Raw genomic sequence first — 144,179 nt, forward strand, 5'->3', positions numbered from 1 at the left:
GTAGACTTATTTAGAAGGAATATGAGATCATGCAGCCTAAACAACCCCCTTTATTACACAAATCTTATACTGGGCAGAGACATGCAAGGCTGCTCCTCAACTGGTGGGTATTGCTAAAGAGGAAAAGAATAAGCAAGATGGCACCAAGAAAAGGCCTGCAGCCTTCAGTTTCCTGACACTTTTGTGCCTCTGTAACACTTTTAAAATCCATTGACACTATTTGAAAATTGATGTGATAAAGTTTTATACAACAACCTAAGCACCTAGAGTAAATCTGTCTGGAGGAGTATTGGGGGTGTATTGGCCCAGCATACAAAACTAGAACACATCAATCCCAAACGACTTGGTATTGCTGAAAAACTTTATTGTGAGGGGGGTGAATACATATGCAAAAGAAATATGAAAAAAGCTATATAAACTTAAATTTTCATTGTTATTAGGTATTATTAAAGCCTTGCTACACAGTCTGACAGTGCCCTCTAGTGGCATGTTATAATTCCATTAAACAGCCATAGCCAAAAATGTGAACTGTAAAAATGAAAGCATCTCTACAAGATAACTTTATTGCTTTACCTTCAGGCCCCGCACCTTCTACTTCCTTTCATCCCATCCCCCTAAGCATCTGATATCCAGTGTTTTCCACAGCCAATCTGAATTGTTTCTACTTAATAGTTTGGCTCCTTCCAGATAGCAGACTGAAGAATTGTAGTAAACAAAAACTGATTTCTAAGGTGATGTCTGACTTTCACATGGAATCAAAATGCACTTACAGGCCATTGGTACAGTGGTCTTAAAACTTGTGCGACTGTGTACTAAACTGAATTCTACACCTAGTTCGTTAGTGACATTTTTTTCAATCATGTAATTCTTGGTGTTGATTGGATACAACCGTACCCAGTGTTGTTTAAAGAAAACTAGGGTGGGGTAAATTGGATCACAACATGCGCTTATCAGGAAAACTTGCTGACATATCTGGCTGATTCTTGACTACACAAGTACCAACCAGCCACTTAGTGTGGCTTCAGCAACCTATTTTGGTTTGAGTATCTTTATAGCTTTGAGCATTTTCATGAACTTGCTTGTCAGTGGCAGAAATGCTTTCCATGTCCCATTTCTGTTTCTGCTCCGCCCATTCAAACAGTAAGAAACAAAAAAGGTGAAAGCTGAAAATATAGCCCCATTACTCCCCCCTGGTTTGTCAGTTTCCATGTGACTCCCTTGTCCCAAACTCATTGTCAACTTTTTCATCACTATCATACATTGTTGTACATTTACTGTATCTGAGCAGGGAAAAGAAGGTGATGGTATAAAATAGTAAAAATAGTGGCCAGTCTGAGAGAACTGCAGATTGGGACAGACTACAATTTTAAAATAAGTTATTAATTACTAAATAAACACTAAATGAAAAAGCCAAAAGAAAATAATTATAGATTGACCCTTTATATTCACAATAGCCAAATACATAGGAAAATCAATATGGTGCAGGGTCCCTTTAAAGATTTATGGTACATTCTAACATAAAAATTCCTACCTCCTACTGTTTCTTAAGGCTGATGTCAGACGTGGCGTATGGCGTATGAGGTGAATGAAATACGCTCGGGTGCAGGCACATGTAGGCAAAATACGCATAAAAACAAGAGACTTTGCATTCTCTTGCGTTTTTATGCAGATATCGGCTACATGTGCCGGCATGTGAGCGTATCTCATTAATTCGGGTGCAGGCACAGGTAGGAGGCATATAGTGGTATTTTCAGAAAGCGGTTTTCCCCTTAGAGGGTCTTATGACATGATACGCAGGCAGGATGCTTTGCATTGCTATTTTCATAAAAATATACTTTTTAAGTGTTATGTGCTATTGGGTACTCCTAAATAGAAAGAGCTGAATTTCAGGTTTAAAAACAATTTCGGCTATTACCAAGTTACCGGCAGTTTCCTTTTGCCATCTCCGGTAACCCTTATCTCCCATGATTTTCCCCATGCACTTCACTGCATGCATAAGACTGCACCGGCTCAAGGTACTTCTGTGCAAGCTTTACAGAGTGCTCCTCTTCCTGCTTTGTCTTTCTTCGCGCAGGTGCACATCTGTAGTTGAGTGAAAAGCCGAACTTTACCAAAAGGCAGTTTTTTTTCACTCTACTCTGCATGTGTCGGCTCTGGGGTTTTAAGGGCAGAAGAAGGAAAGAACATGGCTCTCTGGTGGGAGCTTGCAAAGAAGTACCCCCGGGCCAGGGCAGTTTTTTTGCTAACAGTAGAATCATCTAAGTCACTGGGGGGTTCCTGACATATGGCTCCCCCAGTGATTGAAGCTTTCCTTTACCTTTAAGGGTTACAGCACATAGTTTTCACGGCTGTTTAGGACAAAACACAGTCCACCATGCCTGTCTGTCATCCTTTCTGCTAATATCAGATAAAAAATGCCTAAACTGACACACACATCTGTTAAGAAAAACATCATTTGGATTGCAGAGAGGCTACAGTGTGCATGTCTGAGACCTTTCTTGGTGATTGCTAGTTCTTGGCACACACTGGCATGAAGGGAATTATGATGGATAATGGTGAGACCGAGACACTTTCAGTAGAAAAGAAAAGCATCACTAGGGTACATGCAGGCATAGTGACATGTTCCTGTAAAAATCTGGAATGTGTCACTATCCCTTTAAGGATCACCAACTTGGGTAAAAAAAAACTTTATTTCAATGTCGGGGCACATGTCTTAACATTTTAGCACCCCAATGTAAAGCCTTTCCTTGTCCTTTATGACTGTGACTTGCCATTCAGGGCAGATACTGACAAGGCATGTATAGATTTATACTGGATCTTTAGTATCATAAGATAAAACAGAAGACCCAGCACAAAGCCTTGAGGTACATCACTTAACAGGAGAATAGATTATGGGGGCATTTGGCACAAACACAGTAAGACAAGCTCTCACCTTCTTGAGTGGTTTCTAGCCTACAATTTCTTTTCCTTGGACTTTGGACAGAGTACTATATGGCACTGTTGTCCTATAGAACTACTTGCTTAGGCTTAGTTAATAGTACAAACCTCAGGAACACAATGACATCACGTTCCTGGCCGGCTCCATAGCAGAAGAGGTATGAATCATGCTGAGGGAAATAAATGTTTGCTTCAAGCAACTTTATATCTTCAGTTGTCTCTTGGCTTCTTCTATGGCCAGAGATCCCATCAGAAATTGTGGCTCTGTACAACCTGAATGGCACCCAATAACAATTCTAGTACTTTATAAAAATAAAATATGTTTGGCTAAAGGATATGAAGCCTGCCACCACGTCAAGGTAGACTCGCTGAGCAGGTCCCTAACCTATCCTAACCATCTTATTAAATGAGTAAAAGTACTGTGGTATTTGGAATATATATTTCTATTCAACTAAACTTTTATGGCTAGCTCTTGAGAGAAACAACTTCATTCTCCCTCATGTCTAAGCGGCACTGATCAGCATAAGAGCTGCTTGGCCCTGACATAGAGAAGTTAGCCCTAAAAACTCAATATATTATCCAAACAGGTACCAACAAGTACTAATATTTTACCTTTAGACTAATATGGCTGCAACTATTCTATCCACCTTATTAAATAATACTCTGTTGCTAGTTTGTTGTATTCCTATATTAACTATAACTATTCTATCCATCTTATTAAATCACCTAGTTACTTCTACCCTGTATTACATCCACTAACTCTAAAATACATGGGCCAGAGAAGCCAGTCCCATTTAACTAACGATCGGTGACATTAAATAGCAGCCATTGCCTTTAATGTTAATCTTTTCAGCTATATTTTATGATAACCTATTTTTATTTTCTGCCATCCTATGTGATATATATTATTCTACTTGTATTCTATTTACCTTACACTGTACTCCTTTAAGCTATAAGTTCAGGCCAGCACTAGCATATTTGTCCTTAGTATTAAGATGGCAGTAAGTGAAGGCAATTCTATAATGAGGAAATATGTAACTATCCTTATTTTTTACCATCTTATTCTTATTTTTTATTATTTTTATTTCTTTATTCTGTATCCTCATTGTTGTATTTCCTTATCATTATTATCCTAATTTAAATTTCTTGTCCTTATTACTTTATTATTTAGCCTTATTTTTTTCACAAATTTTTTATAATCTAATGTTATGTATTCTTTGATATTTAGTGCTTCTGGCATAAAATTTTTAATCATTTTATCTTATCCAATCCTGCTGAACTTTATCTATATACAAATATGGGATTAATTATCCAACATTTTTGAGAGTTGTGGTTTTTCTATAATTTGGAAGTATTACAAGGTATTATCTACTTATTATGTGGGAATACTTAAATTTAAGCTTAAGCTTTAATTCATTAAATTCCTATTTATCTTAAAGCTGATCCAGAGGAAGGAAAAAAAAAACCCCTCTGAGGCTGTGTCAAATGTGCCTCAAAAGGGGAAAAAAATCCTTCCTGACTCCAATATGGTAATTGTACTGGTCCCTGGATCACTATTGTACTATGTGTAGTGGTCCTTATTTATTCTGGTAGCCTATATTCAGGTAGTCTATTTAATGTTTAAGGTTCTGTCCCTTCCTAATTATACCATATGGCTAAACAATGTAAATCTACCTCTTCATTTTTTAAATACGAGTCCTTTAGTTATATCCTTTGCCACACATAATAAATATAATCAAAGGAGCTGAATCTGGACCCAAAGGTGTAGGTAAGTTGGGGGCTACTCAAAGTGTTGGGGGGCCAGTGGCAAGTCACAGAGACAGCAGCTAGTGGAAGGGGCTGCAGGCAGAGGCCAGTGGAGTGGGCCGGTGTTAGGGGGGCCGGTGGCAAGGCACAGAGAAAGCAGCCGGTGGAAGGGGCTGCGGGCAGAGGCCGATGGAGTGGGCCGGTGTTAGGGGGGGGGGGTGGTGGCAAGGCACAAAGACAGAAGCCGGTGGAAGGGGCTGCAGGCAGAGGCCGGTGGAGTGGGCCAGTGTTGGGGGGGCCGGTGGCAAGGCTCAGAGACAGCAGCCGGTGGAAGGGGCTGCAGGCAGAGGCCAATGGAGTGGGCCAGTGTTAGGGGGGGCCGGTGACAAGGCACAGATACAGCAGCCGGTGGAAGGGGCTGCAGGCAGAGGCCGATGAAGTGGGCCAGTGTTAGGGAGTGCCGGTGGCAGGGCACAGATACAGCAGCCGGTGGAAGGGGCTGCAGGCAGAGGCCGATGGAGTGGGCCGGTGTTAGGGAGTGCCGGTGGCAGGGCACAGATACAGCAGCCGGTGGAAGGGGCTGCAGGCAGAGGCCGATGGAGTGGGCCGGTGTTAGGGAGTGCCGGTGGCAAGGCACAGAGACAGCAGCCGGTGGAAGGGGCTGCAGGCAGAGGCCGGTGAAGTGGGCCAGTGTTGGGGGGGCCGGTGGAAAGGCACAGATACAGCAGCCGGTGGAAGGGGCTGCAGGCAGAGGCCGATGGAGTGGGCCGGTGTTAGGGGGGCCGGTGGAAAGGCACAGAGACAGCAGCCGGTGGAAGGGGCTGCAGGCAGAGGCCGATGGAGTGGGCCGCTGTTAGGAGGGCCGGTGGAAAGGCACAGATACAGCAGCCGGTGGAAGGGGCTGCAGGCAGAGGCCGATGGAGTGGGCCGGTGTTAGGGAGTGCCGGTGGAAAGGCACAAAGACAGCAGCCGGTGGAAGGGGCTGCAGGCAGAGGCCAGTGGAGTGGGCCGGTGTTAGGGGGGCCGGTGGAAAGGCACAGATACAGCAGCCGGTGGAAGGGGCTGCAGGCAGAGGCCGGTGGAATGGGCCGGTGTTAGGGGGGGCCGGTGGCAGGGCACAAAGACAGCAGCCGGTGGAAGGGGCTGCAGGCAGAGGCCAGTGGAGTGGGCCGGTGTTAGGGGGGCCGGTGGAAAGGCACAGATACAGCAGCCGGTGGAAGGGGCTGCAGGCAGAGGCCGATGGAGTGGGCCGGTGTTAGGGAGTGCCGGTGGAAAGGCACAAAGACAGCAGCCGGTGGAAGGGGCTGCAGGCAGAGGCCGATGGAGTGGGCCGGTGTTAGGGGGGCCGGTGCAAAGGCACAGATACAGCAGCCGGTGGAAGGGGCTGCAGGCAGAGGACGATGGAGTGGGCCGGTGTTAGGGGGGGCCGGTGGAAAGGCACAGAGACAGCAGCCATTGGAAGGGGCTGCAGGCAGAGGCCGATGGAGTGGGCCGGTGTTAGGGGGCCGGTGGCAAGGCACAGAGACAGCAGCCGGTGGAAGGGGCTGCAGGCAGAGGCCGATGGAGTGGGCCGGTGTTAGGGGGCCGGTGGAAAGGCACAGATACAGCAGCCGGTGGAAGGGGCTGCAGGCAGAGGCCGATGGAGTGGGCCGGTGTTAGGGGGGCCGGTGGAAAGGCACAGAGACAGCAGCCGGTGGAAGGGGCTGCAGGCAGAGGCCGATGGAGTGGGCCGGTGTTAGGGGGGCCGGTGGAAAGGCACAGAGACAGCAGCAAGTGGAAGGGTCTACAGGCAGAGAGCGATGGAGTGGGCCGGTGTTAGGGGGGCCGGTGGAAAGGCACAGAGACAGCAGCCGATGGAAGGGGCTGCAGGCAGAGGCCGGTGGAGTGGGCCTGTGTTAGGGGGGGCCGGTGGAAAGGCACAGAGACAGCAGCCGGTGGAAGGGGCTGCAGGCAGAGGCCGGTGGAGTGGGCCGGTGTTAGGGGGGGCCGGTGGAAAGGCACAGAGACAGCAGCCGGTGGAAGGGTCTGCAGGCAGAGGCCGATGGAGTGGGCCGGTGTTAGGGGGGCCGGTGGAAAGGCACAGAGACAGCAGCCGGTGGAAGGGGCTGCAGGCAGAGGCCGGTGGAGTGGGCCTGTGTTAGGGGGGGCCGGTGGAAAGGCACAGAGACAGCAGCCGGTGGAAGGGGCTGCAGGCAGAGGCCGGTGGAGTGGGCCGGTGTTAGGGGGGGCCGGTGAAAAGGCACAGAGACAGCAGCCGGTGGAAGGGCTGCAGGCAGAGGCCGGTGGAGTGGGCCGGTGTTAGGGGGGGGCCGGTGGAAAGGCACAGAGACAGCAGCCGGTGGAAGGGCTGCAGGCAGAGGCCGGTGGCGTGGGCCTGTGTTAGGGGGGGCCGGTGGCAGGGCACAAAGACAGCAGCCGGTGGAAGGGGCTGCAGGCGGAGGCCGGTGGAGTGGGCCGGTGTTAGGGGGGGCCGGTGGAAAGGCACAGAGACAGCAGCCGGTGGAAGGGGCTGCAGGCAGAGGCTGGTGGAGTGGGCCGGTGTTAGGGGGGGCCGGTGGAAAGGCACAGAGACAGCAGCCGGTGGAAGGGGCTGCAGGCAGAGGCCGGTGGAGTGGGCCGGTGTTAGGGGGGGCCGGTGGAAAGGCACAGAGACAGCAGCCGGTGGAAGGGGCTGCAGGCAGAGGCCGATGGAGTGGGCCGGTGTTAGGGGGGGCCGGTGGAAAGGCACAGAGACAGCAGCCGGTGGAAGGGGCTGCAGGCAGAGGCCGGTGGAGTGGGCCAGTGTTAGGGGGGGCTGGTGGAAAGGCAGAGAGACAGCAGCCGGTGGAAGGGGCTGCAGGCAGAGGCCGATGGAGTGGGCCAGTGTTAAGGGGGCCGGTGGCAAGGCACAGAGACAGCAGCCGGTGGAAGGGGCTGCAGGCAGCGGCCGATGGCGTGGGCCAGTGTTGAGGGGGCTGGTGGCAAAGCACAGAGACAGCAGCCGGTGGAAGGGGCTGCAGGTAGAGGCCGATGGAGTGCGCCGGTGTTAAGGGGGCCGGTGGCAAGGCAGAGAGACAGCAGCCAGTGGAAGGGGCTGCAGGCAGAGGCCGGTGGAGTGGGCCAGTGTTAAGGGGGCCGGTGGCAAGGCACAGAGACAGCAGCCGGTGGAAGGCGCTGCAGGCAGAGGCCGATGGAGTGGGCCAGTGTTGAGGGGGCTGGTGGAAAAGCACAGAGACAGCAGCCAGTGGAAGGGGCTGCAGGCAGAGGCCGATGGAGTGGGCCGGTGTTAGGAGAGACCGGTGGAAGGGCACAGAGACAGCAGCCGGTGGAAGGGGCTGCAGGCAGAGGCCGATGGAGTGGGCCGGTGTTAAGGGGGCCGGTGGCAAGGCAGAGAGACAGCAGCCAGTGGAAGGGGCTGCAGGCAGAGGCTGGTGGAGTGGGCCGGTGTTAGGAGGGGCCGGTGGCAAGGCACAGAGACAGCAGCCGGTGGAAGGGCTGCAGGCAGAGGCCGATGGAGTGGGCCAGTGTTGAGGGGGCGGTGGCAAGGCAGAGAGACAGCAGCCAGTGGAAGGGGCTGCAGGCAGAGGCCGGTGGAGTGGGCCGGTGTTAGGGGGGGCCGGTGGAAAGGCACAGAGACAGCAGCCGGTGGAAGGGCTGCAGGCAGAGGCCGGTGGAGTGGGCCGGTGTTAGGGGGGGCCGGTGGCAGGGCACAAAGACAGCAGCCGGTGGAAGGGGCTGCAGGCAGAGGCCAGTGGAGTGGGCCGGTGTTAGGGGGGCCGGTGGAAAGGCACAGATACAGCAGCCGGTGGACGGGGCTGCAGGCAGAGGCCGGTGGAATGGGCCGGTGTTAGGGGGGGGCGGTGGCAGGGCACAAACACCGGCCCATTCCACCGGCCTCTGCCTGCAGCGGCTGTCTCTGTGCCTTTCCACCGGCCCCCCCTAACACCGGCCCACTCCACCGGCCTCTGCCTGCAGCCCTTCCACCGGCTGCTGTCTCTCTGCCTTTCCACCGGCCCCCCCTAACACCGGCCCACTCCACCGGCCTCTGCCTGCAGCCCCTTCCACCGGCTGCTGTCTCTGTGCCTTTCCACCGCCCCCCCCTAACACAGGCCCACTCCACCGGCCTCTGCCTGCAGCCCCTTCCACCGGCTGCTGTCTCTGTGCCTTTCCACCGGCCCACTCCATCGGCCTCTGCCTGCAGACCCTTCCACCGGCTGCTGTCTCTGTGCCTTTCCACCGGCCCCCCCTAACACCGGCCCACTCCACCGGCCTCTGCCTGCAGCCCCTTCCACTGGCTGCTGTCTCTGTGCCTTTCCACCGGCCCCCCCTAACACAGGCCCACTCCACCGGCCTCTGCCTGCAGCCCCTTCCACCGGCTGCTGTCTCTGTGCCTTTCCACCGGCCCCCCTAACACCGGCCCACTCCATCGGCCTCTGCCTGCAGACCCTTCCACTGGCTGCTGTCCCTGTGCCTTTCCACCGGCCCTCCTAACACCGGCCCACTCCACTGGCCTCTGCCTGCAGCCCCTTCCACCGGCTGCTGTCTTTGTGCCCTGCCACCGGCCCCCCCTAAGACAGCAGCCGGTGGAAGGGGCTGCAGGCAGAGGCCAGTGGAGTGGGCCGGTGTTAGGAGGGCCGGTGGAAAGGCACAGATACAGCAGCCGGTGGAAGGGGCTGCAGGCAGAGGCCGATGGAGTGGGCCGGTGTTAGGGAGTGCCGGTGGAAAGGCACAAAGACAGCAGCCGGTGGAAGGGGCTGCAGGCAGAGGCCAGTGGAGTGGGCCGGTGTTAGGGGGGCCGGTGGAAAGGCACAGATACAGCAGCCGGTGGAAGGGGCTGCAGGCAGAGGCCGGTGGAATGGGCCGGTGTTAGGGGGGGCCGGTGGCAGGGCACAAAGACAGCAGCCGGTGGAAGGGGCTGCAGGCAGAGGCCAGTGGAGTGGGCCGGTGTTAGGGGGGCCGGTGGAAAGGCACAGATACAGCAGCCGGTGGAAGGGGCTGCAGGCAGAGGCCGATGGAGTGGGCCGGTGTTAGGGAGTGCCGGTGGAAAGGCACAAAGACAGCAGCCGGTGGAAGGGGCTGCAGGCAGAGGCCGATGGAGTGGGCCGGTGTTAGGGGGGCCGGTGGAAAGGCACAGATACAGCAGCCGGTGGAAGGGGCTGCAGGCAGAGGACGATGGAGTGGGCCGGTGTTAGGGGGGGCCGGTGGAAAGGCACAGAGACAGCAGCCGGTGGAAGGGGCTGCAGGCAGAGGCCGATGGAGTGGGCCGGTGTTAGGGGGCCGGTGGCAAGGCACAGAGACAGCAGCCGGTGGAAGGGGCTGCAGGCAGAGGCCGATGGAGTGGGCCGGTGTTAGGGGGCCGGTGGAAAGGCACAGATACAGCAGCCGGTGGAAGGGGCTGCAGGCAGAGGCCAGTGGAGTGGGCCGGTGTTAGGGGGGCCGGTGGAAAGGCACAGAGACAGCAGCCGGTGGAAGGGGCTGCAGGCAGAGGCCGATGGAGTGGGCCGGTGTTAGGGGGCCGGTGGAAAGGCACAGATACAGCAGCCGGTGGAAGGGGCTGCAGGCAGAGGCCGGTGGAGTGGGCCGGTGGAAAGGCACAGAGACAGCAGCCGGTGGAAGGGGCTGCAGGCAGAGGCCGGTGGAGTGGGCCGGTGGAAAGGCACAGAGACAGCAGCCGGTGGAAGGGGCTGCAGGCAGAGGCCGGTGGAGTGGGCCGGTGTTAGGGGGGGCCGGTGGAAAGGCACAGAGACAGCAGCCGGTGGAAGGGGCTGCAGGCAGAGGCCGGTGGAGTGGGCCGGTGTTAGGGGGCCGGTGGAAAGGCACAGAGACAGCAGCCGGTGGAAGGGGCTGCAGGCAGAGGCCGGTGGAGTGGGCCGGTGTTAGGGGGGGCCGGTGGAAAGGCACAGAGACAGCAGCCGGTGGAAGGGGCTGCAGGCAGAGGCCGATGGAGTGGGCCGGTGTTAGGGGGGGCTGGTGGAAAGGCACAGAGACAGCAGCCGGTGGAAGGGGCTGCAGGCAGAGGCTGGTGGAGTGGGCCGGTGTTAGGGGGGGCCGGTGGAAAGGCACAGAGACAGCAGCCGGTGGAAGGGCTGCAGGCAGAGGCCGGTGGCGTGGGCCTGTGTTAGGGGGGGCCGGTGGCAGGGCACAAAGACAGCAGCCGGTGGAAGGGGCTGCAGGCAGAGGCCGGTGGAGTGGGCCAGTGTTAGGGGGGGCCGGTGGAAAGGCACAGAGACAGCAGCCGGTGGAAGGGTCTGCAGGCAGAGGCTGGTGGAGTGGGCCGGTGTTAGGGGGGGCGGTGGAAAGGCACAGAGACAGCAGCCGGTGGAAGGGGCTGCAGGCAGAGGCCGGTGGAGTGGGCCGGTGTTAGGGGGGGCCGGTGGAAAGGCACAGAGACAGCAGCCGGTGGAAGGGGCTGCAGGCAGAGGCCGATGGAGTGGGCCGGTGTTAGGGGGCCGGTGGCAAGGCACAGAGACAGCAGCCGGTGGAAGGGGCTGCAGGCAGAGGCCGATGGAGTGGGCCGGTGTTAGGGGGCCGGTGGAAAGGCACAGATACAGCAGCCGGTGGAAGGGGCTGCAGGCAGTGGCCGATGGAGTGGGCCGGTGTTAGGGGGGCCGGTGGAAAGGCACAGAGACAGCAGCCGGTGGAAGGGGCTGCAGGCAGACGCCGATGGAGTGGGCCGGTGTTAGGGGGGCCGGTGGAAAGGCACAGAGACAGCAGCCGGTGGAAGGGGCTGCAGGCAGAGGCCGGCGGAGTGGGCCGGTGGAAAGGCACAGAGACAGCAGCCGGTGGAAGGGGCTGCAGGCAGAGGCCGGTGGAGTGGGCCGGTGTTAGGGGGGGCCGGTGGAAAGGCACAGAGACAGCAGCCGGTGGAAGGGGCTGCAGGCAGAGGCCGGTGGAGTGGGCCGGTGTTAGGGGGGGCCGGTGGAAAGGCACAGAGACAGCAGCCGGTGTAAGGGGCTGCAGGCAGAGGCCGGTGGAGTGGGCCGGTCTTAGCGGGGGCCGGTGGAAAGGCACAGAGACAGCAGCCGGTGGAAGGGGCTGCAGGCAGAGGCCGGTGGAGTGGGCCGGTGTTAGCGGGGGCCGGTGGAAAGGCACAGAGACAGCAGCCGGTGGAAGGGGCTGCAGGCAGAGGCCGGTGGAGTGGGCCGGTGTTAGGGGGGGCTGGTAGAAAGGCAGAGAGACAGCAGCCGGTGGAAGGGGCTGCAGGCAGAGGCCGATGGAGTGGGCCAGTGTTAAGGGGGCCGGTGGCAAGGCACAGAGACAGCAGCCGGTGGAAGGGGCTGCAGGCAGCGGCCGATGGCGTGGGCCAGTGTTGAGGGGGCTGGTGGCAAAGCACAGAGACAGCAGCCGGTGGAAGGGGCTGCAGGCAGAGGCCGATGGAGTTGGCCGGTGTTAGGGGGGCCGGTGGAAAGGCACAGAGACAGCAGCCGGTGGAAGGGGCTGCAGGCAGAGGCCGATGGAGTGGGCCGGTGTTAGGGGGGCCGGTGGAAAGGCACAGAGACAGCAGCCGGTGGAAGGGGCTGCAGGCAGAGGCCGGTGGAGTGGGCCGGTGGAAAGGCACAGAGACAGCAGCCGGTGGAAGGGGCTGCAGGCAGAGGCCGATGGAGTAGGCCAGTGTTAAGGGGGCCGGTGGCAAGGCACAGAGACAGCAGCCGGTGGAAGGGGCTGCAGGCAGAGGCCGATGGAGTGGGCCAGTGTTAAGGGGGCCGGTGGCAAGGCACAGAGACAGCAGCCGGTGGAAGGGGCTGCAGGCAGCGGCCGATGGCGTGGGCCAGTGTTGAGGGGGCTGGTGGCAAAGCACAGAGACAGCAGCCGGTGGAAGGGGCTGCAGGCAGAGGCCGATGGAGTTGGCCGGTGTTAGGAGAGACCGGTGGAAGGGCACAGAGACAGCAGCCGGTGGAAGGGGCTGCAGGCAGAGGCCGATGGAGTGGGCCGGTGTTAAGGGGGCCGGTGGCAAGGCAGAGAGACAGCAGCCAGTGGAAGGGGCTGCAGGCATAGGCTGGTGGAGTGGGCCGGTGTTAGGAGGGGCCGGTGGCAAGGCACAGAGACAGCAGCCGGTGGAAGGGCTGCAGGCAGAGGCCGATGGAGTGGGCCAGTGTTGAGGGGGCGGTGGCAAGGCAGAGAGACAGCAGCCAGTGGAAGGGGCTGCAGGCAGAGGCCGGTGGAGTGGGCCGGTGTTAGGAGGGGCCGGTGGCAAGGCACAGAGACAGCAGCCGGTGGAAGGGCTGCAGGCAGAGGCCGATGGAGTGGGCCAGTGTTGAGGGGGCTGGTGGCAAAGCCCAGAGACAGCAGCCGGTGGAAGTGGCTGCAGGCAGAGGCTGGTGGAGTGGGCCGGTGTTAGGGGGGGCGGTAGCAAGGCACATAGACAGAAGCCGGTGGAAGGGGCTGCCCAAAGTGTGGGGTCTAAAGATAAAGCAATTTTTTTCATGAAATACTGCAGACATGCACTTACTACTACTACTTACTACTTCTGGCTCTGAAGTGTGGTGTTCTGCTTTTCTAGGTTGACCCAGTCAATGGAATGAAAGAATGGGTGTTCCCGGATGTTCCCATTACAGCCAAGACGCTCATTGGGATCTTTCTTGAGAAGCTGAAGTACAAGATAAAATGATCAGTTATTTATATATTGCTAAACTTAAGCTAAACACTTGCCATTCATATCACAAAGAGGTAATCAAAATTCAGAACAGATTAAAACAAGCAGTTGGCACATTTTATGTAAATATATTGCCTTTTGACACATGCAGTTTGTCCTAATTATACCTTCCTATACCCATGGCCACAAATAGCGCAGTTTGCATGAGCTACATATTTAAAACCACCATCACCTCACAATCCTATCTATTGGCATTTTTACTTCTTGCAACATATTTTTGATCTGTTCCTCTTTTAGTAAATTATATACTTTGTGCTGTCTGTAGAAGCAGGCACTCACGTATAACCAACGTTAAAAATGTGCCTGGGTGCAGTGCAAAATATCATAGAATACAAAAGAAAGTATACCACACTTGCAGGTCTTAAGATGAAAAAACATTTTTTATTAAACAAGTGACTAACGTTTCGGCTGTCTAGGCAGCCTTTCACAAAGTTGCACTTTGAGAAAGGCTGCCTAGACAGCCGAAACGTTAGTCACTTGTTTAATAAAAAACGTTTTTTCATCTTAAGACCTGCGAGTGCGGTATACTTTCTTTTGTGTATATATATATATATATATATATATATATACACACAAACCACGATGGTTCAGCACTCCTTAGCAGTTGACTAATTGACCCAGGTGCTACCGATTAAAGCAATTTCGATACAGTCCATGGGTATAATGGTGCACACCAGGAATCCTTTAAAAATTAGCTTTTATTGTAATATATAAAAAACTTAGTACATGGAAAAATAGGTCAACGTTTCAATAGGTCAAGGTCTTGACAAAGGCCCAAGATGGGGGCCGAAACTTTGACCTATTTTTCCATGTACTAAGTTTTTTATATATTACAATAAAAGCTAATTTTTAAAGGATTCCTGGTGTGCACCGTTATACCCTTGGACTGTATATATATATGTATATATAATGATATATTTTCCCATATCTTCCAATATTCACCTGTCTCAGGAGATCCCGCAGTTCCTCACTGAGCCATACTGGGATGTGTGGCTTCTTATGGATAATGGCTTCCATGCAAGCCTTGCTGTCATCAACAACTGTGCAGAAAGGATGGGATCTGGTGGCCATTTCATATAAAACGATTCCAAAAGACCACCAGTCTATTCCTGCATTATACTCCATCTTTTTCAGCACCTAGGAAACAAAAAATAATCTTGGTATTTCTCTGCCTCTTCACATTCATTTCTTTAATATAAAAGAAATATAAAAAAGAATATTTCTGGAAACGCTGTATTTTATATAGTTTGGGGTGTATTTGTTAACATTGAAGACAAACATCACTGGTGAAATTGCCCATAGCAACCGATCAGCAATTAGATTTGAACGGTCACCTTCAAGCTAGAGAACAAAATCAAAGATCTGATTTGTTGCTGTAGGCAACATTACCGGTTTGTCTCCAAAGCTATTAAATATGCCCCTAAATGTAAAGGCCAGTTCATCAGTTACATTATTCACTTGGGTTTGTGTGATTTAAATATAAGAAGGAAATAACAACCAATGGCCATAGACCTCATGGCAGGAGCGGCCCTGCCATAGATGTTAATGGAAAGTCTATCAACTTGTTTGCAAATGTACGGAAATCATGCACAATGGCAATAATAATATATGCATTGAAACTTGTCTGCAGCAGCCCACCAGCTTCTGATCCATTCAAGCCATCACTTGAGTTTTAGTGACACCGCACACACTTAGCTCACAAGAGCTGAAGTTTTAGTTTTAATGAAAGACATATACATTCTGTCCCTTTAGGTCTCTGGCACACGAGGGAGATTAGTCGCCCTCGACAAATCTCCCTTGTTGCGGGCAACTAATCTCCCTGATATGATATCCCACCAGCGAAAATGTAAATCGCCGGTGGGATAGCATACACGGCTGCGCGATCAGGAAGTTGCCTCTTGAGGCAACTTCAGCGATTTCCGCAAGTCGCGGCGCCGTGTATGCCATCCCACCGGCGGTTTACATTTTCACCGGTGGGATGTCATATCGGGGAGATTAGTCGCCCGCAACAAGGGAGATTTGTCGAGGGCGACTAATCTCCCTCGTGTGCCAGAACCCTTAACTCTGACTGGTGACTTTTAAGAAGTTGCTTTGGCAGCTGTACGTTTAGTAGATAATAAACAAACATACTCAAATCAGTCGCAGCTGTTGTGTGAAAAAATCCCATTAATTAAATGTACTTGCATCTACAGCCACTCCTTGAACCTCCACATAGTTGCACTCATCACCACTTAATCCATCCCATCTACTGTTCTGAATTGTTATTTTGATGCATAACGTCCACTGGACATAGACTCATAGGACATTTGACACATCTACCATATTTGTGTCAGCTGCATCCTCACCTTGTGACCACAATTACACAATGTGTAAATTTAGACACATCAGCCACAACAATTACACTGGAATTAAGGGAAAACACTGTGTTGTGGGTAAAAAAATATGGCAATTGTGTTCAAAAGGGCACTTTTTTATTTATGGGTCACAAATGATCCCTTATGCTTAAAGAGAATGGTAAATCTAGAAAAAACACAATGAAATATATATATAATCTTTCCTTTTCTCAATGTGTAATTAAATGCTTAAGAGTACATTAGTAATTATTTTGCTTCATAAATCACAACAGCTTGGTGCTACATGCATTTGCTTTGAGTTTCTTACCTCTGGGGCCATGTAGAGTGCTGTTCCTATTACCCCTCTGGCTTTCTTGTTTCCAAAGATGCCCTCAACTGCCACGCCAAAGTCGCAAATCTTTACATGTCCCTCGCTGGTCACTAGGACATTCGCTGGTTTGAGATCCCTGCAAGGTACAGATTAGGCTTGAAAAAATTCAAATGGAAAGAAGGCCAGGGATTCTGAACCCACATCTTGAAAGCCTGTATTCGCATAGCTATCAAAAATGACACTCTGTAACGGATCACTTTCTACCTGGTCTTAAATATAAAATTGTGCGATCCACTTTATATATACACATATATATAGGCCTGTCGTGTAATGTATTTTTTATAATAAAAGTTATGTTTTAAATTATTCCCGGTGTGCACCAATATTCACTAGATTTTTATTTTTAATGCTTAATTGGTAGCACCCGGGTCTATGGACTACGCTTAGGAGTGCTGAATCTACATCTATATATATATATATATATATATATATAACAGAGAGAAATAGTTACTAAGGTGCAGATGAAAGAAATTGAAACACTCCCCTTATTTTCATATACACACAAATACCTACTTGCAAAGGTAGAGCCGCTATCAGGGAGTAAAGTTCTGTCGAGGACCCAGGTGGGGCCAAGGCTGTCACAGTGACCTTTTTATTAATATTTTGTGTTTGAATTGTTCTCCCAATGCACACTTAGGCCCCCTGGTACCCTGCTATAAAGGGACACCTCATGGCCAGGTAGCACAGGGCCTGGAGTCAGTGGGCAAACTGATGCTGGTAGCATGGTTACAGGTGTCATGTACCACCCCACAACCCCTGGTTACAGACAAGCTCCATGTTGTTCCATCAGGCAGAGCAGGTAATTGAAACCCAGAAATATAATAAATGAATTTTTTACAAATCTTACATACCGATGGATAATCCCATGGTTGTGTAGAAACTGCAAGCCACACACGATCTCCGCAGCATAGAGTCTTTGGAATAAAACAAAATATTTAAAAATGTTATAATAAATAAATATCTCTCATTAGTGTAGTCTCTTAAAGCAAGTGCTGGAGCACCAAGAAGAGCAAAAAAGATCTCCATTAGTGCTTATTTTCTAGGGACTTTTATCCAGAGCCATGATGCACTATGCACTGTGCGCCAGATTAAACGTTTGGTGCAAGGTGCAGAGCATCGCACTGGTGGGCACAAGGCAGCATTGTTATTACTGTCTGCCTTAGGCTTCTGTCATTGCACCTATGTGCCGTGTTCAAGAAGGGATTGCAAATCTTTGCACTACTAAACCACAAAGGTATGCTCCTGTGATGTAAAGATGGTCTGTGCCATTTTTTTGCACCCTGTCACAACTTCAAAACTGACCCCAAGAATACAGACCTCATTAGATTCTTGATTTTATATGAAATTACAAACAAGTTGCTTCTCTTGGTCTCTTGGTTATGCCTTATTCCTATCACTCATTTTGCCACTTACATTACTGTGTCCATCTCCGGTCTGGCATCCTCGATCAGATTCTCCAAGGTCCCTCCGCTGACATACTCCATGACAAAAATACCATTCCACTGGTTGCAAAAAGAAAAAGGAAAAATCTGAACCACTTGCACATATAAAAATTAGGCACATAAATGACTGCAGACTGCACAAAAGGCTAACACAAGATAGAAAGAGTAACTGTATAGAGTTGGCTAAATATAGACAAATAGATTAGAGACCGGTAGAGAAATTCAGATTAATTACATACAGATATGCAGATGTAGACATTTGGGGAGAGATGGATGGAACAGGATACCAAGTTTATATGAAGGGAGTATAACAAAGGAAAACCAGTACTTTTTTCCACAAAAGAAAGCAACCCTATTAACCTGCTTTATATATAGTTTGAGTACAGATAGCTACCTGCTAGTCTGGGCCAAAAACATTTGTGAATAGAAAAATATCAGAAGAAATTATGAAGAGAGTATGGAAAATGTTACATGAAAAAAAAGGTTGAGTATGAATAGAGGTATGGTTTACAATATGTCAAAAATCCTGTGGTGGCATGATCAACTGGGGAAGACTGGGTATTCATTAAAAACTCACTTTTGACCAAAGGAAGTAATAGAACTGACCACAACTTTCTATTCAGTTGTATGGGATTACAAGAGGCATATTTATCAGTGGGTAAAATTTAGGGTTCACCCTCTATTGTATATGTATATTGTATAAACATGACACCTTAAGTTGACACTATCTCGTACCTGAGTTTGGAATGATCCATAAGCATGGCAAAGGTAGGGGCACCCAGCAGCCAACTTCAGCACACGAGCCTCTTTGTTGAGGTCAGCAGGATTGGTCTTGTTATTTTTAATGATAGCCTTTATGGCTACCTGCTGGCTTTTGTTGGGCAAAGATGCCAAAACTACCTGTTAGAAAAGAGAAATGATTAAGAGATTGTTTCCAAGGTCCATGGCTGGATTTACCTGTAACACCACACAGTGACACATGACCAGAATACTGAGATTAATCCTATATAAGCATATGATTCATCCCAAAATCAATTCTGAATAAAATAATAAGTATGAAAAGCCATTAGGTTATTGGTATTAGAGAAGGAACGGAAAAATTGTGGTAACTGCTGAAATTCTGTTAATTCAGTCTTTATCCATATGAAGATATTTCACTAGAAATTTCAGTTCAGTTGCTGTTAATGTTTCAGTAAAGATATTTAGGGAATCATTTCACATTTTCTACCAGACCTTAATAGGAAAAAACAGCTATCATTTCCCAGATGAACATCACTTACCTTGCCAAATGTACCACTCCCAAGCTTTGCATGGATCTTACACTTGCTGACTGCCTCTTGGAGAGGCATCTCATCTTCATCCTCCAAACGGGGCCTCTTCACGTTACCTCCTCCTTCTGGGAGTAAAGAGAGTGAAATGTAAACAGAATAAAAGTAGTTACTGGTAAATATAGAAACTAATTGGGGTCCAATTTGGCATTTATTTAATATGACATCTTATCAGTCAACCTGACTGACTGACAAGTAGGAAGACAGTTACACAGACAGAATAGATACACATGTGAGGGTACAGCATTTATATACAGCATTATATTTTGGGTTTTGATAAGGTCTTGCCTCTTGATGCCTTCATTAAAATGCACATTACAAACTGTGGCACATAAATACAGAATAACAGAATCTCAACTGTAACTTTCATTTTTAGACCCATTGTCAATTTTTACCTACCTTCTTTAATGCCGTCTTCATTGCTTCTGGGCCTTTTTCTTGCTTCTTCCTTCTGTTCTTTTACCTTTTCTTCCTCCTTCCGTTCTTTTTCCTTTTCTTCCTCCTTTAGTTCTTTTTCCTTTTCTTCCTCCTTTTGTTCTTTTTCCTTTTCTTCCTCCTTCCGTTGTTTTTCCTTTTCTTCCTCCTTCCGTTCTTTTTCCTTTCTTTCTTCCTTCTTGCTGTCACTGCAACTATGAATCTTGACCTTTTTCTTCCTCTTTCCACCACTTTCTCTCTCGGCGCTGCCTTCAGTGTCCATTTTTCTCTTCATCCTGATGTTACCACTCTTCTCCTTTTCCATCTCTCCCTTTGTAGCTGGTTGTATTTGCTTTTTTTCCTCACTCCTTATTGGAGGAGTACTCTTTTCCATTACTGGAGGAGCTTTTTCACCCATAATTGGGGATTTCGCTTTTGCAGAATTAAAAAATCGCAAGTAGACGCTTCTGAATCTCAGAGAGATGCACGCTGGTCTGAGTCAAACCAATGTACTGATTTTAACTGTCACTCTCAAGATTGAGCTGTGCCCAACTGTCACAGTGTCATGTGCAGTATATGTGCAGGCTTCAGGAAAAGAGGGTTTTTAAAACACTCACTAGAACTTAGAAGACTAACTATGACAGTTGTAGGACACAGATACAAACAGATGAGCTTTTATAAATGCAGAAAGTGTTCCATTTTATGTGGAACAGTACTGAATTGGGGACCCTAAATAGGATTAATGAGTTTTTCTTTTTTAACAACAGTACAATGGACATTTTGGAAACATGTCCTATAGGGATGCGCCAAATCCAGGATTCAGTTTGGTATTTGGCCTTTTTCGGCAGGGTTCAGATTCCGGTGCATTTGCTTATTAGGATTTGGAAGGGTTAAATGTCGCCATGTGAACATGGAAATGGAAAAGTTTACCCTTCCAAATCCTAATTAGCTGCCAAATAATGCAATAGCAATATATGTTTTTGATAATATATGTACCTTTTGAAGCACCCAAAACAGGAGACTATTGCCTAAAACATCATCCTTGTACAGGTCAGGCAATTGCAATATATAACTCCAGGGAGGGCTGTATGGGGCTGCTTAAAGCTCCAAAACAGCCCACATGCAATTACCTTAAGAGACCTCAATTTATCTTGCATATTCCACCAACATGGCCCTTCTTCGCCAAGCCTTTTTGTTATAGTGCATGAGCAGAGAGCCAACCTTAAATAAAGTTTATATTTGAGGTAGTGTGTACTCCCGACCTTCCTAAAAATGATGTTAGATGGCAGACTGAATTATTGTAGCAAACATTGTTCAGATTTTAAAGGAACAGTAACATCAAAAAATTAAAGTGTTTTAAAGTAATTTAAATATAATGTGCTGTTGCTCTGCAAAAGAAACTGGTGTTTTTGCTACAGAAAAGCTACAATATAAATAAGCTACTGTGTAGCCATGGGGGCAGCCATTCAAGCTGGAAAAAAGGCACAGCTTATATAGCAGATAACTAGTAGATAAGCCCCATATAATGAGGGTTTATCTGTTATCTGCTAAGTAACCTGTGCCTTTTCTCCTTTGAATGGCTGTACCCATGGCTACACAGCAGCTAACTTATATAAACTATAGTAGTCTTTCTGAGGCAAACACACCAGTTGTACCAGTGCAGGGCAACAGTACATTATATTGTTATTACTTTTATACACTTTCATTTTTTGGTGTTACTGTTCCTTTAACAGATATTTGTGATTTACAAGCTGCATATCTTTATTTCACATGGAATAAAATTTCACTTACAGGCCATTAAGGCAGACATACATTAACAGATTTAAACTGCTAATTTCAGCCCCTTCAGACCAAGTAAGCAGCTCCTCTGCTTTGTGAATAGGGCCCTCCGCTAGGCCTGCGTAGGTACATGGGCCAAACTGCAAGGGGGTTGAAAGGTTATCAGAAGTCCAAACTGAAATAAAGCCCTAGACAAAACTGAACCCAATGCTAGTCTAAAGCTTGCCATATGCAAAAAGATCAGCTTGTTAGAGTATTGTGGTAAATTGATCAAAATGGGTGCTTATTAGAAAAACTTTCCTAACTTATCTGGCTGATTCTCAACACAAGAGTCAATAAGCTACTAACTTGGTGTGGCTTCAGCAGCAAATGTTTGTTTAAAGTTTCCATGAACTTCTCTAACTCATCTGGTGGAAGAAAATCTCCAATGAAATGCTTCCCACGTCCCATCTCTGTCAGCTCCTCTGCCCACTCTATCAGTAAGAAAAAAAAGTAAAAGATGAAATCAGATCCATCAGCTATGCATACTAAAGTAAGGCCAGTTACTGCCATCAGTTTATTCTGCTGAGGAAGATACACAGGAATTATCAGTCCCATCACTCACCCCTGGTTTTGTCCATTTCCATGCGACGCAGCTGATGCTCCCATGTCCCAAACTCATTGTCAACCTCTTCATCACTATCATACTCATGCTGGTGCTGTTTAATGGCTTTTTTCCACAAAAGTTGCACCTCCTGCATAGCTCGCTTGTGTGTCATAATCATGTTGTACATTTGCTGCATCTGAGCAGGAAAAAGGAGCAAGAAGATAATGGTATAACAGTTACTGAACAAAAGTAAAAATAGCAGCCAGCCTGAACTACAGCTAGTAGTACAGTACTACAATTTCTCCATTGCTTCTCGGCATGGTCAAAATGATCACTTTCAGTTATAACAGCAATTCAGTGACTGACACTGGGCCAATTATGGGCTAGTAATTAAGTCAGTATGTCTACTCTGAATGATCGTTTTGAAATGCAATAATATTTCTTTCAATTTTGGTATTAATTTCCCAAATTACCAGACCAGATCTGGTCATCCGGACTAATTGTAAGAGGTGAGATTCACAACATCAGGATATAGCACTTAGGGGCTAGAGATCTTTGTCTTACCAATCACATTTCCAGGGAGGAAAATAAGCACATGGGATCCCAGACAGAAAAGACCCACTGCTTTGTAATTTTTCCTAGAGAGGGGAAAAAAATGGAACCTGCATTTTATTAGAATTCTGCAACGGAAATCACAACAAATCTCTTCAGAATACACTCTCTAGTCTATAGCACAATTGTGGTATCTATTCCCTTGCATATCTATCAAAGTGGCAAAACAGAGCACACACAGATTGGGCAAAGGAAAAAAACACAGTTCTCTATTCACTCGGGCCACAGAATACTATGTTTTTACCTTTTGATAGATGGGGAATTTCCCTCTGATGAACTGTGGTATACTTATAATCACTGTCAAAAATTATGTACACTATCTGTAAAAGCAATGTGGTATATGATAGCAGTATACAAATAATTAATAACAGTAATACTTTGGGCCAGATAGAGAGAATTGTTATGCAGGAGCAAAATAGCTAGAAATGCTCACACAAAAGCTCTACCAATCAAACCGGAAGTTTCAGTCTGATTTTGAAGATTATTGTAGAGAATTTCAGCTATAAGTGTGGTGGTTCTATCTTTTCTTCTGGCAATGGCTGCCAACATAAAAAGGTAGAGTATGTAATGCACAGTGCCATCCCACAGACAGATGAGAAGTCCATGTGCAGTGCGGAGATATAGTTCCCCCTACAAGAAAGACATAAAACAAGTACAACAAATACTACAAATGAAGACAATAAATTACACTGAAACTTTGGAGATATTAAAGAATATTTTGTAACATTTATAAGCAAAAAAAAGTTTGTATGCCTGTGCAGAACTTATGATTCTTACAGAAGCTGTGCGCCATCCTTGAGTTGTAGTTTGAATGCTTAGAAGGTAGTGGCCTTCATTTGAGCTGGCAAGTTTGTGATATCTCAGAATGATTCTCAAGCAGGGTTTGGGGACAAGGATGCGTGCTGGTTACTGGGCTGAGGGTATTGGTGCTGATGGGGGAGTGGGTGGTGTGAGTGGGTAAAATATGTGAATTGAATCCACCGGAGAGTTCACATCTGTGCAAACAAGCGCTGAATTTTATTTAGAGATGCATAGCACTAAATATTTCGGACCACATGGGTCCTTCCTCTGGTGCAGTTGTGTGAGTGGGTACCCTTGCCTTGGGCACCTGTATCTTCTGGCCCGGTTCTCGAGGCCTTACAAACTCAGGATAGGGGCAGCTATTTTTTTTTTACAGAAGAGAAATTAAAATAGACAAAGGAAATGTTGGTTCCTTATGAAGCAATCAGTACAGGTATATGTGTATATGCAGCTTGCATTTTATCAGTACACCAATAGCATAATTTGCAAACTTTTCTGTCACAAGCCGCTTTCAATGCTCAGAATTAAGTCACGTACAGATAGACTAGACAGACAGAAGGATAGCTAGACCATCCTACATAGAGGATGCTGGGATTTGCGATGCCTCTTATGTCCCAGTACTATTTGGGTAATCCTTTGTCATTATTTTTGTTCTGTGCTAAAACTGAATATGCAGGGCTTTTCAATAGAGGGGAAAAAAGGGACATTTGTTTATGACTCACAAGAACAAGGGGACACTCCATCAACCATTTAGATGGAACTGCCTTCATTTTAATCAGATTAAAAGGCCCTACTATATTAGGCTAATGTGAGACGAGGCATCTGGAGTATATTTTCAGCAAGCGGAAAAGGGCAGAGGTAGAAGGCGGATGGCGGTATTTTCGGCAAGCGTTTTTCCGCTTGCCGAAAATATATGCTACACACTTTTTCTGACATTAGCCTTACAAATTCTGTTTAAAACATCCCTAAGGGCTGTTGTCTTTGCTTTATTTCACTAGGCTGGAGAGAAGAAACACTCTTATTCCTAGAAAGCACACACACGAAACACTATATGGACAGATTCAAAGAAAATTATTTATTATAACTTCAACTACTTCAGGATTTTCTGTTTTCTTCACAACATAATGTGAATGGAGGATAGAACTCTTTTATTAATAATAGCAAAAAAAAATACTACTACAAATTTTACTGATTCTGCAAGGAAATTTGGATGTAGTATTTAGTCAGGTTATGGATTTTGTTGATTTAGGGTTTGTCCTGGGATAAATGGTGTCAAAGGGGCCCCATATTGAAGGCACACAGACAAGGAAGCTCTCTGCAACAATAAAAGGGAGAAGCAGCAAAATGAGCTGTACAACTAATAAAATAATGAAAGCAATAACAAAAGCAGCGCCTGACCCAGACAGCAGCCACAAAACTGGAGGGGAGGAACAAAGCCAGTAATGTAACCAGTGAAGGGAACAATACCACAGTTTGATGTTTAGAATAACAGGGTTCAGCTATTTACAGGCTGTCAGTTCTATCTGTTGTCTAGTGAGGGTTATAGACAAGGGATCTCTTTCTGTTGTTCTGGCAGGGGTGTCTGATAATGAACCAGAAAACTTGTTAGCTGCATTGGTTCTGTGCACAATGATTTCTTCATGGAAGTTATTGATTGTAAGTTACTTTACAATAGCTTAGCCTCATTTTTGATAAAACGTGATTGTACCTTTGTATAAAGGTAAAAGCCCCAGACCTCTATAGATTTATCTATATTATTATTATTATTATTATTAACATTTATTTATAAAGTGCCAACATATTCCGCAGCGCTGTACAATAAGTGGTTGTATCTATAGAGGATCATTGTTTTAATATAATCTGGCACCACAACATGTAGTATAATTGTCCCACTAGAGGGAGAAGTTGGGCAGCACTGACCTATAGATTCAGTGGTTATATCAAGATGCTGCTCAGTTGCTAATGTATCCCTTATTTGGCTGTAATGGCTTTAGAGCATGGGGTACATAGAACTCTACACACCAGATGGGCTTTTGCTAAGTGGAAATATCCTTGGGGTGAAGTGCAGCTACAACTCACTTAGGCTGTGTGCAAGCAAATGAAAGAATGGGCGCCAGAAGGTACTTTTGTGGTAAACCAGAACGTAAATTGTTTATTGTCCAAGACAATGATCCACAGGGTTATAGCAATACTCACACAGAGGAGATATCAGATAATTTCACAGACGGTTTAAAAATATGGTGTCCACAAATATAGCCCACCTCAGCCAAGGGTGGGGGAGGTAAGGACCACCAACCAGCACAGCCTCCCTGTGGAGAGTAGCCTGGCCAAGTATCTGTATCCTCAGGGTGTCCCTTAGCAGCCAAGGATCCCTCACAGCCAACTATGGATCAGGGATAGAAACTGACCTGATTCCTGCGTTTTAACCATTTCCTGCTCTAAGGCAACAATGCCAGTAGGGAAGAGTACTTCCAGCTAATCGCTCCTGGTTGGAGCCAGAAACTGCTCTTTCTAACTAATCTCACTATCTCACTTTCCTAGAAAGTGCTCTTATAAATTGTCCTGATACTTACTATTCCTCATTTGCAGGGTCCCTGTTCCCCGACTTCACTAGAGCTAGACTCTAGGGTAGAAGGCTTTACTGGGGCCCTGTTGATCCCAGGCTCAGTGGAACTTCAACCTGAGTCACCAGATGCAGCCAAAGAGGAAGACCCACCCCTTTGCTAAGCACTATATTATAGTGCCAAGGGAGTGGTCTACCTATTAACCAATAAGGCACATATGCTAATGGAACACTAGATACATGGGCCTCTGCCCAGTAACAGGACAAAGAAGGAACTAGTAGGGCTTAAAGCCATAGGAATGTATTAACCCTATGGGTCGCTACACAAGCTTGTGGGGGAGAAAGAGCAAAAGTTGGTGCACATGTGACAATTAGGATTGTGACACTAAAAACAAAACATAGCATTTTAACTTTCTATTAGCCACAGGAGAGTTCTAAATCTGTGTTCAATTTGCATTTAACAGCCTGTAACCCTGTGTTTTCCTCAGCCCTGCGTCTTTCTGTGTGTTAACCAATAAAATAGGCTAGTTTAAATAAATACCCGGTTTCCTCTGCTAAACATAATAATATGGCAAATACCATTTCTTTGAACTACAATAGTGGTATCTCCTTAATTAACCAAATGTCCCTAGACAGATTATCTTACCTCAAAAAAAATACTTACAGAATTTTGATATTTCTGAAATGGTGTACAGAGGACATATTTATATATATACATACCATATAATTATATATACACGCCCTATGACACAAACAGGTTTGGACTGCCACTACCCTCCTACCTAAAACACCCCTTTCTGCTGTCAGTAGTTAATTAAACCAGAAGCACCAAGTATGAACCACACAATAGTGTGAAAAGATCAGTAACATCAGTAGCAGTCACGGGCAGACAGGGTTGTCATAACCACAATGTCTTCTACCAGACAGCAGAGGCACCCTGTGTACTATAGGCTGCCAGGTTTCTGAATTCTTGCTTTGAGAAAAACAGGCATCAGCCAGAATTCTGGTGGCCGCAAGAGATTGAGGACTTGATGTGGCTTGGAAGTTCTGGGGCTCTAGGATGGCAGGATATTAGGCTGTGGGGATGACACTATATAAATAGTTTAGTTGTAGACAAGTTACAATGTGCACATAACATTCATGTATATTTGCGTATAACCACATAATTATAAAAGCAATAATGTAATATGACCTTAAAGTACATTTAAGGTACATTTAAGAAGAGTGTGGGGGGGTGGAAGCCGCACAGTTTGTCAGTAATTGGACCCCACTGTCGGATAAAAGCAATCACAAATGATATTTCCTGTAACTGGCTCTCACCTCTTTCATATAAAACTCCATAAACCCACTGATATAGCCATCTTCTTCCAGCCATATTATCAAGTCAATGACACTTGTGAAGGAGAAAATAGCAAAAACTAGAAGGGTGGGAAACAAGAAACATTTAAGTTAAACATATTCTGGAACATTTTTTTAAATCTATTTTGTGGGAAACCAAATGAAGATTGCTTAAGGGAGTATCTTTTCTTTTTACTACAAATTGTTAAAAAGTTTCTTAATACATCATCCCAAAGCAAATAGAAGGGCTCTGCAAGTGTCTAGGCCCTTGTGCAGCTGCAGTTTCAGATCTAGTGCATGGTAGGGGATAGCAAGGGTTGTTTAACCTTTAAGTTAATTTTTAGTATTTTATAGAATGTATTCTAAGCAAATTTTCAATTAGTCTTTATTATTTATGGTGTTTTAATTATTTGCCTTCTCCTGATTCTTTCCAACTTTCAAATAAGGGTCACTGTCCCCAGCAGCCAAAATACAATTGCTCTGTGAGGCTACAATATTATTGTTACTTTTTATTACTTATTTTTCTATTCAGGTCTTCTCCTATTCACATAACAGTCTTTCATTCAAACTACTCCCTGGTTGCTAAGGTAATTTGACCCCTAGCAACAAGATGCTGAAATTCCAAACTGAAACGTTGTTGAACAAAAAGTGAAATAATTTAAAAAGCACAAATAAAAAATGAAGATCAATTTTCTAAAAATATTACTCTTTATATTACGCTAAATGTTAACTCAAAACCCCTTCAAAAGTTGTAGGATTTCTTTTTCAACAAAGGCTAAATCTGCTTTTATTACTAATTAGAGACAGCAGATTTAGCGCGAGCATGTGGGTCAATCTCAAGGCAAACTAAGCAGCATTGGTTTCTTACCATAGAATAAAGGATCCTTAGGAGGACTTGTATATGAGAATGCCAGTAACGTGTTGATGACTGCATAATGGACTGCAAATAGGACTGGAATAATTTCTCTATCATTAAACTTCATGACTCTTTTTATATTCTGCTTTAACAGACAATACCTTTTCCTCTGCAGGTCAGAGCTCCCTAATTAACTTGTGAGTTCATGCCTAAAAATGATATAATTAACCCCCTCATGCTGTAAGTATCATTATCCTAAACCTTAAGATAATTAAAAAAAAAAAAAAAAGGGTCAGCACCTTATTGAGCTAAAGAGTAATTCTACTGGCAGTGATGTTTGTGGAATGGGTCCCTTCTAGGACTACACTATGCCATTACCAGCAATGTATTTAATTGGTCAATCCCTCATGGGACCAAAAAAGGGCCAATGGTAGTGACATTTACAATGAATTAGTTTCAGTTATTACACTCAGCTAAGTACTTTCATATTAAAGACCCTTTTTTGTGTAAAAAGGGTAGAAAAACAAGAGCAGTTGGATAAACAAAGTGATATAAATAAAGGTGAATATACAAAGTGCTCTATTAACAAGTATAATCAACAAAATATATTGTGTATCATTTATATTGCCCAGGAATCTTTAAAGAGAAATATAGAGGCAAACTGTTGTGTGAATGGACCACAGGCTGATTGGGTAGTCATTGTAATATTTGGCCAACCACAGGTCACCAAATAGTGTATTGGGTTGTATTGGGTCTCTGGGTATTTGAATCCCAGTCCAGAACTGCAGGTGAGAACCCTTCTCCAGACAGCATTCTACCAGGGGAAGCAAAAAGCCACCTCTAGTAACTTTTAGTATTCTCATATTTCACGACAGGAGGAACATTATTTTTATAGTACACAAATTTTAGAAGGTGGGATCAAATTACATCACTAAGTGCAAATTATAACTGATGACATCATTAAACATTACACAAGGATATATATGACAGAATTTGCATGGCTAATAATAAAATGTAGGAATTGTTTTCCCAAACATACTATGCGTTTCGGATTTTTAAAAAAAATTGGTATAATGGTATAAGGGGTCAGCTTATCAGTGATACAGGTATGGGACTCGTTATTCAGAATGCTCGGGGCCTGGTGTTTCCCGGATAAGGGGTCTTTCTGTAATTCCGATTTCATACCTTAAGTCTACATAAAAAAAATATTTAAACAGTAATTAAACGCAATAGGATTGTTTTGGACGTTTTATTATTACAGAGAAAAAGGAAATCATGTTGAAAAATTAGAATTATTTGCTTATAATGGAGTCTATGGGAGATGGCCTTTCCGTGATTCAGAACTTTCTGGATAATGGGCTTCCGAATAAGGGGTCCAATCCCTGTACTGATAAAGAATAAATTCTGTCTGTGCAGATTCACCCACAGGCCCCCCTGACTCTGGCAGATTCTGTTCTCAAGCTCGCCTTGGTTATGTCTATCATGGCCTTGAGTGAGGACATAAGCACCTGTTTGGCAAAGAGCAGCTCCTTGTTTTCTGTGCTGTGAACAGATATCTCTGTGTACGAACACTGGTAAACTGGTTGTGCCTATGCTAATAGGACATATGCTACTATGTCAAAGTCTATATAAACCCTGTGCTCTTTGTACTGTAGTTCTGACTCTTGGCCTTGTTTAGAACCAACTTACGTGTATAATAAATCTTACCTATTTACCTCAACCAACTTTTGGTATCTGAAATATTCACAACAATACCAACTTATTCCATGACACTGGCCAAACAAATATCTATTTCTAGTAGCTGAATGTTAGAAGGGCAATATATATCTGCCATTAGTAGTAATGGCAGTGACATAATAAGTTATTGTACCAAAAACAAATAAATGAAATGACCTACAGCTCAAGTGTGTATACAACTATTCTAACAATATAAGTATAAATGTATGTGTACTGCTAGCAAAGCTATTATGCCAACCCTGTTGCAAATGATATATAATTATATAGGGAATACTGTACCCCCTTGTTAAAAAGTACAAAGATATTAGAATAGTAAAATTGACTGTAGGCTGATTTACAAACACAACCGTTGTTGCAGTCACACAAAAATAAACATAGTACGTAGTAGCATATACTGACACCATGTATTAAAGGAACTTGCATGTGTACCTATTGATGAAGCAGAATCCTAAAGCTACCCCCACCTTGAAGGTGGCATTGATTCAATTGTTATTGGTGTGGGCATTGTGAATACTTACATCACAATAGTATCTAGAATAGAAAAATGCATAAATATAATTTTAACACAGTTAAAAGTGTTGGAGAGAAGTTAACCCTTGAATTCTGGGTGTTTAATGCAACAATACACACAAACACAAGCAACAAGGAGAGTGCAACACTTTCTATTATTCCCAAACATAGAGAGCCAGCTAGCTGCATCATGGTGAAATCATGCATAAAGGGTGTAAAGAATAAAATGGTAAAATCATTTTCTCAGGGCATGCTAAGCACAAACACAAGAGTTACATAGTTAAGTTGGGTTGAAAAAAGACCAAATTCCATCAAGTTCAACCCTTCCAAGCAAACCCCAAAGCACACACATAGACACACATAGACTGACCTATATATATACACTCAAATACATAAACCATATACAACAACATCAATACTAACTGTAGATTTTAGTATCACAATAGCCTTGGATACTATGCTTGTTCAAGAACCCATCCAAGCCGCCTTAAAATCATTAACAGAATGTGCCATCACATCACTGCCCTCACCATAACAAAACCACCTACACTGTTTTAAATGAAAGTTCTGTCCCTCCAATCTAAAGGGATGGCCTCTGGTGCGCTTATTATTTTTATGGTAAAAAAAGAACACCCCCTATCTATAATCTGGCAGTACAGCAGGCCATAGGCAGTGAATTTCCCATTCTAAGGAATGCCATGGAACTACTTTCTCAAGGGTTTTTTTTAGGCTCTTGAATGCAGAGGGACTAATGCCACTTTGATATATTACACACTATGTTTACTCCAACACTTGTATAGAAAGAGTTAAGGCAACAATAATGCACACATATATGAGCAGCACAGAGGGATCAACACCATCTCACACCGTCTCCCAGCTTCCATAGCGTAGAGAGAGAATTTGCTTGCCTGAGGGCACCAAAACACTGCAAAGTGGGGTGTAAACCAATATATTGTTGGTTCCGGTATCACCTCTGGTATTTTGGCTTTATTGCACCTTACCTTATTCTCTATTGCTATTTACTAGTGTGCCCTCCATTAATTCATGTTGTTTTCCGGTATCTCCTCACCCAGGTCACTATTTATAAAACTTTTCCCTAGTGTTGCTTAATAGAGAGTGTGGGTCAGTGGAGGAATTGCTATGGTGAACTGTTACAGAGACTTTGCTATGACCGTTATGTTTAATGTTTAATGCACATGCAATTGCATTAATTTTGACAAATTGCCCACAACTGTGTTAGGTGCAACATATTCTGCTGTACATATGGGCATATAACAATTAGCAAGCCAATACAGGTATGGGATCCCTTATCTGGAAACCTGTTATCCCAATTACAGGAAGGCCATCTTCCATAGACTCCAATTTAATCAAATAATTCTAATTTTTAAAAATTTTCTAATTTTTCTAACCCTAAGAGTTACAGTAATTACAACATATGAGCTCCCCTTTTATACTGGAAGTATTGTAACTACTGGGTGACAGTCTGTGCCTCTGGCTGCCCTACAGACCCAACAACATTTACACATTTGAAGCTGCTAACCCAAACCTTTACTAACACAAAACATTACAGACATTATGGGAAGTAGTTATAGAAACAATAAAACCATAATAATCTGAATAAAGATAGGAGCTCAGACTGATGTTGTGGGTTCTCTTGGAGCAGCAGACACAGGTAGCCATCCCCCACTTACTGGATAAAAGTGCACAATCACAAAGTTACCCACACACAACCACTCCAGTCAGCGTCGGCTTGGGCCAGCAGGAAACATGGGGGGACTTGGAAATCGTGAGCACTGACACACCAGACTCACTGCTTGACCTTCAGAGAGACCCTATTGTTCTTGTTGCAAGGGTCCCCTGAACATTAGCGATCTAAAAGTAGACAGAAAGATGAATTGGAGAGGGGCAGAACTGACAGAAACTTAATTTTAAAATAATAACATCAAAAACAAATAACCTCAACATAAATTTGCCTTCTTGTTGCCAGGCATTTCAGAGCCATGACCTATCTGGCATGGGCAGTAAGCCAGGTGTGGTGGAGCAGAAGCCAGGTGTAGTGAAGCCCATCAGGATTTCTCCCAGTGCCTTTGCAGGCCCATACAAGTATGTGGGTTATTTCTAAGGTGAGTCAGTTTAAATACTCTCCTGCAGGTCATGCATAGAGCAGGGTCACACCACTAAGATATTATATACCATTCTATGTCTGAAGCATCAGTATATTTTCAAAGATAGTAAACTACTGCAGATATGTGTTTTAGGAACCCTATTTAAACCCATACACACAAAAGGCATTCAGGCACTAATCTATTGACTCCTGTGTGGGTGCATTTGATGAGCTGTGTCTGAACTATGCCCCTTTGCTTATCACAGTTCCTGCAGACACAGGACTCCTGCCCTGACCTAGACCTGCTAACCTGTCTTTTTTTCCCTTGAGGGCAGACTTAAGACATTAACATTAACATTGCTTTTAACTCAATTTCATGGCTTTTTTTATCTGGAGAGGGAATACAGCTGTAAAAAAAACAGGAAGCTTTAAAGAAACCAAACCATATTTTTTTTTAAATCTCTCACTCAACCATTGATAAATAAGCCCCATTATACTAAGGGCAGTGATACAAGCAGCTGGCTACAAGTAACTCTGTGTGTCATTGCCCTTAGGGAGGCAAAAAAACAACCAAACCATTGGATTGTAAATAAGATGCTACACAAAGTATTTAATGTAGGCAAAACTGGATGCAAGTGCAGTGACTGGAACAAAAAATAATTATTACAATAGGGTGTACAGCACCTGATCCTGCATATCAGGATAGCATAGTATTACATTATTGTGCTTATAACTGTGTATATTATGTCCTGTGCAAGTGTGGGTTTATTCCCTTGTACTCCAGTTCTTCAAATTCATAACACATATAGGCAGATTAATTGACTACTGATGAAAAAGTCCATTGTGTCAGGATGATAACACCTTGGATTATACACACACAACACACCAGAATAATGTAGAGTGTTCCATAAGCTGTAAGGTGGCCATACACAGGCCAATAAAAGCTGCTTATTTGGTCCTTCAGGACTGTGTTGACAGCTCACTGACTGGTGTATGGGGCCCCCTGATGGAAACGCTGAAAATTGGGTAGATGTTGATCAGACAGGCTTCCCTCGGGGCAAGGACCTCATTGACGCAGTTCTCACTCAATGGCCTACATTTACTGTTGTTGTTATCAGCCTAGTATTTCCCACCTTAAGGTAGTCATATCAGGAAAGATCTTTATATTAGGGATGCACCAAATCCACTATTTTGGGATTCGGACAAACCCCTAATCCATTGTAAAAGATTCAGCTGACTCCTTAAAGGAACAGTAACACAAAAAAATGAAAGAGCTTTAAAGTAATAAAAATATAATGCAGTGTTGCCCTGCACTGGTAAAACTGGTGTGTTTGCTACAGTAACACTAGTATAATTTATATAATAAGCTACTGTGTAGCCATGGGGGCAGCCATTCAAGCTGGAAAAAAGGAGAAAAGGCACAGGTTACATAGCAGATAACAGATAAAACACTATTGTATTCTACAGAGTTTATCTGTTATCTGCTATGTGCCTGTGCCTTTTCTCCTTTGAATGGCTGCCCCCATGGCTACATAGCAGCTTATTTATATAAATTATAGTAGACTTTCTGAAGTAAACGTACAACTTTTACCAGTGCAGGGCAGCAGCACATTATATTTTAGTTACTTTTATACACTTTCATTTTTTGGTGTTACTGTTCCTTTAACTGAATTCAAACCCTAATCTACATACGCAAGTTAGGCCACAGAGAGAGTTATAGGGAACCACGCACTGCCCACGTGGTAAAAAAATTCCAAGTTCATGTTATGAAAAGTCATGTGATTTTAAGGATTTAGACTCAGTTCATCCAGGCACTTGGATTCTGCTGAATCCTGCTGAAAAAGGCCAAATCCTGGAGTCGGTGCAGGTGTATGGCCAGCTTTAGACTCCTTGTGTAAGAGCATCTGGGTTCTAAATTCAGATTTATAGCATGCAAATCATCTTTGGTAACTGTTTATGTCAGAAAAAACACTCAAGTCGCTATAACCTCACAATACAACATTTATTGTGATAAAGTTAGTGCAACTACAAATTTGCTGATTTTAACTTAGGTATGTGGTAAAAACAGAATTTTCCCTATTGCAAGAATATATAAGGCCATTGCATCTCCTGATTTGGGATTTAGATGAACCATGGAACTTGCTGCAACATTTGGATTTACCCAAATGAGTTTATTTAAATCAAATCCAAACATGTAAAATCACGTGACAGGACAACAGAACATGAAATTTTAGGAGGTTTCAGGCACCCAGAACATTCCCAGTCGTTAGGGAAGCTGTGATTTATTGATATCCCTGGCCATTACTGCACAACCATCTGAGTGGGGCCCACAAGCCATGACTCAGTACTAGCTGCCAGGAGATCCTCCCTGTCATGGGTCCCGATATCTGTAGATATGGACTGGCATGGAACATTTATTTGAGCCTTGGGAATAAACTTTGCACTGTTTGCTCAGGGCTGAACAAGGTGTCTCTAGCAGAAAGGATCATTCCGTGGATTACCAGACACTCTGTGCAGCAAAGTACCATGTTACACATTACTGAAGTAAAACATGGATATGGATGCTAGCTGTTGAAATGCCCTTTATTTGTTTATTGTTGCCTAGCTATTAGTGTACCTTTTTATTGTATAAAGGTAGCCCTCAGTATCATATAGAAATAATACAGTTCAGGCTAAACCATCCACCATATGTCATCCACCAACCTTAAATTCAAGTCCAATCAAACAATTTAAAGTTTTTTTCCAAATGATTTCCTTATTCTCTGTAATAATAAAGGAGTACCTTGTACTTGATCCCAATTATATATAAAATAATATAAATATAAATAATATAAAAAATAAATCCATAATGTATGCAAAACAGTCCAATTGGGTTTAATTAATGTCTGACTTTTTAGTAGACTTCAGTAGATTCAAATTGCAGAAATACCCCTTAACCAGAAAACGTCAGGTCCCAAGCATTCCGGATAACAGGTCCCATGCCTGTTCTAAAAGGATTCCTCCCCTTCCCTAAGAGCATTTACACATTTACCACACTGATCTGTCCTTTTTATTACCAATACAGTATAACGTAAATGTAATGAAATGTAATTTCATTCTGCGGGCCCTGGGATTCTGAATACAGATAAGATAAGGAAGAGGATTGCTCATTGGCAGCTACCCTGGGCTGGTGTAGTTTCTCCTGACAGGAGTACAATTACTGGGAGGTGCTTAATATTTTGGCACCCCCCAGTGATTTTTTTTCCTTTTTTTCTCCTTGCAAAAGTAAGCTCTCCTTGCAAATTCTGTGAATCTCCTTCTGTATCTGTGTCATAATACACTGTAGCATATTGATAGTAAAGTTACTTTTATCTAATCACATCATTATTAGATTTATTGATATTGGGGAAAGACAGGTAGGGGTGCAATCTACTTCCTTATTGGCTACGTGTGCAAAGAAATTGTTTTGTGTGCACATTTTAAACTTGTTTGTGTGCATTTTTGAAGTACAACATTTTTTGTTTTTGCCCAGAATTCTTTGTGCACACCACACCTCAAAATGTGTGTACACAGGGACAAGTGCACAGCTTTGGTTGGGATAGGGAGAGTGTATGGGGAAAACCAGGTAAAAGAAGCCAGGGCTGCCTTAAAGGAACAGTAACACCAAAAAATGAAAGTGTATAAAAATAATTAATATATTATATACTATTGCTCTGCACTGGTAAAAGTTGTGTGTTTTCTTCATAAACACTACTGCAGTTTATATAAATACCCTGCTGTGTAGCCATGGGGGCAGCCATTTAAATTGAAAAAAGGAGAAAAGGCACAGGTTACTAAGCAGATAACAGATAAGTAACAGATTCCCATTGTATTCTACACAGTTTATCTGGTATCTTCTTATGTAACCTGTGCCTTTTCTCCTTTTTTCAATTTAAATGGCTGCCCCCATGGCTACACAGCAGCTATTTCTATTAACTATAGTAGTCTTTCTGAAGCAAACACGCAACTTTTACCAGTGCAGGGCAACAGTACGTTATATTTTAATTATTTTAAAACATTTTTATTTTTTAGTGTTACTGTTCCTTTAAAGAAGACTATGGGCTGTGAAGATATAAAGAAGCTTGGAGCAAACATTTATTTCCAGGCCAGGAATGAGAGCTTGTCTTACTATGTCTGTGGCAAATACCCCCATAATCTATTCCCCTGTTAAGTGATGGACCTCAAGGTTCTGTATTGTATTCTGTCCTTCTCCGTACTCGGTATACTATCAATCTTATTAGATTTATCTAATTTCTTCTACTTTACATCCTCTACTACTATTCTATCCATCTAATTAAATCAGTTTCTTCTACCCTGTATTAATTCCACTCTAAAAACACAGACTAGAGAACCCAGTCCAAATTCACAACAGCCATTGCCAACATTATTCTTTTCAGCTATATTTTATGTTAACCTATTTTTATCTTCTGCCATCCTATGTTATATATTTTATTCTACTTGTATTCTATTTACCTTACACTGTACTCCCTCAACATACCTCCAGCTAGAAGTCCAGGCCAGCCAGTGGCGTAGCGTGGGCTTTCGTCGCCTGGGGCCGACCGGAAATTTGCCGCCCCTCTATTTAGTTATTCTTAAAAAAAATAGACAAAATTAAAAAAGCAGCATTAAATTTTTTACACAGTGCCCCCAATAGGAAGTGCCCCCATACACAATACCCCACAAAGACCTGGCCCCCCCATGGAAAGTGCCCCAATTTCCCCATAGACAGTAGCCCCCACACAGTGCCCCCAATTTCCCCATAGTACATACCCCCAACAGACCATCGGCGGCGGCTCCTTCTCTCTTACAGGCAACAGGCGCTTCTATAAGGTTGCGCCTCGTCGCTGACGTGTGACGTCATACGCACGGGCGCAACCTTATAAAAGCGCCTGTTGCCGCGCCATAAGAGAGAAGGAACCGCCGCCGATGGTCTGTTGGGGGTACGTTGATGGGGATGGGATTGTTGGGTCTATTGGGGTTTCTTTCTATGGGGGGGGGTACTTGCTTTGGGTAAATTGGGTGCACTTCCGGGTTCGGATTCGGTTCGGCTCAGAGCACGGATTCGGCCGAAACCGAATACCTTGAAAAAAGGCTGGTTTCGGCCCGAATCCGGGACTCGGTGCATCCCTAAAATATACCTATATTTTTTTAAATTTAAATATCATGGTGATTGCCGCCGCCCGGGGCCATGGCCCCCTCGGCACCCCCCTCGCTACGCCACTGAGGCCAGCACTAGCATATTTGTACTAAACTGTAAGTAGTAAGTAAAGATGATTCTATAATGAGGAAATATGTAACTATCCTTATTTTTTACCATCTTATCCTTGTTATCTTTATATTGTATTTCTTATCCTTCCTTCCCTATTCTTTAGCCTAATTTTTTACCATTTTCTGGCATCTAATTGTTGCTATGTATCCTATGATGTTTAGCGCTTTGGCCATATAATATTTTTAATTCTTTCACCCTGTCCAATCCTGCTGAACATTCTCTATATTAATATGAATATAAGATTCATTATCCAGAAAGTGATCTGCAGTTTTTCTATAATTTAGAAGTATTAAGTATTATAAGGTACTATCAACTTATCAGTTAAAATAGAACTGCATAGGAGATGGCAATTTTGTATTTTGGAGCTTTAAAGAACAAATAAAGCTCCCAAAACTGCACTTTGTCTAATGGTAGTCCACCCCCGCCTCTTGCTAATCACTTCCTTATTTCCCCTGAAATTTCCTTAATTTAAAAATGTACGAGCCCAAGAAAATCCTCTTTGCTCTCAGATTGCAGATGCCATCTTGGTTCTGTTCACATTATCATGTAATTGTAGTTTGCCAAAACCTTTAGAGCAGGCAGTCCTCAATTCACTCTCCTCATGCTCTGTCAGACATGTAATACTCATTAGCAAAATGTAGAAGTAGAGAGACATCAATAGGTTCCATAATGTCCACCATATTAAGTGAAATACAACTAAATGTGGTACATGTCCACAGAATATCCATTTAAATAGTATCCATAAATGAGAATTAACATGGTACAGCCTATTAGCCTACCTTGGATTACTGTGAAAGCAAGACATATTATGTAGACGCATGTATTATGTAACAACATTGCTGCCCGTTAAACTATCATTATCTTTCCACATTTGAAGTGATAATTTGTTTTTTCACAACATTCAAGACTACGGCAGGCATCAATATCTAAAAGGAAAAGGATAACAATGTAAGATATATAGGAAGCATTTTACACTCCATTGCTCATCCATCCCTAATGGGTGCTTAGAATCCAACTTCTTAATCCAAAGTGCTTCCTTTTGGAGCAGTAAACTGGCCATGTCAATTCCTCTACTGGGATACTGTTTACATTATCACCCAGACCTTGTTCCTTGTGCACATGCACCACCGAGTGGTGAACCTACAGATCTTGTTGGTTGTAGTGTGTTCCTGTGTGCAGCACTACTCGCTGTTTGTGACATCCTTCTATACTGTCAAAGTGCCCAGTTCCTTTGAGAGCTTTAGGGGATATTGGGCAGAATATAGATTCTGGATAAGTGCTTTCAGTATACTTTTTATGCATTCTGTCAGATAGGAACCTACTTTGAGGCCACTGGGAGCAACATCAAAGGGGGTGGTGAGCAACATGTTAATCCTGAGGACCTGGTTGATGATTCTCGTTGTATATAATTATGATCAGGAACAGTCCCCTAAGTTTGCTCATAGCCTGGACAGAGAGATACTATAAAACTATGGCAGCATACAGATTCCTCTGTACTAAGCACAATTCACGATGTACTAAGGGGTCCCTGCCAAAATAGTTGCAATTGGGTCCCACAGTTGCTAAGGCCGGCCCTTTGTATATACAAAAGAAGACAAGAAACCTGTGTTTCTTTTGATAGAGATCTCAGTGCAGCGTTTCTGTGAGTGCTTATGGCTGTATTTACATAGACCTTTCTGACAAAGCTTACCTTTCCTACTGCTTTAAGTAATGGTAATAATATGGTTATAATTGGTACAGAAAAGACAATTGTGCTTTATCAGTTCCTTTCTTCAGTATATACTATACACCTGATAGGGACATTGATGACTCAGCTCAGTCTAGTCAGTGTCTTACGCAGGATAGGGTTACTCAAAATTAATGTAATCGATACACCGGGGCCAGATGGAATACACCATAGGGTACTGAGAGAGCTTAGTTCAATTTTATCCAGGCCTCTATTTGTGATATTCTCAGACTCACTTTTATCTGGTATGTTACCTATGGATTGGAGGAAAGCTTTATGATCTCAGCCTGGCAATTATAGGCCAGTAAGCTTGACATCTGTGGTGGGCAAGTTTTCTGAAGGCTTGTTAAGGGATCACATATACACGTATACGTAATTTCTTGTATGAGGTCAAAAGAGTGCAGATTAAGTCGATTCGCTTCAGAGACTTTGGGAAGATGTAATCTAGAGTAAAGCTTTTTTTTGGTTGACAAATAATAAAAATATTTGTTACTTCTTTTGGATACCTTGTAAAGTTCCCTTCCTCATCTTAGATTAATCACTTTTACTGATTGATTGCAATTCTTCAAAAGACTGAACAATAATTTATTATATTTGTTATATGGATTCTTGAATTTAAATATCTTAATTCTCATTGCTCATTATTTTGAAGTTACTAGAGACATCCTTAAAGATATCTCCATTTTGTTTAGTAGGATTGATTTTTAAAGGACAATGAAAGGTTAATATAATTTAAAAGTAAGTCTAAAGGCATTCTTTTTAAGTACTTACTGCATATCTAAATTCCCAGATCCCTGCTTGCTTCTCTGAGATATGGTGCTGGCAGCCTACAGCAGTGTGAAGACTCCAGTGACATCACTGATATCTCTCTCCCCTTCCTGTAGGTGCCAGCGGCAGCCTTCCTATTCTCTGAGCATGTGTGTAACTTGATCCTGTCTCCTGTTCTGAGCTACACATGCCCACCAGCCAATCAGAAGCGGATCTGGCAGAGGGGAGGGGGGGGGAGGGAATGAAACACATGTGCAGTATGAAGCAAGGAGCAAAAGGAAGGGAATACTTTTTTAAAGATGGCTGCCTGTTCTAGAAAACAGAGAATGTGAAGTAAGTGTGACTGAGTAAATATTTGATTAGGTGAGCCAAAAGTGTGGCGTTTTTACTAAACAATAGGAGGACTATTGGGCAGTATGCTTTTGAAATTTTGACTTGCATTCTTCTTTAAATGAAATGCATGACCACTTGCTGTAGTTTTGAAAGTAAAGCATTGACCCCTTCTTGCCTGATAAAGGATTTTGGGTGCTCAACAGTTCAGGGGTCTCCTTTTTCGTATTTTTCATTTTATAAAGCACCAAATTATTTCGCTGAATTGGAAGCACTGGAGCATGTCATTGGTAAGATTTGCAACCACTGTTTGAGTTATTCATGCAACTAGTGGATTGCACCACTGGCCAATATACAACAGGCTTTTTAAAGAAAAGTCAGAGAAACACATTGGCAGTTCTGCTTCCACCATCCCATATTTCTCACCCCAAATTGTACCTGTCCTCAATCTCCAGGCTATATCTATGCATATTCCTACATGTGGGTGTTTCAGTATGCTCATTCACACTGCATTTTCCTAATTTAGGCCTCTTTAGATCTTGGGACTCTATGTCACGCTGTGTCACTATTCTTTTGCATTGCAAAATGTCCATGTAAGGGGCAGTATGCATACCTCCCAACATTTGAAAAATCAAAAGAGGGACAAAAAGAATTGTCACGCAGCGCAGCAAATTTTTTTGGCCATGCATACTTTTGTTGCCACGCTCCAATTACCACACCCCATCCATTTTTTTTCCAAAAAATACTTTTTATATACCGTATATACTCGAGTATAAGCCGAGTTTTTCAGCCCAAAAAAATGTGCTGAAAAAGTAACCTCGACTTATACTCGAGTATATACGGTAGTCAGCACGCGCGCGCGTCTGCACGAAGAGACGGTGCGCGCGCGTTATGGTACGTACAAGCAGTAACAGACCGTGTATGCCTTGCGCACGCTTCATGCGCGGCGCGAATGAATGAACCGAGACGCGGCTTCATGTGCGTTCCAGCGCGTTTGACGCTGTGCATCTTACCTGTTCGGCGCGAATCATTACAGTGCCATTTGGGTAAGCAGTGCCATATCGCGTATGCCATGCGCACGGGATACACGCGCTACACCAAGGGGCTGATTTACTTACCCACGAACGGGTCGAAATGAGTCCGATTGCGTTTTTTTCGTAATGATCGGTATTTTGCGATTTTTTCGTATGTTTTGCGATTTTTTCGGATTCTTTACGAATTTTTCGTTACCAATACGATTTTTGCGTAAAAACGCGAGTTTTTCGTATCCATTACGAAAGTTGCGTAAAAAGTTGCGCATTTTTCGTAGCGTTAAAACTTACGCGAAAAGTTGCGCATTTTTCGTAGCGTTAAAACTTAACGCTACGAAAAATGCGCAATTTTTCGCGTAAGTTTTAACGCTACGAAAAATGCGCAACTTTCGTAATGGATACGAAAAACTCGCGTTTTTACGCAAAAATCGTATTGGTAACGAAAAATTCGTAAAGAATCCGAAAAAATCGCAAAACATACGAAAAAATCGCAAAATGTTCGTTTTCAAGTCGGAACTTTTCCAATTCGGGTCGGATTCGTGGGTTAGTAAATCAGCCCCCAAGGGTCATTCAGTCTGCATCTGAGCTCTGACCTGTCGGCATCATAAGCGGCGCGAATGAATGTGGCACAACGCAGCTTCATGTGCGTTCCATCGTTCCGGTAATTAGAAGCAGTGCATCTGACCTGTCTCATGGCTTCTTAGGTATTTTCTATCTCTAATGAAAATCTTTTTTTCAACCTGATAGTGATTCAGCTGTGAGAACCTGCATACATTAATAATGATTTTTAGTTATATGATAATGCACTAATCCAGGGATTTTCAGATTATTTGGGTTCTTGAATTCTTGACCTAAAAGTTTAAAACTCGATATCTCTGATTTTAAAGCCATCATGCGCGACGCGCGCTGCATCATTAAGGAACATACGTGCTCTGTTACTGCTTCTAATTACCGAACCGATGGGATGCGCATCAAGCCGCCGCGTGCCACAATGGGACACACATTCACTGAAAAAGGCACATGGGGTGCACATTCACTAAAAAAGGCACATAAAAAGACCACTAAAAAAGTATAAAAAAAAACTTTTATGGGCAGATCTTTAGAAATAAAATAGCTCCAATGATGCACTGTGCCTACTTAGGATTTGTAAGTAATTATTTTTGGTAATGGAGATTCACTAATGATGGGAGCGCACAGCTCACAGAACCAATGGGACGAGCACAAAGCACACAGCAGGATGGCAAGTACTTGATCATTAGTATGGCAGCTTCCTTAGCCTTCCCAATTCTTGCTTTTGTCTGCTGCTGTAGCATTTTTCTTTCTCTAAAGTTATCAATTATTTATTTATCTGTTATTTGATTATTGAAACTTAGCAGTAGCGGCTGCATTTCCCACCCTAGGAGGGGTTCCCTAGGCTTATACTCGAGTCAATACGTTCCAGTTTTCTTAGCTAAAATTAGGTACCTCGGCTTATATTCGGATCGGCTTATACTCGAGTATATACGGTAGTTGAAATGGTGGGATCAGACACAAATGTGCTATACCCTCATACTGTACTTTCTAAGGAAACCAATATAGCAACTCCTACATATAAAATACAAATATAGAGAGAAGGTAGTCATTTATAAGTGAGTTATAACTATGTACCAGTTTTGCCCCCCCATACACAGTGCACCCAATGGCCCAATAGACAGTACTCCCCCACAGAAAGTGCCCCCAATTGCCCCCATACACAGTACCCCATAGAAAGTACCCCCATACACAGTGCCCCCATAGAAAGTACCCCTCATACACAATGCCCCCATAGTAAGTGCCCCCAATTGAGACAGTACCCCTCATACACAGTGCCCCCATAGACAGTACCCCCATAGAAAGTACCCCCATACACAACGCCCCCATAGTAAGTGCCCCCATAGAAAGTACCCCCCCATAGTAAATGCCCCAATTTAGACAGTGCCCCCCCCATACACAGTGCCCCCCATACACAGTGCCCCCTATACACTTCTTCAGCTGATCCTCTCCTTACAGGGCTTCTTATACGGTGGCGACAGGCCCTTTTATAAGGTTGCGCCACGTGCGTATGTGTGACGTCAATACGCAGGGGGCGCAACCTTATAAAAGGGCCTGTCACCTCCGCGCAAGGAGCAGCATGAGGAGAGAAACCGAGCTCGATTCCAGCCAGCGCCTCCTGCTGTCCCAGATACTTCAATGAATGTCCCGCATTTCCGTAATCTATTACGGAAATGCAGGACATTCATTGAACTATCCGGGACAGCGGGATGCGCTATTAAAACCGGTACAGTCCCGCGGAAAGCGGGACAGTTGGGGGGTATGAGTATGCCTTTGCCTTTTTAAGTACCCGGAATCTCTCATACATGTTAACTGTATTTACATAGTTCCAACAAGTTTCCTTATGTTTTGAAGACATGGGTCAAATTCAGTGCGTATTCACACTGTAGGACAGTGATCCCCAACCAGTGGCTTGTAAGCTACATGTTGCTCCCCAACCCTTTGGATGTTGCTCCCAGTGGCCTCAAAGCAGGGGCTTATTTTTGAACTTCTGGTTAGGAGGCAAGTTCTGGTTGCATAAAAACCCAGTGTAATTGCCAAACAGAGCCTTGCAGTCAACATAGGGGCTATCAAATAGCCAATTGGCACCTCCAGGAACTTTTTTCATGCTTGTGTTGCTCTCCAAAACTTTTTCCATTTGAATATGGCTCACGGGTATAAAAGGGTGGGGATCCCTGCTGTAGGAGGAAACCAACACAAACCCACACAAACTAGTGCTCTGGGCAGTGCTGAACCCAAGATGGCAGTGCTCCTAGGCAATAATACCAACCAATGAGCTTCTTCATGGAAAAATTACCTTTATAGCTTCAAGCAACTGTAATGAAACACACCATCCATTTTAGTTAGGGTCTGTATCCACGGGTGTTTAAGCAGTTGTTGCTCCTAAGTGACCCTATACTGCCCTGTGGCTCTGTACCCATGGGAGAAGAGGAAAACAGCGCTAAACACAGAAAAATACTGGTCTTTGTGAATGTTCTCTGCATTGCTGTTTTGATACTGCATGGATATTGTCTGGCCAGTACTGAGCTACATAATATGTTGCTGGTCTCAAAAGACCTATGACCTGTAGTTATTGGCAAAGCAGCATGAAGTTCCAACCCAGAGGAATCTGGCAATGCTCTATTCGGGTAACTTCTGCTATCAATATACTATATCTGCTTGCAAGTATATTAGGACAATTGTGTCTGACCTGTATTTTATTTTACCACTGTAACCAGTTTACTATAAAATACTATGAATACATGTCATTTTTTTAAATGAACACAAGATGGCATTACATTACTATTTTGTAATAAATACCTTTTCTTTTTCCAAGCAAATGTCTCAAATTGATTAATTAATGGTACATACTATGGCTAAAAGCTGGTATTTGATCCTAGCAAAGTTAACCCCTATTATTACCCTTAGTTCTAAACTACCCAGAAGTGAAATAAATCAATGTAACGTTTATACTTCAAACTAACATGTCCCTATGCCCTTCTCTGATGTGTCAAAAAACCTGCTTATTGTGTGGTGGGTATACAGAAGGTGGGGATCTCTTGTTATTAAGTGATTTGAGGGTCAATGGAGGGTGCTGTTGCTCTAAATTGCATTTCTGGCCTATAGAAAAATATATGCTTACTGAAGAAGCTTTACAGAGTAGAAAGTTTTGTACAAAGGTAAGTACTGTTGAGATCTTGGGCTTATCTACCCTGGGGTAGGGCCCATGTTCAAAGCAAAGTGGAGGTAAATACTACTTTGGGATAGTCATCCAAACCCAAACAGTGTCAATACTACGGTGTGAGAGCTAGCAGAGGCACATACAAACCACTTCCATTGGCTTCTGGTGTTAGATGTGACTTCTCATAGTGAGACTGCGTGTTTTTGTACTGTGCAATATGGTACTAATGTATGTGAGAGAGAAAAGCATTCTCAAACATTGCATGCTACTTCAGTATAAGCCAGTTAATGGAGATACTGGCTTCTTCTGAGCAGGAGGCCAATTTAGTCCATATTGTTTGGTAAAAAATTGCCAATATCTCTATAAGGGTTAAGGATTAGGGTAATGGTGGGTAATGACACATGGGGGCAATTGCCAGTGTTTTACCAGAAAGGTCATTGCATGGACCGTTCAAGCACTTGCAAATCAGGTGACTATTACTACTTATATATTTTTATCTTTAGGACAGATGTGTGCCTCTCTTTTTCTTAATTACAGTATCTAAAGGAAACTATCAGTACTGCAGAGTTGGTCCCCTATATCTTTCCCTGACTGAAGCCTCACCAGTGACTGTTTGATAAGGTGCATTTGGCACACCACAAGTGATCTCTCATAAATGGGAGGTCCCCATACTAAGGTTTATTGCAAATAACTTTCTTGGTTTTGACTTTATACAGCAAAATCATTTTAGAGACCCCTAATCCAGTAATTCATTTCTCATAAACATACTGTATACTGAAACTACTCATCAGTCAGTGCCCCCCAGCAGTTGCAGAGGCTGCTTCCTCTATAGTTACTCCCCTGAATACTGGGGCTTATTTACCAACACTGGTCAATTTTGCCCCTGGGAAGTAATTCATAGCAACCCATTAGTGACTAGAATTTTTCCAAACATCTGCATGAAGTACAATGAAGGCAAACATAAGATTTTTTTGCTATGGGTTACTGCCCTGGTGCAAATGTACCTAGTGTTGATAAATGAGCCTCATTTAATGTGTTAATGTCCAGCACTTTGCCATGAGTGCCACCAAAGTGTGCAAAAATGAAATTATTGTAAATTAAGTTTAATCAGAGAAAGAGATATTTGCAACAGCTTGAGTGTGGCCTTCAATTGCTGTGCTCACTGTGTGGCACAATATACTGTACATATACATGTTGCTATGGCTTTAGGCATGTAAAGGTTGTGTAATGTATTTGAGTGTTATTTCACATACGTGCCACTAGGTGGCAATACCGTGGTGTGATGTATGTCTCATGCGCCCCGGAAGTAATAAAGCAGAAGGGAAATACCCTGTTCACTCTCCATGCTCTGACTGTTTTCATGCTAGTTATTGTGCACCTAAAAACAAGTATATAGTTAACATAACTGTGCATATTGATGCCGACATAACATAAATTGGCGACGAGGGAAACGTGCCCACGGTCAATATCTAGTTGTCAAGCCAGAAGTAAGGATGGCTATGATCATCGGACAGATTGATACCTTCGACGAGGCGAGAGAGCAATGGACCACGTATGTAGAACGCTTTGAACACTTTGTGAAAGCAAATGACATTGAAGAGGGAAAAACAGTGTCGGTTTTCCTCAGCGTAATGGGAGCATCCACTTATGGACTCTTACGTAGCCTTATTGCACCAATTAAGCCCGGCACTATGTCATATGGAGACATTGTGAACACACTGCAAGCGCATTTCAGTCCCAGGCCTATTGTGATTGCTGAGAGGTTCAAGTTTCACAAACAAAATCAGGCGGAGGGGGAAAGTGTTGCACAGTATGTGGCTGTATTAAAGAAACTGGCGGAGCACTGTGAATTTGGTGACAATTTAAACGATGCATTAAGAGACAGAGTGGTGTGTGGCCTGTGCAGCGAGTCAATACAGCGGAAGCTTTTGACTGAATCGGCGCTCACGTACCAAAAGGCCGTGAACATAGCAATGTCAATGGAGGCTGTATCGAGGGAATCACAGCATTTAAGTAACTCATTGAAAGTAAATGCCATGTCTTTTGCATCAGAATCGCCAAAGGCAAAATGTTTTAGATGCGGAAAGTCTAACCATACCCAAAATGAATGTTTTTACAAAGACCAACTGTGTCACAATTGTGGAAAGAAGGGCCACATCGCTCGGTCATGTAAAGGTGCAAAGACAGAGGTGAAAATACCGAGAGTTTTCGGAAAAGGAAACTATGTAAAAAGTAAGGGAATGGCAAAGAAAAAAACAATTCACAAAATGGGCACTGAGACGGAAAGGCTGAATGAAGAGACAAGTTCGGATACTGAGTCTGAACTGACACTACACAACGTTACCGCAACATCGCAAAACCCTGCACCAGGGAACATAATGAAAAGGGAAAATGAGGAAGGGACAGCGGTAATAAAAATACAACCAAAAATTGAGGGGTTACGAGTAGAGATGGAAGTCGACACAGGAGCGGCAGTTTCTATTATCTCAGGGGAGCTGTATAGAGATAAATTAAGTCACATTCGTCTGCGCCATACAAACGTTGTTCTCAAGACATACACTGGCGAAGTAATCCGGCCAGAAGGAGTCATCAAGGTGTGCGTTAAGCTAAACAAACAACGTGCACGGTTACCACTGTATATTGTTACCGGAAATGCGGTTCCGCTATTCTGACGCGAGTGGCTTCGCCGAATTCATCTGGACTGGCGTGAGATCAAATCAATAAGTGCAGTACACCGCAGCAACGAAGGGACATTGGACAGCCTTCTAAAACAGCATGAGAAAGTTTTCAGTGAAGAGTTAGGAACTTTCAATGGTTACACAGCTACCATCAATCTGAAACCAGGAACTCAACCAAAGTTTTTCCAAGCTCGAGTGGTACCATATGCCATCAGACCCAAGGTGGAGGAAGAAATCAACCACCTACTCAAACAAGGAATCATTTCACCAGTACGATTCAGTGAATGGGCAACCCCGATTGTGCCTGTAATCAAAAAAGGAGGTAATGTCAGAATCTGCGGTGACTTCAAAGTAACGGTAAACCCAGCCTTATGTGCCGAACATTATCCATTACCTCGGATTGAAGATCTGTTCACTTCACTAGCGGGAGGAAAAAGGTTTAGCAAATTGGACCTTTCACAAGCGTACCTGCAGATCCCTGTATATGAAAATTCACGGAAATACTTAACCATCACGACACACAAGGGAATGTTCGTATACAACAGATTACCTTTTGGCATCACATCAGCTCCATCGATATTCCAACGAGCCATGGAACAAGTACTGCAGGGGTTACCATCCGTCCACTGTTTTCTGGACGACATCCTGATCACAGGGAGAGACGATGCGCACCACTTGTCTAATCTTGAGGCTGTGCTAAATAGACTGGAGAAATGTGGACTTCGGGTAAAAAGAGAGAAGTGTGAGTTTTTCAAAAACTCATTAGAGTATTTGGGACACATGATTGATGCATCGGGACTCCACAAGTCCGCCAATAAACTGCGCGCAGTTGCAGAGGCACCGGTCCCGGTCAATGTTAGCCAACTCAGGTCCTTCCTGGGGCTGGTTAATTATTATGCAAGATTCGTTCCAAACCTGTCCACAGTCCTTCACCCCCTGAACGCAATGTTACATAAGGAAGTGAAATGGAACTGGTCTCCAGAATGTGAGGGTGCATTTCAGGAAATCAAGAGACAGCTATTGACACCAAATGTGCTTACGCACTACGACCCAAGACTTCCAGTCCGATTGGCGTGCGACGCTTCACCCTATGGGGTGGGGGCAGTACTTTCACATTTGATGCCAGATGGGCAGGAAAGACCCATAGCCTTCGCTTCGAGAACCTTAAGTAAGGCAGAGCAAAACTATGCGCAGCTGGAGCGAGAAGCATTAGGATTAATCTTCGGAGTACGGAAGTTTCACACTTACCTATATGGACGTCACTTCACCTTAATGACCGATCACCGTCCACTTACCACCATACTCCATCCACACAAAGCGACTCCCTCCATGGCTGCAGCCAGACTTCAAAGGTGGGCTCTCCTGTTGGCTGCACATAACTACACTATCCAGTATAGGAGTGCGGACAAACACGGGAACGCAGATAGTTTATCACGCTTACCACTGCCTGTTCACCACAAGGACAGAAAGGATGCATTAGAGGTTTATTTTATAAACAAAATGGATACACTTCCAGTCAGTAGCAGTGATATTCGGAAAGGAACCAGGACAGATCCAATTCTCTGTCGGGTAAAGGAAATGGTATCCACCGGGTTATTCCCACCTACCAAAGACTCAGAAAATGTTTTAAAACCGTATCTCATGAGGAAGGAGGAGCTATCACTTTTGCAGGACTGTCTAATGTGGGGACAGCGAGTTATCGTTCCACCAAATTTGAGACCCCAAGTCTTAGAGGATTTACACACGGGACACCCAGGTGTAGTCAAAATGAAGGCATTAGCGCGTAGCTACATCTGGTGGCCAAATATCGACTCGCAGATTGAGGAAAAATCTAAAACCTGCATGTCCTGTCAACAAAATCAGAAATCCCCAGCCCTATCACCGTTACATCCCTGGGCATGGCCCGAATCCCCTTGGCAGCGAATCCACATCGATTACGCTGGGCCATTTGAAGGACGCATGTTCCTAGTAGTCGTTGACGCACACTCGAAATGGCCAGAAGTTCTGGTGATGCAAAACGATCGAGGTATTGCGTGGTCTTTTTAGTCGCTATGGCATACCTGAAACCTTAGTGAGCGACAATGGCCCACAATTTACTTCAGAGGAATTTGAATGCTTTCTGAAATCGAATGGTGTTAAACATGTACGCTCGGCACCATTTCACCCAGCGACCAACGGGTTGGCTGAGCGTTTTGTACAAACTTTTAAACATTCGCTAAAAGCATCCAAAGAACCAAAACCATTGCAACAAAGACTAGATGCTTTCCTGTTACAGTACAGGAATACTCCCCACAGCACAACAAAAGAAGCACCGGCAATGTTGTTCTTACATCGCAGACTGAGAACACGACTAGATTTAATAAAGCCAAGTGTAAAACAGACTGTGGAGCAAGCCCAAGAAGTTCAATGTTCATACCGTGCTCTCCATGCAAAAGAAAGAGACTTTGGTGTTGGTGATTCCGTGCTGGTCAGAGATTATAGACGTGGGGGAGAAAAGTGGAAAACTGGTACTGTCTCTTCCCAGTCAGGACCAGTGTCATATACGGTCCAAGTGGACAGTACACAAACCTGGAAAAGACATGCAGATCAAATGTTAGGGGGACACCCGGAAATCACAAAAGCCACCGAACTGTTGCCAGCGGATAACAGTGTGTCACCAATATTAGACGATAGGGAACAAGAACTGCCTTTGATATCTAATGAGACTGTATCTTATGCACCAGACCAACATGCAGATGGGCTTGTTGCACCGGCTACGGTTATTTCCCAAAATGAGAGGCGATTCCCCGTGAGGAATCGAAAGGCACCTAACAGATTAGATCTGTTTTTGTTTTCATCTGCACTGCATAATATGTTAATTGGGTGTAGACTCAAGCAGTTAACAGTTGGTCCGGTAGGTTATTTTATCATTAATATGGCCTCACAGTTATTGAGTTCCACTGATGTTCCAATGTTCACGGTATGAGAAAAAACATGGGAGTAATTGATCTAAGTGGGGAGGAGATGTAATGTATTTGAGTGTTATTTCACATATGTGCCACTAGGTGGCAATACCGTGGTGTGATGTATGTCTCATGCGCCCCGGAAGTAATAAAGCAGAAGGGAAATACCCTGTTCACTCTCCATGCTCTGACTGTTTTCATGCTAGTTATTGTGCACCTAAAAACAAGTATATAGTTAACATAACTGTGCATATTGATGCCGACATAACAGGTTGAGTTGCTGAATGTTTGAACCCATTACAACAATACTGGTAATATATTAACCAGTTGCAATGAAATTATGGGTCATTTACTTATCACACCACAGTGGGCTAAGGGAAAATCTGAGTGCAATAACCTTGCTTTTCACCTACCACATATCAATTTTTCTCATTATTCCAATGTAACTGTGTTTGACAGGGGGCAAAGGGTTAAAATGACAACCTATCTAAACTTAATTGGACAACGGCCTTTCTAGCCATGATTACACAAATTTTTCCAAATAAGGAATCTTTCTCTAATTTGGTTCATCCCACCTTTAGAATAGTGCCATGCGGATTCTCAGCCTGCAGATAAATGCAAGCCAATAATCTGCCCCTATGCTTGAAGAATCTGAAAGTTGTGTCTGCACACATAAACATTGCTTCGGTCCGAGTGCAGGCACATTCATCTTATGTGCTTGTGTATGCAGCTTCAGGCTGAAATACACTGCGCGTGCCTGTCCACGCATGGAAGCAATGTGTAACCCTTTCTTGGCTGTAATCAAGCCAACAGCACGGCTATATAGGTCTAGAGCATGGGGTACACGCGACTCAGTCCTTCAGGATGGGCCTTCGCTATGTGGGAGTGACCAAACGAAGCTATGGTGTAGTGCAACTACAACTCACTGTAGCTGTGTGCAGTGCAAAGTAACAAATGGGCGCCAGAAGGTTCTTGGAGTTGAACAGTAGAACTGGTTTATTTTCAGGGACAATCAATTTGCAGGGTTATGCAATATACTCACATACATCAGTTTAGCATAGCATTTCTGTGAGGACAGCACAGAGAGGGTGCACACCCATTCATCACAACTCCCCTTGAGCCTGGGCAAGATCAGTGCCACCGGTTCAGTTGCTCACTCTCTGGAACAGTCAGCTTGGATACCACACTCCTCAGGCCCCACGGCAACTCTGGATCAGGGTTCACACACTACCTAGCTCCTATGTCTAAACCGTGGCCCTACGCTAAGGCAACAGTGCCTGTCTGGAGGGGTACTCCCACAGCTACTTTCCTCTGAGCCAAACTGCTCGTGCTTTCTTCCCTCACTATCTCACTTTCCTAGAAAGTGCTTAACAAAACTTGCTATCTAACTGGTCCTCATTCACGGGGTCCCTGTCCCGACTTCACCAGAGTGGATGACAACACTTCGGGGCACAAGGCTTACTGGGGCCTAGTTCTGCTCCATGCTCAGTGGTCCTTCCCTTGTGAGCAAAGGCAGTGAAAGAGACAGACCCACCCACCTGCTAAGCACTTTATCAGAGTGCCAAGGGAGTGGTCTCCCTGTTAACCAATAATCACACATCTGAACTCAAAACTGATACATGGGTCTTTGCCCAGTAACAGCACAAAACAGAAAGCTGCAGGGTTTAAAGCCATAGGGGACTAGTTAACCCTATGGATCCCTACAAATGCTTACAGGTGCCGGCACAACTTTCAGATTATTCAAGCATATACTGTAGGGGGGGATTCTCAGCCTGTGCTTATCAGCAGACTCAGAATCTGCCCTGTGTGGCACCAGTCTAAGTCTGCTAAACTCATTTAAACACTAAATAAACCCAAACTGATTATTTGGCACCAATATTGATTCACGTACCTTAGTTGGGATCAGGTACAAGGTACTGTTTTAATATTACAGAGAAAAAGGAAATTATTTGCTTGAAATGCCCTATGGAGATGAACTTTGGAACTGAAAAATGGCTAACCCTCTCCTGTGTCCTTTGTGAAGGTCTAGCAATAAATCTTAAATCTTAAAAAAAGCTAATATTCTAGGCAATTAAACCAAATACATATTCATAGCGGAGTTCAGTATAGTTCATTTCTCAGTGGAATTGTACTGCAAAGGGAACAGGTGGTTAGGAAAGCATACAACATATGCATTTTTTGTAGCCATACATTGGCTAAAAATAGACTGTTGGCCACTTATTGGTTCATTTTAGGGGCCTTTCCAACAGCCTTTTTGACCAATATATATGATCAAAAATACATATATCTATTGGCAGGTTAAAAAATCCTGGTTGGCAAGGACCAAATCAGCCCAATATGATACCACCATGATCAGGCCAATTTAGTCCATTGAATTGAGATGTTACAAATAATGGATAGTGCATCCTATACCTATAATTGGAACCCTGATATAATGTATTCTGGTAATTTATTCTGGAGGCTACATGATTACCACTACAAAGAAAAATAAGGATAAGTATTTTTTTCTGAATATGCCACCTATAGAATAGCTTGTTTGCAAATGATATGCTAGATATGCTAGATATATAATAGATAGGTATAATAGACAAAAATCACAAACAAACTTAAATCATTCATACAGAATAAGGATTATTTTATACTACTCATTCCCATATCTTGCCCAGGCCATGTGCCAAACAAGCAGCTCAGCCACCATACAGTTCTTTTTTGTGAGAGAATCAGTATGTGATTTATCAAGACAGGGGCAAAGTTATTTTACATATTTTCAAGCAGATCAAAGAGGCCAAAATCACAAAGGCGATATTTGCTTAGAAGGCAAAGGAAGTGCACACACAAATGCAAACATTTTCATTATGTGCCACTGGTTTGCCTATGGTTTGGTCACTTTAATAAATCAAACCTCACAATGGTGGTTTCCTAACAGTGCAAATTGTGGGTGCAGGGTCTGCTCATGAGATAAAGTCAGGCCAGGAAACAACGGAAGTACTGATCAGGACTGAGGACCCTGAGGCCGTATTGGAACTACACAGGAGAGGTGTTCACTAGCATTTCAAAGAAAATATGCTGTAGTCAAAAATCTGATTACTAATTAATACACAGTCATATTCTTATTGCCTTGTATTAACATTAAAAAATTCACCAGAATTTCCTTTCGCTATGAGGAGACCAAACAGACTCAATAAAGACAGAAAGAAGAGCTAAGTGAAGGATATAGCGCTGCACAGGTCATTGCATGAGGCAAGCAAAGGTTCGGAGAGAGAGAGAGGTTGGTAAGGAGGGCGAGCAATTAAGCAAATTCAGGAATCAGACAGAGGTTAGCAAGAGAAAAACAGTATATATGTGGAAATATTATATGAATCTCTAATGGAAAAAAGAGTCACAATGTGACCAAAATGGCACTTTGCCGTTAACAAACCCTTTGCATTTCTTGCTACAGTAGGTTTGCAATTGCAGTTTTTTAGTTTGTGCAAGTGCGCAGTGAATTTAGTAAAACTTTTTAATGAAAAAGTCGTACTTACAATTAGACAGGGGTACAGAGTAACTACAGAGGAAGCAGATGCTGCAGTTGCAGGGGGGCCCAGGACTGTAGGGGGCCCAGCAAAACCCTTATTAATGTGCAATTTTAATGTATCTCGGAAGAATAGGTCAACTTACCAATGTATACATAAACAAGAAAATTAGAACTGCACCAAATTCAGGATTCCATGCAGGATGTGTCCAAGTCCTAGCACTTTTTTTGAGGATCAAGTGTCACCAAATCTAAATTCTTAATGTCATGTGACTTCAACCCTCTCCAGGATAAGGGCATGTCCCTGTTGCCATAGCGAAACCTGGAAATGTATGTTTTTTATTGTTAGTAGGCAAAGGATTAAAGCTCTGGACAACTTTTATCAAAAATATTTTGCCCACAATTAAAAGGAAGGAAGATTCAGTATTTGACCAAATCAAAAAAATGGCAGATTTGTTGCATCCCTAAATAAAATAGCACTGAACTCCACAGGAGTTGTTGGGCTTACAAATGTATTGTTGCAAAAAGGTTTCATCCCCCTCTCTCTCTACATTTTTTTCAGATAAGACAAATTTTCGAAGTTCTGAGCCTTTGAATCATTTTATATTGTCATGGAACTCTTCCTTTACTTCTGATATATTAATGCTTTACAATTGAGAGTACATCATTTTTTTTTATAATGAACACAATTTATAAATAGCCTGTAAAATGTCATTATAAATGGTTCTTACTTTTAATACACAACATTGGTTTGTTTCCCAGCTATGCAGTCTCATGAGGGCTCCACTGTAACTAACTAGAAATGAACAAAACAGTGACAAACGTAAAAAAAGTAAGTGTAAAAGCAACAACAAACATAGAAAAGCACAATTAGCTTTTTCAGGGGATAGATTTAAATTCAGCAAGTGACTCAGCCTTTAGAACATTTATGTCAAACACAAGGCCCAGGGGCCAAATCCGGCCCACCTGGCTGTTTTATGTGGCCCTTGGTAAGTGTGTCTGACCATCCAGCCTGATCAATTTCCATTTTCCTCACATAGTAACTAAGACTAAGGGGTATATTTATCATGCTGTGTAAAAAGTGGAGTGGAGCATTACCAGTAATGTTGCCCAAGGCATCCAATCAGTAATCAGATTTCAACAGTAGCAAAGCATCTATTGGCTGCTATGAGCAACATCACCGGTAATGTCTTACTCCACTTTTTACACATTGTGATAAATATACCCCTTAGTATCTTACTAAGTATATTAATAAAAAAATTTGGCCACAACTTAGCCTGTGTTTTAGATTTCGGCCCCCTTATGTGATTGAGATTGACACCCCTGCTTTATAACATATACAGTATAGTACCTGAGGGATGAAATCTGCAGCAAAAGTTCAGAGTTTGTGAGGATCTTAGGTAAAGTTACAGCCTGCAGATTCTTCTTATCAGTCTTCATTTCTGCACTGCCTTCAGTTTGTAATATCTCCCAATCCCTGCCTACATCTGTGCCCTGATTGGCCAATTTTTTTGTCTGTCAAGAGAGATGTGCTCTGATTGGAGAAGCAACAAGAAGAAAGATCCAATCCGAGCACAGCTGATTACAGCAGGTTCCAGAGCAGTGCAAAATTAGTGAGTTTTTTTTTAAGGTGCCAAGCAGGTTTGGGGAGGCTTAGCCTCCCGTGGCCTTTTTGAAAATCCGCCTATGCGTCCGTGGCAGCAGCAACAACCTCCCTGCTCACCATACCTGCTAGCTAGAGCAAGGCAAAGCAGATGGAAGCAGAGTCACAATGAAGCAGTTTTTTTTTTTTTTTTTATTGCAACCAAGTCAAATCAACCAAGTGTAATGAATAAGTTGACTACCACATTGGTTGAAGTGTTAATAGAAGATTTACTGAGTCATGCCAAACACAAAAAGTGTAAAAAAACAGCAAATTATTAAATATTATCAAGCTGTGTATAAAATTTGGAAGTAAAAAAGCAGCAGCTGCTTGAAAGTGTTGTGAAGAAACAGCATCCTGTGGCGAAAGACATTTTAGAGCGGGCATACACTTGCTGCTGTGATTACGGTGATTGGGCAGCAAAGAAAAATACACAGCATTATAAATTCACCATTTACAAAATGTTGTGCTCTGCTTCTTTGGTGTCTGGTATTGCTGAATAAATCTTAAACTTCAAGATTCAGCAATGTATCAGCCATAGTTCCAAAAAATATCTAGGACAGCAATTATATTTTAACTCTACAACTTAGCATAACTGACGTTCTTTACTTTTAGGTATATCTAGGACAGAAAATAGTCATTTTAATCAAATCTCAAACTGGCCCCCTTCAGGTTTCCCCCCACCTCCTCCAGATCCCACAGGGGGTCCTGACCAGCACTTCAGTTTGGGAACCACTGCTCTATTTTGCCCCTTTCCTTTTGTGATATTTAACCCTTTGCTAATTAAAAAAATAATGTAAGCAGAATGAAAATAAACAAAAGCCAATAGGTATAATCATATGCAGTATTAGTACTTCATTAGTGATACTTCATAACATGACTTTTAATATGAGTAAAGCATACACTTCTTAAAAGTACCATGCAGCCGAATTAGCTGAGCTACCACTGATTATTGCACCACTTCCCTGTTGTATATTAAGACAATTTTATTAGCCCTCCCTACAAAGCAAGACACTGTAGGGTTGATTCACTAAGGTGCATTAAAACGAGCGCTATTTATAGCATGTGTCTTATTTTTCGCGTCTTAAGGCATGATTCACTAAAAGGATACTTGCGTTAATTTAGACGCGGCACGTGCAAACTGTCGCTGCGTGCGAAAAAACGCACACCATATTAGCCATACACGCCATTACTTTCGGAAAACTACTGTTCTGAAAATTACCATTTCCCTGCAAACTGGATGCGATATTTAGCGCATATAAGTGTTTGTGAATCATGCCTTACTATTCTTTCCATTCACTAATTAACGCAATGCGTTAAAATTAACGCATTCGGTTGCGCACTATTTAACGCACACGATATGCGACTTAATGCATGCGATAATACTTTAGCGAATCGTGCAGTTTTTTTTTGCGTCTATTTTAAAGCAAAAAAGCATGCAATAATGCTTATCGACCTTTAGTGAATCAACCCTTGTGTGTGTATAAAACACTGTGTCCCACGTTACCCAGAGACAACACAAAGCAGATCTGGTGACAACTGATAAACTCAAAACCAGAATTAGGACGAAAACACACGTGACTAATCTGCGAAGCAAAACAATGTGCACGATTAGTCACAGCGACTTATGCAGTGCCCTATGGCAGGAAAGTCGCTGCAATTAGTTGTCGCGATCGACTTTTAAAAAAGTCACGGCAACTAATGTGTATTCACCCTTAAAACTAAGGAAAGGCTGTGCAACAAGTCTGTTTACAGAGTTAACAACCAGAGTAACGATGGCCATACAGGAACTTCTCCCGATATGCCCACCTAAGGTGGGCAATAGCAGGCTTATTTGATCATTCTGCCCTAGGGCCAAGCGATCGAATTAAAACAGGGGGCATAGGTGCCATCATACTGAGGACAGCATCAACGGAAAAATCAAACCAACCCAAGTGAGACCCGACCAATGTTAGGCCACATATCGATTGGGTAAGCCCGCCAGTGGTCCTCATACACATGCAGATAAGCTGATGAATGGCTGTAGGATCCAAATTGACTGCTGAAATCTGCCCGTGTATGGCCACCTTGAATAGGCCTTACAACTCCAGAAAGCCTAAACTCTGCTAGTAAGAAAAAGTAGATAAGGAATAATTCCTTGCTATTACAGCCCACAACAGGATGGTCATGGCCAGGTGACTACAGAAGACTGTTTTATCCATTTTACCGATCCTGAGAAGGGTTAATTTTGTAGGTCTTGCCAGAGTTGAGGTTTGGGGAAGGTGGAGGAGATAAGTAAGTTTGTGGAGTGTTTTCCTAGCTTTAATAATTATTAGCTACTTTAATAATAATAATAATCCAGCTGAATTCAAATCCTGCTGAAAACACCAGAATCTTGGATCTGCGCATCCCTATTTAATGATAAGTTATACTTTAATATAATATTAATATGATTTAATATACATTTTAATAATTTAATACCTTAATAATTAGCCCTTTTTCCTAAGTCTGATTTATAAGACCCCTGAATTTGACAGGAGCCTACTCTGCCCTTCCTTTCCCTCAAACCCACCATGGCACAATTTCTAAAAGCTAAGCATTAAAGGGGCTTTTTACCTGCCTTGATCAGCATGAGTATAATTAATATGGCTTGTGCTGAGCATAGTTTGTACTACTGCTTTATTAGTATGATCAATATTTCTTGAGCTACAGACGGTTAACAGAGAAATTACACCATGTTTGATTATTGCGAATTAGATAATTACAACTGTGCCTGTGTATGGGAGATGAAGCAATGTCCTGATCCTGGCATCCTTGGGAACCTTATGAAACTTTTTCAAGCCCATTTTATTTTGAACTGTTTATTTGTGCCAAGTGAAAATAAACTGCCTAAAAGGGGCCAGATATCGATCGGCAGGTTAGAAAATTCAGTTGGATCGGGGACCGCATCGGCTCGTTGATGTGGTCCCCGAACCGACTGCCCTATTGCCGCCATTATAATTCAATCTTTTGGCCCCAGGGCCAAACAATCTAATTATTTTTTTTTTATCTACACGCTCCCCGATAGTGCCCACCCGTAGGTGTGGATATCAGGGGAAGATCAGCTCGCTTGTCAATGACGCCAAGCGAGCGAATCTCAACGTGTATGGGGACCTTTACCCCTGACAATATATTCTTAAAATGTATTATAAAAAGTGGCTTGGGTGATTTCTTTAAAATCTGCAATTAGTATAGATATTGGTATGTAAAGTTTGTATGTTAGTGCATGGATGGGTGAGTATAAGTATGTGTTTGTGGGAATAACCCAAATGATAGCCTTGCAAAAAACCTCTCAAAGTAAAATGCTGCTCCATCCAGGGTAACTTTAAGCAGAAATCCAATGGTTGCAGGAAAGATCGTAATTGTAAGTATAGGCCACCTTTAACTTCACAGCTGCATATCCTGATAATCAAAGGGTGTCAGATTTTCATAACAGGTTTTGTATAAATCAAGTTGGTGTATCTCTTTATCTTCTTTAGATTTTGTCCTTTCTTCTTACCTCTAAATCTCTAAATGAGTTTGCTTGTATTAGTACCAGGAACTGCTCTTTTAAAGTGGGTGCTCTTTGATGCTACAAGCCAATTACACCTACCGATGCTGACACCCTATGTAGTCTTGTTCTATGCTGTACATTGTCATCTATTGTATATGTGTACCTATCTGCATTCTCCACCTTTATGTTTTAGAAATAGTAATGTAAAATAAAATGATTAAGATGAATTTCAGCTACACATTAAAAGTACCTATATAGCTCACACAGTGCTCTAATCAGAGGATAAGCTCAACTTGCCGTTTTTATTGAGAGAGATACTGTAAAACTATATCACTGTAACATTTCCACTGTATTAAGCAGTTTAGAGACAGTTCAAAATGTGATATTATTGTGTTTTTCTGATGAACGGCATGCAAAACACTAATGAAAAAATGACACAAAGATTAAGAGGGTTTAGAGAAAAATTTAGTCACTCTTTTGAAGTCTAAAGTACAATTTTGTTATAACAGTACTTTTTATATTTCCCAAGTGCATTATGGGATTAACATGAAAACATTCTTCTTCAAGAGAAGAAAAAATATAATGACTTTTCAAACAAAGACATATTCCATTTCAATATCAACCAGTACACAATACTAGTGGCCCAAAAACAGGTAAAGCTTTTAGTTAGATGTATTATGGCAAAAGAACAAACACCATATTGTCCTTTTGATGTGACTGAGCCACAAAAAGCCCACTGATGTCTATTGGTGCTTGTAGTGTAGTAAGTTATATAGAGCTTCTTTTCACCAAAGTAACTGCTCTGCTAATACAATATGGAATAATACATTCAATTCTATCAGATATGGTGGTTTTATGAGCAAAGTTAGGCTGCCTATTAAATCAGTGGGCTTGCTTTATTTTAACCTTCTTGCGCTTGTTTAAGTTCTCTTTTTTTCCCTAGGAACAAACTGCTTACTAGGGCAGGCAAATATCAATAAGGCTTTGCTCTCCAAAATAGTTATTGAACTTCTAAAAAGCAATGTTGATTGAAGGCTGCCAGACAATGACTCAGAAGTGCATAGGAACCTTGTGCAGAGACATAAATATAGTCTAAACAAACAAGCCAACCTTTTTACCCGTGACTCAACATATGTCTGAAATACTGACGCATCAAAATCCATGTTAAACATCAGATTACAATTAACAAAGCTGAGTTTCATTTTATAAGTTGTCGATTTCCTCAAGGAAACTTCACTGCAATACTGCCACCTGCTGAAAACACCAAGCCAGCAGCAAAAAGGCAGAAGGGATCGATAGGCTGAAAGAAACGCTTTGTGCTGCCTTAATGTATTTGTCTTTTCCGTGTTCTCTTGGATGTGGTTCCACAGTAATGTATCCATTAATAATTCGGATTTGCGGCGTGGTGTCTGTTGAGCTGAAAAAAGAAGAGCATCAAGGTTTGTTCTTATATTTTAGTGTATGTCCAAATAATAATAGCAGCTCTGGTACATTAGTGAAGCAAGTTTAGGCAGTGAAAACTGTCTAATGGGTTTAGAGTCTTTAGAAGTCAGAATTTCCCAGCCCATATTACTTGTTCAGGCATTATTATAGTAATCTCAACATTGTTTCCAATGCCTCAACTGCAACATCCAGGGCTCAGTTAGGGTGTCAGTCAGGAGAAAACAGACTGCTACTGCTTGGGGGCTCAGGATGTATAGGTGGCCTAGTTGGATGCTGAAAGTGTCTGCTGAGAGTTTTAGTATATATTTATGAAAAAGGTCTTCTACCCAAAATGAATGGGGCCCAGAAACTTCTAGGTGTGCCACTTGTTTTAGTTGTCTTCAAATGTTAAGGTCATCAGTATAACACAACTACAATGTTTTGGCACTTGCCTCTATGCCTTATGTATTCCCTGGATGCTAGAGCACTAGGGAGAGCTCATTCAGTAAGCACTCGTGTCCAGTCAGGGATGTAACTAGAGGCCTCTGAGGAATGCCCTGGATAAAAATTTGCGTCAATTTTTGCTAACAGCAACATTTGGCAGTGGCCAGTCCTTTGATTTCCTTGGGATTTAATTACAGTAATAAAACCCTTACTTAGCCATTCAACATATAAATGTATTTTTTGGTATTTGACTTCCTGTCTTCAGAGGTGCTTTAAGGTAACTAGCCTAAACTGTAATCTAGGCTTTAGTAAATCTTACCTGTCCACATATTTTACTTAATTAAAAATAAAGCAAAACAAACTATCACATTGGACATCTGCAGACCTTCAATTTTACTATTATTTCAAATAATGTTTTGGGCAATAAAATATATATTAAAGTTCTGTGGCACTCTGGGGCTTCCATCAATGTCACTTTGTTGTGTTTTACTATTTAACAGGTAAGGAAAAGATCACATAAAACCCCTGCAACTAAACCAATGAATGTGCTCTGTCTCACAAGCGGCCAATTATCTCAGCAGGGTGCTGGTAATAACGATTCCAAATATTGATGCTTTAGGGCCAGAGGAGGGAAAGTAGCATGAGCAGCATTATAGGTGCCTAAAAAAGATAGGAAGTATTGTGCTTTTGTAAACCACTCTGATATAACAATTTACTTTCTACCACTTACGTCTTGGTCACAAGGCATTTTATTGTACGTGACAGAGAAGGTTGCAAGGGATAGACAGGAAAACTGTTTGTTAGTTTTCATGCATTTACACTATGCACGTATCATGCTTCATTTCCATGTCTGTACATGCTCTAATGTTCTTCTAAATATTACAGAATTCTCTATGTATTCTGTAAGAATATGTATCATTTTTTTGTAGATGTCATACAAAATACCCCTTAAAGCACCCTAAACTAGAGGAAAGATTTAATGCCACTTGGGGCAGTTATGAGATCACTATAAGTAGTGACAGTCATTTAAGTGGGCCTGAGTTTTTAGTCTAGGGTACAATGCTTTATTTTTTGGATATGGGACATCCATATATTTTACAATAGGGGTTACTTTATTCCATATATAATTTCAGACATATTAAATTACCTTTCTTGAATGCGAACCCAGAGATCACTGAAATGGCGATGTTTTTCTTTCCTTTGCTTCCTCTTTTTGTACTTTCTTTCGTCTTTATCAAGCTGGTCGATATCATCATCTAACAGTATGTCAGGGAGGGATTCTTGGTCTTTGTGAGAATTTATTGACTGTTTTATTCTGGAAGTAACTGTGCAGGGAGGTGCGGATAACCCAACTGGTAAAGATGAAGATGAAAACTTGGATGGCAGCAGATTTTTCTTACCTTTACCACTAAAAAAAAAGAAAGAGAAATAATTTTATCTTTTTTTTTTAAGGTTTTTATTTTCCTTTTAATAATAAACAATACAACACATACAAAACGTTAAATGGAGTGCAGCTAATAACATTTTGCAGTCTAGTTACAGGGTACAATACCAATCTTTTGTTGTAGCATTTTGTTGTTTCAATCATTATATAGCAGTATTCAGTTTGCATAGCTTTCGGTTGGCTTCGGTTGCCTCTCATCTATGGCATTTGCCATTTGGGCTTGTTCGTCTTGCTTTTTTAGGGCTCATTCATTAGGGGCGCTTCCGGTAGATTTATTGTAGGGTTAGCGTCTAACCAAGGGGTCCATATTCTGTCAAATTTTAGTGAGGTGCCTCTTGCGACATATGTTAATTTTATAAGTGGTACAGTTTTGTTGACCATTGCTACCGATTCTGTTATTGTGGGTGCCATCCATTTTATGATGAGTAATTTTTTTGCATAGAATAATGCTGCCCTCATTAGGTTTCTAGAGTGGTTTCGTGGAACCAGTTCGTCTACTAGGCTTAGAAGGCATACTTCTGGGGTCTTAACTCTGGGTAGGGCCAGTTGTTCATCTAGGTATTATATGACTCCAGACCAATAGTTAGCTATGTGTGTACAATCCCACACCATATGGATGTTGCGAAAGTATTTTATCCCATTTCATTTTGGCTTTATCTAATGGGGAGGGTGTTACTCTCAGTATAGTCTTATATAATTGGGAGAGCAGTTTCTTCCGATCAAGGTCCCATAGTCTGATTTCCCATGGAGTTGAGCCAGAAATAATTTTGTCTTTAATACATAAGTTAAAAACAAATATAAACTAGAAAGGGAAGTTTAAAAACAAACTTCATGGTTGAAAAACAGGAAGTCACTGAATGAAATCTGATTGGCTGTTGCTGGCTCCACCCAGTTTTTCTAACCTGGAACTGCAGTTACCCAGTGACTAACTCTACAAAGTTTAGGGACCCTAGGATCAATAGTTAAAGAACGGTAGCAGTTTAAATTTAAACCACTAAAAGTCAATAGGTAATTTGTGATTGGTGGTTGGTGGGTGTGCCATTATTTCTAACTTTTGATGAACTGTGAAATGTTTGGGGACACTGGCATTAAATGTGTGAGAATGGCAGCAATTAAACTTTCCCCAATGAAATCAATTAAAGAGCTGTTGGCTCTGCTCACTTTTTTTAACCTTTAATACATAGTCACCCAGTGACTGACTGTGCAAAATTTGGGAACCTGGCATAAATAGTGTGAGAAAGGCATCAGCTTAAATATAACCCAATGAAATTCAGTTGGTGAAATCTAATTGGCTGTTGGTGGCTCGGCCCACTTTTTCTAACCTTTAACCTTAGTCACTCAGTGGGCAACTGTGAAAAGTTTGGGGACGCTGGCGGTAAACGTGTTAGAACGACAGCACCTTAAATTTCCACATTAAAATCAATTAAATAAATCTGATTATCTGTCTGTGGGTCCACCCAATGACTAACTCTGCAAAGTTTGGCAGCATTTTAAATTTAAACAAAAACAAAACAAAAAAATCTATAGATGTAATCTGATTCGCTCTTGGTGGCTCCACCCACTTTTTCAAACATAAAAATGCATCCTCTAGTGACCTGTGAAGAGTTTGGGGACCCTGGTATTAACACTGCTGTGTGGCGGCAGGTTGAATTTCCCCATTGAAAGTCAATAGGTAAAATCGAATTGGCTGTTTGTAGCTCCGCTCACTTTTGGGCATCCAACAAATATCATATTTTCATTCAGGGGTGACCCCATGATTATGTCATTCAAGTTTGGGGGGAGTAGCTTTAAAGCTGTAAGAGTGGCAGCAGTTTTTAAAATCTACCCTATCTAAGTCAATGGAAAAAATGGGGCGTTCGGAGCGGCGCCACAAATAGACGGTGGGTGTAATCGCTTAGAAAATCACAAGCATCCTGCTACACTATAGGGCGAAGAAGTGTGGAGAGTTTGGGTATTGTACCCCTAAAACTGTACGAGGAGTAGCGTTTAGAAAATGGGTGTGCTTAGAATAAGAAAAGCTGAAGTCGTAGAACAGTATATTGGGTTTTTCAAACCAACATAATAATGAAGCAGAAATTAATTCTTTACCAGCTATGACCACCAACATTCTGGGCTAAATCAGGATGATCAGGTTGTTTGGCAACAGTCATTTTGCATCTTCCTCGTAATAGGGGTTTTCTATTCTGCCTGATATCTGGATGATAGCCACATATTGGTCAAGCAAGCCACTGGGGGTGGGGCACACACTTGGTGTGGAGTTAGGGTAGCGGATCTTAACGTGTATAGCTGCCTTAACTATACCAAGGCACCTCCTGATGCTAGATATACGTTGTAAAATGAAGTTAAGCTTTAGTGAAAAATAAGTGGAAGATGATGAACCAATGTACCCAACCTTCTCTCTTCCTTTCCCTGGAACTTACTTGTTGATGATGGATCGACCAGCAGGAGTGTGTAGCACATCATATCCATATCTTTTTAACACATCAATGACAGTATTATTGCCCAGGAAATGACCTGAAATGAAAATAAAATTCAGACAACTGAGATTCCTCTTCAGCAATATCACTTGGATACATAATAGTGAGTCAAACAGAAAGTGTAGTTGTTTTCTACAGTCTCATGTAGCTATTCTGTCACCAATCACCACAAACCAGCACTGCCATTGCCCACAGTGCACTGTGCAACTATACTGTTCCTCCTCCAAGTCTGATTCTCAGTTCCTCTGAAATAATGAAACAGGTGCCTTGCAATTGATGTTAACATACCCAACATAGTTCTGTGTTCCCAATCATATTGGGTAGTAGTGTTTGAGTGTATATTGAAGGATTTAAGGCAGTGTGTTCCATCTTATGGAAAGACCCTTTATGGAAAAAACCCAAGGTCCCAAGCATTCTGGGTAATAGATCTCATACCTGTATATATATCAACCCCATTAAAGGTCATAAAGTCATAGTCATACTACAATAGTAGTAGTTATTCATGGCAATAATAATATAAAATACAATATATATGATTTTCTGTGTGTGTGATTTATGAGCCACATTACTGGTATCCTTTCTTTATGGTGGTGACAATCTTTCTTCCCACTGTGACGGTGTAAATGTCTTTACCAGGCTGCCTATTGCTATAACACTATGCTAACTCTGCCACTGCTAACAGTTCTGTAACCTGGCGATGAGATCTTATAGACAACAGATATATATATTTTTTCACACAAGACATCGCACTGGTGGATGTACAGTACAAATGTGTAGCGTGTGTAACCAAGGAAACAGGGGATACAAAAGGGGAAATAAACCTGCTAATTTTTACTTGCATTTAATAAGGTCAGCCTTTGCTTTATTTTTAAATCTTCTCAAATACAGTTTGATGATGTCTGATTAGCTAATTGCTTAAATGGCTGCTCTGGTGATTATACTTCTAAGGTTCTTTACATCAACAGGAATGCTCAATTACAAGTCATTGTTAGTAAGGCTGCTATAATATTCCCCTGCTATGGATATGGTGCGTGTTCGACATTTGTATTCAGATGGTTTCGCTCCAACATACAGCACCTGGCTAGATTTATGGTTGGCTTTTTTAGTGATATATATAACATTTTATCATCTGCCTTCCTGTGTATCCACAAAAAGAAGCTGGCACATTTTGAATAGCTGCCAATGTACTCATTGCAACTGTAACTGCTAATGCTGCAATACTTTGAGGGATGCAGGGACATATCACAGCACAGGTATGGGATCCCTTATCCAGAAAACTTTGATTTACTGGAAGGCCATCTCTCACAGACTCCATTTTAATCAAATAATTCTAATTTTTAAACACAATAACAATTTTAAACAATAAAACAGTATGATAACTAAGCTGAATAAATTCATATTGGAGGCAAAACAATCCTATTGGATTTACTTAATGTTTACATTTTTTAGCAGACAAAGTATAGTGATCCTGGATAAATTATAGAAAGCCCTAGGTCCTGTGCATTCTGGACAGAAGATTCTGCTTCAATGTACACATCCCTGTCTATTTTTACAGTTGAGAGTCACAATTATAGCCACAGAAATGTTTTGGCAAAACGTTGTACAACTATGGCATAATTTTAAGTACTAGTTGAATCATGGCTATGCCTTTGCTTTGTGCCCATATATTTCAGTACCCTTCTAGTCTGGCTCCTAGTGAAAAGTGCCATGCTCCTTTTTCTGTGAACCTTTTCATTTTGCATTAAATAAAAAGCAGGATGATTGAGGGGTATGCTGAAGCAGACACAATGGAGGGTGTGCCATCTGATACATCCTGGAATTTTTTAAGCAAATCAGAATTCCTCAGTTAAACTGCCCCATGCCCTTTTAGACATGCTACTTGGTTCCCAGTCTGATTACCGGTGTGACCCAGTGACCCCAGTGCTTTTACCTGGAGGCGTGATACTGGTCACCAGATATCTCCTCCAGGACTGGGTTAGGAAGTGAGCTAACTAACCCTGAGATGACACTTGGCTGTTAAAAACAAATACAAGTGTAGTATTTCAAAGATATATGATCTTTGCTGGAAGCTTTAGTACATCTTTGGTGGCAAAGGTTAGTCTCTGTCTCAGAATAAAGTACATGCTTTCTTTCTTGGCTGATTCAATTTCACATACCACTTACTTTGTCTGCTTTTGCAATGCCTATGACCAGATGAATAGTTACAACCAACAAGTATAAGACAAAAAGAAAACAACAAAGCAGCAGGGATGTCGCCAGATTGTAGGGGCCCAAAGAAAAATAAATCTGGGAAGGCCCTAGGCCCACTGATCTAAAGGCAGCACTTTATTTGTGTAGCGCATTACAGAGGAATTTGGGTATGATTATGTTTCCTGAACTGAAGAATAGTTAGAATAAAGAATCCAGGGCACGTATGGCACCTCAAGAAATCATAAAACTGCACTTATGTGCAAGAATTCCACAGTAGGTGTTACTGAAGGTAGTATTTTTAGTTGTTTTATGCCCTTGAGGCTACACAAGAGGGCACATGAAAATTATTATTTAAGGACATTGCCTGAAATCCAATGCCAAGAACAATTAATGCATCTGTTTTCAAAAACAAAGGTTTTTAATTACAAATTCATGATCCTAAAATTGCCATGCCATCATACAATGTCATGGTAAATAATTTGGCAGTCTCAGGAGACAGTTTTCCCAATGCAACTAAGCTACTTTGCACTACCTATATAGGGTTTACCTTGATGTGGTGTGGTTACCCTAAAAACCTTTCTATGTCTGAAGTATAGGCCAGCTACATGATCCAATTGCTCTCAGCCAAATTTGGCCCTTATATTGGGAGTTCATATTGGGAAGAGAACCGTTTGTTTGGTGAACATCCCAAAGGAGCGGATTTCAGCATGACTAGCAAGCTTGTACTCAGTACTCGCTTCCTTACTCAGTATCTCTACAAATTATTTTTAAATAGAGAACAATTCATTTACCCAAACGATGGAATCGCTAACTCAGCTTCTCACCTGCACCGAAAGCAAAGAAAAAACTTTTCTCCGGAAACTGCTCCAGTAGATCTTTAACCCTCTTTCCCATGCGCTCATTCCTTTTATAAATCAGCTCTTGACGGAAATAATTGTCGATCTCTTGAGCAGTTATTCTTTCTTGAGGTGGTAAAGTGGAGTTTATGAAATTAGGGACCTGTACAAATGAATTAATGCTGTTAGTTCTCTATTATTATTGTTAGTGCTATAGCAACATGTGAATTTCCAGTATTCTAAGCCACATAACTGATATCCTTACTTCTCTAAACATGAATGCATTTTAATTGTGCTCTGCTTTTGGCTATTCTGATATATAACCATAAAACTGTCAATAACCCCTTCCTAATGAACTACAGCCCAAACCATAACCATATATCTTGATTTGGTTAGGCAAATGCTAAAACTGGATCAATAAAGAAATCTTATTTCAAATGGAGTGTTCTTTAAAATTCTTTGCAGTAATCTGCAATTGAGCAAATCTGTAATCCTAATATGCTTGGATGTCACTCTATACTTGGACCATAGTGATTTTTGCACCCAACCCTTCTTGGTCAAATCAAATAACATCTATTTGTCCTTCACCCCCAGCTGGCATACAGCAAATCTGGTCTGTGTTTGCTTATTACTGAACAAGTGTCCACTGAAATGACTTGTTTTTAAATTATATATATATATATATATATAGCCAGACACCTGGATCACAACAATGGTAAATACAGGCTGTTGAAGCAAGTGATGCATCACCAAGCTGTTGCAGTCCTTAACCTGGCTAGATTTTAAACCTGCCCTATTAATAACTGACTGATTGGAGGGTAAGTATATCGTTTTTCACTGAGGTGGTTGTCACTTAAAGTTCCTAAACCTGACTGTTTTGTCAATCAGATTGTCCCCTCTCAACCCGTCAGTTATAGCGTCTAATGCTAACAGACTCCTGCTGCACAAATATGTCAGCCCCCTTATAGGAAGGGAGTATAGTTAATGTAAAAGCACCAGGCAAATACTTTTATGGCAAAATTATAAACAGCACGCAAAGACAATGTTATGATATATTTTAAAAAATGTTTAATTTCAGGGTCAGTATCTCTTTAAGGTGACATGCGAGAGCCCATAAAAACAAGCAATACATGCGTGTAACTAGGTCAAAGGAAAAAATCAGTTATATTATGGGCAACTTCCCTCAATGTGTATTGGACATTAGGAGTAATAATAGTACCCACTATTTTGGATACTGTCTTTCCCACCACCATCAACAATCTGATCCATCACCTCCAACTGCAAGAGATCAGTTATCTCCCCTGTGGCTGAAAATGACAGCTGAGTTCTGTTCCTAACTACCTCCTGTGGCTCTACCTCCTATTGGTGGGAAATCTTGAACCTGCCTTTATAGGTTAAGCATGGGGCAAGCACTGATTTTATGATTTTTACAAGCACTGTATTTTAGCTGTTTGTTTTATTAAATTACAGATTCTGATTCTGTCTTCTTTCTTCTCTGTTCAAAAAAGAATATTAGATCATTTTACCAACACATGTTTTATGCATTTTAAAACAGTAAATAGCCATTCATCCCTGATGCTTAAACTGATTGGGATTCAGTGAGGGCCACCCTTTCCAACACACTAGGATAACTAAAGCTTATGCAGTAGTAGTTTTATTAGTCAGGGTTAGCCCAGGAAGTTAAAAGTGCTAATGCTGTGAGGCCTGGGTAAGAAAAGTTTTAGGTTTTACAGACTAAAAGCATCACTTCTACCTGTTGCCTGGTTGGTTATATCTGTTAACATATGCCTGCAAATTAGCTGAAAGAAAAAAAAACAAAAAAAAAACGGTAACATACTTGTGAAGAATCGTGATTAAAAATAATGGAGTTGAGGTCTCCACAGTTATAATGCTTGATCAGGTCTTCTGTGGAATAGGGAACTTGAACGCTGCCTGCACGAAGGTTCTCCTGTTGCAAGAGAGTCTGATTTAAGGCAAATATTACCTGTAAAAAATACAAAAAATGTATGTTAAGAGATGCTTTTTATGAACATTAGTAAAAAAAAAAGCCAGTATGTTCAACAGTATTTGTGTCACCATTTCCAGACTCCTTAAACAATTTGTGCCATAGTTTATGCTAATAGAGCTGATTAGGCAGTAGACTGGTACCCATCATGATGCTACGGAAAGAAAGAAATCAGAAAGTGTATAGAAACAGTAATAGTTTCTTATCCAGCTGTGTGTTAGTTACTCCTACAGCATGTCCCTTCTTTGTATGGATTCCAAGCGCAATTGTTTTTTAAACTGGCAGCCAGATTGCCTTCCAAAGTTGGAGCAGCCAGATTGTTTTCCAAAGTATAATCTAATAAATTGATTGGCTTTGAAAATAAAGAGAAAACATAGAAGATAGGGCAACTGATTAAACAGATGTAAGAGTTTTCTGTTGTGAATGTCTTCAAACTGGCAGGGTAGTGAGTGCCTAATTTACGTTGAATAATACTATACCCCTTTCATATGCAGATTCACTCTTTGATCACATGGGGATAAAAGGGCATGGCAGGGGGTCTTTTGTCTTAAATAAAGAGGAATCTGATGTCTAATGGACTGAAGCTCTTCTCCCACCCTATTAACTTACACAGGCTTCACTCTTTTTTTCTGAACAAGCACATATGACAGCTGGACAGATACAGAATAGGGCCTAAAACCCTCTGTTGGCTCAATTTAGCTTTAACAAGTTATAATAATAAAGTAGTTATACAGCAGCCAAAACATTGTTTTCTTTTATTGTTCTAACTGGGCACACAGAGCGCTTGGTCCACTTTTGTGTTTAGACCTCTGTTCTGCTCCGTGTGCCCGCACTAAGGCGGAAGCAGCACTTTTTAGTGCAGGTACATGAAGCGACGTATGGGAATGGATAAGCTTCTCTCAGCCTGAATAAAAAACGCAGAAGAGAAGTGGACCAAACGCTTTGTGTGCACAGGCCCTAAATGATTTTTACTGTTTATACTATTAGGGTAATGACACTAGAAGATGAATCGCCTGTGGTAAATTTGTGCTATAATGTCAGTTGCAAGTTAGGAAATATACGCCCCACATTGGGTTTCTCAAGTAGCCCAAAGTTTCCTCTTGAGGCAAACTTTGGGCTACTTTGGAAAGCCTAAGTGACTCATACAACAACGTAGCAGGCTTGCTGATTCCCACAAAGGTGTGAACAAATAGTCAGTTGTACATAAAACCACTTTCAAATCTAATGTTGCTGTTAAAGCAGGGGAACCCTGGAGCTACTGCCCCCTCCTGACCCAGCGGTAGCTCCATGGTTTCCTTCATGCACAGTTTTAACAGGTGCAGCACACTTGCCGCAGACATCACTTGTACACTAATAACGGTAAATTACACCAGATGGACATGCAAGCAAAATGCTCACACAGGTGTGTTGCGAATTGGCTGCAATTAAACTGGAAATCTGGGAAAAAAATGCTACATTGTGAAATAGAAATATGGTGATTGCTCTCGATATTGAACTTTGCTCACTGCACTTTATCATTTTTAGTCTATGTGGTTGCAACTTTGACATTTTTATTTAATAATACCTGATATATAACCTTTACTGTTACAGCATAGGGCAATGATCACAACCAGTTGCTCACCAACCCCTTTGGTGTTGTTCCCAGTGGCCTTAAAGGAACAGTAACACCAAAAAATGAAAGTGTATAAAAATAATTACGATATTATGTACTGTTGCCCTGTGCTGGTACAGCTGGTGTGTTTGCCTCAGAAATACTACTATAGTTTATATAAACAAAGCTGCTGTGTAGCCATGGGGGCAGCCATTCAAAGGAGAAAAGGCACAGGCACATAGAAGATAACAGATAAACCCCCATTATATTCTACAGAGCTTATCTGTTATCTGTTATGTAACCTGTGCCTTTTCTCCTTTTTTCCAGGTTGAATGGCTGCCCCCATGGCTACACAGCAGCTTATTTATATAAACTATAGTAGTGTTACTTTAGCAAATACACAACTTTACCTGTGCAGGGTAACAGTACATTATATTTTAAATACTTAAATACACTTTCATTTTTGGCGTTACTGTTCCTTTAAAGTTGGTGCCCATTTTTGAATTTCTGAATTGGAGGCATGTTTTGGGGGCATAAAGACCACGTGTACTGCTTAATAGAGCCTTTACTAGTCTGCCAGTCCACACTGGGCTACTAATTAACCAATCTGAGTCCTTATTAGTCACCTGCTAGAAAAGTTTTTGTGCTTTTGTTGCTTTCCAGCTTTTTTTTCATTGAAATGTTGCTCACGGGTAAGGTCTGTGGCACACGGGGAGATTAGTCGCCCGCGACTTGAGAGGAAACTTGTGTGATTTTGGGGAAATCGCGGCGCCGCGTATGCCATCCCACCGGCGATTTACATTTTCACCGGTGGGATGGCATTTCAGGGAGTTAGTCGCCCGCGACAAGGGAGATTTTTTGCGGGCGTCTAATCTCCCTGTGTGCCACAGCCCTAAGAAAGGTTGGGGATTTCTGGCATAGGGAGAATATCTCTGTGCCATGTATGCCTTTCCACTTCAAAGGGATGTGCAAAAAGCCAATCTGTAAGCATGGCTGCACCTCCCGTTTATAACAATGAGAAGCGTTCCAGAGAACTTCCCAGACAGTCTGATACAAACACCATCAATGCCATAAGTTCTTGTCATGGAAAGTGGGTAAAATCAAGAGGCCATTCTGGCCATTCAAAGCTCATTTGTAGTGATTTACAAATATTACTACTGCCACAATGTTGATGTTTGTTTATGACCACGTGGTCTCTTCTAAAGCACTGGCTCACTGTTGGTGTAAGCTTCAGGGCACAAGACTGATGTCACCCAAAAACTACTGACTTTGCCACTGAGACAAGTGCCAATACCAACATTGCCAATATGCCCTTGAGGCTTTATATAGTGGAATATGTAGGTTAAAGCATCTGTTTAATTACATGTTGTTGCTGCCTTACAAATGAAGGGTGCATAAATAAAGGGGAAAAGTATTCACACAAATGACCAAGATGGCAACAAAATAAACTTTATGCACATAAAATATTCCTGTGTACAGAGTCATATTGTGTTTCCTTTGCAGACTAGCATACTCATGATGGGACTTCCAAACTACTGCTCAGTTAAAGCACTCAAGAGGCAAAAACTCACTTAATATATATCGGGTGCCGAAGCCCTAAGTCCAGTGTCATAAAGGGATAAAACTGGCAACAGTAAACTCATCACGCACAGTTGGTGACCTGGGCAGCAAAGCTTGAGTCATGCATAGGTGGAAGATATCCTGGCAATGTACAATTTATTCAGATTTGGGCTGAACTAGAAGAAGCCCAAAAGAATTACTGACTTGAGCTTGTATACATTTATTGCTAATGATTGCTAAATGTAATTTCATTAATTATTTTTGAGACTCAAGATGACCATATACCTAAGTCTATTTTGAGATCCAAAGCTCAATATGTGACCTGTAGCAATACCTGCATCTGCAATTGCTGCCTCAACCTGCAGCTACTTTACCTGCATAAGGACTTTATATTTTGCCATGTAACATACCAAGTTGTATAAGGGAACATGATCTGCATTTCTAACACTAAGAAGTTCCAATATTATCTGCCCATGACACATTTTGCTCATGCCCTTTCTTGATAAGTTCTTTCTTCAGGTAGGGAAAGCATAGCAGTGTTTTGCTTCTACATTTCATTACAGCCAGGAAATTCTCTCAAAAGTATTAGTATAATGTCTCTTTGCTTGCAAAGATTTCCTCCAGGTACCCTATTTCTTCCCACACTCCAAATCATTCGGGAAGGTTTATTGGTCCCCAGTTGGCCCTGCACCCCCCAGTTCAACCCTGCATGTGAATGGACCTTTGATTAAGTATGTTCTATTGGGGTAGGGGGCAGTAGTATAAATATAGAGGAAGACCCTGCAGCCATGGAGACTTTGCCTCCTCTTTACAGGGGACCCAAGTAGAGGGTCATAGGTAACCCGAGACATATGAGAAATCGCAGATCCCCCACGATTTTATGTGCGCCACAGATTACCTGGGTGGGGGGGGTCAAGAACATTTTTTTGAATGTGCAATTGGTCTTTCCAGACCCACTATGTAACCATTGGTAGGAACTGCTATGAAATCAGTCTAATTTCTGTAAAGCACTGCAGAATATGCTGTTATTATATAAATAAAGGATAATAACAAATAACAAGTATTATTTTTAAAACCCTACTCATTGCCACCCATAATATCTGATTTTGGTTCAATAAACGTGAGCTTTAAAATAAACCAAAATCGCCAAGTATGTACATAAAAGTAAAGAAAATGGCTTTGATTAATTATTTTGCAGAGGCTTTATTGCTTTAATTAGTTTGTATCTTAGGACTAAAAATAGTGCCAAAATTCTCTGTTTATTTGGCTGGCATTTCATTTTAATAGCATTAGTTTGCCAAATAATTAATAGTTGCAGAATTGTAAAGTGTCCAAGGAAATTCTGCAGAAACAAAGGATTATTCTTTAGATGTATAGCCAAACATCCCTTGCAGTACAAGTCTGGCATTTTGTATCATATAAAGCAGTACATGATTGCTCTACCACACCATTTGTGTACTAATTTTTTTAGTGCTTAAACTGTGATGGAACCTGACACCATTCTGCAGTGGGTTTCTCTTTGGATAAAAAGGTATTTTCTCTTATTTTCAGGCAGTTAATTCAATAAAACACTTATGTTCTATCCATACTCCAGTAAGTCGCTTTGCTTTCCTGACCTTTAAATTGTTTAGCATTTTTGCTTCATTTTGTTGCGTGTTACTTTGCCTCCCCCAGCATGATGCACCATTAGCCACTTATCATCCAGAGTCTTGGCAAAAGAATTGTAAATCTCATCATATGAGACTCATTTAGATGAAAGCAAAGTGCTTAGATAAGTGGCACAGATGCATCTGTGTGAAAGTGAAAAAATATGGCAGCAATATAGCAAAACATAGAATTTAGTTTTGTTTGATGTAGTACCTAATGTATATACCCTTGTCTTTATTTAATCACCCAATTACAACCAATTTACTACCTATTGCTAAGAATGCTGGGAGTTTATACAAGAAAGCAGTAGTCTATGACCTTGGGGACCATGCCACTGAAATAGCAATCAAAATCCCTGACTGCTGGGCTGGGATGGAGGTTAAAAATAGAATTATTATTCTTATAAAATTGACATATTTGTAACATGTGTTCCCAATTCACATCTATATGACCCCATCCACTTTCATATATGTAAAAAATATAAAAGATATATGTGGAATTAGTATAATAGAATCTTCCATTCGAAAACTGGCAAAGTAAATTAAGCTAAACTGTGACACAAATACAATATAAATTAGAAAGTTAGGTAGGCATAGTTGGGTTAAATTATAGCATTCCCATTTTTTTTCTCTTTATATCATAGCAATAGAGTAATCAACAGTGAAGGCCAGAATTCTATCACAGAAATACAATATATTGCAGGGGCCCAATGGTTCTTATCTGCTTATTTTAAATGTTGCGCATAAAAGAAAATCTCCTCCTTCCTTCTGTGATGTTTTGGCTTGATTTCAGAGTGTTCAAGAGCTAAATTAGGCATGTATAAAATGAAGAATTATAGCCCTTCCGTACTTTTCCTGGTTTATTAATTGCATATTCATCAGTGCTAACAATCTCTGTCAGTTGTGACTTAAAGTGCATATGCATTGCAGGGCCTTTCATACAGTTTAGATTGCCTACGCTATGAACAACCCTTCTCTTGTGGTGAAGGATGGGCCTTGGCCAATGTAAAGCAATTAATGGAGAAAGAATGAGTATAGAGAGGCACACATCAGGGCTCTCCAGCTACTTGTCCAAAACAGGATGTAAAACTGAACTAATTTTGATGCCTAGCCTTTTATTAAAGAATAAAATTAAAACAAGAAAAATACATGCACTATGCGTAATGTCTATTTTACCCTAATAGATATGCTGTCAGTATTGCAGATGTACTGCTACTGTATGAAGTGTGAATATTCAAATCAATATGCTAACACTACAAAAAGGTCCACCCCACTAGCATCCAGAAAGGTAGACCCATATAGTATGCTACAAATTACAGTCAGATCCACCCCACTAGCATCCAGAAAGGTAGACCCATATAGTATGCTACAAATTACAGTCAGATCCACCCCACTAGCATCCAGAAAGGTAGGCCCATATAGTATGCTACCAAATACAATTAGGTCCACCCCACTAGCATCCAGAAAGGTAAGTCCATAGCCTGTGCAACCCACTACAACCAGGTCCTCCCTGCTAGCATCCAGAAAGGTAGGTCCCTAGGGTCTGCTACCCAATAAAGTTAGGTCCACCCCACTAACCTCCAGAAAGGGAGCTCCATAGAGTGTACCAGCCACTACAATTTGGTCCACCACACTAGTATCCAGAAAGAGAGGTCCATAGTATGTGCTAACAACACAAAGTACATCTAGTATAAGTAAATCTAAAGCATATGAACTCTGCCACTAATACAATCACAATGGCACATTGAAGAGTCTTGTGCTGAGGACTTCCCATACCAGTTGAACTGAAAAAGCTGCTCAGAAGAGTAGTAAAACGTCTTCAATAATTACTTAGCAAGTCCCATTGCTTTAGATTTACTTATACTACATATTCCATGACCTGGATGAACGAAAATCTTCATAGCCATAACACAAAGTACAGACTCATGGCTGATATTATTGAAGAAAGCACTGGAGGAGTGCACAAGAAAAAAAACATGACAGACAAAAAGAAAAGGACATACTATGATGACCAAGTCCTTATCTTTCATCTGATAAAGTGATCTAAGAAATGCATTTCCCATGAAAGCAGCATCCAAGATGCCACATTTGATGTCTCTCCCTGTCAGGCACTAGTGGAATGCATGTCAGGCAACTCTGGGAATAGTTGTAACTTGTTTGTTCCTTTATTTCCCTTTCCTTGTCGCAAGGAATTCTGAACAAACATGAAAAAGTCATATTATCTGTGAGGCCTGACATTTGCTGGTGGGTGAGGATAGTTAGTATCTGATAAGCTGTAATGAAAAGCCACATCATCTGTTTACCTGTCTGTTAGTCAAACCACAGAGATGGAGTTAATAGCTTCTTTGAATGGTGCTCTTATGGAAGCTCTAATCATATTTGGTGTTTGAAGAGTTCAGGTAGTTTAGAAAATAAGTGTGAACTAAACAATTATAAAGTTAAACACATTTCCCTCATTTTAAAGTAGTATCCATGCTTGACTGTACTTCTATGCTGATGTACAACTTGATTGCACTTGTGACTTCTGTTGATTCACAGCAGGAAGTCTTATTTGACATTATGGGACTGATATATTAACATAGATGCAAAATTGCAGTAGTGCAGTGGGCAGTAGAAACCAAGCAGCAGTTAGTTTTGTACTACAAGTTAGTTTATATGAGAAAAGTGAGTAAGCTGCAAGAATCCATATAACAATTATAAGGTATGGTGATCCAAATGATATTAACCCCTTATCCCAAAACCCCCAAATACCAAGCATTTTGGATAATAGATCCCCTATTGATATATATTAGAAAGTCATTGCCCACCAGGTGATTTATTCACCCCTCCCCATGCACATTTTTATGAACACAATTAACTTTACAGCTGCTCTGTACACAGTCGGTTGCCCCTCCAGTGCACAGGTTTGCTACTGCAGAATGCCCCCCTGCCATGATCCACAGAGGATCCAATCAGTTAGTCCTTGTTGTGGGTCTAGATACTGTCACACAGCTGACATTCTCTTTTAGCTCCTGCAGGGCCACCTGCATCCAACAGCTGCCCCTCTCATTCAGCCCAGTTAAATTCTCTATGCTATAAATACTAATAGGATTTACCCAAACTGGACTCTAGACCTTTTAAGTAACATATTGCTTTGGAGTGTTGCTATGGCAGAAACCATAAGACAACTGACAGAATAGTGTGAATAAGCTACTCCCACTGCTAGCCACTGTCCCTACTTGTCAGTATTGCATGGTATTAACTGAGTTATCTTTGAAGGCTTATTGTTGGAAGAAAATAATGTTAAAATAAGGAAAGGAAAAGGATCATTTTTTAAGGTTCTGCATAATGATTATGATCAAGGGTACATAAAGAAACAGAAGGATTATAGAGCCTTTCTGGTAAACACTTACAATCTAAATGGAATAATGCATATATCAATAGGAGCAAATAATTAAATAATACATTAACAAGAGAAAGAGGACTTGAGGAATGTTAAACTTAACTTGCAAAATATTCCATGGTTTATTTTCATATCTATATCCTATGTGCTCATCCCAGATGTTCTCCCAGTAAGGCATTTCCAGAGAAACCTCTCAGCAGATGTGTCCATGGAAACCATAAGCTGGAGTCACACTATTGCTGGGACTATAGATGTGGGCATACATGGGCCAACCATGCACATCATGCATAAGTGGCTCGACAATGGGGACAACAGTAAGTGAAAAGTAGTTAAAGCTTTAAAAACTTTTAAGAACTGCTGATCACCAATCCACCGGGATCAGATGGCTGGGCAGGGTGGCTGAAATCGGCCAAACTGCCTGACTTGGGCATCTTTAGTTCATATATTTATGGTGACTTTTCTTCATCCATAATAGGCAAGTAGCAAAAATTGTATTATGATGACCCCCCCCAACCACCACTTCTCTGCTCACAGGGACTTTGACAGTCACAAATATATTTCATAGTAACTTATATACCAATAATAGAAAACCAAATGTTGTGCTTGTGATAATAAACTAAGATCTTATATGTATGTGTAAGCTGAATCTTATTTAGAATAAAAATCCAGCGTTTTCAGCAAGTGTAACTACTGTATAGACGAATGTCAGTCAGTGTCAAGTAGACAGAAAATGTAATAACGGGGCCATTTAAGACTTTGGAAAGCATACATCTTGACTCCATTAAAGAGCAACTGAAACCCTCAGGGGGTTAAATCAGAAGCCTGGTTTTCATTTCGTTGGCACATTCATGAATGCTATGTTTTGCTCAAAGTAATATAATGCACCATATACATCATACGTTCCACTGAATTTCGCTAAATCCAATGTTTTCACTCTCTCACTTACATATACATAGTCAGACTGTGCCAGACAGGCAGACAGAATCTCCAGTGATGCTCTCCAAGGGTGTATCAACAGGGGATGAAAGGCATGTGACCTAGCATTTAGGAGCCAACTGGACCCTATAGGCACAAACAATCATACAGATCTTTCACTAGACTATATACACTACAAACACTACATAGTGACAATTCCAGTACCACATCCTAGGCATGAGATATAGGTCTATAGGGACAGGGGCAGATTTTGCATCTGGGAACACAAGCCTCTTATTAAGTCTGTGATATGACTCCATACCTGGTCCCTAGCTTGTAGCCTTGGTAAAAAAAATACTATTAGGTGTTTTTTTTCACCGTTAACATGTTCTTCTTTCACTCACCCTTATTCCAATACCAACGGTGACACCCATCTCCAAACTGGCCTTCCTTGTATATTTGCACTGACCTTAGGGTGAAGTTTAAGCTATAATATTACACCCAATGACAAATTGTAATAGATAGCGTTTGACTTGTAGTGCTTTTGAAAATCCACCATCATGACAATGATTGATTAGTATATTATTTACTTATGGGTCTTAACCCAAAAATGGGTCCCAATGCAGTTTAGGGTGAGTTTCCATGATCCTCTTAGTGAATAAAGTGGTCTTAAACCAGTTTTTGGGCCTTAACACTGGTTAAAAACCACTGCATTATAGAAATAAACCATTTTCTTACTTACTTTAATATATAAACCTAGGAAAAGATGCTACTTGGTACATTAAAGTGTTTCTTTTTTTAAACAATTAACTTTTCAGTTTATACTTTATTTAATATAAGTCTGACTTTATACTTTTATCTAACATATTAACCCAGCGTTGGACATAAAATGCAACTTTGATGGTGAATTGCTACTTTAGACAATTAACATTTACATCAAGTGATTACAAAATGAAATATAAGCACATTTATGCCATTTTATTTTCTTCCCTTGATTACCTTATTTACCTCAATACTGTGAAACAAGCATTTGTTTACTGTATTCCATATCCATAGGTCATATCATCATGATGTTTTATTTTTAAAGAACTAGCAAGTTCACTCATGTATGCAGGTCGGCTTGTCCCCTTCAAGTCTCTTCTGCTGTTAGTCCTTTTCGTTCTAATCACTGTTAGAAGCAGGGTGCTTAGGCCGGAGGGGGTTGGGGAGAAAGAGTTAGAATACAGCAGATGCCTTTTTTGTGAAAGACAAAAGACCCACTGCCACCATGTCCACTTTTCAGAACTTTCATCCAACTTGGATCAAAGCAGTGCTTTGCATATCAAAAGATTATGGCATGGAGCAACTCAAATTAGCCAATCGCCACCCCGCCAGCATTTAGAGCTTTACAACTAAGCCCCTCACATCTGCTCAGTCATTTGCCCCCTATTCTGTTCTTTTTTTTTTCTCTGTACAGGGTTGAAAGCCATTTACCGTCTTAACTATGGCCCAGGCAATGTACCAAAATGAGAAGCAGGGTGAAAGTAACGTAGGACTTTTAAGGAGTGATTTCCAAAGGTAAATATCAAGCTGTGTGACCCGGTAGATCCACACTATCATGATGTCAATTTGTTACCTGCACCTAGCATCTCTCACTCTCAAGCTTGTACCACAGTAAAGATGGAGTGAAATCAAAGGCACAATAGCTATGAAAGTCAATAATCTAACTTTGTCATGCTAATGTAATAGAGGAGGATAGAGAAAGCAATCCTTTGCACTAAGGAGCCACACACTGCCCCTGATTTAGTTTCAGTGATACTATTGAAGCTGACAGCTGACAATACCCTGGTGGAATCCAAGGCACCTAACATATTCCTTCTTTAACGTGTTTAAGGCCAACCTTTATGTAGCCATGTCACAGTTAAGGAATGTTTTTGTATGGCATAGTTACATGCCGCAAAAAAGGAAGAAAAACACAATTATTTTCTTAGCCGATCAAAAAAAAAGTCACCACAGAAAAAATATGCATAAAAAACTTTTATAATTATAATATAAAAAGCCTACACTGTCAGCCTCTCTTCTTCTACTCTTTTCTTTGTTATTATTGTTAACGAATTAAAACAACCTAATCTTATCTGTTTACAGGAGCTTGTTGTGTGCCCCTTTCAACCTATCCAAAGTACATATTCTGAGGGACACTAGTGACTTTTATTGAACTATAAACGATAATATTGTTTCATCATTCTCTATTCTCTAGCAATACAAGTAAGCAATACTTAGCAATTCTTTCTGTGTTTGTTCAAGTCTCCTCATTTAATTTTACTCTGAAATAGACAAAACAATACATATTTTAAGGCTATAATCATAATTTATATGTCAGAGTATCCTTTAATGCTCTTGTATAGACCTGCTTAACCTGCCCACAGTTTCTAAACTATATATATAGGAAATGTATGTTTGCTAGTCTAATGCCCACTAGGGACCTGTGTTACAGATGTGTTCCCAGCTCAATGGTTAATTTAGGTGCAATTTGTAGTAAATGCTTATCTGCTCTCTTAGATATGCATGTAGGGCCAGCCTCAAGGCCAATCACAGTGATATCTGAAATCTACATTTATTTCATATACTAGATTGCCTTAAAGCTATAGCTTTAAAAATATTTCTTAATTTTAACAGCACTGTGTAGTACATTACGGAATCTTTTCAGTTAAAAACCTAATAGTGTTTTTTGTCATTTCTAATCATTAAAATGAATTTACATTTGATAAAAGATATTATACCACCTGCACGGGACAGTCTGAGCTCTCAAACTACCTTGTGTCTAGCGTGACCAAGATATGGCACAAGCAACATGATATCAAGCTAGAGAGTGCTCAGAAGCAGTCTAAGCTTTGTTTTCTTTTCGTCAGTTCTGGGGTGTATACAGCTCCCAGTTCTTCCACAAAGGGCTTGGTCCTAATGTCCCTGAAGTTCTTTAGAATTGGATGATGATGTCCACAAGCGCAGAAATAAGTACTTAATGCATGCAATAAAATTAACACAGCATGATAGCTATATAAGTATAATACAGCTAGGCATGCTGTTATGCAATTAGATATAAAGGCTGCTCAGTTTATCCTAAAATCTGCTCTGCATGAACAAATGAGAGGAACCCTATTCTGTAAATAAGGGAGGAAACTAACGGGGCTGTGTGGTATATGTTGTAGATATTGTTCTTTCAAATCAAACTCAAGAGGCACTAAAATGAAAATGACAGAAGCCTGTGGGAAAGAATTTGGACCTTTTCTTCTTTTGGCTAATGCTCTCCGTTGTTCCACTGTTATTTGAACCTCTCAGACCCACATTATGGACAAGCACGCACATGTATATGCCTGCATTCCTTTACTGCAGATAACGTATATAATGATCCACTATTTTTGGAAAAAGGAATTGTATGTTAAAAAGAAAGATGCTATGGGCAGCTTTACAGCCTCATAATAAAGTTGCAGATGCATTTAAAAGGGGAAATGCATCTCTGAAATTAACTTCTTTATCTGTTCTACAATTTCCAATTTGTTAATGAACTTGGCTCAAAGGTATACTTCAGCTGCATATAACTTACTAAAACAAGGACATATTTATCTCACAAAAATATGAAGCATCTTAAAATCATGACAAAAATAACTACCAGTAAAATTCCCCTGACCCTCATAAGTCTTTCAGGATGAGTACTGTTTACATTTCTGTATGACATACCAAGGTAAAAATACAGAAAGAATTTTGGGAATGTCATTTAAATACAGAGAAAATATATTTTTTTTTGGGGGGTGGTAGAAAATACCTAATTTATTGCCCATGCAGCAGTCCGTGGACACCCTGCATGGGACATTGGCTAGAATTAAGGTTGTGGAGTAAAGGTGGCCATACACTATAAGAAAAGGTGGGCGATATTGGACCAATTCTTGGGCCAAACAACCGAATTACAATGACGACAATAGGACCTGTCAGAGAAAGCCTATGCGGCCTTCGAACATCACATGAACAATGGGTTGCCCATCTGCACTACTAGCCACATGCCATCATTGAAAACTGTCAATATGAGTAATGGGCTGGATGGAAATAGTTTATGTGGTTGGTTACAAAAATGGATTGTAAATGTTCTGCTGGCATTCTAGTCTGTTAAATCTACTGTCCCAAAACATGTATATTTACACATCAAAATATGCAGGAAGCCAAGTGCTCATGTGTTACCCTACATTACAGTTGTCCAACAACAGATGCAGGCTGTAGTAACAGCTAAAGAGCAACAAGTTGAATATCCCTAAATTAAGCTATAAAAAAAAAAAAATAAATGATACAGTTCTGCCTCTCACTGAGCCAACATAAAATATTCTGGGAATAGATGCAGTCCACTGTTGCTATGGAAACAAAATGGTAACCTGGAGGAAATAAAATACATCCACACTCCAAAGACTGAGCATGAGCAGTGCTTGCTGATGCAGTGCATTTGGAATTCTTCTGGCAGAACTTAGCAACAGTCTGTACAACCAATCACATTTTGAATATTATTTTTCTTCATTAAGAGGCCTAAACAAATCTAATCACTTATTGGTTGCTGTGGCTTACTGCCCAGCTCCATACTTGCCCAGTGTTGGTGAAGGAGCCCACAGGGCATGAAGCTTAAGGGACTGCCATCCTGCTTGTACAGAGTTCCTGACTTAAGCATCTAATTTCAAACTGTACATTTCTGTTCTTATCTGAAAAGGGGGCAAAGAAGTTGGCATTATGGAGCTACTGAGAGTCAGTAATTGACCTTTTCCAATACAAGCAGAAGAGCAACTCCCCCTATTAAAGTTGAAATGCACTTAACTGCTTCAACTCAATGGAACTCTGTGGAGCGTGACAGAGTTCCCAGGAAAGCTTCCTCCTTCTGGCAGTCACAGGGGTCTGAACCTGACAGATTGGCAGCTTGGACACGACCCTGCCTAATCAACATGTATTCTTCCATAGACCTGCAAGTCTCATCAGACTACAGACACTCATTCAAAAGAATAATCAAGTTTGCATGAAAAACAGATCCAAAATATTAATGGATGTGATTGCATTTGCTTGTAAAGGAGGGCTTAACTCTCTATAAAACTCTTCTATTACACCTCCCAGAATACAAGCAAAAATGTAATTACAGATGCAACAGAATTCACCATTGAGAATGCAAAATAGAGGACAAAAAATATGTAATTCTAAGCAACTTTCCAATATGCATTCATTAAATCATTGGTTTGAAAGACATTTGTAAATATTATTGCTATAGATAATATCTATCTGTATGTTTTCATTCTCTGCACTCCAGGCTCTGACTCCTGAAACAAAGTTTAAATCCAGCTGATTAAAGCTGATTCAAAGACCTTAAGGAGATCTGACACCTATTACATATTTAAAGAGTGACACACAAGGAACAGGGATAAACAAGCACTATTTTCAACATGAAAAGCAGATAAAAGCAGATAACGTCTGTAGTGTAAAGTATGACCAAAGGACAAGTAAAAAGGTTGAAGGTACACAATATTTCTCTTATTTGCTGGAGAAATGGGCAGATTGTGTCCATTTTTTGCACTTTAAAGGAGAAGGAAAGGTAAAAACTAAGTAAGCTTTATCAGAAAGGTCTATGTAAATACAGCCATAAGCACACACAGAAACGCTGCACTGAGTTCTCTGTCTAAAGAAACAGGATTTTGTCTCTTTGTTTGCCAGTGCCAGAGACACACAGCTTTCTCCTCTCTCCCTTCTCCTGCTCCCACCTCCCTCAAGAATGCTAAAAACTCCCTCCCCCCCTTAGGAATTTGTGTTCTGAGCCAATCAGCAGGAAGCTTCCTCACAGTCTTACAAACTAAGCATGTACACCGGTCTTGGTCATGGTGCAGGATTGTGGCATTATGGGAATTTTCTTTACTGAGCTCAGCAGTTTTTTTTCCTATAAGGCTTCTGTTCATCTGACCGGGAGAAATATGGGGAGACTTAAGGGCACTATTGAGAGAACTTTATGTATGCCTGCAGCTTGAGGTTAACTCTTTATTAGCCTTTCCTTCTCCTTGCCTTTACAGTTGTAAATGACCCCTAAAATGCAGAAATAATATCCACAATCGTATAAAGCATCTTCCCCTTTGTATCCATGACAAATCCAATATTAGTAGCTGAAGTTATTACATCTGCTAGTGTACCAATGTGATTTAAGTTTGGTTCCTAAAAACATTTTTAATGCCTCCCATTTAGCCAAATTACATGTTACCTGTTGAGAAATCACTTAAAAGAGGAATGGAGGATTCCATAAATATAGCACACTTGCTACCATTCTGTTTTTGAATCATATAGGCAGTTGAAAGGGATGTTGGTGTAGCCCAGATACAAAACCATCACCTGGATGCTCCTCCAACTGGAAGTGCCCATAGGACCTCAATTCTTATGTTCTAGAAGGCCTTACTTGCTGCCAAATGCCAGTGTGGCCTTTCTGTAGTGCTGGCAAACAGGTTCTAAAGTAGACTTTAGATAATATTTTTCTTCCTAAAAAACTATTATCACAAAGCACACAAAGAAACCAGTAAGATTACAGTGATTTGGGCTAAGGGCTGTGGCACACGGGGAGATTAGTCGCCCGTGACAAGTCTCCCTTGTCGCGGGCAACCAATCTCCCCGAAATGCCATCCCACCAGTGAAAATGTAAATCACAGGTGGGATGGCACACGCGGTTTCCTTTCAAGGCAACTTCCGCGATTTCCCCTGAAATCCACCTGCGATTTACATACTCGCCAGTGGGATGGTATTTCGGGGAGATTAGTCGCCCACGACAAGGGAGATTTGTCTCCCCATCTGCCACAGCCTTAAAAGAAAATACATGAAGAAGAAATACATGAAGCCCTGAATATCATCATGGTATCACATATGTAAGCAGACAAAAAGACGCAAAAACAACAGATGTCCTCCTGCATTTACTCAAACATTTATCATTTATAACACATGATTGCTCACAAACAATTAACACAGGTTAATGAAGGCCATTGATCTGAAGGTCTGTACCGTCATGACATGAAATATCAGGACAGCTGAAGTCATATGTGAGTTCTGTGCCCTTTTATGTGTTGGCATAAATTCTGGTATCATTATATCTTACAGCAACGCTTAGCTTTCTATAATGTTGAAATAGCCACCTTACAGGATACCCTAAGCCAGTTTGAGTTAATATTTTGGAATGCTCATTTGCTGACCAAGGAACTCACATGTAACATTCAAAATGTTCCTGAGAAAAATACCAGCAATAACATGACAAGAATCAAAGCAAGTTTCTTCACAATTACTACAATGGGAAGCTCAAGCTGTCCCATAGCCTGTAATTGTTCATATTTTGAGTGTTAATAATTACAGGCTATAGGATACCTGCCCCAACTGCCACTGTGACCAACTGGAAGCAAACACCTGCTATCCTTGGAGTTTTATCACCACTTTCTTTCAAGAAACAGAAACATTTCATGTACCCCAGACCTTATATGTTGTACTTTGGTTGGTAACAATCAGATTGGCATACAAAATCTGTTTATATTTGGCCTTTGTAAGGAATCTATTGTTAAAACCATTTTAGTGCATATTATCTTACCTGTGATAAGTTCAATCCATTTAGGGGGTGGCATTGTTCTTCTACCTGTTCTACTGCTCCAGTTCTTTTCTTAAGGCGCTCAGCTTCTTGAGCCAAATATAAATCCAATACTGGGACTCCTCTCGACTTGATATCGACCTCTGTTAGAGAGTTCACCATCAGCATAACCCAGACAGGTCTTTTCCTTTCCCAATTTCCAGCAATAGCATTGAATAAATAGTCAGCATAAAGCCCTTTTCCTCTTTGATCAGGGGTCATCCAGGAAGGCATCATAAGTTTAACATATTCCAAATGGCGTTTCAACCTTCGGTAAATATCCCTGGGCAGTACATTTTGCAAGTTTTCACCCTGGGGCAGCATCTGGCAACTAGTCAAGGCTGAGATTGTGTATGGGTCTGTTAAGTCCAATTCAAAGTACACAATATTGCTCTGTTGGAAAGCTGTCTTGGAATTTTCTGGGATAAAGTCCCATACCCGTGTATAAGGTACATGAATTGTGCCAAAAAAGTATGAGGGGGGATCTCGCTTTATTGTCCACAGAAAGGAGTTTAGTTGGCTTTGCTGAAATATAGGAAGACAAGCATTTTTTCTTTAAAAACATGAACCAGAACATTATTTTCTTTTTTTTAATCAGTATCATTATCAAAAATTGGACATTTAGTGCAGAGGCACAAATTGAAACAATAATACTTTCATAGTTTATCCAATAAGCCATTATGCATAATGCCATTCATCACATTGGGGATTATCTTCATGGGCAGCAACTCTTAGCAACCAACCACTGATTAACATTTTTTTTAGCAAGCTGGAGATAGAACAGTGAAAGCAAAATATGAGAGGCTGCCATGGGATACTTCCCAGGTGTAGTTATTGTGACTTGCCAAAAGGGGTAACTTGGCTAACCACCATGACCTGTTTAGAATATGTAGCCACTGTGAAAATCAACCTACTGTGTTCAAAACTCTCCAAATGTACAGTGATTTGCATTAGCTATAAATAATCACAGGACAATGTCCAGCATTTTCTTGCAATGGCTTTTTTTAAAGTTGCTTCAACAACAAAAAAAATTGATGTTATAACTTGATATAACTTGATTGCAGGTAGAATGCACTGACCCATTGCAATGCCAATCATTTTCTTGATTATGACCAACTAATTTGAAGTTATACTCAATGAAACTAATCAGCGTTTGGTGTCATATGCAAGCATACCTTTTTGTTACCAAAAATGGCACACAGAAAATGTCTAGCATGAGGATAGCAAAGAATGGGACATTTGTCATTGTTAGGGCACATATGCTTTTAGACAACTGCTAAGCTTAGGGTAAATTTCAGCTAGATAAATAATCTGCTTAAAAAATGACGTGTAAAAAAGACAGTGACGCTTTTTACCTCATTTTTTTTTTAATTAATAAAAACAGCTTAATAAACAGACACCTTCAATAAAGCTTTTCAGGTTATTTTCTTTCCTAGAGCTGCAGGAAAATGAATCTACCTACAATTTACCTAGTCTGCTTAAGGCTGTTTTTGACTGTCAAAATCATTTATAGTTCCACTTGACATATTTCTTTAACTTCACAAACTGTTTTAGAACTTTCCATTACATGCGTGATCATTTCTTTTTAGGTCCACAACAGACTTCACCAAAGTAGGGGCTAATTATACTTGAAAGTAGTCAACTAGTACTGCTTGAATTGTCAATTAGTTATTATCACAATATCTCTTTATTGTAAATAGAGAGCTACAAAGGAATAGAAAAGGGGTTCCAAATAAAAACAAAACTATTATTTGTAGAATCAAGGAAGAATATACATGAGTTATAAACTATGGACCATTAAAGACCATAACAAATGGGACATAGTCTCTGCCAGTGTTTTTAAGCAGCAGAATATGATGGCTGTGCAGCCTGTCACTTACTTGAAATGATCTGTCATTAGCAGTGACAGCCAGACATTTGACGGAAAACATGCAGGTTGCTTTTTTTTTGGCTGTCAACGGTAGTGTTGGGCAAATTTAATTCAAATTCAAAAAGTCACATTCGGGCTGAAATTCAGAAACTTATTATATTTCATCCACAAGGATGTAGCACTTTCAATGACTTACAACTCCCAGACTGCAGGAGGTTTCTGTTATACTGTAAAATAGGTGCTTCTTGTGACTGGCTACAAATATGTTTATTTGTTTTCTAAGATAAAAATAAAAAACTATTTCTAGCCATATTAAAGCACCAATGTTAGATCTTTCTGTGTAACATAAGACTTAATTTGATGAGTTGCTGTATGGAAACATCTAGAGAACCCTGATTTGATATTTTCTGCTATCTCTGTGATTTGCTAAACACATGCCAAAATAGAACGTGAGACGCTTCAGAGTAAGAGCACGTTAATAGACATCCTGACTGGGCAAAGGTGAAGGTGCAAATCCAAAAATGAACATATACACACGTTACTGACCTAAAGCTGAAAGCAATTTTATAAAAATATGTAATTTCTTCAAATATAGCTGCAGGGACTGTTTTGAAAAAAAAATAAAAATGCACGGTGCATGCATTCATAGGTAATTGGATCCAAATGTCTTGACCTGGCAGATGTTCCTATATATATATTATATACTTATAGGTAATTCAGGTAGTAGAAAAATAAACTTGGCTTACATTTCTTAAATAAATATAACAAATGAAAATCTGGGATCAAGATGTGTATGGCATGTCTGCAATAATAAACACAAATGAGGGAGCAAATGCAGGAAGGGTATACCGAATACATAATTTTTGCATTCAGCTAAATAACAAGTCCTCTGCAAATGATTAGTTGTAATACTGAAACAAATGTTTAAATGGAAAAAATGCTTCTTGAAATCTTAACAAACTTCTGATTTGGACTAGCTGAACCCCAAAGCAGTTTATTGAGGAACATTGACCTGAGGACCATATCTTGATTCAGCCCTTGCCAAATCGATTGTTGAATTACCCCCAAATAAATATCAATAAAGTTGGACTGACCCTCCATGGCAAAACAGACAGCCACCATAAGACTGACCACAAATGTTGATGGCTGCATTCTATTGTTTATAAGTTTATAAGTTTGTATGAAACCACAGAAGGTGAAAACATATAATCTACTCCACTAGAATACTGTTCAGCTCCAGAAGATGCAACAAAACAGACAAGGTTTAATAGTGTAATATTAATCTTAAATATATACGCTGCTATGTAACACCTCATGATTAAAATCTAAAATGGTGTTTCAAAATCTGAATTTATGTTTCTTAAACTCCATCATAATTGTGGGACCTCAGACCTCATCCACCAACAGGATAACAGTCCATAAACCACTGGCCCAAAGTAAAAGGTAAAGTATTAGTCACTGGAGGGGGTGTCTGAGAAATAGCCCTACCCCCCATTGACTGAGGGTTTTAACCAAGGTTTTGTCTGTATACATAGGCTAAGAAGCTGCTGATCTCGTCAAGAGATAGCTAATTATGACCAGCTTAATTTGTCTTACAAGCAGGAACAATTACCCTAGATTTTAAAGGCTTATTTACATCTACTACACTGCTTCCTAGAGTGAAAGCAATAAGATGTTGCCTGAATGTTTCCTTTACACAACCTACATTTCCTTTGCACACTAAATAATCCATGGTTTGAAACATGACAGAAAAAATGAAATGAAAAAAATAATTATTTTCTTAAAATGAATTGTATAGGGAAGGGCCTTCCTGTTAATCGGAACTTTCTGTATATTGGGTTTCTGCCCAAAAGTTCCCAAACATACTATACAATAATAAAATCTGCCATCTAATAAATGTCTAGTCATCAATATTAAATTGTGAAAGCAAGTTTATAAATATGTCATTTAAATGAATCATTTTTATGTAAAAAACTGACCGTCTTGTCATCCGAGGGAAAGTGAATGACAATGACATTTACAAAACTTTTTAAAGGGATTCTGTCACACTTTTATGGTGTACATTTTATTTCTAAATTACACTGTTTACATAGCAAATAGTTCAATCTACCATTTAAAATTTTATTCTTGAACCAACAAATGTATTTTTTTCTAGATGTAAAATTGGTGTGTAGGCAGCCATCTCAGTGCATTGTGCCTGATTCTGAGCTTTCAGAAGGAGCCAGAGCTACACATTAGAACTGCTTTCAGGTAACCGATTTCTTTTACTACTCCATGCAAGGCTAAGAACCCCAAAAGCGGAACCGCTCCGTGGGTCCTTCGCCTAAGGGTGAAGATACATGGAGCTACTAGTAGCAGCTACTTGTCGTTGCTACGGAAACAGACAATGCTGATCATTTACTGATAATTGTCTCTATGTGTGTTTTCGCAGAGGCAATTCTCAGTATTGTCTATGGCAGGGTATTTAGTAGCTACTTGTAGCATGTGTCTTCACCTCACTGGAAGAGTCATGCTGGACATGGATTTTTTTTGAGTGCTATTTTGATCTACCACTTTTAACAATGCAGCTGTCAGGGAGCTTATCTTGGTACATTCCCATTGTTCTGCTGATCGGCTACTGGGGGGAAATGTAGGGGGGTGATATCACTCCAACCTGCAGCTCAGCAGTAAAGTGTGACTGAAGTTTATCAGAAACAGGTTACATGGCTGTGGCACCCTGTGGAATGAAGAATATGGCTAGCCCCATGTGAAATTTTAAAATTAAATATAAAAAAACTCTGTGTGAGCTTTTAAAAAATGGATTTGAATGCAGGATTCTGCTAGTGAAGCTCAATTAATAGATGCATTTTAAAAAAAACATGTTTTCCCATGACAGATTTTAACAAATGCATATAGGAAAATTGCTTAGAATTACAATAATAATGATTATAATTCATTTATTTCATTATGCAAAATTCTATTGTTGGGTTTACACTGCCTGCTTTCAAACCAGGGTGAAAAAGATATTGGGCACAAGACCTGCCAACAGACAGACAGTGGGGAACTTTTTTCCACACACAAAAGAACAAAGAACCATAGGTCACCCCATCAGATCACCACTGTGATGGAGAAAAGTGTAAGTACAGCCACTTTCTCTATGATGTGTAGATATTTTGTTGCATTGGCACAACATAATTAAAGTCAGGGAACGTGGAAGAAAAAAACCATAAAATGACAGAAAGTAAAATCAGAGTTTGACTGTATTTGCCAAGTCACTTGTCACTTGGGAACTTCCATAAATACAAAGCAGTCTGGGTGACCTTTCTCCCCATTTTTTCGGTTCAGATGGTTTGCTCAGATGAAGGATTCATTAGGCAATCCAGTACTTTAGAAAGAATAGAAAGTAACGGATTGATTTTCTACACTGCTCAATCAATCCTGAACAATCAGTGATGAAACCATGAAAATTATGCAGTATATTAATTTAGCATGCAAACTTCTTTAAAAAAAATAAATATCATTAAACCCCAGTATTTTGTTGCAGAACCTTTGTAAGTATCCATAAACCAGTTTTTAGTCTCCAAAAATCCTATTTTACTTTAGTACCACTATATAAACCGACTGCAAGCATACCTTCAGTTCTCTCAATAGTGCCCTTAAGTCTCCCCATATTTCACCTGTTCAGATGATTAGAAGCCAAACAGGAAGAAAAAACGCCGATCTGTGTAAAGAAAGTTCCCATAATGCCTTGCTCCTTTACCAAGACGCAGACCAGTGTACATGCTCAGTTAGACTATGAGGAAGCTTCCTGCTGATTGGCTCAGATTCACACTCCTAAGGGGGGGGGGGGTGAGTTCTTAGCATTCTTGTGGGAGGGGGGAGCAGGAGAGGGGAGAGAGGAGAGAGCTGCGTGTCTCTGGCAGAGGAAAACAGACACAACAAATCTTTTGACAGAGAAGTCAGTGCAGCGTCTCTGTGAGTGCTTATGGCTGTATTTACATAGACCTTTCTGATAAAGCTTACTTAGTTTTTACCTTTCTTTCTCCTTTAATCAGCAATAGCATCCGATCAACAGGTAGTATTCTACAGGCCACTTGTTAAAAGCAAAGATTTAATTGGATGCTAAGAGTTACTGTACCCAGGAAAGCTTTCTGCCTTTTATTACATATCGTAAAAGATGGTTAGGGACCTGCTCAAAGTAGACATTAAGTTTTGATATCCCTTGTGCCTGTAAATGTACCTCAGAAGGGATTTTCAGTCAAGTCAGCACATGATGTAAGCTGGGGTTCAAGCGCTTTGTGTATTGGCTTTATGGGGCATCTGCCCCCAGTGCAAAAGCCTTTAAAGGGGATGCTCATCTAGAAAATGTTAAATTAGATTTAATTAGATATTTTTATGGTTTTTGAACTCTTCAATCTCATTTCAAGTCTCAAATAAAAATTCAATCTGGTTGTCAGGGGTCACTGACAGCGACATACAAAAACAAGATCGTTAGTGAGTGTTCCATTTTATTCTTTGTTTTTAGGCCCCCTCCTACTGATCTTGTATTATTTCTTCAAAACTGATGCTTGGTTGCAAAGGTAGCGACCAGATAGGTACTGAAATTCCAAGCCTGGCAGTAAATAATGCCTAACTGCAAATTGTCTGTTTATATCACACTAAAACATAATTTTAAGCTGAGTTACCCCTTAAAGTGCTCTATTAAATGCACTTTAAGAAAAGACCAATGGGCACGTAGCTCCAACCTCCACACATCCAGCTATTAACTGTAAATTATGAGGACTACATTTCAACAACTGATACAGGCCCACAGTATGGCCACCATTGTTCAAATGTTTTCCCTTTCATAATTAAAGTTATTTTACACAAAAATATACTGACTAAAATACAATAGTTTAATTGCCCTCTATTTAGCCATACACTAATCTGAATTAAAAGCCTCAAAATGTATGCAGACCTTAGAGCCCAGCTCAGTGTGAAGCACATTAACACGACAAGCTTAGTGACAAATCTGTAAGCACACAGCTCAGCAGTGGTCCTTTCGAGTGCAAACAAGCCAATTTAATAGACAAAGGCAAGACTTCTGTAAACATCTCAAAGCCTGCTACGAATGAAATGTGTGTCTTTCATACAGTATCCTGTTATCATTCTCACCTCCATTCAAAATTCAGTCGGCACAGGTACAATTCTACTTATCTAACAGACATATAGAGCCATTTTTTATATTGTTAATACATTTGAACTTATTTAGCTACTGTATTCTAAAGAATCCAAATCAGAATTGTAATTCTGTATCTCCTCATACAATGCATGCAGAAATTCCATGGCACACAAAACCTTTTAATTGCATGGCTGTGTTGTCAAGCAACTCCCAATTTGGCTATTTATGCTGACTATACAAATACTGTACATTTTATTGTGTTCTTAAATTATTTCTCATTGACATGCACCATCATCTGTGTGTATGGGTTCTTTTAAAATGCTTCTTTTGGCAAGTAGTTGCTGTTACTTTGCACTAAAAAGAAAGCACAGCCTGTAAGTCAATCTTTGGGATCAGTTAAATGATGCTATCCACTTGTGTGGCCATATTGCCCTTACACATGGCTGATTGTACCACAGATATACCTTAACTTACCCCATTATGTGACCAGCTGTGCAGAATGTGACTAAAGGTGGCCATACACGCACCGATATTATCGTACGAAACCTCGTTTCGTACGATAATCGGTGCGTGTATGGTATGTCAGCGAGCCGACTGATGTCGCAGGAAGCTGCTGAAATCGGTCGGCTCGTCGATCGGCCAGGTTAGAAAATTTTGATCGGGCGCCATAGAAGGCGCCTGACCAAAATTCTCCCTTCAGAGCTGAATCGGCAGAAGGAGGTAGAAATCCTATTGTTTCTACCTCCTTACCTGCCGATTCAGCCCTGAATGGTGTGTGGCGGATCTGACGATGTTTCGTGCGACCGATGGTCGTACGAAACATCGTCAGAACGCCACGTGTATGGCCAGCTTTACCATTGTATGATCCAAGCCACTTTATAACATGCTTGTAAAGGAAAGAAGGCAACTAGAAAGCTTTATGTAACATCAATTTCTAAAAGCAGGGTCCAGCACTTTCAGTTCATAATTTCATAAAAGGAATACTGACACCAGAAATTGAACTTTTTTTTACATCTGTCATAACATTGTCTTTGCATGTGCTTTATAATTTTGCCATAAAAATATTTACATTACCTATCTGATCCCCTATGTTCCTCTATGAGGGGGCTGCCATTTTTGTGCAGCAGTAGTCCATTAGCATTAGAAGCTATAACTGTCAGGTTAGGAAGGGACAGTCAGGTTGGCAAACAGTCAGGGTTAGGAAAAATTACTTACAAAAGCAGTCCTATCAGTTAAAATAATCAACATCACCTATAGGTAACTTTTAATGTAAGTAACTAATTAGTGTTAGTATCACTTTAAGGGATGGGAGCTTGTGCAATAGACTATTTGTGCTTTAGGTATAGTGTTTAATGCGGTGATCCCCAACCAGTGGCTTGAGGGCAACATGTTGCTTTACCAACCCCTTGGATGTTGCTTTCATTGCCCTTAAACCAGGTAGTTATTTTTGAATTTCTGACTTGGTGGCAAGTTTTGGTTGAATAAAAACAAGATTTACTACCAAATAAAGCCTCCTATAAGATGATAGTGTGCATTGAGGCTACCTAATAGCCAATCTTGGCCTTTATTTGGCGCCTCCATGAACTTTTAAGAGGCTTGTGTTGCTTTTCAAGTCTTTTTACATTTGATTGTGGTTCACGAGTAAGAAAGGTTGGGGAATCCTGCTTTAACAAATGATTTGGAATTTAAAAAAAAAAAAAAAGCTGTCCTGATTCACAAATCATTTTGCATGTTACTACTGACTTTTTGGCTATTGAGTTAGGATGTTACTTCACTGTCAGTAAAATTGTTCTGTCAGAAAAGAGTTGCTAAACGGGATAAAACTGCTGGGAATTTATTAGAAATCCCCAGTTCTTTTTCTTGCATGTTTATCTGAATGATGAGTAACTAGCTGCTGCAGCCTTAGCCACAAGCAGCCAACCTGCTGGCACCCTTTGTGCACACAGTTTGTATTTCTGCAGTGTCACTGCTTACTAGGGATTTACAGCCAGCTAGCATAACAAGCAAGTGTCTCACTTTGCCACATTTTGAAATGACCAGGAAGGCTTGAAAATCATGCCATGGTCTCTGCTTGTCAGTTGTTTTTTTCTCGCGCTCATGTAAGACTCAGCTCCTGCCGACATCAGAGACTTGGTTCGCAGCAGGAGATCAGCTAGAAATCAAAAGGAAATTGGTTGTGTGCTCTCAACATATGCCAAATTTGAGCTCTGATTAGAGGAATGCAGTGGGTTAAAGCTTTCAATAAACGCTAATTGTTTGCTGGTCTCAACGAAAATACTAAGCACAAAGTATTCCAAGCGTTACAGACAATTTATTTTAAGTACTATTTCACAACATTTTAACACTACCTGTAAATGACACCTAGCATTTATTAGTGGTAGAATGCACCTTTAAGGGTGAAGTGCACTTAGAATTTTACTTTGATAGGGGAATTCAATTTATAGATGCTGGAACAAAAAAGGCTCAAAGCTGACTCTTTCTTCCCCTTTCAGTACTCACTAACCCCAAGTGGATCACTTGCAGTAGAAATGCATCTTCCAGCAGACTGAAAAGAGAACATATATTTGTTTTCAATATAAAGATATTCCTTTTCTCATCTCTCCACAACCTGGATTTTAAATAGTCAATTCACTCACTTTTTTTTTTTAGTATTTAATGGGAAACTGTGCGAGAGTGAGGACTATCAACTAATGCTTTAAGACAGCTGTTTGAATGGCCACGAATTTACAAAATTCATTACATGTGTTGAAACCTAGTCCACATTCAGCAAAGGAAGAAGGGATTAGAGCAAGAGAAACAGATGGATAAACAACTATTGAATTTGTACAATGCCTAGTTAGTGAAAAAGTTTACACAAGTTGCAGAGTTAATTGTAGCTCAGAGTTTAGAGGAAGTAAAACTGACATTACTTCAATCCCAGACTATGGTATCCTTTGCGTTTCTGGGCATAATTTAATTAATTTAGCAAAGGTTACTGCATGACCCACAGAAAGCAATCAGATTTTTGCTTTCAAACAGGTGGCCGGTAACATAGTCTGCTGTATGCTATCCAATGATTCATTTCTGTGGGATGGGCTACTAGACTTGATGCAAGTGTGACTTTTGTTGAATTGTTTCCCCCCCCCCCTTCCCCTGGGAATCAATGGGGGAAATCGCAGCAACTTCCCGCTCAGTTGGTTTTACTTTCACCGATTCCAATAGTTTTGAATGACATTGCGTTCTTTGTAAAATCACTCGAAAAAGGTCTTGTATCGATTCAGAGCGATAAGCGATTTGAAGTAGTATCGTTGGTTTTGGTACTGCCGATTTATACTCTTCTCTATGTAGAGACAAAACGAGCTAGAACTTGCTTTTTAAAAATCGCAGCGACTAATCTCACCGTGGGACATTAGCATAAAGAAACACGGAGCTACTAGCAGCAGCTACTTTTTTACAGCTACTAAACACCAAAAAATACTCTGCCATAGACAATACTGTTATTTGCCCAGGACCCGTGAATCCTTCCACTATAATCAAGGGACTTCTGCTGCCCTTTATTAGTACCACTTTTGGATGGCCCAGTTACTTTCTGAGGACCTATACATTTTAGAAACAGTAAACTGTATACTCCAAAACCTCCTACCTGCTGTGTTGGTTCATGCTGTGTTGGTTCATGCCTTCCCCACATTGTGAGCACTGTGCATTTCATAAACTGAATAATCTGAAATTGGGCTATATTTTTAAAGAAAGTATTATCTGTTCTTAAGATGGCCATACATTTAAAGACCTTGCCAAAGAAGTGGTGGACAAATAATTGGATCATACTTTGGATCTATACCCCAGGGCAGTGGGGTTACTACATGGCACTAGGCACCCCACAAAAAACTTCAGAGTGGCCCTGCGCACACAGCCACCACTACCTGGCCAAGCCCACCCCCCATTAACATTCCCGCACACGTCCCCTGCTCCCTGCCCACTCTCAGGTAGAAGTGCGGCTGGGAGGAGGGAATTTCTATACAGCTATAGAGGAAGCAGACTCTGTGGCCCGGCCCCCACTATACTCCTGCAACCGAAAGTTCTGCCTCCTCTATAGTTGCACCACTGCTACAGAAGATTTTCAAACCTGCCAGATAGACATCTGGCCCATGTTTAACCAGATATCATTCAGACAGCCTTTTAGGAGGTCCTCCATATTTGTAAGTATGTATGTATATCTTTATTTATAAAGCGCTACTTATGTACGCAGCGCTGTACAGTAGAATACATTAAAGGGGACCTGTCACCCTAAGAAATAATTCCAGATTATTTTCATTTGTGTTTGTCAAGCAAAATAAACTTCACTTACACCATATAAATTAGTTTAATCTTATTTTCTTCAGCCTTGGAATTCACAGTTGCAGCAAGCAGACAGGCACCATTTTGTGGTAACTGTTATTAAAGGAGACATATTGGATAAATGGGAAAAACCCTAATTTTGTAGGCAATTATGAATAATATACGGTGCTGGGTTCCCTTTGGGCTAAAAATGAAACATATCTGTAAAAATGCCCCCTTTATTGGAGCTCCCTATAGATCCTATCACTTCTCTGTCGGAGTTTGAAATGAAGAGGGGGCGTGTCCTAACGGTCCCTGCCATAAGCACAGTAGGAGGGAGAGAGCCAATCACAGCCCTGCAGTCACACAAGCACAGGCTTCAGTTCCAGGTCAGCCTAGCTGCTGATTGGTTCCTATCCTACAGTGCAGTGTAGTGAGAGCCGCCGGCTCCGCAGCTCATCCAGAGAATTCAGCCAGCAGGAAGTGGAACAGAAGGGCGGGACTAGTAGGGTTTTGGTGGAATTTCTCAATAAATCAGTCCGAAACACAACATTTTTAAGCACAATCCTTCTATATCTAGAGGAGTATAATTCACTGGTACATTTATAATTTTTATAGGATATGTCTCCTTTAAGGCAAGCTTTGCATCCTGTCAAGATCTTGTTTCTGTGCCAGTATGGGGGGACCTGATGCTCATGTCCATGCACTGGTTACAAAATTAGATTGTGAGTAGGGAGGGGTAATGTGAGGAGAGCAGCAACATCTAAGAAGTTCTGAATTGAAAGTAAAAGACATAGAGGCGGGGCAGGCAATATATGATTGACAGTTGGGATTTTTAAATTCTTTTATAATGGGTATGGATGTGTTAATAAAAAAAATGAGTTTTGGGTTTCTTGTTTAATTTGAAATGGGCTTTTGTTATACAGCTTTTTATTCCTGGGTGACAGGTCCACTTTAAAGTGGACCTGTCACCCAGACATAAAAATCTGTAAAATAAAAGTCCTGTTCAAATTAAACATGAAACCCAAATTCATTTTTATATTAACACATCCAAACCCATTATAAAGGCATTTAAAAATCCCAGCTGTCAATCAAATATTGCTTGCCCCACCTCTATGCCTTAGGCATAGAGGCGGGGCAGACAATAACTTTAGCTTTCCATTCAGCACTTCCTAGATGTCACTGCACATCTCACTTTTCCCCTCCCTCCTCCTCATCTAATTGTGTAGCCAGTGCATGGGCATGGGCATCGGGTCCCCCATTCTGGCACATTAACAAGATTTTGGCATAATACAAAGCTTGCCTTAATAACAGTGTCCGCAAAATGGTGCCTGCCTGCTTGCTGTGATTGAGTAATTCCAAGACGGAAAGAAACAAGATTTATATTATTTAAATAGAGTAAGTAAAGTTTATTTTGCTCAACTAACAATATAGAAAATAATTTGGACTTATTTCTTAGGGTGACAGGTCCGCTTTAATACAAACAGGGGGTAATTAAGATAGATAAATACAAAGTACAACAATAAATAACAAGATAAATACAGTTGCAACAAGTCAAAAGACACAAGAGGATGGAGGTCCCTGCCCCGTAGAGCTTACAATCTATATGGGAGGGTAACTTATAGACACAAGCAGGCAAATATTTGGGACAAATACATTTTTGACCTAGTCTGGAAAGGAACAACATGATTTACTATATAGCACTATCCTCCCAGAGGCCTGTGTTGTATAATGCCAGTGCCAGGTGGGATCCCTAGGCAACCAACCAACGGCTGCGCCCACTGACAACAACAGGAAGGGGTGGTAAATGCTGTGCAAGCAGTGCGGGGGGAAAGGATCCTTAACAAGGTATAGACAGAAGAGGTACATTCCTAGCCCCCCTAGGTGGAGTTGAGTTTATATCTGGCTGTTAGCTTTAGATGGATGCATTAAAATGTATGAATGATATCCAAATATTTGCCTGCTTTTGGAGGGAATAAGGGCTTAGGCAGGGTGTTTCAAACTGTACAGCCTGCAAGTAAAAAGTTTTGTTCCAAAGTTCTGCTCACAGTGATAGTATAACTGGAAAATTTAGTCCCCAATGAGATGTTCAAGTAACATGTGACTCAATAAGGTAAAACAGGGTAGAATCATAATCTCATGCTGTTTCATATAAATACATAAAGCTCTCCGGTATGCCAGTATTTATGCAACAGGCCAACCTAAACTTCCATGATATGTTTTAAGACAGACCAAAATTTTCTTCCATCTGTATTTGATTAGTCCTCTTTGAAAATACAGCCAGGAAGGAAAGCTAGTGGGTACAAGCCCCATGTGGCATCAGCCTATAAGGTATAGGGTTAGATAATAGCAAAGGTGATAATAGCAGGTATGCTAAAGTTAGTGCCTACAATAACACTGGGGGTTAATAAACTCTGGAAAATAACTATGGTTGGGGGAGAGCAGGTATAGTAGGGAGAGATGGTGCCTACAGTTGCAGTGGGAACAATATCTGACTTCTGGGAAGGGAATGTGGCTGTGGGATAGCGTGTATAGTAGGGAGAAATGGTGCCTATAATAGCAGTGGGATAATAGGCTCTGGGAGGGGACTGTGGCTGTGCAGGGAGCAGGTATAGTAGGGAGAGATGGTGCTTATAGTAGCAGTGGGGATAATATCCTTTGGAAAAAGACTGTTGCTGTGGAATAGAAGGTGCCTGTAGTAGCAATGGGATAATAGTCTCTGGGATGGAGCTGTGGGATAGCAGGTATAGTAGGACAAAATGATGCCTATAGTAGAAGTGGGATAATAATCTCTGGGAAGGGACTGTGAATGTGGGATAGCAGGTATAGTAAGGAGAGGTGGTGCCTATAGTAGCAGTGGGATAATAGCCTCTGGGAAGGGACTGTGGCTGTGGGATAGCAGGTATAGTAAGGAGAGATGGTACCTATAGTAGCAGTGGGATAATAGCCTCTGGGAAGGGACTGTGGCTGTGGGATAGCAGGTATAGTAAGGAGAGATGGTGCCTATAGTAGCAGTGGGATAATAGCCTCAGGGAAGAGACTGTGACTGTGGGATAAGCAGGTATAGTAGGGAGAGATGAAGCCTATAGTAGCAGTGGGATAATAGCCTCTGGGAAGGGACTGTGGCTGTGGGATAGCAGGTATAGTAGTGAGAGATGAAGCCTATAGTTGCAGTGGGATAATAGCCTCTGCAAAAGGGACTTGAACTGTGGGATAGCAGAGTGTAAGGCAGAGATCCCCAACCAGTGGCTCCTAAACAACATGTTGCTCACCAACTCCTTAAGGGCTGTGACAGATGGGGAGATTAGTCGGCGCGCAACAAATTTACCTTGTCGCAGGTGACTTATCTCCCTGAAATGCCATGTAAATCGCCGGTGGGTCGGCATATGCGGCGTGACGATTTGCCGAAATCGCTGAAGCTGCCTTGAGAGGAAACTTCAGTGCTGCGTATGCCATCCCACCAGCGATTTACATTCTAGCCGGTGGAATGGCATTTCGGGGAGATTAGTCGCCGGCGACTAATCTCCCCATTTGTCACAGCCCTTAATGTTGCTCCCAGTGGCCTTAAAGCAGGTATTTATTTTTAATTTCCTGGTTTGGGGGCAAGTTTTGGTTGCCAGGCCCTGGCATTTGAAGTACAGAGTAGAGATGCACTGAACCTACCATTTTTGGATCTGGTCAAACCGAAACCGAATCCTAATTTGCATATGTAAATTAGGATATGGGAGGGTTCAAGAGCGATACGGAAGGGTTCAAGAGCGGAAATTTCAACTTCCTTATGTGACAAAAAGTCACGTGATTTTAAGGATTCAGATTTGGTAAGATGTCGGCCAGGTACGCTGCTGCTCTACTCAGCATTTTTAACTAGCGGTTGGCGATAGGGACAGCGTTTAAACTTAGGAACTATGCAGTAAGGGAGAGCTGAGGGGGGTCTAGGCTGTAATAGTTAAGGGGGCTTTTAGCGACCTGGGTATAGTTCTCATTTCGGGCAGATGCAATTTTTTGCAAAATTTTCAGACCTGCTGATATCAGTTAGTGGGGGACCAGGCTTGCATGGTCCCCAACTACCTGAGATCTGCAGGTGTGAAAATTTTGCATAAAAGTTAAAAAGTTCTTTATTGGTTCTTGCATAGAAAAAAAGCAGCAGTTTTTATACAGGTCTCTTTGACTGTATGGCAGAAAAGTTATGTAGTATTTGAAAATATATTTTTGCTTTAATAGTTAAAACTGGCCCATAATTTGAAAAAAAAAAAAACACTTAAAAATCCCACAGTACTCAGTACTTAATATAATAATCAAAATCTAGAGGTAGAATAACAAAGTGCAGCTGATCTGGTCTGTTTCTGCATGAGAAAAACCAAGACTGTGTGAGCAATTGAAACTAAAGAGCTGAGAGTAGACTAATCTAATAATTATGGCTGAAAGGCTTCATTATACATCAGGATGTATAACAGGACAGCAGCGAAACCGGGAACACTATGAATGTAGGCCAGTGAAGAAGAACTGTTCAGATGAACAGAATTTCTTCTTTTACTGTGTTTTGTAAGATAAAAGGATGAACAAACAGTGCGAATCTTGGTTCATTAGAATGCAAATAGAAATAGCGATAATGGGAACAGGAGACAGAATAAAGGGAGTTAATGAAGCAATAATGGATGTGTTTAGAGACTAGATGCTCCTCTGATCATTGGCTGGAGTATAGAGGGGTCGGATTGCTGTGAATGAAGTGCTTGGGATAGGCATGAGAGCTGGGGTAAAATAAACAATCACACGAAAAGGGAGGGACACAATGCAAACAATGGGCTCACACACTCCACAGAACTTTATCTCTGCCAACGGGATCTCATTAACTGGATTCGAAAGGCGCTTACAGTTTACAGGCAGCATTATATCAGTTTTAAACCATACCTTAAATACTGATTATGTTGCACATAATGTTTAAGGGAAACTTTAGTTAAAATGCTGCTGTTCTTGGAAAAAAGTAACTGACACATATTTATTGTTGCACATACAAATGTAAGCAATATCTACAAAATAACCACATCCATTACAGAAACACCTTTGGTTATCCGATGTCAAGTCTCATAACATCAAAGGTCTGTGAACTAAGAAATTGTTTGAATCGGAATCTGATAGAATTACACTAAATGCCAATGGAAAATCCACCATTATTCATGAAAATATCAGCTGAGGTTCCATTTTCAAAAATCACCTGGTCAGCGACTTTTTCTTTAGCTACATTTGCTTGAATAGGATGGTATAAGACTATCACAAAACACACTTAAAATTAAATATGGATGCATGCACTCTCTTTCAAACAACAGTTTGCTTCTTCTGTTAGCACCCTTTAATTAAAGGACCTCAACGGAAAGGTTAATGTTTAACTACTCTCACTCCAGGGTGGTCAGAATGAATGTAAAAAAATGGTGTGTATATATATATATATACACACTTTGTTTAAAAATGGAGGTTTCGTCATTGTCATACTGTTATAAAGTGAGAGCTGCAGTTTTCTAAAAGGAACCAATTTATTTACTTCTACAAAATTCTTATTTTTGCAATAAGGAGCATTTCTCTTGCACTTTTACACATATTTATCCTTTACAAATAAATAAAACCAACCCAGGCTTCATCTGTCAACCGAATATGATGACTTGGTGTTTGTGCCATCTCTTTTTATGACAGTTTCATGCTCTTTGATCAATTTAAGTCTTTGTTTTTTCTGACTAATCTCCAGGGCTTTGTGGGGTGTGATTATGTTAAAAGGCGACATGACAGATGAAGAGACCTTGGCACTCCATAAAGCTTGCAGTTTAAACCTAGTTAAGCCAACAAAGCTATCACTTCACCCTAAACTTTCCCTTGTGTTACTAGGGAGTGATGGCAAAAAGAGGGTATAAAGTTTATTTTTACAAACTTTCCTTTTTAGTAAATTAAAGTAATTGAAGAGGCTAATCACACTGTGGGCAATGATATTTTAATTTAGAGACAAATGGTATTTTATTGTGAGGGGCGATTCTAAAGTACATATGGGGTGTTGACTATAACAGGTTTCTTGCAGAGTGGAGTACATCAAACTATCAAAAGTGACAAATTCAACAAATCCAATAGGAAGTTGGTTTTAGCTTCATAATGGGGTATTTCTCAATATTTCTGTCTTTAAGGTGTAGTAAAACAAGTGTATTGTGCTGTATTATACCCTCAGGCTCAAAAGAATAGTGCAATGCATTTGTGCACCACACTCTAGTATACATGCCTTGTCTGGTTCATAGCAGGTGGAACTGAATGATATAGCAGACAACTGTGGTTTTGTAACAATTCTTCAGCCACTAAAAAATACTTTTTTTTTTTTTTTACAATTTAACATCTTCATAATGTTGATATTGAAGATTTTGCCTTTCAGGGGGGCTGTTTTTCAATATTGTCCAAATGTTTGGATTTTTATCTGCCAATGTCATTGCCTCTTGAATGAATAGACAATCTAGAGGTGGGCAGTGAGAGGCGAATATTACATTTTTGTACATAGCATGCCATGCCAATAAACTGCATCAAAATTTAAGCAATTTCAGTTTTCATTGACTGTCTTACAATCCAATCTAGCACAATTATTCTATTTTGACTTCCATAGTTGCACTGCATAAACCAGCAGTGATAGAAGCCGTACTTTCCTTCTAGTTCTTTAAATGCAATTAGTGTGAATACAGACAGAGATCAAAAACCTATATCAAAGTATGAATATTTCTAGCTAATAGGGCCAGTGACATCTGGGTTACTGATTATGGAATTTAGGGGCATGAACTCCAAGCATAGCAATGCCCCCTGGTGGTGGTTCTGAGGAATAAAAAGATCAACAGTAGTAAGACACAGTGTACCCTAGTTAAAGGCAAAGTAGATAGGCCAAATAGCTGCCAACATTTGAGTGAATTACCCCTTTCCCCTGAGTGACAACTATCACTCAGTGAGAACCCTTTATATATCTTTCAACATAGTTGGTATGGTTAAAGTTACACATTGTACATATGCACAACACTGTCCATGAAATCCAACCCTGTGGGAGATCATACAAGGGATCACAACCTACAATAACCTAATATTATTGCCTCTTTAAATCTAAAAATTAGCATAACATGAGAAAAAGTAGCAGACAAAACTAGATGTACAGAAACAAAATGTGCCAAGAAAACTAATGTATCTCTTGGGGGAAGTAACTCTAACTATGGCAACATATCATTCAGTATAATAAAGTATTCTTATAACTTTATGGCCATTATTTTCATTAAAAGCCCAATTAAATGGTAGCTACTTCTAGGGACAGATGCATGATCAATATTTACCTAACAAATGTTGCATTCAGTTTAAATAATGACATAGCTCATTCACACAAAAACAAAGATTCTCTGACTAAATACTGCACCCATCAGAGTGTGTGTGTGTATATATACTGTATATATAAATATATATACTGCACAACACTGGGGAGGGACGCATGTATTAAAGCATAAGTGGCTGGATATTTTAAATATCTGTGGGTTTTATTTCAAATAATTGAGATGAACAGATCTGGAGGCAGGGGACCCCCCTTGTAGGTGCAGTTGGCAAGTCCCTGTTATTTGTATTAGCCCTTCCCCAGGCTATAGTTAGCCAGCTGCACACACTCCCAGACTTACTTTCTTGTTGAGCTTGCAGTTTGCCGAATCCCTGGAGCTCCTGAGACTCGCTTTGGCCAGCACTAGGAGGAATGCTGGCAGGAATATATTCCAAATGATTACCATCATAGCTCAGAGGCTAATGAAATGCCCAAAATCAGTTTTAAAAAAAAGTGGAGCGCTACTGCCAGGTCTGCTCTGCTGCGAGCTATGTATTATTACATATAAAAGCTTAAAAAAAATAAAATGATAGTAAAAAGCAAATCTTTGTAGTCCAGGATGTCAGTGTGGACCTGGGCTGATGCTGTTGCTCCCGATAACCTTTGCGGCCAAGAGTATGAGCAGAGGAAGGTGAGTGGCCCGAGGTGCCATGCTGGTGGGATGCTGGGCTCTGGGGTAGCGCCTAGCACGTCACTTTGGCATCTTCCGCTGGTATCTGCCGGAGTGTGATGAATTAAAGAACCACATCCACATGCCCTGAGTAAAACTGAAAGTTGTGGGAGGAGTCCGGGAACTTGTATTCCTCCCTTCTGTGGCATTTGCCTTTCTCTAAATTCCGTGTCCCCTCCTCTGTCCCATACCCCTCCTCCCACTGCCTCTGGGTCCGTGCAAATTGCTCCATGGAAGTGCACACAGGCTGCGAGCATCAGTCCCTCTTATACTGGCTGATCAAGTTGTGCAGCCTGATGTTGGCTCATACTGGATACTTCTCCAAAGGGTATCGTAGCTAAATGGGCCTGAGGTACATGCCAGTTACCTTAGGTTGCAAGAAATTCCTTTCTAATACAAGTGAGATGGCTCCATGTTCTGTCTCAGTCAAAGCATTCCAAATTTAGAATTGGTTCAACAATTATTTTATACTTTAATTATATAGCCTAGACATTTTACACAATGCTATGCACAGATTGTTCACATCAGTCACTGCATCTCTGCCACTTAGGCTACTGGCACACTAGAGGGTTTTCTGTCACTTTTTTCCCTGGGGAAATTCCCTGTACCTGGTTTTTATTTATTTTAATGGCACATGTAGTAATTATATGCCAGTGGAAAACACCTTGGCTATGACCACTCCCTGCTGCTCCCATTAACTTTAATAAGAATTACTCCAAAGTGCAGGTGTGCTCTGTGGCCTGAAGTATGAAGTAAGGCTAATGCCAGATGTGGCGTTTTTACGCTGCGTATTTTCTAATTCTCTCGGCGGCTGAAAAACGCACGATATCATCATCCATAGAAATAACTTAGTCTTGATGGAAAACACACTATCAGTAAATACGCTAGAAAACACGTTACCACGGACTTTTCATGCGTTTGCTGAAATACGCTGTTATTTTGCACTATTAGCACCATGGGAAACGGGATTTGCAACGTCACCAGTACTAGGCTGAAAAACGCCATAGTCAGGGGCTGTGTGGGTTGTGCGGCGTTTTTAGGCGGAGAAAATACGCAGCGTAAAAACACGTCTGGCATTAGCCTAAATGAGGTAGGTTCTCCAGTGGTTAAAAAATACACAAGAAGAATACTCCACTTGGGATATTTGTCTTAAATAGTAAGATCCTTTTCACATTCACATAGCACACCATGTGAATGGGAGGAAACAGGAACACCCAAAAGAAACATGGACACCATACAGACTCCTTTTATATTAGTGCCCAATCAGATCTTTGTAGTGTAGTGGGTACAAGCACCATAGGAAAGAATGGGCTCCTTTGCATTGAAACACATAAACAAGCCACTGCACAAGCAAATTTTTGTGTGTCCTTATGGGCCCAAATAGCTGAAATAAAGGCACTGGCTTGGAGGCCACGGTAAACACTTGTATGCTAACCTGAATAGATGTCTTGGACATCAGAGATTAACTGTAGTAAGGGTTAAGGATAATTATGACCAAGATTTTCAACAAAAATTGTGAGAAAAGACATGATATCCAGAACCTTACATTTAAGATGAAAATAAACACTTGGAAATAAATTAAATCTCGAATTACTTCATGATCTGCTTTTGTAGTAAGTGGTTTTAAGATCTGTGTTATGTACATGATATAAATACAATAAATTCATTTAAGTTATAGCTAAGTTAAATCATTCAATGATTAACAAACATCTAAAACTTTACATCTTTTTGTATATAACCTTGGGAGGGAAAGGCATCATTGCTACTCATTGTTTAGGAGTGCTGAGTACATCATTTGTTGCAAACCATAACTGCTGCTATATACATATGATAATAAGACTTAATAATAAGTCATTTAATGCTACACCTCATACAAAATGTTTATTTTTTTGGATGTACTGAGTAAATGGGGTTTAGGATGCTGCAAAACTGAGTCAAATTGATAGACTTGACCTGAGTCATTTCACAAGAAAAGTAACACAGTTGAGAATAACATTTATTTACAATAAGATATAAACATTATTTTTTTAAAGTGCTGATATATGTTTATTCCAAACATTTGAGCATCTGTGCGTCCACCAATATTTAGTAAAAACTGCACCATCTTTCACTGCGCGGACTACCAATGCATGTGCATATCAGTATATGTACAATTTGGCCACACAGTTGGATGGGCAAAATGCAATTGTAGCTATTTCAACTCATGATCACACTTGATTGGTTAAATCACTTGGTAGGGGTCCTCACACATAGACCGATGATCTTACAGGGTAACTGTGGTGTTATGTTACTTATCAGCCCCTGGGCCAAATGGTCAGATATTGCCCCATGTGGTCATCCACACAGATCTTCAAAAACAATGTCACACGAAGTAATTTTTTATTACTTTAACTTTGTAAAAGAGAATAAAACTGTAAGTAATAGATAAAAATCTTATAGGACATGTCAACCCAAAAAGTATTTTTTTGCCCAATTCTAAGCAACTTTGCAATATACATCCATTACAAAATTTGTAATGGTTTCCACGTTATTTGAATATATTATTGTTATTTAAAACAGCGTTTTCTGTCCTTTTCTATTCTCTGCCCTGGTGGCTCTGACTTTTGAAACAATAGAACACAAGTCAGCAGATTAACAGACCTGTCTTGCTGGAAGATACTGACCTTTGCAACATTGCTTAAATCATCATAACCAGGCTAACAGCAGTTATATTTACAAATAACTTTTAGCAGAAAAAATTGTAATACATTTATATTCAAAAGTTGCTTAGAATTATGGTTACAGTTTTTAACATTACATAAATGCTCCAGTGTGTTTTCCAGTCTTTTCCAAATTACATTTTGTAATTTGTGTGAAAAAGGGATAATATAAGTAATAGAAAACTGCACAGAAGTGCAGAACCAACTAATATATTCTGAACCGAAACTTCTTCTAATATAATTTTTGATATTCAGAGAACCCAATAACCTGGGGTTAGCATTTTTTTCAAAGAGCTAAATTTTCAGAGCACCGGAAATGGGGTGCTGCTGATGTTCTATGTGCCTAATTTAATCTGCTGATCCCCTATGACTATATATTATGTCCCTTATGGAAAATTAATTATGGAAAAATAATTATCCCCAGCCACTCCATTTTCTCCCATTGCCAAGCCTGTCGCATTCTACCTTAATGCAGCAACTGCTATATGCTAGCCAATCAGTATAGGTATATATATAAATATATTTATTTGCCTCTTGTGTTGTACAAGCCTTTATCATGCAAATAAAAGCAGGCAGCTACAGTGGAGGAAATAATTATTTGACCCCTCACTGATTTTGTAAGTTTGTCCAATGACAAAGAAATGAAAAGTCTCAGAACAGTATCATTTCAATGGTAGGTTTATTTTAACAGTGGCAGATAGCACATCAAAAGGAAAATCGAAAAAATAACTTTAAATAAAAGATAGCAACTGATTTGCATTTCATTGAGTGAAATAAGTTTTTGAACCCCTACCAACCATTAAGAGTTCTGGCTCCCACAGAGTGGTTAGACACTTCTACTCAATTAGTCAACCTCATTAAGGACACCTGTCTTAACTAGTCACCTGTATAAAAGACACCTGTCCACAGAATCAATCAATCAAGCAGACTCCAAACTCTCCAACATGGGAAAGACCAAAGAGCTGTCCAAGGATGTCAGAGACAAAATTGTAGACCTGCACAAGGCTGGAATGGGCTACAAAACCATTAGCAAGAAGCTGGGAGAGAAGGTGACAACTGTTGGTGCGATTGTTCGAAAATGGAAGGAGCACAAAATGACCATCAATCGACCTCGCTCTGGGGCTCCACGCAAGATCTCACCTCGTGGGGTGTCAATGATTCTGAGAAAGGTGAAAAAGCATCCTAGAACTACACGGGAGGAGTTAGTTAATGACCTCAAATTAGCAGGGACCACAGTCACCAAGAAAACCATTGGAAACACATTACACCGCAATGGATTAAAATCCTGCAGGGCTCGCAAGGTCCCCCTGCTCAAGAAGGCACATGTGCAGGCCCGTCTGAAGTTTGCCAATGAACACCTGAATGATTCTGTGAGTGACTGGGAGAAGGTGCTGTGGTCTGATGAGACCAAAATAGAGCTCTTTGGCATTAACTCAACTCGAGGTGTTTGGAGGAAGAAAAATGCTGCCTATGACCCCCAAAACACCGTCCCCACCATCAAGCATGGGGGTGGAAACATTTTGCTTTGGGGGTGTTTTTCTGCTAAGGGCACAGGACAACTTATTCGCATTAACGGGAAAATGGACGGAGCCATGTATCGTGAAATCCTGAACGACAACCTCCTTCCCTCTGCCAGGAAACTGAAAATGGGTCGTGGATGGGTGTTCCAGCACGACAATGACCCAAAACATACAGCAAAGGCAACAAAGGAGTGGCTCAAGAAGAAGCACATTAAGGTCATGGAGTGGCCTAGTCCGTCTCCGGACCTTAATCCAATAGAAAACCTATGGAGGGAGCTCAAGCTCAGAGTTGCACAGAGACAGCCTCGAAACCTTAGGGATTTAGAGATGATCTGCAAAGAGGAGTGGACCAACATTCCTCCTAAAATGTGCGCAAACTTGGTCATCAATTACAAGAAACGTTTGACCTCTGTGCTTGCAAACAAGGGTTTTTCCACTAAGTATTAAGTCTTTTTTTGTTAGAGGGTTCAAAAACTTATTTCACTCAATGAAATGCAAATCAGTTGCTATCTTTTATTTAAAGTTATTTTTTCGATTTTCCTTTTGATGTGCTATCTGCCACTGTTAAAATAAACCTACCATTGAAATGATACTGTTCTGAGACTTTTCATTTCTTTGTCATTGGACAAACTTACAAAATCAGTGAGGGGTCAAATAATTATTTCCTCCACTGTATATACTTAGCTCCTGCAATTGACATTACATTATTTTTAAAGTTCATATCTTCTTGAGGAAACCTTTATGCACCTCACAGTGTTGCCATCAGGTACCTTAAATGAATTTCACTTAAATGATTTTATCTTAATTTTTCATAATTTTAATATATTCCTCATATCAGAAGCGTATTCTGGTCCAGTGCTGCTATGGCACTGAACCAGTGAGTGTCCATTGAGGCATTTACAATTACGTCAATGGAAGTGATGTCACAGTGCAGCATGCCTGCACCCGACGTCGCTTAAGCTTGCACGTTGCTGTGGGACCCCCCACCTCTGCTGGCAGATTTGACAGGCAGCAGGGGAAGGGGCTATTTTTGCGAAAAGTTTTATTTACCATATAGGCATCTGAGGGCCACCCCCCCTAAAGTTGCCCCCATAGGTACAGGCCCTCGAGTGCCTGTATGGTAAATGCCACATTTTTTATTTTATTGTTTTATCAAAAAAACCAAACCAAAAAGTTTTTTTTTTAAATTGAGTTGTGCTGGTTATCTAGTGATACATAACATTTTGCTTTATTGATGAATTGGTATTTATTTAAGTCGTATCAAATACGTCGCTCATATAAAAGCCTATTCTTCAATATTTAGCATTTTTGTTTTTATTCCACTTTGGAAGTGGACAATGTTTTTTATATTTTGTCCAGAGCAACGTAGTTCTAATCACTGTAAGAATGATATTTAGTCATTTTTAGAGCATCTTCATGGATTTTTTCAGGATGGATTTTCTCCCTGTTTATATTGGGCAGGCAGGTCAGTGGAGTTAATTGGTTTCTGATGAAATTGGCCCTTGTGTGTGCATGCCTTTATTAGGGAACTTCAGATTGTGTTTGAAAAACATGCAGAGAGCTGAAGACAGAAAGGATTTTGTCAAAAGGCTCAGAAGGGAAAATGGCCTGAAACTTATGCAACGCTATACAATGAAACACCAAAAAACCCCACTTACCTGACCAAAAGAAATTCTTCCTTCTGAAACAACATTTTATTATGCTAAATCAGAGTGGAGCTTTATATAATGGCATGACTTTTTCTGTTTTTGCTGCGTTTTCATCCTTCCTTGGAGTAAAAATGTGACACCCTGGTGTTATGGACTCATAATTTCTACAGCTAAAATGAGTTCTACTGCCACTCAGTTTGAACATTTTTTAAATGTAGCTATTACCTCTCCTTCAAAGAGATTGTTATCTCATTATTTCCAGTCCCATGTTATATACAACTAAGATTAATACCAAAAACTGTTAATTGCAAATTAAAAAAAAATAAGTCATTCAAAACAACATACCAATATATTACATATATTTCAATATATGGCACATTTTCATGATTCTCATTCCCATGTTATGTACAACTAAGATTAATACCAAAGATATGCAACTGTCTTTAAAGATCTCTACCCAAAAACTGTTTATTGCATAATGAAACAAATGTAATTTGAAGCAGCATAATAATATATTAAATACATTCTAATATACATACACATTTTCAGTGGTTTTAAAGTCAATCTAATTACAATTAAAGGCATTTTAAACAAAGTAGAAGAAGTCAGTACCCTTGCTGTTACTTAGCTGCTACACTGATTTGTAAGTCAAAAACAGGAATGCAAAGAATATAAACAGCCAGATAGATGAATACTGCTTGTATTAGTAATTGCATTATGAAATAACCAAAAAGCCACTGGATATTTTTTTTTTTTTTGACTCAAAGTTTATTGAGTATTTGAGCAAAGTTACATCTTGCACAGAAAGTAGTAAACATTTTTATATATATAACAGTAAAAAATTACAAAACATATCTTTAGTCATGTACATTTATGGAAGGTTTTAGTTCGCTTATTTTAATATAATCTAGATAGTGTTACATTGTGTTGGGTTGGAGGCAAATATATCTTAGAATTGAGTAGGCTTTCATGTGTTTGATATCGTTGTGGATTGGCCATTACGCCAGGGATCCCAAATTAAGGCTTGTTTGTTTTTGCATTCCGGTGTGGCATCTATCATTTTTTCCATTGTTTCTCTATAGTTGACTTGTTGGATTAGGTGTTGAAGGTTCGGGGTGGCCGGTTGTTTCCAGAGTTTTGCGATGAGAGAGAGTGCTGTATTGAAAATGTGAAATAAAAGTTTTTTGTTTGGAGCTGATATGTCCGGTGGGTATAATTGTAGCAAAGCTATTTGAGGTTGTAGAGGTAGATTCCATCCCAATTTTTGTTTGATGAGGTAAAAAACCTCTATCCAGAAGGGCTTTACTGCTGGACATTGCCAGCACATGTGCAGAAGTGTTCCTTGTTGGCCGCATTGTCTCCAGCATAGGGTGGGATATTGTGGGTTGATTTGGCTTATTCTTTTAGGTGTCAGGTACCATCTGTGTGTTATTTTTGTGTGCACTTCTATATGATTTGTGCAGTTGGTTGCTCCTTTGTATGCTGCTAATATTTCCTGCCATTGTTCCGTGGTGATATGAAGTTGCAGTTCGTTCTCCCATTTTTGCATGTATGGGAATTTGTGTCCTTCTGGTAGTTGCATTTGTTGCTTGTAACATTCTGATAGAGTAGCTTTTCCGTTCCATTCTTTATTGCATAAATGTTCCATCATTGATTTCTGTTTGCAGGTTTTGTATTCCTTAGAGGTGGTCTTGAGAAAATGTAGCAGCTGTAGATAAGTGTATCTTTGGTTTTGTGATAGGTTGTATTTTTCCATTAAGTCCTCAAATTTTTGTAAAGTAGTTATAGAGTAAAGGTGGCGTATTGTGGTTATTCCTTTTGTAATCCATTCTTGGAGGTTTATGTTTGGTATCACGTATTTTAATGCTGCAAGTGGCATTGTTGTTGCCGGAAATGCGTTAAAATTATATTTGTTTGCCAGTTTGTCCCATATTTTTATTGAAAGTTTTGTTGTAGGCAGCAGGTTTGGCATAGCCGGCCTAAATTGTTTAGGGAGCCAAAAGAGTTGGATTAAGTTTCCATCTGGTGCAAGACTTGTTTCATGGTCCACCCATTTTTTATTTCCTGGAGGAGAATGCAGTCTTATTACAGTTTCTAACAGTGATGCCAAGTAATATGCCTTAACATTTGGGATCCCTAGGCCTCCAAGTTTTCTAGAGAATTGAGAGCAGGCAAAGGCTATTCTTGGAGGTTTGTGTTGCCATACATATTTGTTAACAGTACGTTGCAGAGCTTCTAGGTATTGGGTAGGAAGTGCTATATGAAGTGTTCTAAACAGATATAAAACCTTAGGAAGGATGTTCATTTTGATCGATATAATTCTGCCTAACCAAGATATGGGTGCCCCCTTCCATCTAGTACATTCAGTTTCTACCATTTTCAACAGTGGTTGATAGTTTAGTCTGTATATAGTCTCTGGGTCTTTGGGGAGTTTCACACCTAGATAGGTGATATATGATTCTTTCCACTCAAATTTAAAGTTTTCTCTAAGTTGCTGTAGGATGTTTTCTGGGATGTTTATGGGGAGTGCTTGTGTTTTAGTATCGTTGATTTTGTACCATGAAATTTGCTGGAATTCGTGTAGCGTACAAAGGAGATTGGGGAGAGTTATTGTTGGGTTGGTAAGTGTTAATATTATGTCATCTGCAAAAAGTCCAATCTTGTGTTGTTCTGAGAGGGTGTTTAGGCCTTTAATGTCGGGGTTGTTCCTTATGCCACTGGATATTTTTAATTAATTTATACAGTAAGGTTGCTTAGAATTACATTTTCTTTCATTATGTAAAAAACAGTTTTTGAATGAAGATCCCCTTTAACATTTATTGTTTTACCTGGCTTACAAAATAAATTACAGAAACATCACTTCAGCACCACCAGCAATATTTATTTTAGGCTGCGGAATATGTTGGCGCTTTATAAATAAATGTTAATAATAATGATAAATAGACAGCTTGCCACTATTTAAAAAAAAATCTTAAACTACTGAATTAGTGGGCTTAAATCAGGAACTGAGTGGGTAGGCAGAAGAGGCAGCTGCCTAGGGTGCAACGATTGGAGGGCGCCAGGCAGGAGCCTCTCCTGCCTACCCCTTATGCGGTGGGGGCAATGACCCATCGCATCGCCCCCCCCCCAAACGTGCCAAAGCACACAGGGGGGGAAAGTGCAGGGGCGAGGTGGCCGACCAGTTTGCCTAGGGTGCTCAGTCGGCTTGGCCCGCTCCCGGCTTAAATTTTAATTCACTGGTAAATAGAGCTTAAACAAATTGCAGATATTTCAGGGTCAAGAATACTTTCTTAGCAGAGAATTCATCAGCAAAATTTGCTGATGCCACAATGTGAATAGGTCATGAAAAAATAGTAAGGTGTTACAGGCAAGCAAAAAATAGCAGTTCATTAATTAAACAAAATACATGCATGAAAGAAACAAGCTTAACAAGTAATTAATTAAGCCAATGTAATCCAATTCTATATAAAATGACCTTTCGTTATCAAAATAAGATGTTTATATAAGCTAAATTTAATTAACAAAACATTATTTTTCAGAATAAAAGTTCTATTCCAGCAAACTTAACCTTGGAAATGTGTGTAGGGAAAAAAGGATACAACTAGTAGGAACAAATTTCACATTTACATGGTAAACAACACAGTGTTGTATGAATGGCTAAGTACTTCACCTTGTAAAACTGAGGTGATCCTAGTGTTTTTCAAATTTGTTAAAAGGAAGGAAATTGTTTAAGGTGTGTAAATCCATGTAACCAAATGATTTAATTAAGTTATTTCCTCTTTGCACTGACCTTTCTATTTTACTTGTGAATAGGTAATGATTGCCTTATAATGAACTTGTTAAAGATGTGTTAAAAGAGTCTTTTATTTACACTAAACTAAACTGATCACCTATTAGCACACATACTTGTTGCTGGTTGGTTTCATGCCCAGCTGAGCAGATATTTAGAGGTGTTATTGACTACAGCAGTCTCAGCTGTGTATTCTTTATGTGGTTGCCTGCTGAAAATAAATACTGGGGCACCAAGGCATACAGCTTTAATTAGAGATTGTTAGGCTTTGTTGGCATTCATAAGGTTTCAGTTATAATCATGACACTTGCTTGTTTTGAAAGGAAAGCTTAGTTGCAAATTGGCCTTCAGGGGTCTACTAATCGAAGGTCAATAGCAAGTTTTTGTTAAAAATATCCAAGTGGTAGTTTTTTTCTGTTTTGGCTATTATTGTTTAGCTTTGTCATAAATGCAAGAACAACATGTTTACTGATGTTACATGATGTTAGATTCTTATTTATTTTACTTGTTATGCTCATATAACTTAATAAAACAACTTGCACCAAACTGGGTATGATTTTAAAAAAGCAATATGCGGGTCACGAAAAACCCGCGCCCAACCCTTACCCGGACGTGACCCTAACCCACAAAATTTTAACCCTAACCTGTGTTACCGAAAGGTAAACCTTAAAATCCATGCCCATTAATATTAATGAACACATATCTATTATGGCATTTAATAAGATATACTAAGGGGCTGATTTACTAAGACACGATTTCGAATCCGAATTGGAAAAATTCCGATGGAAACGAACATTTTGCGACTTTTTCGTATTTTTTGCGATTTTTTCGGCGTCTTTACGATTTTTGCGTAAAAACGCGAGTTTTTCGTAGCCATTACGAAAGTTGCGCAAAGTTGCGATTTTTTCGTAGCGTTAACACTTGCGCGCAAAGTCGCGCCTTTTTCGTAGCGTTAAAACTTAAAAGGCGCGACGTTTCGCGCACGTTTTAACGCTACGAAAAAATCGCCACTTTGCGCAACTTTCGTAATGGCTACGAAAAACTCGCGTTTTTACGCAAAAATCGCAAAGACGCCGAAAAAATCGCAAAAAAAAAGAAAAAATCGCAAAATTACCGATCATTACGAAAAAAACTCAATCGGACGCATTCGGCCCGTTCGTGGGTTAGTAAATGTGCCCCTAAATCTGTAGTATCTTTAGATTTCTGTTTTGTTTACCAGACCTGTCTCTAAACTGTAGTAAAAAAGTAGTGCTCACTTCTATATTTAAAACCATTAGGCGTGGGTACAATGAGGCTGTGACCACAAAATTCACATAGACAAAAACGAGAGGTCCTGCACTCACCCATTATCAATATATACAGGAAATTAATGGGGGAATTTACTATAACATATTTTTTTTTTCAGTTTGGGTTTTTTGACAGTGAACACCCAAATTTGTTGTTGAAAGAAAGACATCATTTTGTCGCAATAATTATGCAAAATTTTGAATGCTAAAATATGGCAGCTAAAACCTGTTGAGGTCATGTAGAAGTCAATGGCAGCTGTCCCATTTTGTTTCATGGTTTTAAAGGTTTTCTGTCTTTTTTATGCTCACTTTTGCACGACAACACAAAAAATTGTGGTTATTGTGCGTCAAATCGAAAAAGTTGCAGTTTTTGTGTAATTTCTGCTTTTTCAATTGGGATGTTTTGATAAATGGCGTTTTTTTTGTGGTTTCAAGAATGCTAAGAACTCACTCCCCCCCCTTAGGAATGTGGATCTGAGCCAATCAGCAGGAAGCTGACTCATAGTCTAACTAACTGAGCATGTTCACTTGGTCCCTGTGTCTGTGCAGGAGTGAGGCATTTTGGGAACTTTCTTACACAGCTCAGCGTTTTTTCTTCCTGTTTGGCTTCAGATATTTTGAACAGGTGAAATATGGGCACTATTAAGACAACTGAAGGTATGCCTGCAGCTTGAGATTAACTCTTTATTAGCCTTTCCCTCTCATTTAAACAAAACAGGAAGTTTTACCTGCAACTTGCTTGCTTTCATAGTTAAAACTCCCACAGGGGCCAATAAAATAGGCAACTATTTAAGAGTTGTAATCGTGAAGGCAAACAAGTTGCAGGTAAACCTCAGTCCCTGTAAAAAGTGTATAATGAAGCAGTAGAATTCTTAATGAACCAGATGAAAGTAGGACTGGCCAGACCGGGGATGATGTTGACATAGTTGGCCAGATAGAATATACTGCAATATATATTAAAAGGGGAAGGCATTTCTTAGTAGGTTAATGCACAGAATGTCTTATGGGGGAATGTAGTAAAATTAGTAAATGTAAAAAAATTGGGTTCAAATAAAAAGAAAAAATTGTGTTTTGCAATGTAAAATTTTTCATCAGGCGTTTATTGCATTGCAGATTTTAATTGTTAATGTTTAAGACATGCTTGAAGATAACAACGTTTTCATTAAGAAGCTTTATTACATACACTGCGCCCCTGCTGTCACTAGAACTTCAAAAAGTTTGCAAACGTTTTTATTGTTCTCAATGAGACATTTTTGTCCCATTGCAACTGTTATTTCTGCTAGTGACCTGTATTACATTCCCCCATTAATGTCCTACATATATTGATAATGGGTGAGTGCAGAGGACTTTTTGTTACTGCAACTAGGGAGACACCGAATACAGGTATGGGACATGTTATCTGGATTGCTTGGGGTTTTTCGGGTACATAATTTGGATCAAGATCTCCATACCTTAAGAAATCATTTAAACATTAATTAAACCCAATAAGATTTTTTTTGCCTCCAGTTAGGATTAATTATATCTTAGTTGAAAACAATCTAAATCAATTGTGAACAAAACTTGTTGCATTAAGTTTTCTTGAGCTTCAAAGTCAAATGACTTTAAAGGGTTTGTTTACCTTTAGATTCACTTTTAGCATGATGTAGATATTTTATGGATTTTGAATTATTTGGCTTTTTGTTCAGCATCTCTCTAGTTTGGAATTTCAGCTGCTATCTGGTTGCTAGGGTCCAATTTACTCTAGCAACCAGAGATAGGTTTAAATGAAAAACTGGAATATGACCAGGAGAAGATAAAGATATAAAGATAAGTAATAACAAGTAACTATAACAATAAAATGGTAGATTATTGAGCAATAGATTTTTTGGCTGCCAGGGTCAGTGACCCTCCATTGAAAGCTGTAAGGAAAAAGAAGAGAAAGACAAATAATAAAAAAAAAATTGTACTAAAAAAAAATGAAAACTAGCAACTGAAGTTGCTAAAAATAGACCATTCTTTCACCTTTAAAAAAAATAGGCAATTCTATTATATACTAAAAGTTAAGTTAAAGGTAAACTACCCCTTGAAAGGATTTCATACACATCAGGTAGATAGACTTTATTCCCATTAGTTCAAATCTAATGTTACTTAACATAAGGGAAAAACAGATCCCTAGGGAAATCACATTTAGCCTGGGAACTAATTGGCCACTGACCTCACGGCTCTGAATGAATTACTGAATTAACAAAATGGAAGGATGCTTATAGAGTGACTACATATTGAGTTATTTGCTGGATCATAACATCCTACAAAAATAACTCCTCTCTCCGGGCAAAGATTTGTGCAAGAGTATCACATAGTAAGGCAATCTGTGCCTATGGGACATGCACACCCTAGTGTGCCTAAACCATTTTTCCTGCTATACACATATTCACAGCCTAGCATAGTCTAGTATTTCAAAAAAGGTCTTTCATAAAGATCTTAGGGAATAAATGTGCATTTTGTGCATTATAAATCATCAATTAACCATGAAATACTGGGGCTCATGAGTTGTTCATAAGCCACAGAGCTATTCTGTACTGGGGGGGGGGGGTCCCAATTTTGCCTTGTAAAACTGGGCAATGCTGGGAGTCACTTTAAGTCTCTAAAGTCTGTGTGTGTGTGGGGGGGGCATTTACTGGATCTTATTTTCTTGAGTCAGGGCCAGGACTAGGGGTAGGGAGAAGAGGCACCTGCCTAGGGTGCAACAGTGGGGGGGGCGCCAGGCATGTACCTCTTCTTTCACCTACCACTAGTTCCGGGCTCTTTCCCCCTCACTGCAGTACCCCCCGCCAGCGGCTTTGTACGTTTGTTTGCGCATGCACACACGGGGGGCGGGGGGAAGGCGGGGCAAGCCGACTAGGTTGCCTAGGGCACCCGGCCAGCTTGGCCCAGCACTGCTAGAAGTCACTGTATTAATTTACATTGCAGACAGGAGAAAGCATGTATTTTATTTTATCTAGCTTTTAAAATTGAGAGTGGTTTGAGTGATAATGGTGTGACATTCAGATGGTCATGGCCTAATGGAGGAGTTATTGTCTGCACGTAGCAGAATAAAAGAGAACTATATAACCACTTGGGATAGGTGGACAATTTATTTAGACTGAGATTAATACAGACAAAGCATTAACTCTTTCCTACCTTTTCCTGGCTTTACTTGTGTTTTTACTTGTTACCAAGATAAGGGTGAATTTCTCATGGAGAATTTATGCAGTGCAAATGGGAGAGCAAGAGCTAAAAGTCCTCTGCAGCCTGTCTGTATCCATTGCATTGCTCTGTGCTCTTCCAAGCAGAGCACAATGCAATAAATAGAACAAACAGGAGATTGCAGCTGCCCATGCAAAAATGTTTATATTTAGAAGCTGCCACATTGGTTGCTGTGATTATCTGCTGTGATAAGTTGTTTTAAAAAACAGTGCCTTCTTGGCTATGTTATTTAGTTAGATTTGAACAATGAATCTTTCAAACATGGAAACAAAACAAAAAGAACACACCAGAGATCACAGCTGCCCAAACAGGATTAATCCTGAATGTGTACTTTTGGAAGCTGCTACCAGGGCTGGACTTAGGGGTAAGCAGAAGAGGCACCTGCATAGGGCTGAGCAGTGGGGAGTACCACGCAGGTACCTCTCCTGCCACGATAGCAATGCACATGCGTGTGCACACACTGGGTGGAGGGTGCAGGGGCAAGGTGGCTGACCAGTCCGCCTGGACCCGCGTGTGTGTGCGTGCGCAAGTGCATTGCTGTCGTGGGGGGGGGTGGGGTGGTAATTGCCCCCACTTTGCACTGACAAGCGGCAGGGGCAATGACAAGGGAGCATGATCTAGGGGTAGGAAGAAGAGGTACCTGCATAGCTGACACACTGGTTGCTGTGATATCTTTATGTATTCAATATTTACTTTTGTGGTCTGGCACCTAGCAGGCGAATCATTTTTAAAAACAATGCTATATTAATGGGGACCTGTCACCGGGCGGGGGGGGGGGCAGGGGGACATTTTCAGTAGAAAAGAAAAGCACCACTAGGGTTCATGTAGGCATAGTGACATGTGTCCCTGTAAAAATCTGGAATGTGTCACTATCCCTTTAAGGATCACCAACCTGGGTAAAATAAACTTGATTTCAATGTGTGGGCACGTGTCTTAACATTTTAGCACCCCAATGTAAAGCCTTTTCTTGTCCTTTATGACTGTAATTTGCCATTCAGGGCAGATACTGACAAGGCATGTATAGATTTATACTGTATCTTTAGTATCATAAGATAAAACAGAAGACCCAGCACAAATCCTTGAGGTACATCACTTAACAGGAGAATAGATTATGGGTGCATTTGGCTCAAACACAGTAAGACAAGCTCTCACCTTCTTGAGTGGTTTCTAGCCTAAAATTTATTTTCCTTGGACTTTGGACAGAGTACTATATGGCACTGTTGTCCTATAGAACTACTTGCTTAGGCTTAGTTAATAGTACAAACCTCAGGAACACAATGACATCTCGTTCCTGGCCGGCTGCATAGCAGAAGAGGTATGAATCATGCTGAGGGAAATAAATGTTTGCTTCAAGCAACTTTATATCTTCAGTTGTCTTTTGGCTTCTTCTATGGCCAGAGATCCCATCAGAAATTGTGGCTCTGTACAACCTGAATGGCACCCAATAACAATTCTAGTACTTTATAAAATATGTTTGGCTAAAGGATATGAAGCCTGCCACCACGTCAAGGTAGACTCGCTGAGCAGGTCCCTAACCTATCCTAACCATCTTATTAAATGAGTAAAATATAAGTACTGTGGTATTTGGAATATATCTTTCTATTCAACTAAACTTTTATGGCTAGCTCTTGAGAGAAACAACTTCATTCTCCCTCATGTCTAAGCGGCACTGATCAGCATAAGAGCTGCTTGGCCCTGACATAGAGAAGTTAGCCCTAAAAACGTAATATTTTATCCAAACAGGTACCAACAAGTACTAATATTTTACCTTTAGACTAATATGGCTGCAACTATTCTATCCACCTTATTAAATAATACTTTGTTGTTAGTTGGTTGTATTCCTATATTAACTTCCACTATAACTATTCTATCCATCTTATTACATTTATGTAATTTCATTTATACTACTTTACGTTCCTCTACTACTATTCTATCCATCTTATTAAATCACCTAGTTTCTTCTACCCTGTATTACATCCACTAACTCTAAAATACATGGGCCAGAGAAGCCAGTCCCATTTCACTTCCGATAGCTTAGGTGACATTAAATAGCAGCCATTGCCTTTAATGTTATTCTTTTCAGCTATATTTTATGATAACCTATTTTTATTTTCTGCCATCCTATGTTAAATACCTTATTCTACTAGTATTCTATTTACCTTACACTGTACTCCTTTAAGCTATAAGTTCAGGCCAGCACTAGCATATTTGTCCTTAGTATTAAGATGGCAGTAAGTAAAGGCAATTCTATAATGAGGAAATATGTAACTATCCTTATTTTTTACCATCTAATCCTTATTTTTTATTATTTTTATTTCTTTATTCTGTATACTTATTGTTGAATTCCTTATCATTATTATTATTAATTTAAATTTCTTATCCTTATTACTTTATTATTTAGCTTTATTTTTTTTACCATTTTGTTATAATCTAATGTTATGTATTATTTAATATGTAGTGCTTCTGACATAATATTTTTAATCATTTTATCTTATCCAATCCTGCTGAACTTTATCTATATACAATTATGGGATACATTATCCAAAATGTTTGGGAATTGTGGTTTTTCTATAATTTGGAAGTATTACAAGGTATTATCTACTTATTAAGGGGGAAAACTATGGTTAAATTTAAGCTTAAGCTTTAATTCATTAAATTCCTATTTATCTTAAAGATGATCAAGAGGAAGGAAAAAAAAAACCCTCTGAGGCTGTGTCAAATGTGCCTCAAAAGGGGAAAAAAAATCCTTCCTGACTCCAATATGGTAATTGTACTGGTTCCTGGATCGCTAATGTACTATGTGTAGTGGTCCTTATTTATTCTGGTAGCCTATATTCGGGTAGTATTTTTAATGTTTAAGGTTCTGTCCCTTCCTATTTATACCATATGCCTAAACAATTTAAATATACCTCTTTATTTTTGAAATACGAGTCCTTTAGTTATATCCTTTGCCACACATAATACATATAATCAAAGCTAAATCTGGACCCAAAGGTGTAGATAATCGTAGGGTTTAAGGGCTACTCAAAGAGCCAGAGTTAAAAAATTATATTATTGTTCAATGTACTGAAAAGTGTATAAGTGATGGGAATGGCTAAAGGCTGAAGAGCCCGTTCTACCAGTTTCCCTCTCTGGGCCTCAACACCGGCCCAGACACTGGCCCATTCGATGGGGCTTTGCCTGCATTCCCTTCCTCCGGCTTCTGTCAGAGAAAGAAGCCGGTGGAAGGGGCTGCAGGCAGAGGCCGGTGGAGTGGGCCAGTGTTGTGGGGGCCGGTGTCAGGGCACAGAGACGGCAGGCGGTGGAAGGGGCTGCAGGCAGAGGCCAGTGGAGTGGGCTAGTGTTGGGTGGCCGTTGGCAGGGCACAGGGACAGCAGCCGGTGGAAGGGGCTGCAGGCAGAGGCCGATGGAGTTGGCAGGTGTTAGGGGGGCCGGTGGCAAGGCACAGAGACAGCAGCCGGTGGAAGGGGCTGCAGGCAGAGGCCGATGGAGTGGGCTTCTGTTAGGGGGGGCCGGTGGCAAGGCACAGAGACAGCAGCCGGTGGAAAGGGCTGCAGGCAGAGGCCGATGGAGTGGACCAGTGTTAGGAGGCGCCGGTGGCAGGGCACAGAGACAGCAGCCGGTGTAAGGGGCTGCAGGCAGAGGCCGATGGAGTGGACCGGTGTTAGGAGGGGCCGGTGGCAGGGCACAGAGACAGCAGCCGGTGGAAGGGGCTGCAGGCAGAGGCCGATGGAGTGGACCGGTGTTAGGAGGGGCCGGTTGCAGGGCAGAGAGACAGCAGCCGGTGGAAGGGGCTGCAGGTAGAGGCCAATGGAGTGGGCCGGTGTTAGGGGGGGCCGGTGGAAAGGCAGAGAGTCAGCAGCCAGTGGAAGGGGCTGCAAGTAAAGGCCGATGGAGTGGGCCGGTGTTAGGGAGGGCCGGTGGAAAGGCACAGAGACAGCAGCCGGTGGAAGGGGCTGCAGGCAGAGGCCGATGGACTGGGCTGGTGTTAGGAGGGGCCGGTGGCAAGGCACAGAGACAGCAGCCGGTGGAAGGGGCTGCAGGCAGAGGCCGATGGAGTGGACCAGTGTTAGGAGGCGCCGGTGGCAGGGCACAGAGACAGCAGCCGGTGGAAGGGGCTGCAGGCAGAGGCCGATGGAGTGGACCGGTGTTAGGGGCTGGTGGCAGGGCAGAGACACAGCAGCCGGTGGAAGGGGCTGCAGGTAGAGGCCAATGGAGTGGGCCGGTGTTAGGGGGGGCCGGTGGAAAGGCAGAGAGTCAGCAGCCAGTGGAAGGGGCTGCAGGTAGAGGCCGATGGAGTGGGCTGTGTTATGGGGGGCTGGTAGAAAGGCACAGAGACAGCAGCCGGTGGAAGGGGCTGCAGGTAAAGGCCGATGGAGTGGGCCGGTGTTAGGGAGGGCCGGTGGAAAGGCACAGAGACAGCAGCCGGTGGAAGGGGCTGCAGGCAGAGGCTGATGGAGTGGGCTGGTGTTAGGAGGGGCCGGTGGCAGGGCAGAGACACAGCAGCCGGTGGAAGGGGCTGTAGGTAGAGGCCAATGGAGTGGGCCAGTGTTAGGGGGGGCCGGTGGAAAGGCAGAGAGTCAGCAGCCAGTGGAAGGGGCTGCAGGTAGAGGCCAATGGAGTGGGCTGTGTTATGGGGGGCTGGTAGAAAGGCACCGAGACAGCAGCCGGTGGAAGGGGCTGCAGGTAAAGGCCGATGGAGTGGGCCGGTGTTAGGGAGGGCCGGTGGAAAGGCACAGAGACAGCAGCCGGTGGAAGGGGCTGCAGGCAGAGGCCGATGGAGTGGGCTGGTGTTAGGAGGGGCCGGTGGCAAGGCACAAAGACAGCAGCCGGTGGAAGGGGCTGCAGGCAGAGGCCGATGGAGTGGGCTTCTGTTAGGGGGGGCCGGTGGCAAGGCACAGAGACAGCAGCCGGTGGAAGGGGCTGCAGGCAGAGGCCGATGGAGTTGGCCGGTGTTAGGGTGGCCGTTAGCAGGGCACAGGGACAGCAGCCGGTGGAAGGGGCTGCAGGCAGAGGCCGATGGAGTTGGCCGGTGTTAGGAGGGGCCGGTGGCAGGGCACAGAGACAGCAGCCGGTGGAAGGGGCTGCAGGCAGAGGCCGATGGAGTGGGCTTCTGTTAGGGGGGGCCGGTGGCAAGGCACAGAGACAGCAGCCGGTGGAAGGGGCTGCAGGCAGAGGCCGATGGAGTGGACCAGTGTTAGGAGGCGCCGGTGGCAGGGCACAGAGACAGCAGCCGGTGTAAGGGGCTGCAGGCAGAGGCCAATGGAGTGGACCGGTCTTAGGAGGGGCCGGTGGCAGGGCACAGATAGAGCAGCCGGTGGAAGGGGCTGCAGGCAGAGGCCGATGGAGTGGACCGGTGTTAGGAGGGGCCAGTGGCAGGGCAGAGAGACAGCAGCCGGTGGAAGGGGCTGCAGGCAGAGGCCGATGGAGTGGGCTTCTGTTAGGGGGGGCCGGTGGCAAGGCAGAGAGACAGCAGCCGGTGGAAGGGGCTGCAGGTAGAGGCCAATGGAGTGGGCCGGTGTTAGGGGGGGGCCGGTGGAAAGGCAGAGAGTCAGCAGCCAATGGAAGGGGCTGCAGGTAAAGGCCGATGGAGTGGGCCGGTGTTAGGGAGGGCCGGTGGAAAGGCACAGAGACAGCAGCCGGTGGAAGGGGCTGCAGGCAGAGGCCGATGGAGTGGGCTGGTGTTAGGAGGGGCCGGTGGCAAGGCACAGAGACAGCAGCCGGTGGAAGGGGCTGCAGGCAGAGGCCGATGGAGTGGACCAGTGTTAGGAGGCGCCGGTGGCAGGGCACAGAGACAGCAGCCGGTGGAAGGGGCTGCAGGCAGAGGCCGATGGAGTGGGCCGATGTTAGGGGGGGGGGGGGGGGCGGTGGAAAGGCAGAGAGACAGCAGCCGGTGGAAGGGGCTGCAGACAGAGGCCAGTGGAGTGGGCCGGTGTTAGCAGAGGCCGGTGGCAAGGCACAGAAATAGCAGCGGGTGGAAGCGGCTGCAGGTAGAGGCCGATGGAGTGGGCCAGTGTTAGGGGGGGCCGGTGGAAAGGCACAGAGACAGCAGCCAGTGGAAGGGGCTGCAGGTAGAGGCCGATGGAGTGGGCCGGTGTTAGGGGGGGCCGGTGGAAAGGCACAGAGAAAGCAGCCGGTGGAAGGGGCTGCAGGCAGAGGCAGATGGAGTGGGCCGGTGGCAAGGCACAAAGACAGCAGCTGGTGGAGTGGGCTGGTGGCAAGGCAGAGAGACAGCAGCCGGTGGAAGGGGCTGCAGACAGAGGCCGGTGGAGTGGGCCGGTGTTAGGAGAGGCCGGTGGCAAGGCACAGAAATAGCAGCCGGTGGAAGGGGCTGCAGGGAGAGGCCGATGGAGTGGGCCAGTGTTAGGGGGGCCGGTGGAAAGGCACAGAGACAGCAGCCGGTGGAAGGGGCTGCAGGCAGAGGCTGATGGAGTGGGCTGGTGGCAAGGCAGAGAGACAGCAGCCGGTGGAAGGGGCTGCAGGCAGAGGTCGATGGAGTGGGCCGGTGGCAAGGAAGAGAGACAGCAGCCGGTGGAAGAGGCTGCAGACAGAGGCCGGTGGAGTGGGCCGGTGTTAGGAGTGGCCGGTGGCAAGGCAGAGAGACAGCAGCCGGTGGAAGGGGCTGCAGGCAGAGGCCGATGGAGTGGGCCGATGGCAAGGCACAAAGACAGCAGCCGGTAGAGTGGGCCGGTGGCAAGGCAGAGAGACAGCAGCTGGTGGAAGGGGCTGCTGACAGAGCCTGGTGGAGTGGGCCGGTGTTAGGAGAGGCCGGTGGCAAGGCACAGAAATAGCAGCCGGTGGAAGGGGCTGCAGGTAGAGGCCGATGGAGTGGGCCAGTGTTAGGGGGGGCCGGTGGAAAGGCACAGAGACAGCAGCCGGTGGAAGGGGCTGCAGGTAGAGGCCGATGGAGTGGGCCAGTGTTAGGGGGGGCCGGTGGAAAGGCACAGAGACAGCAGCCGGTGGAAGGGACTGCAGGTAGAGGCCGATGGAGTGGGCCGGTGTTAGGGGGGGGCGGTGGAAAAGCACAGAGAAAGCAGCCGGTCGAAGGGGCTGCAGGCAGAGGCCGATGGAGTGGGCTGGTGTTAGGAGGGGCCGGTGGCAAGGCACAGAGACAGCAGCCGGTGGAAGGGGCTGCAGGCAGAGGCCGATGGAGTGGACCAGTGTTAGGAGGCGCCGGTGGCAGGGCACAGAGACAGCAGCCGGTGGAAGGGGCTGCAGGCAGAGGCCGATGGAGTGGGCCGATGTTAGGGGGGGGGGGGGGGCGGTGGAAAGGCAGAGAGACAGCAGCCGGTGGAAGGGGCTGCAGACAGAGGCCAGTGGAGTGGGCCGGTGTTAGCAGAGGCCGGTGGCAAGGCACAGAAATAGCAGCGGGTGGAAGCGGCTGCAGGTAGAGGCCGATGGAGTGGGCCAGTGTTAGGGGGGGCCGGTGGAAAGGCACAGAGACAGCAGCCAGTGGAAGGGGCTGCAGGTAGAGGCCGATGGAGTGGGCCGGTGTTAGGGGGGGCCGGTGGAAAGGCACAGAGAAAGCAGCCGGTGGAAGGGGCTGCAGGCAGAGGCAGATGGAGTGGGCCGGTGGCAAGGCACAAAGACAGCAGCTGGTGGAGTGGGCTGGTGGCAAGGCAGAGAGACAGCAGCCGGTGGAAGGGGCTGCAGACAGAGGCCGGTGGAGTGGGCCGGTGTTAGGAGAGGCCGGTGGCAAGGCACAGAAATAGCAGCCGGTGGAAGGGGCTGCAGGGAGAGGCCGATGGAGTGGGCCAGTGTTAGGGGGGCCGGTGGAAAGGCACAGAGACAGCAGCCGGTGGAAGGGGCTGCAGGCAGAGGCTGATGGAGTGGGCTGGTGGCAAGGCAGAGAGACAGCAGCCGGTGGAAGGGGCTGCAGGCAGAGGTCGATGGAGTGGGCCGGTGGCAAGGAAGAGAGACAGCAGCCGGTGGAAGAGGCTGCAGACAGAGGCCGGTGGAGTGGGCCGGTGTTAGGAGTGGCCGGTGGCAAGGCAGAGAGACAGCAGCCGGTGGAAGGGGCTGCAGGCAGAGGCCGATGGAGTGGGCCGATGGCAAGGCACAAAGACAGCAGCCGGTAGAGTGGGCCGGTGGCAAGGCAGAGAGACAGCAGCTGGTGGAAGGGGCTGCTGACAGAGCCTGGTGGAGTGGGCCGGTGTTAGGAGAGGCCGGTGGCAAGGCACAGAAATAGCAGCCGGTGGAAGGGGCTGCAGGTAGAGGCCGATGGAGTGGGCCAGTGTTAGGGGGGGCCGGTGGAAAGGCACAGAGACAGCAGCCGGTGGAAGGGGCTGCAGGTAGAGGCCGATGGAGTGGGCCAGTGTTAGGGGGGGCCGGTGGAAAGGCACAGAGACAGCAGCCGGTGGAAGGGACTGCAGGTAGAGGCCGATGGAGTGGGCCGGTGTTAGGGGGGGGCGGTGGAAAAGCACAGAGAAAGCAGCCGGTCGAAGGGGCTGCAGGCAGAGGCTGATGGAGTGGGCCGGTGGCAAGGCACAAAGACAGCAGCCGGTGGAGTGGGCCGGTGGCAAGGCAGAGAGACAGCAGCCGGTGGAAGTGGCTGCAGACAGAGGCCGGTGGAGTGGGCCAGTGTTAGGAGAGGCCGGTGGCAAGGCAGAGAAATAGCAGCCGGTGGAAGGGGCTGCAGGTAGAGGCCGATGGAGTGGACCAGTGTTAGGGGGGGCCGGTGGAAAGGCACAGAGACAGCAGCCGGTGGAAGGGGCTGCAGGCAGAGGCCGATGGAGTGGGCCGGTGGCAAGGCAGAGAGACAGCAGCCGGTGGAACGGGCTGCAGGCAGAGGCCGATGGAGTGGGCTGGTGTTAGGGGGGGCCGGTGGAAAGGCACAGAGAAAGCAGCCGGTGGAAGGGGCTGCAGGCAGAGGCCGATGGAGTGGGCGGGTGGCAAGGCACAAAGACAGCAGCCGGTGGAGTGGGCCGGTGGCAAGGCAGAGAGACAGCAGCCGGTGGAAGAGGCTGCAGACAGAGGCTGATGGAGTGGGCCAGTGTTAGGAGGGGCCGGTGGCAAGGCACAGAGACAGCAGCCGGTGGAAGGGGCTGCAGGCAGAGGCCGATGGAGTGGACCGGTGTTAGGAGGGGCCGGTGGCAGGGCACAAAGACAGCAGCCGGTGGAAGGGGCTGCAGGCAGAGGCTGATGGAGTGGGCTGTGTTATGGGGGGCTGGTGGAAAGCCATAGACACAGCAGCCGGTGAAGGGGCTGCAGGTAGAGGCCGATGGAGTGGGCCGGTGTTAGTGAGGGCTGGTGGAAAGGCACAGAGACAGCAGCCGGTGGAAGGGCTGCAGGTAGAGGCCGATGGAGTGGGCCGGTGTTAGGGAGGGCCAGTGGAAAGGCACAGAGACAGCAGCCGGTGGAAGGGGCTGTAGGCAAAGGCCGATGGAGTGGGCCGTGTTAGGAGGGGCCGGTGGCAAGGTGGCAAGGCACAAAGACAGCAGCCGGTGGAAAGGGCTGCAGGCAGAGGCCGATGGAGTGGGCCGGTGGCAAGGCAGAGAGACAGCAGCCAGTGGAAGGGGCTGCAGACAGAGGCCGGTGTAGTGGGCCGGTGGCAAGGCAGAGAGACAGCAGCCGGTGGAAGGGGCTGCAGGCAGAGGCTGATGGAGTGGGCCGGTGTTAGGAGGGGCCAATGGCAAGGCAAAGAGACAGCAGCCGGTGGAAGGGGCTGCAGGCAGAGGCCAATTGAATGGGCCGGTGGCAAGACACAGAGACAGCAGCCGGTGGAAGGGGCTGCAGGCAGAAGCCGATGGAGTGGGCCGGTGTTAAGAGGGGCCGGTGGCAGGGCACAGAGACAGAAGCCGGTGGAAGGGGCTGCAGGCAGAGGCCGATGGAGTGGGCCAGTGTTGTGGGGCTGGTGGCAAGGCCCAAAGTGTGGGGTCTAAAGATAAAGCAATTTTTTCATGAAATACTGCAGACATATACTTACTACTTCTGGCTCTGAAGTGTGGTGTTCGGCTTTTCTAGGTTGACCCAGTCAATGGAATGAAAGAATGGGTGTTCCCGGATGTTCCCATTACAGCCAAGACGCTCATTGGGATCTTTCTTGAGAAGCTGAAGTACAAGATAAAATGATCAGTTATTTATATATTGATAAATTTAAGCTAAACACTTGCCATTCATATCACAAAGTGGTAATCAAAATTCAGAACAGATTAAAACAAGCCGTTGGCACATTTTATGTGACCTTAAATATATTGCCTTTTGACACATGCAGTTTGTCCTAATTATACCCTCCTATACCCATGGCCACAAAAAGTGCAGTTTGCATGAGCTACATATTTAAAACCACCATCACCTCTCAATCCTATTTATTGGCATTTTTCCTTCACGCAACATATTTTTGCACAAATCATTTTCAGGTTTTTAACAGGAGTATCCAGTAGGATCTTTTATTTATTGTTATTTCATGCAGGAGTCTATGTATCAAGCTATGTAAAAGAAAAAAATGTGATAAAACACTCCAAACATAAATCTATAGATTAGAAAACCCATCATTGTGCAGACCAATCATTATTTACTAATTGGAAACAATGATGAAAACTCTTCTCCCAAAGGAATCCATTTATAGGCAAAGACTTACATGGATTGTTCATATCCTTGCCTCCCTAACTGCACTCACAATTTGTTTTCTTAATCTATGGTATCAGTAAGTAGTTTAAAACATTTAGTGCTTTAATGAATTGCACAATATATTTGGGTTTGGGGATGAATTTTTACTTATTGTGATGTTGATATTTAATGATTTTTTATGGTTAATGGTTGATATTTATGAATTAAAGGGTAAATAATGTTGATGAAATCTGCTTATCTTGAATTGTTTTACAAGTAGTGAATAATGACCAGTTTGCACTTATGGAGTCATTTAATCTATAGTCAGTCAAAATTTAAAAACTTTAAGATATAGTTCACAAAACTATGTAATACCATAATAGTGTAAAATAATGATATTTATCAAGCTAAGTAATAATTTTTGGTGTAAAATTTTTATGTGAATATTTCTGGTAATCATTCAACATTTTTTGCTCTGCATTTTACGTCTGGGATTTACTTGGTGCCTGAATTATTCCCATTGACTTGAATCGGTACAAAACTTTATAAACATATACAGCCTTACGTACAGTGGCTTGCAAAAATATACGGCCCCCTTGAACTTTTCCACATTTTGTCACATTACAGCCAAAAACATGAATCAATTTTATTGGAATTCCACGTGAAAGACCAATACAAAGTGGTGAGCACGTGACAAGTGGAAGGAAAATCATACATGATTCCAAACATTTTTTACAAATAAATAACTGCAAAGTGGGGTGTGCGTAATTATTCAGCCCCCTTTGGTCTGAGTGCAGTCAGTTGCCTATAGACATTGCCTGATGAGTGCTAATGACTAAATAGAGTGCACCTGTGTGTAATCTAATGTCAGTTATTTATTTGTAAAAAATGTTTGGAATCATGTATGATTTTCGTTCCACTTCTCACTTGTACTCCACTTTGTATTGGTCTTTCACGTGGAATTCCAATAAAATTGATTCATGTTTGTGGCTGTAATGTGACAAAATGTAGAAAAGTTCAAGGGGCCGAATACTTTTGCAAGCCACTGTATATATTAATATTGGGTTTTCGCACATGTGCACACTTTTATATGTACAACAAATGGGGATGAACTATACATGCACAAAGGCTAGGATGCACAAGAGGCAAAAGGACATGAAGTAAAAGAACAGGCACAACAGATGCGCGCAACAGATTCCAACAGCTAGAGGATTTTGCACATGTGCAGTACATGGAAGCACAGCAATGGACGTTTCTCTCTTCAGTGAACAGTTTCAAATACATAAAATGTGTTTTGTGATAGTGGTGGGGGCATATCGATAGGTAGTGACGGCACTCACAGGGATTTTCACACAAAGTCGTCTTGTGAAAAAAATTAGGTTTTATTCAGTTGACACATTTTTGTGTGAAAAATGTGTCAACAGAATAAAACCTCATTTTTTTCACTTGACGACTTTGTGTGAAAATCCCTGTGAGTGCTGTCACTACCTATCGATATGCATTTATATATATATATATATATATATATATGATGTATGTCCTGAAATGGACAATGTTGAATAATCACCACTTTTTTGCTATATATAAGCCCTGAGAGTGCATTTTTTTGTGTTTAACTATATATATATATGTATTCCCTGGAAACTGAAATCTTACATGTAGGTGCAGAATATAGGGACTATGATCTGTTCCTCTTTTTGTAAATGATATACTTTGTGCTGTTTTTTATATTGATAGTTCCCTGTATCTATGCTGTGTAATTAATGATATATGGATGGTCACTATGGCAATGTCTTTTGAATTATGTCATTTCCTGTCTATCCCTTTAAATGCGATTCACTAGGTTGATTGCATTACTACAGGCTTGATAAAGGGCATGTGTTTTGCCCGAAATGTCGCATACTGTATGTGATGTGATTCCTCTTTTTTTAATACACTTTTGCAATTAATCCGAGTGTCGCTTCTTTTTCAAATGTACATATGTATATAATGATATCTTATCCCATATGTTGCTATACTCACCTGTCTCAGGAGATCCCGTAGTTCCTCACTGAGCCATAGTGGGATGTGTGGCTTCTTATGGATAATGGCTTCCATGCAAGCCTTGCTGTCATCAACAACTGTGCAGAAAGGATGGGATCTGGTGGCCATTTCATATAAAACGATTCCAAAAGACCACCAGTCTATTCCTGCATTATACTCCATCTTTTTCAGCACCTAGGAAACAAAAAATAACCTTGGTATTTCTCTGCCTCTTCACATTCATTTCTTTTTGATATTAAAGAAATACAAAAAAGAATATTTCTGGAAACACTGTATTTTTTATAGTTAGGGGTGTATTTGTTAACATTAAAGACAAACATCACTAGTGATATTGCCTATAGCAACCGATCAGCAATTAGATTTGAACGGTCACCTTCAAGCTAGAGAACAAAATCAAAGATCTGATTTGTTGCTGTAGGCAACATCACCGGTTTGTCTCCAAAGTTATTAAATATGCCCCTAAATGTAAAGGCCAGTTCATCAGTTACATTATTCACTTGGGTTTGTGTGATTTAAATATAAAAATGAAATAACAACTAATGGCCATAGACCTCATGGCAGGAGCGGCCCTGCCATAGATGTTAATGGAAAGTCTATCAACTTGTTTGCAAATGTACGGAAATCATGCACAATGGCAATAATAATATATGCATTGAAACTTGTCTGCAGCAGCCCACCAGCTTCTGATCCATTCAAGCCATCACTTGAGTTTTAGTGACACCGCACACACTTAGGGGCTGATTTACTTACCCACGAACGGGTCGAATGGAGTCCGATTGCGTTTTTTTCGTAATGATCGGTATTTTGCGATTTTTTCGGATTCTTTAAGAATTTTTCGTTACCAATACGATTTTTGCGTAAAAACGCGAGTTTTCGTATCCATTACGAAAGTTGCGTAAAAAGTTGCGCATTTTTCGTAGCGTTAAAACTTACGCGAAAAGTTGCGCATTTTTCGTAGCGTTAAGTTGGATACGAAAAACTCGCGTTTTTACGCAAAAATCGTATTGGTAACGAAAAATTCGTAAAGAATCCGAAAAAATCGCAAAACATACGAAAAAGTCACAAAATGTTCGTTTTCAAGTCGGAACTTTTCCAATTCGGGTCGGATTCGTGGGTTAGTAAATCAGCCCCTAAGTTCACAATAGCTGTTTTAGTTTTAATGAAAGACATATACATTCTGTCCCTTTAACTCTGACTGGTGACTTTTAAGAAGTTGCTTCTTCAGCTGTAGGTTTAGTAGATAATAAACAAACATACTCAAATCAGTTGCAGCTGTTGTGTGAAAAAATCCCATTAATTAAATGTACTTGCATCTACAGCCACTCCTTGAACCTCCACATAGTTGCACTCAACACCACTTAGTCCATCCCATCTACTGTTCTGAATTGTTATTTTGATGCATAACGTCCACTGGACATAGACTCATAGGACATTTAACACATCTACCATATTTGTGTCAGCTGCATCCTCACCTTGTGACCACAATTACACAATGTGTAAATTTAGACACATCAGCCACAACAATTACACTGGAATTAAGGGAAAACTCTGTGTCGTGGGTAAAAAAAAAATGGCAATTGTGTTCAAAAGTGCACTTTTTCCACACTGCATTTATGGGTCACAAATGATCCCTTATGCTTAAAGAGAATGGTAAATCTAGAAAAAACACAATGAAATATATATAATATTTGCTAATTCTCTTTCCTTTTCTCAATGTCTAATTAATTGCATAAGAGTCTTTCTAAAACAAGCACAAAAAAGTACTTACAGACATTAGTAATTATTTTGCTTCATAAATCACAACAGCTTGGTGCTACATGCATTTGCTTTGAGTTTCTTACCTCTGGGGCCATGTAGAGTGCTGTTCCTATTACCCCTCTGGTTTTCTTGTTTCCAAAGATGCCCTCAACTGCCACGCCAAAGTCACAAATCTTTACATGTCCCTCGCTGGTCACTAGGACATTTGCTGGTTTGAGATCCCTGCAAGGTACAGATTAGGCTTGAAAAAATTCAAATGGAAAGATGGCTAGGGATTCTGAACCCACATCTTGAAAGCCTGTATTTGCATACCTATCAAAAGTGACACTCTGTAACGGATCACTTTCTACCTGGTCTTAAATATAAAATTGTGTGATCCACTTTATATATACATATATATACACACACATATATATACACACACATAAATATATATATATATATTTCAGAGAGAACTAGTTACTAAGGTGCAGATGAAAGAAATTGAAACACTACTCTTATTTTCATATACACACAAATACCTACTTGCAAAGGTAGAGCCGCTATCAGGGAGTAAAGTTCTGTCGAGGACCCAGGTGGGGCCAAGGCTGTCACAGTGACCTTTTTATTAATATTTTGTGTTTGAATTGTTCTCCCAATGCACACTTAGGCCCCCTGGTACCCTGCTATAAAGGGACACCTCATGGCCAGGTAGCACAGGGCCTGGAGTCAGTGGGCAAACTGATGCTGGTAGCATGGTTACAGGTGTCATGTACCACCCCACAACCCCTGGTTACAGACAAGCTCCATGTTGTTCCATCAGGCAGAGCAGGTAATTGAGACCCAGAAATATAATAAATGAATTACAAATCTTACATACCGATGGATAATCCCATGGTTGTGTAGAAACTGCAAGCCACACACGATCTCCGCAGCATAGAGCCTTTGGAATAAAACAAAATATTTAAATATGTTATAATAAATTTCTCTCATTAGTGAAGTCTCTAAAAGCAAGTGCTGGAGCACCAAGAAGAGCAAAAAGCCCTCCATTAGTGCTCATTTTCTAGGGACTTTTATCCAGAGCCCTGATGCACTATGCACTGTGCGCCAGATTAAACGTTTGGTGCAAGGTATCGCACTGGTGGGCACAAGGCAGCATTGTTATTACTGTCTGCATTAGGCTTCTGTCATTGCACCTATGTGCCGTGTTCAAGAAGGGAGTGCAGATCTTTGCACTACTACAGCACAAAGGTTTCCTCCTGTGATGTAAAGATGGTCTGTGCCAGTTTTTTGCACCCTGTCACAACTTCAAAACTGACCCCAAGAATACAGACCTCATTAGATTCTTGATTTTATATGAAATTACAAACAGGTTGCTTTTCTTGGTCTGTTATGCCTTATTCCTATCACTCATTTTGCCACTTACATTACTGTGTCCATCTCCAGTCTGGCATCCTCGATCAGATTCTCCAAGGTCCCTCCGCTGACATACTCCATGACAAATATACCATTCCACTGGTTGCAAAAAGAAAAGGAAAAATCTGAACCACTTGCACATATAAAAATTAGGCACATAAATGACTGCAGACTGCACAAAAGGCTAACACAAGATAGAAAGAGTAACTGTATAGAGTTGGCTAAATATAGACAAATAGATTAGAGACCGGTAGAGAAATTCAGATTAATTACATACAGATATGCAGATGTAGACATTTGGGGAGAGATGGATGGAACAGGATACCAAGTTTATATGAAGGAAGTATAACAAAGGAAAACCAGTACTTTTTTCCACAAAAGAAAGCAACCCTATTAACCTGCTATATATATAGTTTGAGTACAGACAGTGCTAGTCTGAGCTAAAAACATTTGTGAATAGAAAAATATCAGAAGAAATTATGAAGAGAGTATGGAAAATGTTACATGAAAAAAAGGTTGAGTATGAATAGAGGTATGGTTTACAATATGTCAAAAATCCTGTGGTGGCATGATCAACTAGGTAAGACTGGGTATTCATTAAAAACTCACTTTGGTGCTAACTGACCAAAGGATGAAATAGAACTCACCACAACTTTCTATTCAGTTGTATGGGATTACAAGAGGCATATTTATCAGTGGGTAAAATTTAGGGTTCACCCTCTATTATATATGGCCTTTCATAAACATGACACCTTAAGTTGACACTATCTCGTACCTGAGTTTGGAATGATCCATAGGCATGGCAAAGGTAGGGGCACCCAGCAGCCAACTTCAGCACACGAGCCTCTTTGTTGAGGTCAGCAGGATTGGTCTTGTTATTTTTAATGATAGCCTTTATGGCTACCTGCTGGCTTTTGTTGGGCAAAGATGCCAAAACTACCTGTTAAAAAAGAGAAATGATTAAGAGATTGTTTCCAAGGTCCATGGCTGGATTTACCTGTAACACCACACAGGCCACTGTTTTGAGGCAGTGGCACATGGGCAGAATCCCGAGATTAATCCTATATAAGCATATGATTCATCCCAAAATCAATTCTGAATAAAATAATAAGTAGGAAAAGCCATTAGATTATTGGTATTAGAAAAGGAACAGAAACATTGTGGTAACTGCTGAAATTCTGTTAATTCAGTCTTTATCCATATGAAGATATTTCACTAGAAATTTCAGTTCAGTTGCTGTTAATGTTTCAGTAAAGATATTTGGGCAATCATTTCACATTTCCTACCAGACATAAATAGGAAAAAACAGCTATCATTTCACAGATGAACATCACTTACCTTGCCAAATGTACCACTCCCAAGCTTTGCATGGATCTTACACTTGCTGACTGCCTCTTGGAGAGGCATCTCATCTTCATCCTCCAAGCGGGGCCTCTTCACGTTACCTCCTTCTTCTGGGAGTAAAGAGAGAAATGTAAACAGAATAAAAGTAGTTACTGGAAAATATAGAAACTAATTGGGGTCCAATTTGGCATTTATTTAATATGACATCTTATCAGTCAACCTGACCGACTGACAAGTAGGAAGACAGTTACACAGATAGAATAGATACACATGTGAGGGTACAGCATTTATATACAGCATTTATATTTTGGGTTTTGATAAGGTCTTGCCTCTTGAGGCCTTCATTAAAATGCACATTACAAACTGTGGCACATAAATACAGAATAACAGAATCTCAACTGTAACTTTCATTTTTAGACCCATTGTCAATTTTTACCTACCTTCTTTGATGCTGTCTTCATTGCTTCTGGGCCTTTTTCTTGCTTCTTCCTTCTGTTCTTTTTCCTTTTCTTCCTCCTTCCGTTGTTTTTCCTTTTCTTCCTCCTTCCGTTCTTTTTCCTTTTCTTCCTCCTTTCTTTCTTCCTTCTTGCTGTCACTGCAACTATGAATCTTGACCTTTTTCTTCCTCTTTCCACCACTTTCTCTCTCGGCGCTGCCTTCAGTGTCCATTTTTCTCTTCATCCTGATGTTACCACTCTTCTCCTTTTCCATCTCTCCCTTTGTAGCTAGTTGTAATTGCTTTTTTTCCTCACTCCTTATTGGAGGAGTACTCCTTTCCATTGCTGGAGGAGCTTTTTCACCCATAATTGGGGATTTCGCTTTTGTAGAATTAAAAAATCGCAAGCAGACGCTTCTAAATCTCAGAGAGATGCACGCTGGTCTGAGTCAAACCAATGTACTGGTTTTAACTGTCACTCTCAAGATTGAGCTGTGCCCAACTGTCACAGTGTCATGTGCAGTATATGTGCAGGCTTCAGGAAAAGAGGGAACTTAGAAGACTTACTATGACATTTGAACTATGTAGGACACAGATACAAACAGATGAGCTTTTATAAATGCAGAAAGTGTTCCATTTTATGTGGAACAGTACTGAATTGGGGACCCTAATTAGGATTGATGAGTTTTTCTTTTTTAACAACAGTACAATGGACATTTTGGAAACGTCCTATAGGGATGCGCCAAATCCAGCATTCAGTTTGGTATTCGGCAAGGATTTGGCCTTTTTCAGCAACGTTCGGATTCTGGCGCATTTGCTTATTAGGATTTGGAAGGGTTATATGTCGCAACGTGAACATTTTTAACTGCGTGGCAACATTTAACCCTTCCAAATCCTAATTATCTGGTGAATAATGCAATAGCAATATATGTTTTTAATAATATATGTACCTTTTGAAGCACCCAAAACAGGAGACTATTGCCTAAAACATCATCCTTGTACAGGTCAGGCAATTGCAATATATAACTCCAGGGAGGGCTGTATGGGGCTGCTTAAAGCTCCAAAACAGCCCACATGCAATTACCTTAAGAGACCTTAACTTATCTTGCACATTCCACCAACATGGCCCTTCTTCGCCAAGCCTTTTTGTTATAGTGCATGAGCAGAGAGCCAACCTTGTGAGCAGAGTACCATGACCATAGGAGGCTTGGAGACACTGCCACATCGGTGTCACCTGGGAAGTAAATAAAAAGCAAACTCTACATTAAATAAAGTTTACATTTGAGGTAGTGTATACTCCCGATCTTCCTAAAAATGGTGTTAGAAGATGGCAGACTGAATTATTGTAGCAAACATTGTTCAGATTTTATCAGATATCTGTGGTTAACAAGTTGCATATCTTTATTTCACATGGAATCAAATTTTATTTACAGGCCATTAAGGCAGACATACATTAACAGATTTAAACTGCTAATTTCAGCCCCTTCAGACCAAGTAAGCAGCTCCTCTGCTTTGTGAATAGGGCCCTCCGCTAGACCTGCGTAAGTACATGAGCCAAACTGCAAGGGGGTTGAAAGGTTATCAGAAGTCCAAACTGAAATAAAGCCCTAGACAAAACTGAACCCAATGCTAGTCTAAAGATGCCATATGCAAATAGATCAGCTTGTTAGAGTATTGTGGTAAATTGATCAAAACGGGTGCTTATTAGGAAAACTTTCCTAACTTATCTGGCTGATTCTCAACACAAGAGTCAATAAGCTACTAACTTGGTGTGGCTTCAGCAGCAAATGTTTGTTTAAACATGGCCGGCTTAAATTCTTACCTTTAGAGCTTTGAAAGTTTCCATGAACTTCTCTAACTCATCTGGTGGAAGAAAATCTCCAATGAAATGCTTCCCACGTCCCATCTCTGTCAGCTCCTCTGCCCACTCTATCAGTAAGAAAAAAAAGTAAAAGATGAAATCAGATCCATCAGCTATGCATACTAAAGTAAGGCCAGTTACTGCCATCAATTTTTTCTGCTGAGGAAGATACACAGGAATTATCAGCGACGCAGCTGATGCTCCCATGTCCCAAACTCATTGTCAACCTCTTCATCACTATCATACTCATGCTGGTGCTGTTTAATGGCTTTTTCCCACATAAGTTGCATCTCCTGCATAGCTCGCTTGTGTGTCATGTTGTACATTTGCTGCATCTGAGCAGGAAAAAGGAGCAAGCAGCTAGTAGTACAGTACTACAATTTCTTCATTGCTTCTCGGCATAGGGATCTCATGGTCAAAATGACCTGTTCTGTTTCAGTTGTAACAGCAATTCAGTGACTGACACTGAGCCAATTAGCAAATTTCTTTTTGGTTGCTATGGGCTAGTAATTAAGTCAGTACGTCTACTCTGAATGATTGTTTTGAAATGCAATAATATTTCTTTCCATTTTGGTATTCATTTCCCAAATTGCCAGACCAGATCTGGTCATCCGGACTAATTGTAAGAGGTGGCATTCACAAAATCAGCAGAATATAGCATTTAGGGGCTAGAGATCTTTGTCTTACCAATCACATTTCCAGGGAGGAAAATAAGCACATGGGATCCCAGACAGAAAAGACCCACTGCTTTGTAATTTTTCCTAGAGAGGGGAAAAAAATGGAACCTGCATTTTATTAGAATTCTGCAACGGAAATCACAACAAATCTCTTCAAAATACACTCTCTAGTCTATAGCACAATTGCGGTATCTATTCCCTTGCATATCTATCAAAGTGGCAAAACAGAGCTCACACAGATTGGGCAAAGGAAAAAAACACAGTTCTCTATTCACTCAGGCCACAGTATAATATGTTTTTACCTTTTGATAGATGGGGAATTTCCCTCTGATGAACTGTGGTATACTTATATGCACTGTTAAAAATTATGTACACTATCTGTAAAAGCAATGTGGTATATGATAGTGGTATACAAATAATTAATAACAGTAATAATTTGAGCCAGATAGAGAGAATTGTTATACAGGAGCGAAATAGCTCAGAGAAATACTCACACAAAAGCTCTACCAATCAAACCGGACGTTTTGGTCTGTTTTTGAAGATTATTGTAGAGAATTTCAGCTATAAGTGTGGTGGTTCTATCTTTTCTTACCCTCTGGCAATGGCTGCCAACATAAAAAGGTAGAGTATGTAATGCACAGTGCCATCCCACAGACAGATGAGAAGTCCATGTGCAGTGCGGAGATATGGTTCCCCCTACCAGAAAGAAATAAAACAAATACTACAAATGAAGACAATAAATTACACTGACAATTTGGAGATATTAAAGAATATTTTGTAACATTTATAACCACATCTGTGCAAACAAGTGTTAAACTTTATTTAGAGATGCATAGCACTAAATATTTCGGACCACATGGGTCCTTCCTCTGGTGCAGTTGTGTGAGTGGGTACCCTTGCCTTGGGCACCTGTATCTTCTGTCCTGGTTCTTGAGGCCTTACAAATTCAGGATAGGGGCAGCTATTTTTTTTTACAGAAGAGAAATTAAAATAGACAAAGGAAATGTTGGTTCCTTATGAAAAGCAAGCATCAATACAGGTATATGTGTATATCTAGCTTGCATTTTATCAGTACACCAATAGCATAATTTGCAAACTTTTCTGTCACAAGCCCCTTTCAATGCTCAGCATTAAGTCACGTACAGATTGACTAGACAGACAGAAGGATAGTTAGACCATCCTACACAGAGGATGCTGGGATTTGCAATGCATCTTATGTCCGAGTACTATTTGGGTAATGCTTACCTAGTTTTACAGCTCTTTGAATGTTTCTCCTTATGTCATTATTTTTGTTTGCCTGTCTGTCAGAGCAATCTGTGCTAAAACTGAATGACATTTGTTTATGACTCACAAGAACAAGAGGACACTCCATCAACCATTTCGATGGTTGATGCCTTCATTTTAATCGCATTAAAAGGCCCTACTATATTAGGCTAATGTGAGACAAGGCGTCTGGTGTATATTTTCGGCAAGTGGAAAAGCTCAGAGGTAGGAGGTGGATGGCAGTATTTTCGGCAAGCGCTTTTCCGCTTATACGCCAGACACCTTGTTTGACATTAGCCTTACAAATTACGACTTCCTTACTTTCACCCTAAGAGCTCACTAGCATGGCTGCCTGTCAAGCAAAGGATAGCTTACAAAATCCTTCTGCTGACATTCAAAGCCCTTCACTCCTCTGCTCCTCACTACATTTCTTCACTGGTCTCCCTACATCAGGGGGCTCAAACTCAATTTACCTGGGGGCCGCAGGAGGCAAAGTCAGGATGAGGCCGGGCCGCATAAGGGATTTCACAAAAAAAAGTCGGGAGCTGCTGATTGCGGAAATGACGTTATGCCATCATAACAGTTATTATGGGAAGACGTTCTGTGTGCACAATTAGCTCCTTACGTCTTCCCATAATAACTGTTATGATGGCATAACGTCATTTCCGCAATCAGCAGCTCCCGCCCGCAGTGCCTTGCATTATCCCTTGAATCGCAATAAAAATCGCAATCCATTCATTCGGCGTTGGTGCGGGCCACAAAATATTATACCGAGGGCCGCAAATGGCCCGCGGGCTGCGAGTTTGAGACCCCTGCCCTACATGTTCCTAGTCGTCTCCTCCGCTCCTCTCAGAGCCTCCGTCTCTTTACACCATCCACACCCACTGCGCTCTCTCGTCTTAAACCTTTCTATCTTGCTGCTCCTTACCTCTGGAACTCTATCCCTGAATCCCTCCGTAGGGAACACTCACCCACTCTCTTTAAGAAAAAACTCAGCTGTTACCTTCTGGAGCACTAAGACATTATTTTGCCCAGTCCTGCGCTTAAGGGCAAATGCCCATACCTGATGCACTCTTACCTTCCAGTTTGTGCCTGTATGTTACCCAACCACTCAGATTGTAAGCTCTACGGGGCAGGGACCTCCTTCCTACTGTGTCTCATACCACATGGCACTTATATATATATATATTTATTGTATTTATTTATTATATCACTTGTCCTCCCTGTGTGTAATTTTGTATTCTGTAAGACTGTACAGCGCTGCGTACCCTTGTGGCGCTTTATAAATAAAGTTATACATACATACATACATACAAGAGCTGTTGTGTTTGCTTTATTTCACTACGCTGGAGAGAAGAAACACTCTTATTCCTAGAAAGCACACATGAAACACCATATGGACAGATTCAAAGAAAATTATTGATTATAACTTCAACTACTTCTTCAGGATTTTCTGTTTTATTCACAACATATACGTATATATACGAATGGAGGATAGAGCTCTTTTAATTAATAATTTAATATTTTTTAATTTAATTAATTAATAATAGCAAAAAAAATGAATACTACAAATTTGACTGATTCTGCAAGGAAATTTGGATGTAGTATTTAGTCAGGTTATGGTTTTTGTTGATTTAGGGTTTGTCCTGGAATAAATGGTGTTAAAGGGACCCCATATTGAAGACAAGGAAGCTCTCTGCCACAATAAGGGCTCTGGCACACGGGGAGATTAGTCACCTGAGACAAATCTCCCTTGTTGCGAGCGACTAAACTCCCCGATATGACATCCCACCGGATGGCATACGCGGCAGATTTACATTTTCGCCGGTGGGATGTCATATCGGGGAGATTAGTCGCCCGCAACAAGGGAGATTTGTCTCAGGTGACTAATCTCCCCGTGTGCCAGAGCCCTTATGCTGCAGTCATATTTATTAGCCATGCACACATTATCCTTGGTGATACAGACCATGAAACAGTATCCATCCCTGGAAATCAAAGAGCAATAGAAAACCGTCCGTGGAAAACAAACAGTAGAAAATGTATCCTACAATATTGTCATATCCTTAGAATTACACCTTAATGTAGAGACAAGATTCTGAAAACCAATACAGTGTAGTGTAATTAATACACCATAAACATGCTGTTCTCATCAGATGCACATATAATCTAAACTCATATGCTGCCTTGATTCTTGACTAAACCATCACATACAGAATATTACCTAATGTGGATTTATTTTCTGTAAATAAATTGAGATTTAACTGCATTTGTGCTTTTATCTAAGACCTTTAATTCCACAGCAGACATCCACCCGAAAATTTCCATTTCCATCAGATGGAATGTAAATTGAATAGTCACTTGTTACTGCCATTGCATAAGTCAGGGATCCCCAACCTTTTTTACCCATGAGCCAAACTCAAATGTAAAAAGAGTTGGGGAGCAACACAAGCATGAAAAATGCTCATTTGGTTCCACGCTATTTAACACATGTGATAATACTTTAGCGAATCGCACGTTTTTTTTGCATCAA

At 41.9% G+C, this 144,179-nt stretch overlaps 2 protein-coding genes and 1 pseudogene across 3 annotated transcripts; 1 reads left to right on the forward strand and 2 right to left on the reverse strand.

The window, feature by feature from the left end:
* Positions 1–20,369: 20,369 nt before the first annotated feature.
* Positions 20,370–27,885, reverse strand: LOC101735206. Its single transcript, XM_018090952.2, has 6 exons — positions 27,771–27,885; positions 26,885–26,982; positions 22,634–22,830; positions 21,607–21,827; positions 21,351–21,475; positions 20,370–20,444 (listed from the first exon to the last, which is right to left on the reverse strand). Exons 1-6 carry the CDS (start codon positions 27,883–27,885, stop codon positions 20,370–20,372), a joined length of 831 nt encoding a protein of 276 aa, XP_017946441.2.
* A 19,768-nt stretch (positions 27,886–47,653) lies between these two features.
* On the forward strand, positions 47,654–50,624 carry LOC105946338 (annotated as a pseudogene).
* Positions 50,625–59,708: 9,084 nt separating this feature from the next.
* trabd2a (TraB domain containing 2A) lies at positions 59,709–106,087 on the reverse strand. 2 transcript variants are annotated; one of them, NM_001282491.1, is made up of 7 exons: positions 105,787–106,087; positions 86,781–87,341; positions 69,916–70,062; positions 68,067–68,241; positions 64,996–65,089; positions 62,279–62,539; positions 59,709–60,682 (listed from the first exon to the last, which is right to left on the reverse strand). In NM_001282491.1, the coding sequence occupies exons 1-7, from the start codon at positions 105,892–105,894 to the stop codon at positions 60,499–60,501; spliced, it is 1,530 nt and encodes a 509-aa protein (NP_001269420.1). In that variant the 5' UTR covers positions 105,895–106,087; the 3' UTR covers positions 59,709–60,498. The 2 variants fall into 2 exon arrangements, with proteins under 2 accessions (NP_001269420.1, XP_031752618.1); XM_031896758.1 differs by lacking the exon at positions 105,787–106,087 and adding an exon at positions 97,449–97,704.
* Positions 106,088–144,179: the final 38,092 nt, after the last annotated feature.

This window comes from Xenopus tropicalis, chromosome 1, assembly GCF_000004195.4.
Source record: "Xenopus tropicalis strain Nigerian chromosome 1, UCB_Xtro_10.0, whole genome shotgun sequence".
NCBI classification, from domain to species: Eukaryota; Metazoa; Chordata; class Amphibia; order Anura; family Pipidae; genus Xenopus; species Xenopus tropicalis.

What these genes read in the sequence shown, in the direction of transcription:
- LOC101735206 (XM_018090952.2), bottom strand. Translation starts at nt 27,885, where the DNA reads ATGAAGTTTAATGATAGAGAAATTATTCCAGTCCTATTTGCAGTCCAT. An exon ending in TGGAGTTTTATATGAAAGAG is followed by an intron (nt 22,831 to 26,884) that starts GTGAGAGCCAGT and finishes TCTTTCTTGTAG; the next exon opens with GGGGAACTATATCTCCGCAC. An exon ending in GGAAATGGACAAAACCAGGG is followed by an intron (nt 21,476 to 21,606) that starts GTGAGTGATGGG and finishes TCTTACTGATAG; the next exon opens with AGTGGGCAGAGGAGCTGACA.
- trabd2a (XM_031896758.1), bottom strand. Translation starts at nt 97,628, where the DNA reads ATGATCCAATTATTTGTCCACCACTTCTTTGGCAAGGTCTTTAAATGT. An exon ending in ATGGATTGAACTTATCACAG is followed by an intron (nt 70,063 to 86,780) that starts GTAAGATAATAT and finishes TATTTTTTACAG; the next exon opens with GTAATATTTGCCTTAAATCA. An exon ending in TTTCTTTGCTTTCGGTGCAG is followed by an intron (nt 65,090 to 68,066) that starts GTGAGAAGCTGA and finishes TTTTCATTTCAG; the next exon opens with GTCATTTCCTGGGCAATAAT.